A 144179-nucleotide genomic window follows, 5' to 3' on the forward strand; every position below is an offset into this window, starting at 1 on the left:
TAATGTTGAGTCTTCTACATATCGAAAAACAAACGACTCAAGTTTTGAATTCTCACAAAGGACTGCCCATCAGAAATAGCTACTGGAGCAGAACTATATTTATGTTTTCTGAGCCAGCCATTAGAGGGGGAAACTAAAGTAGGTAATATTTTGTTTTTGCTTTTTCATGAAACAATCCTAAAGCAAGGGAGCTTGAAGGCTTGTCAATTTGTCATCCTGTCAGGCAAGAAAGCCCTTTGAAGTTTGGTAGCAAACAATAATGGATAGAATTTGGTTATACGGGGATCATGTTTAACACAGGTGGCATCTCCAGACCCCACATGCTCCCTTGTCAAGTTGAATTCCTTGCAACTACAAAGTGTGTCAGGTGGGAAAGTGCCGCTTCTACAGCAGCAAACAGTGCTAAGTTTACAGTGCTCTGTCCTTTCGGTAAAAAAAAAAAATGTTTTCTGTGTTTCTGTGTGTGGTACACCCCAACAATTTCTCACTGTGCTGGGTGAGAATAAATTTGCCTTCAAAACAATATTTCCTGCCCTAAGAATTATGAAAAACCTGTTTCTTCCTGATGTGTGAGAGAGATGCTGCAAAATCAAATAATTTCAATTTCTTGATACTCCGTTTGGTACAAATGCTGATAATCTTAATGTTAGCTACAAAGCCAACATTCTATTCAGGTGTATTCTATTCAGTATTTTGGTTTAATATCCCCAAGGGACATATTAAGCAGAATAGACCATTTAAGGCCATTAATCTTCAAATCTCAAATCCAAAAATGGACAAAAGCTTGAAAAACCATGGGATGATTGCCAAAGGATTAGAACAGGCATAGGCAAACTTGGCCCTCCAGATGTTCTGGGACTACAACTTCCATCATCCCTAGCTAACAGGACCAGTGGTCAGGGATGATGGGAATTGTAGTCTCAAAACATCTGGAGGGCCGAGTTTGCCTATGCCTGGATTAGAACGTTGTGTGAATGCTCCATAAATAACCCAAAGTGGGTGGGGTGTCCTCACCAAGCTAGATAGTTTATAGCTGGCTCCCCCAGAGGAGGCTGGCAGCAGCAAGAAGAGGGAAGTGTTGATATGGCAAAAATGGCATGTCCTCTTCCTCACCCCTCTCCCCCAGCTGCTAGTGCTGAAGATGTGTGGGATGGATGGGTGCCATTATAGTTTTTCTCCACATATTTGTTTTGAGACCAATTTTACCGTGTTCTTTTGACAGATATTACCTATACGGAACATAAACTGCAGATTTATTTATTTTTAAAGTGGAGGAGGTGGGATCTACATTTGTGTTAATTAGACTCAATTCCACATTTAATCTCTCTTCTAATATATATATATATATATATATATATATATATATATCTCCCAGAATTCAGGTTTTTGAGTGCCTAGATATTAGTGAAGTGCAAAATATTAAAAAAACCTGATGGGAATACATGGCACAACTTGACTCCAGAGGCAAGTGCTGCATTGTTCAATCTTAAGAACTACAAAGACATCATATCCAAGCCAGCTGACAACGTAGTTATTTTGAATGAAAATGATTACTTCACAGAAGCGTATCGACCGCTTAATAATACTGTGCACTATACTAGAAGCCATAATGATCCAGTCACACAGACAAAAAAGGAAAGAGCAAGGATAGTAGGTTTGGGATTACCGGAAGGATATAATGATAGGTCCTTTTCAGACATCCATGCTCAATGAGTAGGAATTGTCTGTGGATGCAATGCCAAAGACATAGCTCCAGAAAAATAATTCTACAATGGTACCTCGGGTTACATACGCTTCAGGTTACATACGCTTCAGGTTACAGACTCCGCCAACCCATAAATAGCACCTAGGGTTAAGAACTTTGCTTCAGGATAAGAACAGAAATCGTGCTCTGGCGGCACGGCGGCAGCAGGAGGCCCCATTAGCTAAAGTGGTGCTTCAGGTTAAGAACAGTTTCAGGTTAAGAACAGACCTCCGGAACGAATTAAGTACATAACCAGAGGAACCACTGTAGTTCAGTTTTCATGAGCAATGTATGAACAGGGCTTTATTTGGACATCAGTCCCATTGCAATCCATGCCAGAGAAGGCTAAGTTGTAACAAAAATAGAAAAGCGCCTTAAAATAAATGCTTAGAAAATGAAAGTTTGTGCCAATGAAAGATCCCGTCTCAATACATGTGCATGTTTTTTCAAAGTGCCACCGCAAAACTGTCTGTCACTGAAATAAAACAGGGCTTAGTTCTGAGTAAATGTTAGGATTCATTCACATATCCAAAAGAAGCAAAATATACTATGTAATCAGAATACAGTTTTGAGAGGTCCTTTGATTAGTTAGAGGGTTTGCAGTAAAGGCCTGAATCTGCTCTTAGCAATACCCTTGGTAGAGGCTCCGGTAACTACAGTGGGATGCATTTCCTGAAGAATAAACAGTTCAGATAGGTTCACTGAAAGGCTTTACACAATATTTAAAATGCGTTTCCCTAGGAAATTCATAGCGTTCATTCTCTTTCAACATGCAGGGGTTCCATTTAACAAATTTATCCTGACTGAAATGGGAAAACATCAATAAAGTTCCATTTGCAGCTTCTCATTGGCTCTGGTAGTTGTATTCCGTACAGTGTATAATCAAAGGGGGGGGGGGAATGTTCCACAGAGGGCCACTGAAATATTTCCTTCAGATCCATTAAAATGAGATTATTTTTAGAAAGAAACTACAGAATCAGATATGCAGCCATTTGCCAGCAAGGCCAAAGCTCTGGAAACCACCAGGCTATTTTGTGAGGATCGTATAGGACGGTAAAAGAACATTCTGCCATTGCTGAATAATTCCAGCATGCACACCCCCAGCTAATTCATTGGCTTTGAAGTGGGAGACTTTGAAATAACACTGTTTCTCTCTACTGTACTTCCAGCACTGCTAGATTATGAATAACATCACTATTTTCATGTGTGCGCCAGATGCTACTGGTCTGCTGTGTCGTTTATGCTGAAGCAACACCTCTGGACGACAGAACTGCTGTTCATAATGATGGTAAATGGTGTTCATTTTCCCAACGCCAGTTATTTCTTTAAAACTGGGATGGAGAACCTGTGGCCCTCCAGATGTGTTTGGACTTCAGCTCCCATCTGCTGCAGCCATTATGGTCAACAGACAGAGACTGTGGGAGTCATAGCCCAGCAATATTTCTACACTCCTGCCTTAAAGCATCTACATGTCACTTTCAACCAAATGCATTCCCATAGGTGTGGTTCCAGTCCACTGAAACCAGAGACCTTTCCCCCACCAAACTAGATCCAAGCTAGATAGCAAGGATACTTCCACCTGGGACTTTTGCATGGAGTGCTTTTGACTCCTATAGTTCACATTCTCTCAGTTCTTCAGCTAACTCTCTGTTCTCTCATCTACCTGTGTAAAAGAGCAGAGAAACCTTTGTTAAGCACATACAACCGTGTCTTGACCAATATTATATCTTCTTCCTGTTTGGTGCTGACATGTCAGTACCAACCTGTCTCAAGCAAGGAATGTATTCTGCCTCCCCACTACACTTGGCTAGTGTTGATTTATCAACTTGTCAAAAGCACTGTGGTGTGTTCTTTTCATCCAAACTCGGTGCTTGTGTCCATACCAGCTTCCCACTTGGCCCTCACTCAGGGTCGTCTTTAGCATATGCGGCGCCGGGGTGCAAAAATCCTCCTAGCGCCCAAAATTTTTTGGGGGGTGGGGAGGTCAAAGTTGCTGAGCTTTTAAGGAGGAGAACAGCGAAAACCACTAACATGAAAAAATAAAGAGCGGCAGCGATAACTCCATCTTTCCGTTTTTGTGATCATGCGAAAATGAAAGACACCACTAGGGGCGCCTCCAGATATGTTGATTCTGCAGCTCTTCCACAAAAGCGAATGGAAATGACCCATTGACCGCAATCATCTGGGGATCGTGGTTAAGAGCTTAAGCGGCTTCAGCGGCAGGCGCCCCCCAGAATTCGGCGCCTGGGTGAACCGCATCCCTTGCACCCCTGGGTAAAGATGGCCTTGCCCTCACTGACTCTGGCTAGCTAGATGAGATTCCAAGTGCTTGGCCCTTATATTTGTGCATACGGCACTGATATATGTAACAGGCACAGCATAAAAGGATAATATGTGAAATGTCCCCCAATCACAGACTTTACTTAGCTGCATCCTAAGCCCAGGAATCTTTGAATAGATTCCCCTGTTTATCTTGGCCTGTTTCAACTTGCGGATCTCCCAGTCTACCAGAAATGCATATACTTTTAATGCAGGGAAGGATGTGGGGTTTTATTTATAGCACAATGAACACATAATCATGACCATGATCCCCGCAGCAGTCATAGCTGCAAAGGTGTTTGTGTGTCAGCTGCATTGGGTATGATTAGGACGCATCAGTCATAAAAGGTGTCTGATCTATTGTTTAACACAAGGTGGTCAACGGCAACCAGTGAGTCCTATCACAATCGCCTAGAGAGGCACATGGCTCTGTAAGGGTGATCTAGATGCAGCTGAAAGCACATTCTATAAAGCCCATTGTAAGCAGCTTGGCAGTGATTTGTAGTTCCTGGCAGGTGAACAAAAATGTTTCCGCTGGAAACTTTCTATCAGGACTTTGAAAGCAAACCCCAGGGCTTGAGGCCAGCAAAAGAAGAGAAAAGGACTCTGAATAAAGATAAATACCACATGCTAAGGATGGAAAAGAACAACATGGTATGCAAAATAGCCAGCGTGGCTTGGTAGCTACGGTGTTCAACTAGAACCATGGAGATAAGAGTTCAAATCCCCACAAAGCTCCTGGAATGATCATGGGTGACTGCTGTCTCTGATCCTAACCTACCCCACAAGATTGTTGTAAAGATAAACTGAGCAGGTGAAGAACTATATTTGCTGCCCTGAGATTTTTGGAGAAAGAAATAATAAAGCAAGTATACAAATTAAGAAATCAATTAACAAAAACCTCATGGGGGTGTCTACATAATGGAGGGGAACTGAGTTGGGCTGGTTGATTTCTCAAGGCGAGGCATCAGCGTACCATCCTCAGATATTTCTCTCTGGGTGTACACATGACCGTCAGGGCTATGAGGAAAGTGCTTGCATGGCTTTGTGTATAGTGACCTCCAGCCCTCAGTGGTCTGTGAACGTTTATCAGTTGACTGACTTTCCTTTATGGTCCATACAAAAGCACATGCCACTTTCCATAGAGAAAGCCATGTTTTTTTTTAACATTGCATCTGTAGACTATTAAGCGGCGGAGAGCTATTTTTATTCCAGTGCAGCTTTGAATTGCAGAAAATGTAAGGCAATATGTAAGGAGATAGGTCTTTTTAAAATCTGAGGGTACTTCAAGCTGTATTATTAGACACTGTTGTTTCCCCTCCTTTATCCTCCCAAGCCTCATGGTTAAGAGGCTGATGTTCTTAACAGGGTTGGGAACCATGGCTATAAAGTAGGACCAGGGAACCCCCTTTTCTGTTGAGGGCTGTATTACCTCAGATGCAATCTATTTGGGGCTACATGCTGACACTGCCCAGGTTTGAAGCCAGTTGTGGTGGGGCTAGATCCAAATGTGGGCAGGGCGACACAAACCCATGCCCTTCTTTCTCTCTCTGTCTCTCTCCATTCTGCTTTTGTGATGCATTTCTGGCATGGGAGCAATGCACCCCTTTTCCACCCAAAGATTGCCTCTGTTAAAAAAAATTAAACAAAAAATCACCTATGAATTGACTCCTAGGAGGCCAATTACTGTGAATTCCTTTGGGAACTGAATGTGCTAACTGGGAGTGGACAGAGACCAATTAACTTTGTTTTCTCTCATTATAGGAGGCAAAACTGGGTTCACGGGATGGCATTGTAAACATATGTGTGGAAAGCATAGGTTTTAACATAAAATGTCCAGCCATCTTTGGAAAAAAGTCTAGGACAGCCTCCTGGCACAAAGCTTTGGCGCGCAGTATTGCTGCTCATCTTCCTTGCCCCTGGAGCAGAGAAGAGGAGTGGCAATGCCTTGCAGAACACCCCAGATCTCATCAATTTCGGTGAGGGGGTGAGCGTTCCAGCGGTGGTAGAAGTGGGGGTGAGGCATGGCAGTGTGGGGACAGGGAACAGCATTTCGTCTTAGGTGGCTAAACAGGAAGAACCGTCCCTGCGTAGTAACCCAGGAACCTCTTTGCAACCGAATTAGTTTGGTTTGTGCCAAGCACAAAAGGCCACAGTTGCACCCAGAAGGATTACATTGTCAAAGGAATAAAATAACATGCCCTCCATCTGCTAGATAATAGTTGATTTTTATTGACTCTGTATCTAGTGCATCATCTTAAATCAATATCCAGATCTGATACTTTAAAGACTACCATGTGGGTTTTTTTAAATCCCTGCTTTCTGCCTTACACAGGAGCATAATGTTCCAATAAGAAGCAGATCAAAATCAAGGATGGTTCAATATATATTTTTTCCAGAAGGAGAATGGCCATTGTTTATTTGTCCCAATGTAGTTTGCTGTAAAATAAGACTTCTTGTACTTGACACAATGATAATAATATTATAATAATTTATTATTTATACCCCGCCCATCTGGCTGGGTTTCCCCAGCCACTCTGGGTGGCTTCCAACAAAAGTTTAAAAATAAATGAGCGAACCTTATTAGTTTGTGAAGAAGTTCCTGAAATGCCATCTTAAATGGACCCTCTAGGCATCCTTTTTACTGAGCATTCATGATCATTTCTGCTCAATATGTTATTGGGGCAGTGACAAACCATCCTGCTTTCAATACAGGTTGCACCTGCAAAGGTTTTGGGGGAGTCACACTGCTTCATTGCTAATTGGCACATGACATCACCTATAACTTCCTGCTGAAATCCTGTTACTTTTTATGTCACAAAAGTTCTGATTTTCTTTTCGTTCCACTTTTGTTGTGCTATAGCCCCTCCATGCATCATTAATGCACTGTTATTGTGTCATGAACATGTCACAAAATACAGTTGCAATAAAACAGCAGTCTGGAGGGGGCCCAAAGTTGCTGTATTTTGCAGATGGGCTTTCATTATGTCCTGTATCAGCAACATTCCCCTGCCTTCTTTTCACTCCCATGTTTTTGTGTAACATACAGCCTGAGGGAAAGTTCCTTGAAACTCAATAGCTAGCTCATTACTTTACAGCTTCCTTGTAAGGTATTATGCCACTGCTTGGATTTTAATTAAAGGATCAACAGAGCTTCCAGCATGTTTTGTCTACTTTGTTGATTTGTGTAAATATTGAGCTATGACTGGGCAACGTATTGAATTATTACTAGGATAAACTTGAGTACTTCCTTCTCTTGCATTACAAAAGGCCAGTACACAAAGCATCTCAAGAAGATGTTTCGTGGCTGTTTCTTCTTAGTGGTTTACTGCCCGACAAAAAACTCTGAAGAAGTTATAATATAGTGACAAAGTGACAAAGTTCACAAAGAAAGCCTTTTGTAATTTACTGACTCAGATTTGTGTGTATGATGTTAGCTGCTCTGAGCCTGGCTTTGTCTGGGGATGACAGGATATTATTATTATTATTATTATTATTATTATTATTATTATTATTGTTGTTGTTGTTGTTGTTGTTGTTGTTGTTAAACTGAGCTCAGGTTGCAGGTGGAAGTGTCTTAGCAGGTACTCAACAGCCTTTTCTTCTCCTCAGACTTTTTTAGGCCATGGCTCAGGGGTAGCGCACCTGCCTTGCATGCAGAAGGTCCCATCATCTTCAATCCCCATCATCTTCAGGTAGGGCTGGGAGAGAACCCTGCCTGAAACCCATGTTGCCAGTCATTGTAGACAATTCTGAGCTAGACAGAGCAGTGGTCTCAGTATAAGGAGCCTTCCTATGTTCTTCTTGAGAGCCAGTGTGGTGTAGTGGTTAAGAGTGGTAGTCTCGTAACCTGGGGAACCGGGTTCACGTCTCCGCTCCTCCACATGCAGCTGCTGGGTAACCTTGGGCTCGTCACACTTCTTTGAAGTCTCTCAGCCCCACTCACCTCACAGTGTGTTTGTTGTGGGGGAGGAAGGGAAAGGAGAATGTTAGCCACTTTGAGACTCCTTAAAGGGAGTGAAAGGTGGGATATCAAATCCAAACTACTCTTCTTCTTCTTCTTCTTCTTCTTCTTCTTCTTCTTCTTCTTCTTCTTCTTCTTCTTCTTCTTCTTCTTCTTCTTCTTCTCAAATGCTGCTACCTGGAATCAGATTTACAATACCATACAAAGGGTATGGCTATGGCTGGGTAGGTAAGTGAAAGAAAGCAGGAATTATGACTGCTAAAGTCACTTTTACGAACATGTATTTAGCATCAGTAGCTGCATGCTGTGAGCAAAATATACAAGTTGTTCTCCTGTCTTGTGAATTTTCAGTACAAGCTTAGGATCCCAGGCTGTGACTCAGCTGAAGGCTCTTGCCACAGAAGTAGCACCATAGTTTATATAGCAAGGGCTGTATATACTCTGGTAATCGATCAACCAATCAGGATTCTGCTCCAAGGTGACCTAGATTCTATGCCAAGATAAATTACCTGCTGTGTATTATATGTATTATGCAAATGATGCATATTTGCATGGTTTATTTTGGTTCTGCTAAGTCTGATGATGAGCAATGCAGGGCATTGAAACCCCATGCCTGATCACAGGAACCTCTGGCTTTTGAGATTTCATCAGGCTTTAGGATATGAAGATCTCTTTTTTTAATATACCAAGGGCCAGACATGTAGGTTACAAGCAGGGCTTTGGACAAACTCAGACTACTTATGTGTATAGCAGACCTTCCAAGTGTCCCTATTTTCCAGGGATGTCCCTGATTTAGAGAAGCCACCCCGGTTTCTGTTTTGATCCTGGAATGTCCCGCTTTTCTTTAGGGTGCCCCTATTTTCATTGGAGAAATGCTGGAGGGTATGGAGTTATCTGAGCCCCAAGCCATCTGAAGTCAATTCTGTATAGGGAAGGTTGTTGTTTTTAAATGTCTAACGTTTGATTATGTTATTATGTTATTATATATGTTGGAAGCTGCCCAGAGTGGCTGGGGCAACTCAGTAAGATGTGTGGGGTATAAATAGTCAAATTTTCATTATGGAATGAGACGTCCCTATTTTCATCGGAGAAATGTTGGCAGGAGAAATGTTGGCAGGTGTGGTATAGGCCCTGGTTTGAATTGCAGGTTGTATACAAGGTGGGAAAGGATGCTGTGTCTCTCACTATGTGGATATTACGTGCAACCCAGGTGTTGACATGAACTGGCTCTGAGTCAGCTCATTACTCTAGCTAATCCTCTGCATTGTTTACATGGACTGTCAGTGGCCTTGAGGGAGATATTTTCCTATTTGAAATCCTCTGCTCTTCAACAGGTTGACCTTCTGTGCACAAATCACATGCTCTTCATCTGAGCTATTGGCCCTCCCCTTCACATTGCCCACATGCTTTCCAGACCCAACACCACAGTCCTCAGACCTTGAATCTTGCCTTTGAATACAAAGGCCAAGATCTGGAGGCTCCTGCATGGTATGATCAGAGAGGGGAGGTAGTTGTTGGAGAGGGGTATGACTTTTGACACCTTTTGACACCCTGGCAACAAAAATGCATATACAGTGGTACCTCGGGTTAAGTACTTAATTCGTTCCGGAGGTCCATCCTTAACCTGAAACTGTTCTTAACCTGAAGCACCACTTTAGCTAATGGGGCCTCCTGCTGCCGCCGCACTGCCGGAACACGATTTCTGTTCTCATCCTGAAGCAAAGTTCTTAACCTGAGGTACTATTTCTGGGTTAGCGGTGTCTGTAACCTGAAGTGTATGTAACCTGAAGTATATGTAACCCGAGGTACCACTGTATTTGGTATTGATATAAATCAGGGGGTTAGGAACCTCAGGCCCTGGGACCAAATGTAGCCCTCCAGATATCTCACTGGGACTCCCCAGGTCACACCTTTCACCAGCCTTGCTCTGCACCCTCCTGGAGTGTTTGTGCGTGGCTGGAATGTGCCCTTGAGCTCTGATAGTGACTCCTGCTTGCCTGAATGCGGGGTAGAATGTGGATGTGTGTAAAAACCAGCCTACTGTATAGTACACATGCAAAATTCACCCTAATTGCACTGTTCATCTTTTGCTTTTGGCCCCAACCCCAGGACTGCCATGTGGCCCCTGGACATTGTCTGGAAGGGAATGTGGCCCTTGAACTAAAAAAAGGGTTATTTACTCCTGTTATACGTTCAATAACAGAGTTGAAAAGTCTGCCTTGTTCAAACAGTATGTCTCCTGTGAGGCCATCTGACTAAAAGAGAAGAAACTGACATTTCTATCTGTAGGGAGAGTCATGAGGTTAGGGTTCTGAAAGCACGAATGGAGGCTTGTCTTACGATTTATTATCAGTGTGTTCGTTTGTATAAGTGAGTGCATGGCTGTCTCCAGCCGATAGGCCCTAATAGAGCAAGTAGTGCATCATCATCTCTGTCCTCATTAAACATTGTTCCAGTCAGAACAGATTTTCATTTGCTGTGTTCATCTGGGGGCAGCTGTAGGTTGCATTCACAAGAGAAGCTTAAATCTATATATTTTTAATTTTCCCTTGCATGGATGATGGTGACACATCACATTTCACTTGAACATTTGTTTTCTTAATGGAGGGAGTGCATCCCCAGAGAATGCCACTTTATCATCTGTGGTAAAGATAAATTGAATTAAATGCCTTTTTTCTGTTTCTATATATGTGTTAAGACATTCTAATAGCGACAGAAAGAAGAAGGGTGCATTTTGGAAGCAATATAAACAAGCATTAACTAAATGGTGCTTATCAAGGTGTCTGTGTAACAAGGTATGGATGTGTGGTAAAATTCCCTTCCACACTTACAGAAGAACAGAATCCTGCTAGTTGCATGTTGCTTGCTGTTTCTTCATTCAGAATCTCTTGTGCAAATGCCTTTGTACTGTGCGGCACAGGCCCCAAGTGCTTCAGACAGGTGGTTATTATCTTTTATTCTGCACTTCCCCCCTTAAAAATTAGAAAACGAGGCACATTTTTTAAGAACACGAATCCTGTGCAGGACACTTCATAAAGAATCATGGAGAGTGTGACCAGGGGTGTGTGTGTGTGGGGGGGTGTTTAAGGGACGGGCTTTGAATGATTCAGGATGGAAAAGGAAAAACAATTTTCTGTGGAATAATACACGGGTTTTTTTAACAGCTTCCTAATTCACAGACTACTTGGTGTGGAAGTTTTATGTTTGCCACCAGAGGGCGTTCCTTTCTTTCCTCTTAACAGCTGATTGTCCATGTAGTCACATGCACATTATATGTGTAAAGCACATTCAATGCACAATTAGAACATGGCATCTCCCAAAGAATCCTGGGAACTCTAGTTTACACCCACAGAGCTACAATTCCCAACACTCACAACAAACCAAAGCTCCTGGAATTCCTTGTGAGGAAGCCGTGTGCTTTAAATCTGTGTCAAATGTGATTTAAATGTATGATGTGGGAGTGGGAAACTGCTTCAGCTCAGTAAAAATAGGCACCCCGTGGTTCAAAAGTAGTAATTCCTTCAAGAGAGCTTTGTTTTACGCTGCACTTCCCAACATTTCACAAGATGGCGGCATGGATTGAAAATGTAGCTCAGGAGGTGCAATGTGTGAAATGGTGTTCTGTGCACTGCATGGTGCCTTAATGTTCATGTGCAATGTTCTAGTGTGACTTTCAGGCACACTAGATCAGGAATGGGGAACCTGTGACGCTCCAGATAGTGTTGAACTCCAACTTGAATCAGCTCCAGCAAGCATGGTACAGTAAATGGTCAGGGATGATGGGAGTGGTAGTCCATCAACATTTGGAGGGCCACTGGTTTAGCTACCCACTTGCACTAGAAGCAAGATGGAGCCACCCACTCAGCACATGTTGCCTCAGCCAGGGTGTCGGTGCTCTTCTCTCTGACTAGGCCAGGCTGTTCCTCCATCCTGTCTGCTGTGGTAGACTTCTCCCGTAAACTCCTGTCAGACAGCTGCCATTACAAGAGAGACTTGAGAAATTGGATCACCTCAGAGGCATAACACCTATTTATATCCCCCTGAGCTTTCCCCTGGCTCCTCTGTCTCACATACTATCTCCGTCTTCTGACTACTACAAAGTTTTCTCCTCATGACCTCACCTTTCCTTTCTGAAAGTTACCTCATTTTCCAGAGCATTGCAGCTTCATGGGCACCCATTTCCCCCCTCACAAAATCCCATGAGTTCTGAAATCTCAGGGTAGCAACGTCCCATATCCTAGATGAGGCAGCCCAATCACTGTATTAAACTCCACTGAACTGAAAAGAAATTAAATTTGTTGCAGTAGGGTTTCCCATTGTCTCAGAGATAATAATTCTGCCTGGTTATATAAAGCATGGCTCAGTCTATTTTGCTGTGATCATTCTTGCCTAAAGACAAACTCTCATAGTAAGATGGCATTTCCACCACACAAAAACAAGCTCAAAAAACAGCGGATCTGGTGCCATTTCTCTGCTTTGCTCACTCTGTTATCAGGCATTTGAGCACCTATATGGAAGCTTTAGTCAGGGAAACCTAAACAGATATTGAGGTGAAAGAACCATGAATACCGGAGCGTGGAATGTAGTATTAGAACTTGAGGTCATCCAATGAAGTTGAATGTTGGAAAATTCACAACAGACAAAAGGAAATACAGTGGTACCTCAGGTTACAGATGCTTCAGGTTACAGACTCCACTAACCCAGAAATAGTACCTCGGGTCAAGAACTTTGCTTCAGGATGAGAACAGAAATTGCACAGCGGCGGCACGGCGCCAGCGGCAGGCCCCCATTAGCTACAGTGGTGCTTCAGGTTAAGGTAACCAGAGGTACCACTGTGTATGTCTTCACACTGCACCTATGTGAACTAAGGTCTTCACACTGCACATATGTGAACTAAGGGATTCGCTCCCATAAGCGGTAGTGATGCCCACCAACTTGGATTAGACAAATTCATGGAGGATAAGGCTATCGATGACTGTGAATGTGAATATCAGTTGCTGAGGTGCATGTTTGGGGAGAATGCTGTTTCCCTTAGGTTCTGCTTGCAGACTTCCTTAGGCATCCAGTTGGCTGCCATAAGAACAGGATGCTGAACCAGATGGTCTGATCCAGCGGGAACTCCTTTTATGTACAGTGGTACCTCGGGTTACATATGCTTCAGGTTACATATGCTTCAGGTTACAGACTCCGCTAACCCAGAAATAGTGCTTCAGGTTAAGAACTTTACTTCAGGATGAGAACAGTAATTGTGCTCCGGTGGCGCAGCGGCAGCAGGAGGCCCCATTAGCTAAAGTGGTGCTTCAGGTTAAGAACAGTTTCAGGTTAAGAACGGACCTCTGGAATGAATTAAGTACTTAACCCGAGGTACCACTGTACTTAGGACTGAACTTCTTTGTGTTCCATCTGGAGCTTTCCTGAAGCAGCTCAACAATTTGTTCATCTAGCCCAGTATGGCTGCAACTTTATAGGGTCTCAGACAGAGATCTTTCACATTACCAGTTATTTAACCCTTTTTAGCAAATTGCAGAGATTGAACCCTTCTGTGTGTAAACTGCGCTCCACCAGTAGCCTTTTGAAAAGAATTGTTTTTTAGTTTTGGGGGTTGTATTTTGTCATTCTTTGTTTCAAATTCTATTTCTGTGTTGCGCATGGATTTTATTCAGTTTTGTACTTCTTTGTGATTTATTTATTTTTTGCAGAGGGGTGGTTAAGAAATATTGTAAGTAAATAAATATTTGTGGTCATGCAAGTTGCTTGGAGGAAACAACATCATCTGAATCTAGTATGTGTGAGAGGAGGTGGGAGAGAGTGTGAGTTCAGCAGCTACTTGTGATTTGTTTCATCATTTTCTGCTGATTCCCCTTCTCCCTGCGCTGTACCTGTGAACGCTTCTCCTTCTAACCCTGCTCCCCATTACTCTATCTGTGAATAAAGAGATGGTAAACAGTTTTGTTTCTGTAAATAGGTTCGATTGCTCTTCTTGTAGATTACATCACCGAAGTTGGTCCTCCGTGATCTCGTAACTGCCCTGTGCACTTAAAAACCCATTCACAGCTTCTTGATTCAGAAAACTCCTTCGGTAAATTAATTCTCAGGTTGCCTGAGCTGTGTAAAGTGTTTTCCCCATATCCATTTTAGAAGTCTCTGCTCATTAATTTTATAGAGTGAACCTCTATATTAGCAAGTATAAAGGGAACAATCTCTTTTATTATACTCTGTTAAAATCCTAATAAACTGCCACTTAAAATACCTCCCAACTCCTTTACCTTTGCAATTTTAGCTTTGGAAATCTCATGGTGTGCCTGCAGCAGAGGTGTCAAATTCAATTTATGGAGATGCATGAATTTCATGCTTGAGTATCATTCAGGCAGTTATACTTGAATGTATACATTACAGTGATCATCTGCTGACTGTTTCATGTAGTTTTGCTGGAAAACGGGTGACAACACTATCTGTGGTTTTAGCATCTCATCTGTTTGTTTTGATGTGTTTTAGTCAATCTCCAGCCAGTGCTTTTTTTGGATTTCTTACCCATCCTTGTTACCCGTCCTAGGGAAGATAACAATATAAAAATGGAAAATTGAAGTAAGTTTAAACGATTTTTAATCAGAACAGGGTAGGTCCTAAAAATACATCTCTTATATGTCAAAGGTCAGGGTTTGCACAGCAATGTTTGCTGCCTCTTTTAGTAATTTTATGCCCATGGATATATTTAGCCATTCTGAGCCTAAACTGCACACTTAAGATATAGTCCCTCAGATAAGCCATACAGAGGTTAATTAACAATTTGAATATTGTTTAAGAATGGAAGACAAAGTCCTAAGGCTTGGAAAAGAAATAATTTTTATTGTGGTGGTGGTGGGGTGGAATTTATTTTTACAGAATTAAAATATTCCTAATAAGAAATGGCAAAGATTTCACAAAAAGCATAACCTGTTGTTGTTGTTTTTTGGGGGGTTGCATTTATTAATGTATGGCATTATTAGTAGATTCTGAGCACTGCCCACAGAATCTTCTCCACAGAAAGTCAATTGAAACCAATTGAACATGTTAATGTCAGTGGACTTTGTGCTGGATATGGTCCTGGCAGTGCCCTCTGGTGGCATAAATAAACTTAGCAAAAAATAATCTTGCAGCAGATTTGACCATTTCTGTATCTCAATACAGTAAACTGTTAATCAAAGCCTCTCTTGGGCTTCACTGATGCTTACAATTATCTACTACATAGCTTGGAAAGTTTTTAGTTTCTTCATTCTGTGTGTATTTGGACACATCTTAAGTTAAGATATCATAACCAAATTTTCCATGATGGTTCCACAAGAAGGAATCTTATTTTGGTCTAATTGGATACAGATGGAAACCATTTTGAATCAAGAATCTTTCAAAACAGCACTGATCTTTTGTGCCCTGGGATTCCCAAGCAATGCTGGGCCCTTTCTGTGGGTTGTTATTTGCTAGTTTAGGAGAGGTTGAGAGTCAGTTTCCAGTTAGTTCATAACTCACCCGATCTCATATGAGAGAGAGATCCTCTATTTGGCAAAGTCGTGCGTTTCTCGAGCAGCAAGAAGGCAGAGATGTAAAGGCTGATGAATCATTCCAACCCCATTGTATGGACTGATCTTGTGCATTAGCCCAAAGCTGTCTTATATTGCCATCTTTTTAAAGGTTTGGGAGGAAACAAAATTGCCTCATCAAAGATCCAAGTTCTTTGTCACTAGAGGCTCTAGTAAAAGGACTACCTTTTACCAGGTTCAGCCGGTACTTCGGCTGCAACCATTCCAGTCCATGCATCAGTATCCTCAAGTAGCGCTGCCCTTGTATCTGGCCTGGAAGATGCAACTAGCGTAGTGGCCAGACTGCTCACAGAAGCAAGTTACTGGCAACATGTGACTTCTTTGCTGAGAGAACTGCACTGGTTGAAACTGGCCCAGTAAAATAGGCAGTGTTCTTGCTTTAATTCACAGATCCCTAAACAACTTGGACCCAAAGCACCTTACTCCTTGGGCTCTGCTTGTGATCTTCTGATGGAGCCCCTGTGGTTCCATCAGCCTTCACCAGACGGGGCTTTTACTGTAGCAAGCCCTGCCCTGTGGAATCCTCGCCAAGGGAAGTCTGGAAGAGTCACTCCTTTAATTCAGAAAGGCCTTTAGAATTATTAGCAACCAGTTTATTGACATACTGTTGATGTTTTTACGAATGTGATTGTAGAATTGTTTCTGTGTTGTATACCCCCTTGTTATATTTCTTATCAAAGTGTGATTTATAAACATTTAAATAAATAAAATATGCGCTGGAAGTTGGAACGCTGCTTTATTTTATTTTTTTTTAAATGCAGAGCTGCTCCACAGTAATAACCTACGTATAGCTACAAAGAAACACAACAACAGTCACGCCTTTGTTTAATTATATGAAGTGGGCAACATAGCATGACTGAATACCAGTTGCTGAGAATCCCAAATGGAGACAGTGCAGTTGCAATCAGGTTTTGCAGGGATTTTTGCAATCAGGTTTTGCAGGGATTTCACAGGCATCTGCTTGGTCATTGTGAGAACAGGATGCTGGGCTAGGGATGCCTTTGGTGTCCAGGGAAACCACTATGATTTTTATTTTATTTTATATTTTTTTCCAATGGCCATTTAGCCACACGCTCTTTTCCCCAACTACAAACTGAACACTTCCATCCAAGAAATGGTGGAGCAGTTTCCACCATCTTATTTAGTTCAAGTGCTGATTGGCTTGACTCCTTAGTTTACAAGGCTGGCAAACCTTTAAGTTTAGCTTCAGTTGTGCCATTTCTCTATTATTCTTATCAAGTGTCTGAATTATTGCCAAGGGGTGATATCTAACGTTCCATGTCTCACCCTCCCAATCTTCATAAATCTGAACAAACTGACAGAGAACACTGCAGAGAATGCACCTCCCAATTCCTTATTTTAGAGTGATACACAGGCTCTGGGATGGTATACTTTTTTTGAGTAATAAATCCATAAATCATAATTCTTAGCTCAACAGGAATTAATTCTTGGCCTTCACTTAGGTAGTTCATTGACTTTATTATCATCTTCCTACATATTTTAGCATGTAAACGTTACTACAAAATGGATAAAAGTCACATGTGGCAAACCAGAAAGTATACAAACAACATTTTCATTGGGATTGTGGCCACTGACATTAGACACAGTTACACATCACGTATTATTATTATTATTATTTTTCTGGCATATAAACAAGTTATCTACTCTTTGTCCCTACAACTCAAGAACAATTAATAAGAGGTATAAACATATAACAGATCAGTTTCTTCAATACAAAGCACTACACAAATGTCAAATACATATAAAGTTTGCTTGTAAATATTTATCCATTTAATATTTTAGAGCTAAAAATATATTTCAAAGGCATCTTTATATATTAATTAAATCCATCTTGGGCTGTTAGGATTGACTGAGCTACCTTTCTCGTTTCTACAGCCACACTCTTCTAGCCAATCTTGCAGATTTACATTCCTGGAAGAGGCTGATGTGGCGCAGCTGAGACTTGAAATCATATTACAGTCTATAAAAATATATATATTTTTTATTTCCCTTTCTGAAGGCCTGCACTGCCAGCCCTCATATTCTACTTCTACCCCGCTGTAGCTAGAACTTCAATACATACAGATACAGAGTACACATGCCACATTCTCCTAGACACAATTATTATTCTAAGTAGCAATGCAATGAAAAGGCAGTATGTAAATAATGCATGTCATTTCCACTTATTATTATATGGCACAGTCTGTTTAAGGTTAGAAATGCTTTCAGTGTGCTTCCTTTATTATATTTTTCTGCAACCAAACTATTGTTTTTAACAGAAGTCTCCAGTTCAAGAATGCATCCTTGCTCAGAAACGTATATGCCCGAGACCAGCAAGCTTGGAATACTATATTTCAGTTGCATGGATAGCAGCTGTTTTGTATGGCTCTGGAAGTGGAATTTTGGAAAACTGCATGGAAGGAGTGGGATGACTAAAAAGCCAACATTTGCTACCCTCCTGGGCAGATTCTTTTTAATTCAAAGGAAACAAGTGAACAATTTGTTTCTTCTGTTCTGCATTTTACCAGTTCCTCAATAGGCATGATTTTTGAAGACCCTGTTCTTACGTTTTCACAAGATCACTTAATTTTGCCTCCTAAATGTCTGAGAAGTTACCAAGGCACAAATGCACTTGCATAAGTAGAATCCTTAAGAGAGGAACTTCATCAGTGCTCCAATTAGGCTGGAATTCTGCTGCTCATGCCATACAACTGCTCTATCAGCTGCACAATCTGTTTATTGGGGCAGTGCAGAACCTAGTTCAGCAATGTGCTTCTTCAACATTCAAAGTCAGGCTGCCTTATGGAGAACTGTATGGTTCAAAGAGAGATTGGGTCAGGGGATAAAGTATGTAAAGAGGGGGAAATATATCCATGTACACAGAAAGCAGAATATGCATGCCCTACCATATTTAAAGTCCAAGACCCAAAGGGCAGGGAGACTACTGAGAAAATGGGGCAGCTGTCAGGATTCTCTGAATTGGTGGTTGTTGCTGGCTCTAATACTCTCTATGCACTGGAGGGTCCTAGCCCTCCCAAGCAGAGATATTTCTACAAGCAGCCTGCAGATGGAATAAATAATCCATTTACACAACCCAATCCTTTAAGTCCAGCACCATCAATACACTTCCGCACCAACTATTCTGGCACAGAATACAAAACAAAGGCATTTGATGTAGTATCAAGCTCAGATTAGTCACCTATCCAGGCATGAAAAGCTATGAGTCTTGGGCTCCTGTTGGGATGAAGGGACCTGACATCTTTTTTTCAGTCAACAAATTAGTAACTCTAACTCTCACAAGCAGAGGAAGAGTCAAATCCTGTTACCTAAGGGGTATGGCAAACAATGAAGTCCCATCTTACATTTGACAGTAAGAGTTAACATCTGGTTTTTCAGTAAGACCTCTCAGCGTTTCTTTCTGGCATGCATACAGGTGATCATTTCACTGCGTAGTCTACCAGACATTTTACCTGTAGATGTGCATTAAGATCCTCATCACCCGACTGCACGATACAGATGACCACACTGCGTTGAAGCAAAAGTGCTCATTAAAGGGTAGTTTGGCCATCTGGATGGACCCTCCTCTCATTCTGTGCTTCCAGTGGCTTTACCTTGCTTCCGCCTTGGATATACTGTCTGTGGGCCCTGCCCCTGAACCAACAATGGTTCACATTTTAAAATATGGGATGGAAACTTAATAAAAGGCCACCTGATTCAGCAACACTATCAAACTATTCATGTTCTGATTAATTGTGAAGTGGCTAAACATATCCAAAACAGAATCTAACAATAGTTATGCACAGTGTTATTAAACATATATAGCTTTATTACAATCTTTCTTGCCACATATTGTAAATTGAGACTAGTACAATCACTGCAACAGTACCAGACAGACAATGAATTAACACCATCCAATCAAGATACGTATAAGGTTACTCTTAACAAGGCAGTATCTTTAGCTAGAAATCTTGGTCCTCTTAATTCTTTTTTAAAATATTGCGCTGATCACAGATCTCTTGCATATTGAATGCAATTTGGCAAATAAACATCTAAAACATAGCAAATTTTAATACATATGCTTCTTAAAAGCACATTTAAAAGTAAGATTTCACAAATGACAGTTTCTATTTACTTTTCTAAATGTCGTTAGGTGCAAGGAAGTCAAAGTATTATGGGTACATAAAAGCTAGATTTAAGCTTGTGAGATACTTCATTTTACATGAGTTTTGGTCCTGCTGAGGGACTAATTAAAGGTAATGTGCAAATGCATGTAACAGATTCCTGATGCCGTACATTTTAAAGAACAGATTTGGAAGAGGGAGGCTTTAAGTGAAGTAGTGGAGGGAGTGCTTAACCCCTTCCCCTGCCCATCATTTTAATGCTCAAAACCATTGCCTCACAAAGCCATTTGTCTTTTTTGGGAAAAAAGAAAGCTTCAGAGCTCGATCACACGTACTTGCACATAAGATCTTGTTAGCCCCTATGCTTCACAAAGAACTGAAACCACAATAAGAAAAATAGCTGCACGAGTACATTGAGAAATCTTTACAAAAAGTGGAATTAAACACAAATTAGCAACCGTAGATGATAACACCAGCTTTCCAGTTGAAGACAATCATAAAAACAGCTGCAGTATTTACTTAACTCGTGCCTCTGGGACTATTAGAGACACATGCTGATTTGCTTTAAGCGCATCTTCTTTACTTTCAGTCTGATTCTCTGGGCGAGCTAGTCCTGGTCTACCCTATATATGGGGGTTGGCAGAAGGAAGAATTCCAGATCCTTTAAAAAAAAAGCAGCTTAAGCGGTTATGGCGGAGAGAATTAGCTTCATTCGAGTTTCACTAGGCAGGGGTGGTGAACTTGGAGCTCTCCAGATGTTTAGCACTTTTGCTCCCATCCACTCCAGCCAGCATGGCCAATGATCAGGGTAATGGGAATTGGGGTTCAACATCTGAAGGGTACCATGTTGGCCACCTCTGACCTATGGCTATAGAAAGACTTCGCCTCTCTCCAGATCTATCTCATTGCTCTAGAGAAAGACAATGGCCAAAGGGATCTGATCTGACTTTATCAGCTTTTCCTCTTTCTCTCTCCATAACTTATCCGCTACAGAAGCTGATACACTGGTGCAGAGGACGGGGTCTCACATCTGCAGGGATTGTATTGGCTGGCACCCTATTGAGGGAAAGGCTCAGGTGGCATCAGTAAGGGCGCCAGCTGATAGGTTCACGCATTGCAGTTCTTTCTGGAGGGTAAGGCTCCCTATGGGCGGATCTGTAAATAGGACATGACCCTTACGAGATGCTCACTCCTTTAAATAAATGTTCCAAAGTATAAAAGGGTGAAGTAGAATATTTAATAGCTGTTCCATCTGCATCTAATTCCATAAAAACATTGGAAACCTTGGGTGTCTGTTACAGCTAAACAAAAAGAAAAATAAAACAAAACTGATCTGACATGGTTTTTGCTAGGTTTATGCGGAGTATTGCTTACATTTTTTCAAGGGCTGTGAAATGATGACATGACAAGAAATAAATGCTGCCCAAACCATATTAAAGAGAAATGTCTCCAAAAACTGCAGCAATTAAAAATAGCCTGCAATAGCCTACTGGGATTTTTAAAAATGCTTTTTTTCAGTGATTCTCCTGATAAGCCTTAGAATACTGGAATCAGGTTCTAATATGCTAGCAGCATAAGACTTACTTAAAATAAGGGAGTGTTGTAAATTAATCTGGGTAGAATCAAGACCTAATATGAATAATATTTGCTCTAAAAATCTCACTAAAAAATAGTATTTTACTTGTGCTTTTTTGATGTGCAATTTGTCCTGCTTATGCTAGAAATTAAGTTGAAAATTGGGAGGGATAAAGAGTTTCCCTTTCTCTGGATTTCTGGCTAAAATCACAGTTCATATTGGCTTGTCCAGTGTTCTATGGGGAAAGTTTCATATATGAAAATCCCACATTAAATCAAAATTCACCTCAACAATAGTAGTAGTATTTTTAAAAAGCATACCTAATGAAACTACTTATCCTCATTTATCTATGGAAATCAAGTGCTGCAATTTTAATGAATGTCTAATAGCCCCAATACATTGAAGAGGGACAAAGATAGTATTATGTGGATTTTGTAGGATCTTAATTAACTCAAATACCAGGAAGGCTCAACTTACAGCAGATCTTTATAGCAATGGGTAGTTTTCAAGATTCTTTATGTCTTGTATGAAAAAAGTGTATGAAAATTTTATTGCTATAAATTTATTGATGTTTTACCAGTAACAAACCCACCAAGCACAGAGAAGGCCAGGACTGATCATGACTGTTAATTTGCAAGCTTCCTTAAGCTGCTGGAGATGTTAACATGGAATGTTGTACTCAAAAAGAAACTTTAATCCTTTGAGTGTTCTATGATCAGATGGGGTTAATGGTTAAAATGCATTTGTGCTTTAGAAGTTGTCTCTCTACACAGCTACGTTTTGCTCATCAACTATATCCCTCCAACCTGAAAATTGTGTTGAATGTCGTTATCTCATGCAATTAAAACTACCCTTTTTTAATTTATAAAAGGCAATTTCACAACAGTGGTGACTAAAAGGAGTAACAGTAAAATCCAGTAATTAGTTACATGGAATTTCCCTTCAGATTTGCTAAAAGTAAGGGAAAGTGTTGGGGACTGAGCCCTGAAACTAACTGTAAACACTGTGAAAAAGCAAAACCTCAGCTTGATGTAAGGCTTAGACATACATAAGCCACATTGCCCTTGTTGGTTCTGCTAAAGAAACCCAGGTATTATTTCCCATAGCAGCCAGTCCATTCAGGTCATATTTGGATGTTGCGCAGAAGTAATGGGAAGACAGTATAGGAAACTCTTATGTTTTGCCTTTTCATGCTTTCTGAAATGAGTACTCTTCCAAGGTGAGATGAGCTGCCACTCATGCTCTTTCTCATCTCACTTCTGTATAATATATGAAGCACCCTCAGTTATTGGATGAATGAATGAGTGAGTGAGTGAGTGAGTGAGTGAGTGAGTGAGTGAGTGAATGAATGAATGGTGCCATTCCAAAGCTTCCTATGTAACCGTTTTGTGGTAAGAGAAGCAAACACAGCTTCAAAAACTAGTAGAGACCAGGAAAAAAATATATTAGGAAAGCACTCCAAGGATGTGATGCAGTAGTTCCAAAAGATCTCTTAGGGATACTTAGGGTGCTATTTATCTATGATGGAAGGCTGTGGCTAGAATTTGTAGGGAATGCTGGGTCAATATATGTTCTGAAAAATAGCAATTCCTAATTTAATTCATACTTTGAAGTCTGCAGGCAATGTGTATACAATGTAAAGCTTTTGTAAACTTCAGCTCATGTGTGCGTAAGGTTTGGCCTCTGAGATGTTGCTGAACTACAACTCCCATTATTCCTGACCTTTGGTCATGCCTGCTAGGGTTGATGGGAGATGCAGTTCAGTAACGTCTGGAGAGCCAAAGGTTCCCCACTCATACTTTAGCTGGTCTGATGAGCTTCACAACCTTCCTGTGACTATGCCCCCATGTTGCTGTCGTGCTCATCTGAGGCTGGCGGGAAAAGCTTTCATTGAGAAAAACTTGGGCAGGCCATACATTGTCCTATCCCTGATACCGGGAAGGGTGGGGAACTTGTGTGACACTGGGGACCACAGTGGAAATGTTATCAACAAGCTTACATCTACAACCACAATGACTAGACAAATGGGTATTTTAAATGAATGAAAAAGCTGAAATGTTTCAACTGCAGCCCCTCATTTTTAGAATGTTGTCCCCTTCAAGGCCTACCTTGAACCAACATAAACACTATTTTGGCACCAGGCATATGACTGTTAATGTCACATTCTTATGTACAGCTAGACGTTTAAATTGGTTTGCTTAGTGACAATTATGAACATGTTTCTTTGGGGGCGCTATGGTAGTGGGGGCAAGGCTGGTGTTGCTTTTTGAATTGTATTGAATAATTTGTTGGTTGCTGTTACCCCTGTTTTTAGTTCTTGTATATTTCTATATTGTTTGTATGTTATATTGTAGATCACCTCAAGACCATTTTTAGTAGAAGGCATCTAAGAAATTTAAAACAATGCAATAAAGTAATTAAAAGCTGGTTTTTAACAACAGCAAACAACAGTTTGCACAATGGAGCTTTAAGACTCAAGCAGCACTCCTGTTAATGGAAGCACTTTTGCAGAAATCCTGTTTTCCAGAGAGATCCAGAGAAAAGGATGTTCTAATAAAAATTAGGAGAAAAGTACCCTGGTCATTTGCAAGGAAAGAGGAAGGAACACCGCAACAAGTGTTTTACAAAGTGCCATGGATTGCTTCAATACCCTGTTTTATCTCAAGAAAATAACAAGAAATAAAACAAAGAGTACAAATGTCAATTTATCCATAATTCTTCTGGGGGTGGGGAACAGAGAGACAGAGAGAAGAGAAACAGGAAAATTCTAAGTTGAATTAATATGCTTAGTCCTGGCACTATTAAATTATCAACAACTAAGAGGAACTGAAATTGTTTTAATAACTGCATGTAACAGAATCTAGCACTCTGTGTTGATTCCCAAGGTATTCAGACATGCATCCAGACCGTCATTTATTTTTTCAAGTTAAAATTTAACAATAACTCCTGTAAAATTCCTGAAAGTTTGGGCGTTGCATTGATAAATAATATGGGTAAAATGCCTCCCAAATGTCTACGGTGCAACCTATATTCATTTCTATCAGGCTTGCATGAGATTCCTGCCTAAGTGTCATTGAAAGGCATGGAGGTTGTACAACAGCAGTGGTTGGTGTGTAGTGTCTTTGGTGGACGTGTATGTCTGGAGAAACCTATTGATTATACAGTCTTTTTTTCTATCATCCATCCCAGAAGCAGGAGCACGCTAACCAGTGGTCAAAAACAGTGAATTGGTCTCAACAAACAACAAAGACTTTCACTCCCCTCCTAGCCACTACAAGATGAAATGGGATATTCAGGTTTCATAAGAAGTGCTTATTAAGGAAACTTGCATCTTGTGAGTCTTTTGATAAAACTGTGTCAAGTGTATTCTATCAGAGGTAGAACCACCATTGTCTTTTACTCATCTGTATATTTTTGTGGAGAGAAAGAAGGGGGAAAGAAAACAAAACAAAACAAAAAAACCTGACGACTTTTGGTTGCTTAATATTAAAGGGTTAGCACCTCTGGATAGTGGAGTCTTGCAATTTTTCACAGACCAGACATGGGAGCTGTTCTCAACAACACATTCTTATACTTCCAAGGGCTGTATAGACAGAGAACCTAAAAGCTAACCATCTGCAGACCCCTCTCCAAACTTGGCCTGAATCTCGCTCTACTTTTTGAGGTACTGAACATTGAAGCAGGCTGCCAAACCACTGCATTTAAGGGGAGAGGTAACCTGCTCAATTGGCACAAGATGCTTTCCCGCAGTTTATACACTCCAGACAATCATTCCACTAACAAATGCATTCTGAAAGTCTTTGGCAAGGCAAGAAACCTTGTGCTCCCAAACCCAGGGTTCCCAACAAGACTGAATTGATCTGACAGCCATCTTCATACCTGGGAAGGAGTTGCAATATACAGCTAGCTTTTTTCATTCTTCTTAATTCGAGCAAGGCCAGCACATGTGCTTGGTAGTGGATCTCATCTATGCTGGGCACTATTTCATGGAAGTCAGGTTTCTGTCACAGATCTAAGGCAAACATTACAATTTACAGGAAAGAAAATGAGGACATCAATACATTGTGCGTTGTTAGGAGATATACAACCTTTATAACACAGTAGCTTTTATTATTATCTCTGGGTTTTCTATGTCCTTTTTGCTTTGGACCATCCGCAGTTCCAGCTGGGCTGAATTGGGTTTGTTTCCTTCTCCAGCTTGGGCTTAAAAACAAAAGCAACAAAGAGACTGAAATGCCACAGGTGTTTAATTTTAACAAAAGCAGCCCAGAAGAAAAACTCGTCCCTCCCCGCCCTTCACTCCTTCCCGCCCACCCCCAAATCAATATGCTTGAATCTCAGCTCTACTGCAATTCAGGATGCAACAAGAGCACTGTAATATCAGACCAAAGGTCTATCTCATGCAGCCCTTTGTTCTCCTCATTGACCAGCCAGATGCCTTTGGGAAGCCCACAAGCAATACAACAATATGCCCTCAATCTTTCTTTCCCAGCAGCATACGGCCTCTGAACACAGAAGTACAAGTTAGCTGGTATTAAAAGCTGTCCAATCCACCTTGGGCAGCACATTCCTTAATTTTTTATTATCTTGAGGGTGGAGAACCTGTGGCCTTTCAAATGCTGATAGCTTCCAATTCCCAACAGCCCCAGTCACAATGGATAAGGGTCAAGGATTCTAGGAGTCATTGAGCAGGAGCACCAGGAGAGCGGCTGGATCAGGCCACTGGTACATCTAGTCTAGAATCCCGTGCTCACAGTGGCTCGCCAGAAGCTCACAAGCAGGACCTGACAAACAGTATGCTCTGCTGGGCTTCCCAGCAAGTGGCATTTAGACGCATGCTGCCTTCAACAACGGAGGGAGAACACAACCATAATGGGTAGTAGCCACTGATAGCTTTATCCCCCATGAATTTGTCTAACCCTCTCTTAAAGTCATCTGAGTTGGTGGCCATCACTATTTCAATGGATGACTCCCTGAGGGAAAAATACAGGGTTTCTATTTGCCGTCTCTATGCCAATGTGGTGCCTTCCAGATGTACAACCCCCATGATCTTTGACTCTTGGTGATGCTGGCTTGGGGTGATTGGAGTTGTAATCAAACTATCTAGATGGTATTATGTTGGCCACAGCTGCTCTACACCATGCATAATTTTATTAGCATCTTTAATGCCCGCCCGCCCTCAGAATAGTTTTCCCAACCCCGAAGGGTAAATAAGGCCCTTCTTCTTGGTCATACACAATTACATTCAACACAAATTGCCACTTCTTTGACTGCATTAAAGCTGATTATAATAGAGCACAATTCAAAATATTAATTGATGTGCATGACCTGTGTAGCATTGTTTTACAGAGTGGAATTTGTTTTTTATTGAAACTTTTCAATGTACAATGCAATAAACACCACCAAACTAATCTAAATAAAAATAAAGAAGAAAGGGAAAAGGAAAAGAAAAACAAAAAGGAGAAAGAAAAACAAAAAACAAAAAGAGAAAATAGAAGGGGAGAGAGAGAGAGAGAGAGAGAGAGAGAGAGAGAGAGAATAAAATACAGAGCTCTCTGTCATGGGTAGATTTTAACCCTTATCTCACATAAAAGGGGGTGGACCCTCCCAGCTCTCACCTGGGAGATTTACAGAGTGGAATTTGTAAGTATTGCTCCTTAACTGCCCCTTAATTTGTAAGCATTGAGCCACTGCATGAAATTAAAGGAGTAATAGATGGTCAGTTTAAAATCATGTTCATACCAAACTCAACTGAATTGTATATGGGCTGTACTACTTCACTATGCCCCCTCCCTAATATGTATTTTCCAGTAATGGTAAACAAATGAATTCAGAAACATGGTGTAAATAGGTTACCTTTTGCACACGTTATGGTTCTCTGTAAAACATGCTGCATTGCTGACACTGTCTTTTCACATGCCACCTGTAATTGGAAGGAAAATATTTCAGTTTCATTGGCACTTTATTGACTCAGGCCAGTAGCACTACTGCTTTACTGACACTGAAGACAATTTGTAGGAGCTGTTCTCTTCGAAACATGTGCCCATGGGGAGAAACATTACATTTAAATGCAATTTCACTAAGAATATGCAGGAGAAACCGAGTTGTAGGTAGCAGGCTTTATTTCTAAACAAAGCCTTTGGCACGTTATATTCTATTATTCCCCAAAATGAAAGCTTGAAGACAGAGTGGCATATAACACAATACAGATATTCTGGGCATCAGCATTTAATGCATAAAGTATTTTGACATGGTATTCTCTTGCTTTTTCAGAAATTTTGAGACAATACTTCAGAAAGCTATAGTTGCTCATGGTATGTGCAAACATATGATGCTGTTGCCTTATACCAGATCAACCTATCAGTTCATCTACAACCACTCCTACCTCAGTATTCTATTCTGTAATAGAATATTCAGTAATGCCTATTCTGACTTGTAGCAACCTTCCAAAGTGTCAAGCACCAGTATTTCCCAACCCTACTGCCCAAAAACCTTCTATGTGGAGAGTATTTTAAGTTGTATGCCCCTTTTTGTTTTATTTTGACACTTCATTGCCTCTGTTCAAGCTGATCTTGCAGGTTTCCATAGCCCTTACTCCACCTAGGAACTAGCACCCAGCAGCATAATCAGCACTGATGCGGTAGATAGGTGTATAATTTGACACTGGAAGTGCCTGAACCCAACACTATCACATGCTCATTCTCATACCACTAACCTATGGTTTACTGTTACATCTGAACAAGGGCATTCATCCTTTATCGTTTTATATGGCCTTGCTTCCTTATCCTGTCGTCTTCATTTACAAATTTACATACTAAGAATTTAAAGTAAAGAAATGAGAATATTTTTTCTGTCATTGAGGCAGGAAGGAAAACTGGGGAAAGTGTCTGTCCATACTTTTAGATTGTCTGGATGCTTGTGGGTCCAGGCCAAGAGCATGGCAGCAAACAGGTCTCCCGTACCAACGAAGACAGCATCTACTTTAGGAGACTCCATTCGGATCCTCTGTGTCACTGTGGTCCCATCTTGTGAAGCTGTTAAGGAAGGCTCATATTTATATTCTTCCCAGTTTAATGTAATCAAACAGGAATCTGAGGTTAACTCATAGGTGGGCAACATAGCAACCATGTACCAAATACAAGTGTTCTACAAGTGACTTCCCCTACATGTGAAGGCAGGCTCTGGCAAATTGAGCAGACAAGGCCAATTGTGGTCCTTTCCTTTGGACCACAACAGCTAGGCCGAGAGCGGGGTCTTGTCGTCTGAGCAGCCCATGTACTCCATACACACTGCCCAGGCTTGCACCCCGGGAAGCTCACTTCAGTGCTGTTAATGCAGTGAGCTGACTTCACCCCCGGAGGCACACACCATTGTCTCTCAAGATGCCAACAACAACAACCACAACAATAAAACAAGTGTCTGCAAAATATATTAGTAATATCTCGAAAGAAAGGTAACTTTGATTTATTTTTACATGTATCTGTATTTATATATGAAATTTAATTTTCAATAAATGTTCTCCTTTATTGTGGTGTGTATTTTTAATGTGTATGCATATGACAAAGCAGGGCTTTCTCACTTAAACAAATAAATCAACTTACTTTTCCTGTGGCTTCCTAATGCTATCAGGTAATCATCTCCTGAAGGTGCCTGGAGGTCTGAGCTGGTGATTACAACTGTCTCGGGTCCCATATTGTGGAGCATATCCATTACCTTTCCATGGACCAAAATATTGAACAGTTAATTCTCATTGAAGAAAAATGACAAATAGTTAAAGGTCCCAGCATTTCTTTAAAAGGCAGGCACTAATGTAAAATACAAACTTACAAGTATGTTACATTTAACAATAAAAAAGTTTGTATTAGTGAGAGCCACTATTTTTAATATCCTCCACCTCACGAAAAGCCAAGCTGCTCCAGTAATGCTGCTTTTTACAATTTGGGTTCTTACAGTGCAATTCTATACATGTCTGCTTAGAACAGGGGCTGTCAACCTGGTCCCTAACGCCCACTAGTGGGCGTTTCAGGATTCTAGGTGGCCGGTGGGGGGTTCTACAGCACAAGCTGAATCCTCCTTCCATTTCTTTCTTGAGTAAAGAAATTGTACCATCAAGAAAGATGCATTAGTGGGCGGTAAGTATAAAAAGGTTGACTACCCCTGGCTTAGAAGCAAGTCCCCTTGCTTTCAATAAGTCTTATTCCCAATTAAGTTGGTATAAGATTGCTGCTTTGGAAATAACTCTTCTTCACACAGTCCATTTTTGTTTCTAACAAAAAGAAAAGGAAAGCAGTTTTCTTTCTCTAGGATAACAAAGTAGGATATCTGCATGGAAAACAAGAAGGCCTGGGCTTAGTATCCTGTTTGTGCCAAGAGACGCAGGGCTGTTGCACAGTGACTACATGTGGGTATACTGCATGTATCAGGTGTGCTCTCCTGCCTCCCAGAGCCATATTTACTGTGCTAAGATGGGACTAAACAAAATATTTATCAGAACCTTCACAAAACTAGAATTCCCAGGGTTATTGTGGGGAAGCCACTGTAATTAAACTAGTCTAAACTTGGCTTTGATTTACTGCATAGGTGGTTCTCAGCTCATAACTTTGAGGTCATGGAAACAAAGGCCAAGGTTGTACATGATGTACTGCTTGCCAATGTGCCCCCGAGAGTAGCTGGGGCTCACTTTATGAAAATATTTTTAATGCCTGATTCAGCCAGCTCTTCATTCCAAAACAAGTGTTCAGATAATTAAAAAAAAAACCTGTGTTAACTTGAGTGTTGCAGTATAATTGAGATGGGATTGTGTTTTAATGGGATGGCATTGTAACCACATTGTGGCATGCCTGGCTGAAACTTTATTATGTTTAAAGAGATATTTTTCCCCTTTCAGAATGGGATTGAGCAAGTAGACAGACTGATAGAAAATTCTTCTGTAAAGATTTTGGAATGTGACTAGAAAATCTATAGACCTAAAGTTAGCATCTTATTAACTTGTCAGGCAGTCCAGAGACTACTTAACTTGGGCTTGCTTCCATTAATGAGACTGAAAATGGCAAACAAAGCATTATAATTAGCAATGAAAGACAGGAGGGGTATTCCCTGGTGACTCCAGAAGCATAAAAAAAGGAGAATAAGGATAAAAATAGCCGTAATAGTCGAGAGATGCTTTCTGATGCAGGGAAAAGTGTAATCTGTGGGCTGACATTCAATTGGCTTTGCTGGGAGAAAAACTGCAAAGATCATGGGCCTGTTTATTCTTGGCATCAGGATATTTGTCTAGACAGAACCTAATTAGCGAAACTTAACATCAGAGGACTTTACTTACAGGAATCAATAGCATTCAGTAGATTGCTGGAATATCTACGCTTCAGTACCCAATTATCCCATTTAAAGACAGGGTGTGTTTACCAGAAATTTAAGACTACAATCCAGTGGTAAATTATATCTATAGGACTTCCATAGCTATATTAGTACAGAACTGAGTCATGAAAACACATTCGTGACCATAACTATTAGCACAGTTGTTCCCAAACATTTCCCCCCTCCAGACCACTGGAAAATTGCCAAGGGTTTTGGAGGATCACTTATGGGTTGTTGTTTTTTCTGCTTCTTGTAGCAGTTGCAATGTGCTGTGCTACAGATGCTGTATGATTTTTGATTACATCTCTATTGCTTCTTTTATTTCTTATATACTGCATGTTATGTGAATTCCATAGACTTCAAATTGCAATACAATACAAGAAATAAAAGCATCAATAAAAATACAATTAAAAATCAATATGAATATTTACTGTGTGGGATGTACCACCTGCCTTCTTCAACCACAAATCCACACATATGCTGCAGACTAAACACTGTGGCTTTAAGTATGGTTGAGTCCCAGTTTGCAAAACAACAACAAACCTATGGTTATGTGCAACATATTCAATAAACACACAAGACGTAACTGGCTGTACTTTTGAATAAATGAGGTATACTATTCATTGTATCAAATGTAGATTTCAACAGAAGTAGCTCATAAAGTTCAACGGAAAAAGCAGAAGACCCAGTGGATCAGTTCATTCTGTAATCAGTTCATGCATAAGGTCCATATGTGTATACTGTAAGTGTCTATTCCACCTGTCTGTTCTTGAAGTTCAACAATCCACATGAAAGGTTGTTACAGTTCCACAGAATCCTTTCACAGAGTCTAAGACAAGGATTTCTGGAATATTTGCCTTGTTTCACAGTCCTGAAGCCCAGGATGGCGAAACAAGGCTAATATTCTGCTTCTTCCGTTGAACTTTATGAGCTACTTCTGTTGAAATCTACATTTGATACAATGAATAGTATACCTTATTTATTCAAAAGTACAGCTGGTTACGTCTTGTGTGTTTATTGCAGACCACTGTTTAGAAACCCTTGATCTAACACATAATTATCACAGTAGTAACAGTTACTACACTCTAACAATAGCTCTATCTCAAAACACAATGATTCCGATTTATCTTTTTATACAGCACACTTTTTAAATGTGCAGAGATACTCCACAATTGCCACTTTAGTTTAGCATCACAGTTTTCTGTGCCCCTTAACTGGATCTGCCCAGCCTGGATGCCAGCCTGGCTCTTTCTTCTGTCATCATGAATCAAAGCCTAAAGGAACAGCTCACCATGCATCCCACTGACAAAACTATCTTCTCTTCTCTTATTAACAATAGGGGGGGGGGGGAAATACCAAGAGCAAGAACTCAGAGCTCCTTCCATACCACTTATTGAATGCCGAATGAGACACTGGTTTGCAGGCAATAGAAGCTGTTCAGCTTATTATTTTTCTTGTGGCTGATGGTTAAATTAAAGGGGGCTTCTTTGTGTGTTGCCATGAATTTGTTTTGGAAATAATGTAGTGCCAGGAGCTAAGATGTGGAATCAAGAGACTTGAACAAAGGCATAATTGCACTAAAAGATCTTCTTAGGGAAGTGTCTTAATCAACCTTATGGTAAAGTCAGGATTGCCATATTTCAAAAAGTGGAAACCCAGACAATTTACAGGAATTCAGTCCGGACGCCATTTTCAACGGGCAAATCCCAGATATGCCCAGGAAATTATGGACGTATGGCAGCCCTAGGTAAAGTGGAATATGCTTATTCTCATTTCCTACTATTGTTTTCACAGCACCAACATATAAGCACCAGGGGGCAGTACTGCAAAGTAAAGCAATGCTGAAAGTCAATTTTGAATTGCAAGTGTTGTTTTCTCCAGTGTTGAGTTCATTTCTCTGTGATTTTTTCAAAACCAAAAAAAAGTTGCTCTGTGTGCAGAATAAAGCACTGAATCATTAACATTTTTACAACGATATAGTTAATCCTAAATACTGTGGCTTTAGGTATGGTTGAGTCCTAGTTGATGTGTGCCATAGTTTGCTTCTTTCTTGGTCATTTTGCAACTGCCTTTTGCTGAGCTAAACCATAGTCTGGCTTAATGTGTCATCTGAACTTGAACTTGTGGCTTATTTCTCCTGGACAAACCACAAGTTGCAAGCCATAGGCCAAAATTTGGTTACCCACTTGTGGTTTGTTTGGAGAGAGCTAAACTACAAGCCTGGATTCAGGCAACATGCTAAGCCAAACCACAGCTTAGCTCAGCAAAGTGCATCATCATCATGACTAGGAAGGAGCAAAGCAGCTCCAATCTGCTCTCCAGGAGTGCACAAATTTGCTTTCTTGCACTAAGCCATGGCTTTGCTTAACATGGTTTGTGAAAAGAGAAAAGAGGTGGTCTTGCCCACTTTTGGCTCCGGTCCCACCTACACTTGTCATGCAGCCACCCCACTAATTACCCCCGAATACAAAAAAGTTGCCCACTTCTGTTTTTAAAGTTCTTACGTGCTACTAACCTGTGGTAAATGCATGGAAGCAGACCAACTGCATTAAGTGTACAAACGCTTACAAGCAGTCACAACAACCCTTTCTCTAGCAGTTACAATCACACAACAATGGTAAGGGCTGCAACAACTGCCACATAGAAGCACTCCATACACTTGACATCTCTTTGTGATTTGTACAAGTCTACCAACAGCACCATATTCGACCCACAAGCGATTACACGGAGGCGTTAAAATGTTTTCACTGGGGCACTTAGATATCTAAGAGTTCAAGAACACCTACCTCTATAGCCTCTTTTTCGGTGTGTATCTTCCTCCCGGTAAGTAACCTACAAAGCAGGAAATAACAGTCCAGTGTCCTTTTAAAATAAACATCTTTTGCTAATTAAGATTTTAGCAATAAAATCTATTGTGCACTTTACTGGGGAATATCATCCTCCAACTTTAAATGAGATAAAACTAATAAACACCACATTGCACAAAGATTCAAACAGCTTCCCATCAAACTGGTCCTCAAAAACAAGAGACATGGTATAACAAGCCCCTATGTTGTATCCTTTGTCTCTGACATAGTATTACGGAAGCTCAAGAGTCTAGCAAGTAGGGAACTTTTAAGGAAGGTTCTAACAACCTTCTGAGCTACTATAAAACCCTAGGTATAATTCTGGCCTCTTTCTTCACAGCTGGTGTTTGAGGCTCATTCTTTAACCTATTTCTCATTCTTTAATCTAGTTCTGTGTCATGTTTTATACAGTTCTGTGAATTTATGGGCTGCCTTGGTTCAACAGATAGAGAAAAGTTGTTTGCATAGAGTTCCCTTTTGCACTGCTATCATATTTCATTTAATTTATTTCAGGTATTTTAGCTGCTTTTTCTGACACAGTGGTACTCGAAGGAGAGTTCAAGACAAGAAGGTATCATAAATTAATAATTCAAATTTATAACACATTTCTAAAAGTCTTCTTACTATCTTTGGCCAAGGCCTTCTAATCAAAAGGCTCTGAATGTTGTCTTACTAAGCTGTTATTCAGTGTGATAAATGTATAAGTTTGCCTTCACACTAACAAATACAAGAACTTAATCTATGTTGCTCATCAACCCTTGGCATCTTCTAATCCTCTCAGCTAACAGACCCTGTAAAATGATAGACTCAAACAGCATAAGTACTCCATGTTGTTTAAACAATCCCAGCCAAACTAATTTAAAAAACTTATCAAAATTTAGATTTGTAAGCATGTGATTTTATATATGGCAAGAAATATCAAGAATGCATTTAATATTAATTTTAATTAATTACAAAATGCAACTTATCATTTTAATCAGGATAATAATAATAATGAAAACTATTTATCTCTACATCTTTAAAAATATATGAGAAAAACAATACTTACTCAGCCTCAAACTGATTAGGTGTTATTATATCTGCTACAGGCACAACCTTGTCCTTATAAACTGGAAGAAGATCCTTTGGAACATACTGTAAAGAATAAGAAAAATGATATTGGCTTTGGAAAGCTTAAGCAGATTCTTCATTATTCACAGTTTATTCTAACAAAGTTCAAATCCTCCAAAAACAAATCCATGAATGAGCAGTTCTTCTTCCCAGCTCAATCCAGAAATTGATAAGCACACTGGTAGAAAGAGATTCACAACTATTACTGCACTTGGAAATTTAATATGAGGGACTGATCAAAATTTGCTACATGCTGGCATCTACATATAAATACCGACAATCCCCAGAGGAATACTGTGAACGCCCCAATGTGTGTGTATATGTGTGTGTGATTGTCAACATTTGCACCTGAGTGTCAATAGCAGGCATAGGCAAACTCGGCCCTCCATATGTTTAGGGACTACAACTCCCATCACCCCTAGCTAACAGGACCAATGGTCAGGGATGATGGGAGTTGTAGTCCCAAAATATCTGGAGGGCTGAGTTTGCCTATGCCTGGTCAATAGTAACAAAATTCTACACACAGTTCCAGCAAATTCTGCTATTCTGTCGCAGCAGAAAGAAAGGCTGCTGTGGTATGGGGCAGGGGGGAATCACCTATTTTTTTAAGACAAGCAACTTTCCGTAAATGGCTTTCCATACAGAGTAGCCACCATGCAGTTGCACTTGAAGCAGCCAGCACACCAGACATTCCATACATGCAGACAGAGTTTCGTTCCCTGTTATACTGGTCCAGTCTGTATCTATGACCTGAAGAAATAGGGTTTGCTTTGGTATAACATTATTCATTAAGATGGGCCAAGAGTGAGATGATTACCAACCATATAGCCTTCCCCACTCCACTTGTCACCCATCACAGGATCGCATACTGAAAGAGAAAATTAAAATTGTTAATGCAGATGCAATAATGCCACCGTCTAAGAACACTTTTAAGTATGAAGAGCCAAGAGATCGTAACCATGCCAGGCTTATTGAAAACCTATATGGTAGTTACAATAAATTGTTATTATCCTATGCTAGGAAATTGATCTTTGCTTAAAAACACACACACACACACACACACACAAAACTTTGTACAGGATCCATAAAAGGATAGAAGGATTATAGGCTGTGAATCTGTCCAGTAATTAGAAGGGAACACTTCTCATACCTAGAGTGACCAAATGGTCAGGCAGCAGCAACTTGAACAGGCCCTCTTAGAACTGTTTGAAAGCGATGTTAACCTATATTGATTCCAGCAAACAAGATCTTGTCTCATAGCTCCAGGATATCAGGCAAGACTTAAACAGCTAATGTAACGAAAGTTATTCAGTGACCTTTGAATCTGAATTCTCTCTAGCGAATGCTTCAGCACTCAGTTGCCTCTTTGAAATCAGAGAAACTAAGTCAAGGCAGCAAGTTCCACTGTAACATCAGAGGAGATCAGTCTCTTGTTGCCAGACAAAACACCCATGAGCTGTGAATTTGCTAATGCCCTTTTATTGTCACTACAGTGCTGCTAAGAGATTTCCCTGGTGTCCCAGGTGGTGACATCAAAACTAATTTACTCACAATAAATATCATGATCTATTTCTTATATACTATCAATGCCATAACCACTTTTGCCTTCTCTGAGCCTTTAGAGTTATGTTCAGGAAAGCCACCAATATCTTCCGTCTGGGAGATCTCCCTAACTACATAATGTAAAGTGAATAATTTGTATATTAGAAACTTACCATATACCAAATTGGAGTTCTGTTGTTTTAGCTCTTGAACAATATCAACCACCATTGCAAGGAATGATTTGTCTCTTGTGTAGCCTTTGAAGGAATAAGAAGGGAAATTAAGATTATGTTGGAAAAGTATTTTCCACACCCAATTTCTGTTCAGTGCCAGCAGCTCTATGAATTGGCCTGTAGTTGTCACTTCTATAAATTGGGGTGAGTTTGCTATATTAGAGCTTATCTGCCTGGACATGTGGAAGGACTCTTAAGGCAATCTTTTTTCATAGGTCTAAGAGATCAAAGCAAAACACAAACACAGAAACCACTATAAGCTTCCAAGCAGCTTTTCTGCTAACAAAATCATTCTCTTCCCTTGAGGAAAGACAACCAAATTTTCTGTCCAGGATGCAGATTGGCTGTAGTGGTTTTTACTTTCTTCCATGTGTGACTCAGTCATCACAAATTGAAGTGCCACAGGTCACATTTTGATCTTCATTTAGTTTTTCAGCTTTGCCAGTTTAAGTGCAGAGGATGGTAAATGTTATAAATGTATTCTTTATCAAGGGTAGAGCCCCTACTCTTGCAAACACACACACACACACACCAAATGGATCCCTCCCAACTTCTCCCCCCACAACCCCTACATAAACCAGAGTGAGCTGAAGGAAGTAATCACATAATGTAGAATTGGAATGGACCCCAAGGATCATCTAGTCCAATCCCCTGCAATGCAGGAATCACAGCTAAAAAAATCCCTGACAGATGACCGTTCAAGCTCTGCTCAAAACCTCCAAGGAAAGAGAGTGCACCACCTTTCATGATAGTCTGTTCCACAGTTGAACAGCTTTTAGTGCCAGAAAGTTCCTCCTAATGCTTAGTTGGAATCTCCTTTCTTGTAATATGAATCCATTGGTTTGAGTTCTACCCTCTGGAGAAGCAGAAAACAAGCTTCCTCCATCTTCCATGTGACAGCCCTTCAGATATTTGAAGATGGCTATCATATCTCCTCTCAGTCTTCTCTGCTCCAGGCTAAACATGTCCAACTCCCTCAACTGTCCCTCATATGGATTAGCTTCCAGATCTTTTATTATCTCGGTCATCCTCTTCTGCACAAATTCCAGTCAGAACCTTACATTTTTCCTATTGAAATATATTTTGTTAGTTTTGACCAAGTTCTCCAATCTGCAAGCTGCAGCCACTCAGATCAAGCAAAGTGAATGGCACTTCAGAAACCCTGAATGAATACATAAATTTACTGTGTAAGATGGCTGTGAACAGAATAGATGGTTTGCTATTCTGCAAAACCAAATGAAGCAAGAACTCCCCAGCCCCCACCTCTGCTCTTCAACACTGTTGAGTTCTAGCGGGTAATTCAGATGAAATTCAGAGCAAACTTTGCCCTGCCTCCATAGGAGTGACCCTTATACATTTTACTCAAGAGTTATTCATTAGTTTAGAGAGATTACTTTAGTGAATAATTTACATGTCTGGTCATCATTCCTCGGAGAGTTGAGAAATATGGCCTAAGTTATATCCATGCTATACATTTAAAGAACTATTACACCACTTCATGGAGAATCCTGAAAACTGTAGTTTGTTGAGGGTGCTGGGAATGGTAGCTCTGTGAGGTCATCACCCTTAATATACCAGAGCTCCCAGAATTTTTTGCGGGGAGCTATGCCTGTTAAAGTGGTGTAAATGTATGGTGTGGCAGTGACCTTAGTCTTAGGTCTAAACAAGACATAACAAGAGACACTAGGAAGACCTGAGACAAAATGTATTGTGAGGGACAAGGAGCAGCTGCTGCTCTGTATGTTTTCAAACAACATATAGTATAAAAAAAAAGCAATATGATGTCACTACACTCTGAAACTCCCCATTCTCATCCCCTACCAGCCAATTATGTGAGATGGTGGCAAGAAGGCCCGTGTGATAACATCACATGCCGCTGTTTTAATAGGCGTTATAAAGCAAAGAGCACAAAAACAGCAGCAATGCCATATCCCTTATAACAGTGAGTTTAGTTCTTTAGTCACAATGTGTGATACTGAAAGTAGAGACCAAAGCCGCCACATGCAGTAGAAGCTGCTAAAAAAAGTTATTTAGCAAGCTTGCCTGAACATGTAAACAGAGTTGCAGATAACTGCATTTAAATTTTGATTATTTTATTTGTATATTTTTTACAGCTGCTTTATGCATGCTGCTTAGAGATTCTATGATTAAATAGTTTATATATTTGTCAATCTAAATAGATAAATAAATAAATAAATTGTATCACTCTTAGATATTAGACTAGCAATCCAAATTGGGTTCATTGGGATGTTTCTGTGTAGGGTACCGCATCCTGGGCCAATATTTTCAGGAAATTTTTATTGTTCTCTCTTCCCAAACAATAAACAGGGCCAAGACAATGAGCAAAAATAAAGATTAAAATTAGAGTTTTAACCTCTATACCCAGCAAGCACAATGTATTAGTCAATGAATGTCTGAAATGTTATTTTTTTCACTGGTGCCATACTCTCTTCCATCAAAGCTTCTCTTTCCCACTTACACACAACTCCCTGAAAATATAGCTCCTCACAACTTATGCTTTCCTGAAAAGCTCTGAATATGGACACAGAGTATGTAATACCTTAAAAATCAACTTTAAATGAAATAGACTTTCCAGTCTCAAAATTACCTCAATTATTTCAAACTATACTTTGAAAAAAGCAACCCTGAACCCACATAGAAGCAGGATAAGAAATGAAATAAAAATAAGCAATAGTGCAGGTAGAAAAATATTTTAGCTGGCCAGCTGTGGTTGGTAAAAGAAAGCAATTCTGTGAAGCTATTCTGTCATTTTGCACATTAAGATTTTCCTCAGGGGGAAAATTAAAAAGGTCTTCAAAACAAATGGAATCTGTTTATGCTGAAAATTCATTGCCACATCAGTGCAATCTCATTCACTTTGTTATTAAATATCTCCTTTACCTCCAAGAACTCCATGGAAACCAGAGCAGGGGGAAATAAACTGTCAGCTGTGCAATACCCTTCATGGCAGAGTAGCCTTTATGGGCGATAATTCTGGACCTGTATCATTAAATTTCCCCGTTATCCCCGGCTTTGAAACCACCTCCCTTCTTGAGGAAGTTATATAAATCAATATGGCAATCAATTTCATCTAGCAAGTTTATAACAAGCCTATTCACTGCAGTAAGGAATACAGAAAATGAAATTTAAAACATATGCACTGTATGCATTGAGGTGAAACTATGTTATTAATAATAATCTGCAGAAATGGGAGCGAGGGTATTTTGCTGGATGCAAAGCTTTATATTACAAGCTTCCTGCTGAGGTTGCCTTTTAAAAATGCTTCTTCTAGAGAGGTAATGCAGACATAACACTGAGTTATCTCTTAAACATGTTTAAGAGATTGAGGGAAGGCCACCTAGGACCCCATTTGCCTTAACAACAGCTATGGAATCATTTTACCCTCAGTGTACGTATTTCACGTTCTTTAGTGGCCACGATAACACTCTCGCAAAAATTAAGAAGCTTACCTGTAAGTACATAATCGTAATGATTTACATTGTTCAGTTTCAGTCCTTCATATAGTTCATGAAGTTCATCTGAATTTAACACCTGCCCTTTCCAGTGATCATAACCTGAGCAAAGAAACAGACCAAATAAAGTTACAGGTTGGATTGGTTAAGTAAGACTACACCTGGTGGTATATCCCTCTGGAACTGGTCTGTACCTTTTTCTCATTTAGATTGCGCTAACCCTTGCTATAATGTCTCTGTGGGGAATTATCTCCGGTTTGGGGAATTGTGCAGCAGATGGTGGCAGGTAACTTGACAGCTTGAGGAACAGATACCCATGAACACCCAGCTGGTACTTCACATATTGAGGTCTGCAGAGCTACCTTTAGGCTGTCACTACAAAGGTTATTTGCTCAAGATCTCTCCCCTGAGGGATCCTTCATGGCCAGAGGATGTTCACACTAAGTATAGAATGTAATATAGACTGTGGGTGATTGGCAACCCAATCATTCCTGGTGATGAGTGGAGGAAGAGTGCTGCCTTCACTTTCTGATGGTGTCATCACTACTAGGAACTGTCTCTCTACTCACCCAAAGACCCATAGCAGGCTGCAGTGTTCAGAAAGCCCTGTGGGGTAGATGGAATCAGGTCATAGGTCATATATGACCTACAAGACAAAGGTTCCCCATCTAATGACACATATCCAGGCCTTCCAAGTCAGTTATATTTATATTGTCTATTGATGATTGGTTTATTGTTTATTTTGAATTCATGTTTGGTGTGTATTATAGTGTTTTGTTAAATTAAATGTTACTGTTTTAATTCCATATATTGTAAACTGCCCTGGGATCTTAACTGATGAAGGGCAGTTTAAAAATGGAATATGCAAATAATAAATAAAGCAATGGCAGTTACAGCCTGAACACTGGAAACAGAGGGAATGATTGACTCCACAGCATCTCCAGCACAATAATCTCATTAAAACTGAAATTGTTGTGGCAGGTTTTGTAGAGGAATGAGTGAGAGCACTAAAACAAGATTAATCTTGTAATTTCTGATCCAATAAATGCATTTTCGAAAGGAAATAAATCAACATTAATAGTCCTGTTATTATTTTGTGAAAGCAACTGGGGTTTTCCAAATATAGAATCAGAGGAAAACCAATCACATTCCACAAGTGAAAGAACAAAAGGGTGTTCCTCAAGCCACCTGAGGCATGAAATCTACCATCTGGCTATAATAATTCCCCACATTACCTTTGGTTAGGGAGTTCACCCACCTGCTTTCTCTGACCCCTTTTATAAACGTACCGTAATTGCATTTTGGCATCTGATGGTACAAAAGTTCAAAGATGAACAGAAGCGGTGCCAAGAACACTTTTGAATAAACTCTGAGAGGGAGGGAAATAGCCAAAGAGCATTCAAGGACACAGTGTCCCATTGTGACCGGCAGGAGGTACTGGGCAAGCAGTAAATGGGTCAGCATACTATAATATGTTATCCTTGGAAACGAAGGTTCAAATTTCCACTCTTGTTCCTCCCCCAAAAAAGGGGGGAGCATTTTCCTTAATTCTTCAACACAGTTCTGCAAATTTATTAGCCTTCTTCAAATCAGAACTGGTTCCGCAATAACAGACATCGAAGATAGCTTTGCACATGCCTTTAAATCTCTCTACTCTATGGTCTTCTTGGTGCCTGGGTGCTGAGCTCCTGATCTGTTGTTAACCAATAAATACAACCATCCTGCCTCCTGGTATTAGGGTAGAGCTGTTGCAAGGTTCCTCACACAGGATGCTACGGAGCCAAAACCCACAGGGGGCTACAGAGAATGTCTGAGTTAGCATCAGCATTCTGCATCATATCTCAGTGGGAAATGTTTGGCTGGAAGCATGTGCTTAAGCCGTATTCAGGAGTGAGAATTCCTGTTGTGAGAAATCCTGTTTGGATCCCAGTCCAACTGCATCCCCGAACGTGAAATTAAACAATGCATCTGAGTTTACAACACACACCTGTTTTGTTTTTCAAGCCTAGGAAGCAAACCAAATGAGTCCTTTATATGCATGCTAATAACAAGTCTGCCAAACTGTTAAGAGCAGGCCAGAAGCCTATCAGGGTCTATTTCCTCCCCCTTCCCCCAAAACATTTATATTCGTACACATGAGAGAGAGCGTGACAAACTGAAACTGTCTCCCCCTCCCCCCCCGTTTCTTCTTCTTTTAAAAAAAGAGCATCTACGTAGGCTGTGTGACAAGCTCCTTTTATTCGAGCGTGAAGCACAATGTCGTTTGGAGGTGAGTCACTCACTCTAATCATACAGTAAATACTCCTCGCCAGGCAACTTAGCCAACAGAGCTCCCTCAGGGCTCCAGCTTAAAATGCTCTCTCTATATCAGGAGGATTAAAAGAAGGATATTCTTGAGCATCACAAATAGCATATCAACATCTTCCTTTTCGTTAATGTAAGGAACAGAAAAAAACAAGCGTCCATCGGAAGATGTTTTAATATATGCTCCTTATCTCTCTCCTCCCTCCCTCGCTCGCCAATATCAGAAAGTCAAATTCTTTGAAGGAACCATGAAGTCTATGTATGGGCAGGTGCTTATAGTGACAGATGACAGTGTCAATTTGCCACTGGGTAGCCTCAGACAAATTAATACCAATCTTAGTACCTCTTAGCATTCTTGTGGGGATAAAAAAAAGCTACCTCTACAGATGCTAGCCCAGGCTCCTTGGAGGAGAACCAAGGAGGAAATGTAATACACACACAAACACTCTTAAGCATTTGATTGTCAAATCCTTCATCACTGGAGAGATAAGGTGCTGCTGTTTCCAAAACTTTTCGAAGCAAGGTAGTTTCCCTTTAAAACTTGTTTTTTTTTAATGGCTGCTGGGAAAAGAGGAAGAAAGATTTGACACACTGTGTGAAACAGCGGCAGTACGTGCTTTAATGGCACCTGGGGCACACGCACACACTCTGGGAGGGCGGGGATTGGAGGGTGAAAGGAGCCAACCGCACGCCAGCTCAGCCTTCGCTGCCAATACTGCCAGAGCAATACCAGGTCCAAGCTGCTTTGCAAGGCTGGAATGATCAGACTCAGATGAAAGTCTGATGCAAGAGTCTGTACTTTATGCTCCTTTGATATCACATAAAGCTTGCTCCTCTCACTAAAGGTAAAGGGACCCCTGACCATTAGGTCCAGTCGTGACCGACTCTGGGGTTGCGGGGCTCATCTCGCTTTATTGGCCGAGGGAGCCGGCGTACAGCTTCCGGGTCATGTGGCCAGCATGACTAAGCGGCTTCTGGCGAACCAGAGCAGCGCATGGAAGCGCCGTTGACCTTCCCGCTTGCACTTTGACGTGCTTTCGAACTGTTAGGTTGGCAGGAGCAGGGACTGAGCAACGGGAGCTCACCCCATCGCGGGGATTCGAACCGCCGACCTTCTGATCAGCAAGTCCTAGGCTCTGTGGTTTAACCCACAGCGCCTCCCACAAATAAAGAGAGGTAACACAATCCTAACCTTGCCTAGTGGACCATCAGAGCAGAAGAGCCACCACCACATCTGAAGCCTTGTTGGCTCTTGCTGGTCTGGGTAGAAACTGAGATGCGGTTTCCTTGTTGTTGATGATGATGTCGTTGTTTTGCAGCACCAATTCCAGGCTGGCACAACAGAGAAGATCCATCTGACAATGGACCAGCACAGAAGTCAGTGGATTCCTGTTCGAGTCCAGCTCTATCCCTGAAATGCCCTGTTTGGGGTTCTTGACACTGACTACTGTTAAAACACCAGCTGTAACCACCCTTCCACAGCAGCAAGAGAGAGACCAGCACAGAAACCAAATCTAATCCCTCCTCAAGTCATCAACATTGGGGAGTTGGGAATGGTCCCTGAGTGTTCTGTATTCTTAACATTTATTTAGGATTATACATAAGAATGCCAGAGGAGCCTGCTTGACCGGGTCAGAGGCCCATCTAATCCAACAACATGCTCTCACAGTAGATTTCATATGTGCCTACGGTAGGTTTGGGGAACCTTTGGTCCTCCAGATGTTGCAGAATTACATCCCAGCGAGAATGGCCAATAGCCAGGGATGACGGGAGTTGCAGTTTTCAAAATTTGGCAGGTCAAAAGTTTCCCTATCTGGCCTCTAAGAAGCAGGCCCTGAGACCAGCAGCACTTTCTCCACCTACAATTTCCAACAATGGTATGCAGACATGCTGCCTCCGGCAGAGCGCAACCTTTTTCTCCATGACTTGCCGATCAGAAGGTCAGCGGTTCGAATCCCTGTGACAGGGTGAGCTCCCGTTGCTCGGTCCCTGCTCCTGCCAACCTAGCAGTTCAAAAGCACCTCAAAGTGCAAGTAGATAAATAGGTACCGCTCCGGTGGGAAAGTAAACGGCGTTTCCATGCACTGCTCTGGTTCGCCAGAAGCCGCTTAGTCATGCTGCCCACATGACCTCCCGGAAGCTGTACGCCGGCTCCCTCGGCCAATAAAGCGAGATGAACGCTGCAACCCCAGAGTCGGTCACGACTGGACCTAATGGTCAGGGGTCCCTTTACCTTTACCTTTACCTTTACAAGTCATTCAAGTTAGTGGCCATCACTACTTCTTGTGAGAGAGAATTCCATAACACTTACTTTCGTCTGCCCTGAATCTTCCAACATTTCTAGTTCTATCATTATTAGATATAGAGAAAACCTTTTTGCTATCCACTTTCTCCACACCATGTCTAATCCTATACAACTCTCTCATGTCCCACCCCCCCCTTATTCATATTTTTTCTAAACTAAAAAGTCCCAAATTCTGTAATCTTCAGTCCAACCCCTTAATCATTTTAGTTGCCTTTTAATGCACCATTCCGGGCTCCACAATAGGTGTTTTGAGGTGAGGCAACCAGCACGGTACACAGTATTCCAAGTGCAATCACACCATAGATTTGTGTGATGTTGGCTTATTTTCATTCCCTGACCTAATGATCCCTAGTATGGACTCCTAGCAGCTGCCACACTGGGTCAACATCTTCACTGAGCTATTCACTTTGACCCAAAGTTCTTATTCCTGGTAAGTCACCACAAGTTCAGATTCCATGCGTGTATTTGTTGAAATTAAGATTCCCCCCACTCAACACTGTGTATCTCTTTACACTTGCTTACCACTGAATTGCATTTGCCATTTTACCACCCACTGACTCAGTTCAGAGAGATCCTTTTGGAGCTCTTTGTAATCACTTTTAGTTTTAACCACCCTGAACAATTTGGTACCATCAGCAAACTTGGCTACCTCTCTGCTCATACCCAACTCTAAATCATTTATGATCAAGTTAAAAAGCACAGGTCCCAGTACTGATCCTTGGGAGACTCCACTTTCTACATCCCTTCATTGGGAAAATCCATCCCCTTTTCCGTAAACTAAAAGCATCTCAAGAGAATAGATATATGTATATACTTACCTGTATGATTTGAAAACTGGACAGAGTTCACAGTATCTATTTCAAAGCCCAAAACCTGCAAAAAAACCAAATAATACTTATAAACAAAATTCCTCCTTATTCTAGGGTAGCAACATATTTCTGGGGCCCACTATGCATTTAAGTACAGTATGCTGATAACTAAAAGCTGGGTAATTAAGCAAACCCATAAACAATAAAACGCTTCTGCTGGAAGTCTCCCTTCTTCTGCCAACACACACAGCTGAAAGATATTGATGAATAAACTAAAATAGAAGTTAAACAGGGCAAACCTGTAAAGACAATATTACAGCAATAATAAGGTCAGGAAGAGAAAATGGTAGAAAATATGAATGTGAAGTTCTCAGGATCCCAAGGGCCTAAAAGGGGAAACCCTTGGAGGATGAGGGAAGGTTGTTTACAGCAAACATTAATATTTTGTAAGAGTGCAAAATCTAATAAACAGCATTCCTTTGCAGTGACTATATTTAATATTGCACAGAATTATGACGCAACATGCAAAAAACCCCTCCCCGAAAACAGCCAAGCCTGGGAGGGAGGAGCGGGTGAGATGGATATGTGTATGGTGTTGTAGCAAAGTGGTAAACTACTCTTTGCAGTAGCAATAGAGATAACAGTAAATATATATTTATCTGATATTTCAAGGCATGCTACATTTCCATCCACTGCTTAAGTCTTAGGCTGCAAATATGATGGAAACATCTGACATTTAATATATTTGCTCTCAAACCTCTCTTGGTAGGAATAAAATAGTCTTCAAAGTAAAAGCTACTATATTCAGCAGAGTTGAGTCACAGGGAGACAATAGTAATAGTGCAGAAATCGTGTATGATCCATTTTCAAGCAATTTGCTGGCAGTTTAATTGAAGCTTTGCTAGTCACGCCGTACACTGGGGGACATTGTGTCTTCCTTGACATGACAGGGTAGCCCCTTCACATAATTTAAGCCACATAACTAGGCGATGCTATACTAAAGTAAGACATACTCAGATTCACTCACAAAATATCAGCAGATTGCAAGATCTTTTTTTCTGTGGCCTAGGGAAGTGTACAGATTGGATGAATCTGCAGCAACTACTGATAAAGCTGGCCTCTTGGTTCTTTGCAACAACAGCTGCATTAGCTTTAAAATATAGGGACGGCAGTTTATTAAGAGCCCTCATACCACTCCAATAATTTGCTCTCACAAAGGCAGCTGTGTGAATGTGGCTGCCCAAGCATAGCTGTCAACCTTCCCTTTTTTTGTGGGAAATTCCCTTCTTCCAGCGCCGTTTTCCCTGCTTCCCGCTGCTATCCCGGATTGTTAGATATCCCATAGACTGTCCCCGGGATAGGTGAGGCTGCTGATCCCTTATTTCCGAGGCTGCTCATCCCTTATTTTCAAATCTGAAAGTTGACAGCTATGTGCCCAAGATATCCATGCACACATATCCTGACATCATCTATGGTAGCGTATACAGCCCCCTGGATACTTTCCAGCAAAGGAAAACTAATGTGAACTGTTATTACTGCAGTAAAACACAGAACCATAGAGCTGGAAGAGATGTGTTTGTGTACTGGCCACAACAGTCTTCAAAATGAGACTATTGCAATGCATTTGACATCTGAAGACTACACTGGTATAGAACAAGGCAGCTAATTGGTACTAGCCACAGGGAACACCTCACCAGTGTTAAAATAACTCCATTGGCTTCCTATTTGTTTGCGACCAATACGAAAGTGCTGATTTGATAACCTCTAAGAGACCGTTATAGCTTGGGACCTGGATATCTGAAGGACCACCTATTCCCATACAAACTTTAAATAGGTAGGTAGATAATATTTATTAATGTCCAACACTTAATAAAAATACTGGTAGGTTGAAACAAAATGGCACTTGGAGAAAGGCTGTTTTTGAGCTCTGTGGTTAATTGTATCTTATTTTATTTGGCTAGTTTTAAAGTTTCTTTGTTTTAATAAACAAATAAACACGAGGGGAGCTACAGCCCAAAAGTATCTGGAGTGCAGCATGCTGGCACCTGTGAACAAGGATAAAATCAATCACACTTAACATTAATTGTGACATATGTGGGTTTTTCCTGGATCAGGGCCCAAGTTAGTACAGCTTTCCTAACTGATTGTTTTTAAAAATGCAATATTAAAAGTTACCGATGTTAACATTTTTTAAGCTCCTTGTGTGACCAACGTTAGTATAGCTCCTTTACTAGTGAAATCGCATTGTGAGCAATTAGAATAATGTAAGTCAGCGGAAAGCAAGCACTTATGAAACTGGATCCATATGGTCATTTCACACAGTTTAATTGAAGAAGAAAGAATTCAAGCTGGTAATCATTTGTCACGGTTCACTAAAGCAAGCAGTAGCTATAGTTATTGCCTGATAAATGCAGTGAAGGCCACCTCAAAATCACCACTGATTGCCTCATAGACCATTGCGATGTGATGAATGCCCTTTAGCCAGGCACTGAATATTTTACCCGTCACATACACATGCACTCAAAACTTTATGCACTTTTGAGGTCTATGTGCTCCATACACTATAGGAAGATGTGTGTTTTATATAATTCCATGCAAGCTTTCTTTATTCAAGGACCATTTGAAATTCAACCAATAAGTGTCTGTCTGTCTGTCTGTCTCTCTATCTCTTCTACTTAAGAACAGCGGAGACAAAGATACTGAAAGTGCTGAGGAAATAATTGCAGAGCCAAAATAATAAAGAACTCTAAAAGATAAAACATTTCCATAGTAGCTCCTTAAAATTCTAACTCCATCTTAAAGACAAGCTGGCCACCACCAAAGGGGGGAAAAACACCACTCTACTTTGCAGTGAATTATTGCTTTGATTAAATAGTCATTAGAAACAAGAAGAATGCATTACTGCGATTTCTAATAGATACAGATAGCCAAACAAGTAAGCCACAGCGTTTACTGGTTGTACAGCAGCAGGTTTAAATTGCCTCGTATATCAGTGTCTGAATGCAATCCAAAAGGTTTGTAACTATAGAGAAAGCCTGTACACAAGCCCAAGTCTATACAAGCCAGGATCCATCTCCACTACCCATCTCATGAATACAGGGGTAATGCATCTCATTTTGCCGCCTGAGGCAAAACCGGAAGTGCCACACTGCCGCCGCCACTACCACCATACCTGCTGCTGCTGCCACTGCCTACACTCCCTGCCCTGCTGCACTGGTCACTGGCAGAGAAGAGTTGCCGCCATCAGTGCCCTGCAATCCTTGGATGAAGGGTGGTATAGAAATTTAATAAATAAATAAAACATTTCGGCCTAGTCCCCCTTCATATTCCCAATTCCAATAACTGAACATATGAACTCAGTGATCTACCTTATACAGAGTCAAAACATTAGTCCATCTAGCTCAGTATTGTTTACAATGACCGTGAGTAGCATTCCAAGGTTTCAAACAGGAGTTTCTCCCAGCCATGTCAGGGACTGAATCTGGGATCTTTTGCTTGCAAAACATGTAACATTTTACTAAGCAACAGCTTTTCCGTAGTACAACTTGTATGGAGGGGAGAAGAGAATGGCTGATTTGAAGACTGGGAAGGTAATCAGATCTGCGTTTGATGGGGAGCCCTGAGGAAAAGGAATTATTTTCTTCATTTCAAAATTATTGTTACAAGCCACCTATTCTAACATCCGCCCTGTGTAATAACTGGATAACACTATCAAACAACCAAGCATAGATTCATTGCGGTCTGTTTCAGATAGCTAGAGGTTTTAGTTTTCCCAACAGGACTCACGTGACTAGATCACATATCTTTTGACAGAATTGTTCAGAAAATTATGTACACACTTTTAAACGTTCATTCATCTCAGGAAAGAGTAAAGGTAAAGGGACCCCTGACCATTAGGTCCAGTCATGACTGACTCTGGGGTTGCGGCGCTCATCTTGTTTTACTGGCCGAGGGAGCCGGCATACAGCTTCCAGGTCATGTGGCCAGCATGACTAAGCCGCTTCTGGCGAACCAGAGCAGAGCATGGAAACGCTGTTTACCTTCCCGTTGGAGCAGTACCTATTTATCTACTTGCACTTTGAGGTGCTTTTGAACTGCTAGGTTGGCAGGAGCAGGGACCGAGCAACGGGAGCTCACCCCATTGCGGGGATTCGAACCGCCAACCTTCTGAACAGCAAGTCCTAGGCTCTGTGGTTTAACCCACAGCGCCACCTGCGTCGCCCAGCAATGAATAAACATGTGCTAATCTGAGTACCTAGTCTGATGACTGCAGACCACACAGGGCCAAGATGAGCAATGTCTGCAACGCATTCAAATACTGCAAGCAACAATGCACACTACAAGGCAGGCACCATCAGCCTTTAATAGCATCATTAGATGCAACTAATCACTTCTATGCTCAAAGCAAGCTCCCAATTTTCCATCTCTTCATCAAAAAAGTTAAAGAGGAATATCTTAAACTTTGGAAGGATGGAACAAAATAAAAAAAATCCTTCCAGTAGCATCTTAGAGACCAACTAAGTTTGTTCTGGATGGGTACGTTATCCATGCATTGATCTTTTGGGGCTGCACTAGCAACATCTGAAATCTTATTATTATTATTATTATTATTAACTTTTGAAGATACTGCTTCTGAAATCCCAGGTTGATAGACTGCACTTACTGCTTACTATTCTGTAGAATCAGCTGAAAAGTTATGGCGCAAAAAAACAAAAACAAAATAGAGCCACATCAAAAACTGTTTGCCAAATCAAAGTAATGCCACAGTTTGTTTTAATCCACAGCATGCTCTAATCTCAGTTCCTCGGTCCCCTGATGGAAGTGGCAAGCTGCAAGGCAGAGTGGCACTTAATTGCATGTCAACTGCATTGCAGGATCGTGACACAGCATAGCTCCTCTACTGGAACATTCCAAAGTTCTCAAAGTGTTCCAATACATGTCACCAAATTAGGAACAGTATTTAAGAGAGTGCATCTGAACAAATATGCCTGTCTTCAGTTTATCAGGATAGCAGCTTAGTTGTTAATTTCCAGACAGAAACTACAAAATACAATTAGACAGCTTTGTGCAAGGCAGTTTTACATAAATCATTGGAGTTCCAAGTGTTGTCCTGCAGGCAAGGTTTTTCTTTAGAAGCCTAAAATTTTATAGTAAATCACTCAAACCATTTGAAAGTTATTATGCAGGAGTTAGATACAGGAGATTTCTTTCTTTCTTATTAAGTTGCGCATCTCAATATGTGAACTTTTTTCTTCTTCGATTAAGCAGCTGTCAAGTAGGATTAACAATGCATTCTGAGATTACCGAGTCTCATATCTTCAGCCAGAACTTTTTATTCTGTATACTCCCCCCCCCCCCCCAGCTTTGGTTGCCACCTTGAGGGGGATGGAAATTGTAATTGCTCATCGGCACACTATTTTTAGAAATATGAAAATCAGAACTCCTTATTCCTCAGCATTGAAGCAGAGCTAGCAACTTTTTAAAAATGTGAACAGCAACATTAAATCCCAGTCAGGACACTCTGAACAGGTGCCACCCTTAAGACAGCAAAACACACATATGAACAGCTTTTCCCTTCTGTCTGCCAAAGGCAGCAAGAGGGATTTGCCATCCATAAATACCTTCTTTAACTAAAGGCCCACGGCTGGCAAGAAATAATGTTGTTGTTCTTGTTTAGACGTTTAGTCGTGTCCGACTCTTCGTGACCCCATGGACCAGAGCACGCCAGGCACTCCTGTCTTCCACTGCCTCCCGCAGTTTGGTCAGACTCATGTTTTTAGCTTCGAGAACACTGTCCAACCATCTCGTCCTCTGTCGTCTCCTTCTCGTTGTGCCCTCAATCTTTCCCAACATCAGGGTCTTTTCCAGGGAGTCTTCTCTTCTCATGAGGTGGCCAAAGTACTGGAGCCTCAGCTTCACAATCTGTCCTTCCAGTGAGCATTCAGGGCTAATTTCCTTAAGAATGGATGCGTTTGATCTTCTTGCAGTCCATGGGACTCTCAAGAGTCTCCTCCAGCACCATAATTCAAAAGCATCAATTCTTCGGTGAAATAATGGAAGAATTTTAAATTAGAAAGTGGGGAAGAACCTAGAACAGGCATAGACAAACTCAGCCCTCCAAATGTTTTGAGACTACAATTCCCATCATCCCTGACCACTGGTCCTGTTAGCTAGGGATGATGCGAGTTGTAGTCCCAAAACATCTGGAGGGCCGAGTTTGCCTATGCGTGACCTAGAAAATGCCTGGCTAGATCAAACTTGCATGGTGCTTTCTAAAGGATAAAACATATCACTTTGAATTCAAATCCAAAACAAAAAGAAAACACCATTAATTCATTCTCTATGCTGTCTTTATTTTAACCAAAAGAAGACACTGAAATAATTGTTATTTTTGTCATTGTTGTAACTAGTCTAATCACTGCCGCATTCAAAATAAACACATGCCATTTTTTTCTTCCTTTAAATCTACAACAATCTTAAGTACAAGTTGATTGTGGTACAGGTCAGGTAGTGTTACGTCCAACAGAAATTGAGGAAAAGTGAAAAAGAAAGTATTGTGATTTTCACAGCAGTTTTACGAAGATCCTCCACTCTAAACAAGAAAAAAAAGTATAAACTGAATACAAGAAGAAAGACACCTGGATCAAATTCAAGGAGGTTGTGCAAGATCAATGGAGGGCAGAATCTGGCTAGCAAATACTTGTGCTGTGACATCAAAGAGAAACTCATTCAGAGAAGATGCACAAGCTGTATTTAAATGCTGCAGTGTAAATGTAAAACACTTTGTATATCTGCTTATCTACTATTAAGACAGATTGAGGTGGCCACTTTAGGCCACTGAATTTAGGTATCAAGGGCTCTATGAACATTGGGCTGGCCCTGCAGTAGATTAAAACATATGCCAAGTTCTGGGAAAAGTTGGGATTGAGTTTGTGAGGGGTCTCTAATTAGCATATATATTTTTTGGGGGGCATGACTCATTCTGAGAAATTCTACCCTAAAGGTGGGGGGGGGGGAGAGAATTACTATTAAAAATATTGCTTAAAAGAAATACATTTACAATACTCAAAAGCTATGTTAGAAAACTACCTTTATTTATCTTAGGTCATTCAAAATATCACAAAATAGTGTGCAAGCTTTCAGAATCTCTACCATTCTCCTCTTTTGAATTCTCAAAAAAAGAAAAAAAAAAAAGCAAGCTTGCTACTACCCCAATATTATGAATTTTTCCTATAGGTCAACATGACTGCTGTTACGTTTTGTAAAACTGAGTTCCCCTCAGATAAAGCTGCTTTAAAAATGCAGCGTAATCTTAGAGTAGAACATAATGGCCAGCATAGGTCAACCAATCATAAATTGGTCCTACTCAATTTGGATCTCTTGTTCTCTTATTATTTAGCACAGCACATCAAGCTTATATAATGGGACTACATAGCTTAGCTGTATTTGAAAGAAATGAATACAGTGAGGTACCAAAATCTCATTAAGATTTTGGAGATATATTCCCGGGGCAATAATGCAATACAGTGGGTAGGCAATTGACTTAAAGATAAGGAACAAAGCAACAATAATGCATCACGCTGGCAAGAGGCATTGAGTTAGCTATTTCAGGGTGTAAGACTGGAAACAATGCTGATTCATGTATTCTATTATGACCCTGAAGAGGTCATGATTGTCCAGAGTAGGAGTCCACATTTAACTCTCAACAGTTTTACTTTATGCAGTTTTGAGAATTTATAAAACCAGCAGCAAATGATGGCTATTGTGTATAAATCTATGGCTTGTCATGAAAACAGAAAATAAAGTCTTGTAGTTGTATTAATGTGGACCAATAAAGTCAATGACCAGTATCCAACAAACTGTACAGTTAGTTCCATGAGCCCAAGGAAGGGCTCGGACTTGTTCTTCTTTAACAGTGTGTTCCCCCACCCCCACCCCCACCCCCAGAAGATACATGGCAAATAGCTTTTAAAATGAAGAGACCTTTACAAACTGTGCTTAGCCTGTGTGTCTGCTGTTCAAAGAACAAAGGACCCAAATTCTCAGTCTTATGCTCCCTAGCATTGGAGCTCAAGACGTCAATCATTTAGCTGCACTGTCAACTGCAATATTCTAGCAAACATTAGTGAAACTCTTGGGGAAAGTATGCATAATTCCCACACATCCTTTTCAAAGTGCGTCTAAGAGACCTGCCTTTGTACCTTCAGGAACAAATATCTGAACCTAGACCAAACTGTGCAGCTTCAAAATTCATGCAATGAGAAAGGGATTAGGAAGCCCTCTGATGAGAGCCAACTGACTCATCTTGCTGCTAAGGCACAGAGGTGTGAAGGCGGACCTGCTGGCACTCTGCTTCAGGGCATGGAAATGGAGCCTGGTGCAGCACTTTCGATCCCTCCCTTCTCAGTGACTCTTCGGGGGGGGGGGGGGAGAAAAAAGGTTGATAATCCAAATTCTGTTGATTTCCCCCCGGAAAAAATACATATACATGTTATAAGAATTGTAAGGTCTCAAAGATAAAATAAATATTCATAAATGCACACATATCTAAATATAGGAACCATGTGTCTGAAATAGTATGGGAGAGCAATCCTGAAGCCATTTTGACTCTCCCAATGACCTCAAATATTCCTCTGCAGTAAGGGAGGCAAATGGGGAAAGCCTTCCCATTGTCTTTTTGCTTGCAAATCCTGTCTTAAGGGCATATTTGTCTATGAATAGGGTGAGCCTGTGACTGGATTCAGGAACTAAAGTATTTAAGCATCACAAAAGAATGACCAGACTGCCCAGGTAATGCAATCAGGGACTATTATCGGGTATCCTGGCAGACAGGATTTCTCTGTAGACCGCCTCTTTCTGTGATGTATGTATGATGTTTTATGGGGGCTACAGGGTGTGGAATTTCAGGAGTCTTTATAAGGGCTCAGGGTTCTCCTTCCCTCCCTCCTCCGAGTGGTGAGTGGAGATCCTGTTGCAACAGTTTATTTTCCTTTTCCTTTAATAAAGATCAGGCTTACTAGCCACTTTGCTTCTCAATATACTGTACTTTTCCGTGTGTAAGACTAGGGTTTTTTAAACAAAAAATTAGGTTTAAAATTGGGGCTCATCTTATACACGGGTAGTGCTGAGGGGTGTTTTCTTAATTTGGAGTCCCCCAAAATATACATGGAAAAATATGGTACTCTGGTAGGCCTCTGTTATTTTTCTCCTACCGATAGGGAACCCACTTAACAACTCTGTACGGGCTCTGGAATAACCCATAAGGGATGGGAGCAGTTTTTTCTTCTAACAACATATACATTAAAGATAATCTCATTCACATAGTGAGGAATCATCCTGAAATGTGTATCTGGAAGTTGGGCACATGGAAAAGGGCCACAACCCTAGAAAGACAATATTCTGTACTGCAGACCACAGCATGGTTGTGCTGTGCTGACAGGTGCTAAAGTTTAAGGAGCAAAGCCAGTATGCACTTCTGAATTCTGAGGGCATGTTCCTAGCCCTTCATTTGGATCAAGGATGCTGTTATGAAAACAGCAGATGTTCTTCCAACTGAAATTCGAAATGTGTTACTCCAGGCTTCTAACTGAGAGAAAACAAATGTGTCATGCTCCAAGTAAAGTTTTCACTTGGATTTTTAAGAATTTGATTACTACTTTGTTGAGTGCAACTATTTATTTGCTCTTAAGTGAGAAAGCAACCAGGTGCAATTAACTCTGGTGCCCTAACAATAAAGGGCACCTCATTTGTGGCCCCTGGATCGCTCCACTTTGGCCTGCGCTGCCACAGCAGTCACCCAACTCATATTCATCCCTGAGGCAATTTGGCAGTGCACCCCCCCAACCTTCTCCTGTGAAGAGGCAGCCACCTGGTAGGTCCCTCCTTTTTGTGGTTTCCTCTTTTTCTTGCTCATGTTTGCTCATGTCTGCTTGCTGCTGGACATTCCTGCTGGACAAAAGTCCCAGGTGGCTCTAGGCCACTCAACCTAACCTGCAGCAATCAAGGGCTGTTACAACGCAACTCAAACGAGGCCTCTGAACAGGTCCAATTGACTCAGGGTTTAGGCCTCAACCAAATCCAGTGCACAGACCTAGTTTCTACAAAGGGCCCCTCCAAACTGGAGTGTGTGTTTTGTTGGTGTATTCTGCAACCTGTCAGTGACTCAATAATAATCCATTAGTAGTGGATTTATACTATCCACACATCATTCCAGGTTATTAGTTGTTGTATGATGCTTCTGCATTATTGCTATCTGGAGGGGCACCACTGATCTATAGTGCAACAACCCTCAACAACGAGAGCCAGTGTGGTGTAGTGGTTAAGAGCGGTAGTCTCCTAATCTGGGGAACCGGGTTTGCGTCTCCGCTCCTCCACCTGCAGCTGCTGGGTGACCTTGGGCCAGTCACACTTCTTTGAAGTCTCTCAGCCCCACTCACCTCACAGAGTGTTTGTTGTGGGGGAGGAAGGGAAAGGAGAATGTTAGCTGCTATGAGACTCCTTAAAAGGGAGTGAAAGGCGGGATATCAAATCCAAACTCCTCTTCTTCTTCTTCTTCTTCAAGAACATTGTGGCATGAAGTTAGAGGATTTCAGCAAGAAATCCCTTCTAACTCTACCATTCTATGATTCTATGACATGCACCAACTTGAAACAAAGCAATACAGTATGTCTGTTTCAAAGGTTTTATAGGCACAAACGTTATTTAAAGTGGGTCATGAATAACCAGCCCAATACCATCATGAGCACAAATCATCCTGAATGCAAGTAAAGAGGATGGCTGGAAGAGTCCCAAGTGCTTTTCATTTTCTAACCTTTATTTATCCTTTTATCAACTCTGTGAAACAGAATTGGCTGAGGCAACAGTTCAACCAAAGAGTTTCATGGCTGAATGGTGATTTCAACAAGGATTGCACATCCATTTAATCCCAACTATGGACACTGTCCACTGCATAAATGAAATCTGTAGTTCCCAGGAGAGTCATAGACTCAGAGCTAGAGGTGGTCTTGCAGGCAATTTAGTCCAACACTATTCTACTCAATGCGGAAATAGAGTTAGAGCATCTCTGATGCCTCTGCTCCCAGGAAGTGAGAGCCCTAAAAGTCCAACTGTTATTACCATTAAGAAGCTTCTCCTAATGTTCAGTCGAAATCCACCACCATTACATTCATTAGATCTACTCTTGCCTACAGAGCAGCAGAGAACAAGCCTTTGCTCTCTGAGACAGCCCTTCAGCACTTTGAGAATGCTAACATGACTCTATCTCTGTCTTCTCTCCAGGATAAAATATACCCAGTTCCCAGTGTGGTGTGGTGGTTAAGAGCGGTAGACTCGTAATCTGGTGAACTGGGTTCGCATCTCTACTCCTCCACATGCGGCTGCTGGGTGACCTTGGACCACCCAGTTCTTCTTTGAAGTCTCTCAGCCCCACTCACCTCACAGGGTGTTTGTTGTGGGGGAGGAAGGGAAAGGAGAATGTTAGCCGCTTTGAGACTCCTTTGGGTAGTGATAAAGCGGGATATCAAATCCAAACAACTCCTCCTCCTCCTCCTCCTCTTCTTCTTCTTCTTCTTCTTCTTCTTCTTCTTCAAGCTATCTTCATAAGAATTGTTTTGCTTACCCTTGACCACTTTCATTGTCTTTCTTTGAAGACATTCTTCATTGTTCTAATTTGTCTGTAGCTTTCTTAAGTGCTGTACCCACCACTGGGCCTAATACAGTGGTGCCCCGCAAGACGAATGCCTCACAAGACGAAAAACCCGCTAGACGAAAGGGTTTTCCGTTTTTCGATGCGCTTTGCAAGACGAATTTCCCTATGGGCTTGCTTCGCAAGACGAAAACGTCTTGCGAGTCTTGCGGTTTTTTTTGCTCCCCCCCTTTTTTCTAAGTCGCTAATAGCCTTTTAGCCGCTAATAGCCTTTAATAGCCGCTAAGCCGCTAATAGCGCTAAGCCGCTAATAGGGTTGCTTCGCAAGACAAGACGAAAAAACCGCTAGACGAAGAGACTCGCGGAACGGATTATTTTCGTCTTGTGAGGCACCACTGTAATCCAAAAGATCCAGCTAATGTGGAATAAAGTGGAACTACTGCATCTCATGACTTGGAAAATTTGGTTCTGTTAATACAGCCTAAATAAACTCTCACTACCCTTCTTTGCAGCCACACAACACTTGCTGATTGTGAATCCCTGCGGTCCAAAGATTCCCATATACAACTTCCAGTGCTTTATTTTTTTTAGAAAAAGAGACGCCATAACACACCATGAGCGCCTCCCTCGTTCTCTTAGAATGGCAATGGTGCCCACCTGAGAGGTGCCGGAACTGAGTTCCAGCGAGTGCCACCTGGAAAAGAACCCCTGACAACTGCCGAGCCAGGTATCCTCATGTAAAAAGCAAGTAAAACTATATTTTAGCTTAAAATAAAAGTTGGTCTTGCTACAAATGGACACATTGGTTTGTTTGCCACAGTGCAATAAAGAAGATAAACATGCTGGTAATTTGATAAATAACCTCATAGTTTGCACACACCAGTGGTTTTATATGTTTTGCTTGCAAACATGGGCAAAGAGTCTTGTGGCATCAGCAGTGGCAGCTGTCCCTCATCACCACTGCTGGTTTCACTCATATGTATTTTTTACCTCTTTACTACTGTTCATTTTGATTTTTAAAACAGCTTTCATGCCTTCTATAAATAGGAGTGAAACGTCAGCATGACTCAGAATGCTGAAACATCTTTCATTTGTGATTCAGGGCAATTTAGCCTACAGAGGTTCCACTATTCAGAAAGACCACTAACCTCTGCCATCAGAAACAGCTGCCACTAGAGAGGACAGATTAGCTTCACAGCTTCTACATTGCATCAGAGCATATACTGGCATGCTCTGACGTCTGCTCCAGCACTGACTTGCATGATGATTATCCTCTGGTGGAAAGGGGGAAAAAATCTCTCTCTCTCCTAATATGGAGACACTTACCCAGAGCAGATTTTAAAGCCATGTGGTCTCTGATCAATAAAGAGAATGGTCCTCAAAACTCTGTTAAGTGGCAAATGAAACGTGTTCTTAATGAAATATGCAGACTATTTAGGTATCACTGGTTCTGCCTCCATTCCATTCATAATTGGTCCAGATGGCAGGGGCTGGCAAGATGTCTGAGCATCACAGATATTCAAGGCTGAAAGCAAAATATTATAGAACTTCCTCTATAAGAAAACATATTTATCTTTCTCTCTATCAGCAAAGCCTTTATCAACACGCAAACTTGCTAGTTAGTCAAAATAACCTATGTCTGTTTCATATCCCTATCTGCAAGATATGGATAACAATGCTTTATTGTACATATCTGTTGTAAGGATTAACTAGACACTGCATGTGAAACACTCTGTAATGTGCCCTATAAAAATGCCCATCCATTAATTCTAGTAACTCTTTCCCCAAGGTACATTCAGAGTCACTTTATAAGTTTTTTAACAAACTTAAAGTAAAACAAAAATGAGGTAGCATGATGCTACTATACAATACATCATCTTATGCCCAGTTAAAAGCTGTCTTATACAAGATCAGACCTTAGTTCATCTATCTCAGTACTGTCCATTCTGACTCTCCTTTTTAAAACTGGATTATGTCAGAGATTTGACCTAGGACCTTCTGCATGCAATGTGTATGCTCTTTCACTGGGTTACAGCCTCTCCCCTAAGAAGGGAATCAAAGGGGAATAAAGGGGTCTGCACTATATCCTGATGTGAAAATACTGTTCCATATACATGTGTTGCTCCAGTATAGTGGGGAACTGCAGAGCCTAGGGCTTGCCGATCAGAAGGTCGGCGGTTTGAATCCCTGCGATGGGGTAATCCCCCCCCATTGCTTGGTCCCTGCTCCTGCCAATCTAGCAGTTCGAAAGCACATCAAAGTGCAAGTAGATAAATAGGTACCGCTCCGGTGGAAAGGTAAACGGTGTTTCTGTGCACTGCTATGGTTCGCCAGAAGTGGCTTAGTCATGCTGGCCACATGACATGGAAGCTGTCTGCGGACAAACGCTGGCTCCCTCAGCCAGTAAAGTGAGATGAGCGCCACAACCCCAGAGTCGTCCGCGACTGGACTTAACGATCAGGGGTCCCTTTACCTTTTATGCCGAGGTCAAATTTTCTGGGACTGGTTGAGAGTTCAGTCACAGGATGCATGCCATGGTATAACCAGAAGTTCTGCTACCAAATGACTTAGCAACAGGCTGCTTTAACGACCACCTGAACCTATCCAGCCAAACAAATATATCCAGCCATTTAGATGTTCCTTGGATGCCTTTCTTTGACCATGCTCACTTTCAGAACACAGATGGGAGGGAGACCCAAGAGATGATCTTTTCAGTTCTGGTGACCCAAACCATGGCACTCTCTTCCAAGGGGAGTGGTTCATCTTGCCCCCAGTATGATGTCTTTTTGGTGGTAGACAAATTTCGTCACACCTTTTAGTTGATGTGTTTATTCATAAAGTGTTTTAATTTCATTCATATTTCTGCTCCATTTTTATGTATTATTGTTACTTTTCAGCGGCTCTGAAAAGCTTTGGCCTTTTTCACATCAACAAACTTCACCCTTTATGTATTTATTAAAACATTTCTGCTCCAGTTTTCAGCTGAAAGACTCTCAAGAAGGCTAACTACACCAACAAAAAATACAATCAGAAAGTAAAAGCAGCCATCACCCCCACTCCCCAAAAACCTCCTCCAACCCCACAAAACAGAACTCAGACAACAACTTGCTGGAAGCAAAATATATATATATAGAGAGAGAGAGAGAGAAACAATTCAGAATTAGTTTAACTCAGCCCAAATGCCTATTGAAAAAGTTAAGTCATCACTGCTTGTGAAGTTGTAAAGGAGCTATGCAGACTCCTCTGCAAAAGGCACTCTATGGGTTGCTGCTACAACTGAAAAAGCCCTGCCTTGTGCTCCCTCCTGCCAAGGGACACACTGCAGGGCTTCTGCTGTTACTCTGACTGCATGTGCAGGATCACGCGGGTTTCTTCCAAATACTCTGGTACATTCCATCTATTCACAGTGTCTCAGCTTGTTTTAAGTACCCTTGTTTTAAGAAAACCTGCTCCTTTTCCCTTATGGGGTATCCAAGAGCACGTATAGAGACCTTGAGTGGGTTCCCGATTGGTAGGAGAAATAACAGAGGCCAACCAGAGTAAACTGAAAAGCAAAGTGGCTAGTAAGCCTGATCTTTATTAAAGGAACGGTTGCAACAGGGTCCCCACTCACCACACGCAGGAGGGAGGAGAAACCTGAACAATGGTGCACAAGGCCTTATATAGACTTTTGAAATTGCCCACCCTGTAGCCCAATACCATCCCCCTAAAACATCATACATAAAACATCACAGAAGGAGGCAGTCTACAGCAGAACTCCTGTCTGCCTGGAGACCTGATAATGGTCGCGGATTGCATTACCTGGGCAGTCTGGCCATTCTTTTGTGATGGTTAATACTTTAGTTCCTGAATCCAGGTCACAGGCTCACCCTATTCATACACAAAAGGTAAAGGTAAAGGTACCCCTGCCCGTACGGGCCAGTCTTGCCAGACTCTGGGGTTGTGCGCCCATCTCACTTAAGAGGCCAGGGGCCAGCGCTGTCCGGAGACACTTCCGGGTCACGTGGCCAGCGTGACATCGCTGCTCTGGCGAGCCAGAGCCGCACACGGAAACGCCGTTTACCTTCCCGCTGGTAAGCGGTCCCTATTTATCTACTTGCACCCGGAAGTGCTTTCGAACTGCTAGGTTGGCAGGCGCTGGGACCGAGCAGCGGGAGCGCACCCCGCTGCAGGGATTCGAACCGCCGACCTTTCGATCGGCAAGTCCTAGGCGCTGAGGCTTTAACCCACAGCGCCACCTGCGTCCCTTATTCATACACAAATGCACCCTTAAAGACAGGATTTGCAAGCAAAAAGACAATGGGAAGGCTTTCCCCATTTGCCTCCCTTACTGCAGAGGAATATTTGAGGTCATTGGGAGAGTCAAAATGGCTTCAGGGTTGCCCTCCCATACTATTTCAGACCCATCGTTCATATATTTAGATATGTGTGCATTTATGAATATTTATTCTATCTTTGAGACCTTAAAATTCTTATAACATCCTCTAAATAACTTCTTAAGCATGGCTGTCGTTCTCTGTAGTGACAATGCAAGAAATTTATCACATAGAAAGTAGACTTTGCTGCCTTAGCTCCCTGGCCTCTTAAGAGTCCCAGCACTTCCGTTGCAGACTCTCTGATCCTGATTTACTTTAGTTCACAAATAATAGCACAATTATTATTAACAAAATGCTGATATTAATTTGGTGATATATCAATGGCAATACTCAGAAATCACAGGCAGAGAAAGCATATAAGAAAATATCAAAACCCATCTCCCTGACATGCTAGCTGTCTACAGAATGGGGTTTTAGCCTGAGGGAAGCATTTCATCATGCAATCCTCCACCTGCATTTGAAGTCATACAATCCCAGGAGAATGTACAATGAGATGCTTCTCAATGTGTGGATCAACCCTAAATAGCTCTTAGCTTTGGCAATGAAACACAAGCAATAGCATTGCTAGCTTCCACACACATAATCGGGGGGGGGGGGTGTTTCTGGGTCATTCCGACAGGATTCAATAGCAGTTCCTTCCTTGTAAGTGCGCAGCATATTTGAAATTTGCCTCAGTTGGCCTGTATTTCTACACCTCCCCCAAACTAATTTCCTTACAGTAAATGTGGGAAGAGATAATATCATAGGTCTTTCAAATGCTCAAGCACTACAGTGATTGGCAGAGAAAAGCAAAAGGGGGTGTTGGATATATTGCGACCAGTAGGTCGGTGCTGCTTTTGACTGCTAATCAGAGTTGACAATGCTGAGTACCAGGCAAAAAGTGAAGCTTGTGCATAAACCAGAAGTCACAAACCACAACTTGCTGTTTCTGGAAAAATGTGAATCCCTCTCCCCAACCCTGCACTTCCATCACAAGTGCAAGCACATTATGCTCTATGCTTGCAAGAAGGGCCAGAGAATTATTTACTAATGACCAGTAACAAAGGAATATAGAAATCTGCCTTATAGTAGGTCAGATGATTTGTCCACCTAGCCCACTGTTGTCTCTACTCTGACAATGACTCTTCCTTACATTAGTGATCTTCAACCTTTCCAAACCTGTGACTCACTTTTAACCCATATATTTGGAAATTACTAGTGCTGCTGCTACAACCCACCTTGGATTAGGCTGTGATTCAATACTGTGTCCCAACCTACCAATTGAAAACCCCATATTTTAAATAATCGCCTTTCAAGTGGAAATCCCAGAGACCTTCTGCATATGGTGCCTGTTTTATACCATCAAGCTATGGTTCCCTCCCCAGCATAATATTTCCCTTCCACACCTGGGCCATTTAAAAACTTTGTTAAAAGTGAAGAGGCAGATGCACATTTAGATCTCTTTTTTTGTTCGGCTAATACAGACACAACATGGGAGGACAGACACCAGCACACTGAATTCACAACATTTCTAGGGTACTTAAAATTTTAAAATAATCCCTTCATAGGCTTACAGTGGCTAATAAAATGCTTAATCTTCACCATGGCAACTTCCTGCTGGTGATGTTTCATCAGGTTCCTAGCCTAGGATGAATTCCAGAAGAACAGTTCTATGGGTTTGCAGCCATAAAATGAGAGAAGGTGCTTAAAGCACCACAAAGACAATCTAGTGCTTTTGTGCTATCATAGTCAGAAGCTTAATTCAACAGGTGGACTGAGACAATGGCAAGTATATATGCTGAAGGCAAGATAAAAGATAATGATTGGGGATAACTCTTAGGATATATATTTTTTCACACTGAAATTTGCAGTGGTAGCTTGTTTCTTTTTGTACGTCTGCTACAGTTGAAGCAGTGGCTGTAAACAAATGACGGCAAGTGATTGTACTTATAAATGGCATCAACTGGCTATATCAAATCTTACAGAGAAGCATTTTATATCAAGCAATGCTCAAGGTCCTTTGGTGAAAAATCTAAAAGTTCTTTGGTTTTTTTAAGGCTACAATCCTATCCATATTTATCTGAGAGAATACCCCATTGAACACACTATGGCTTATTTCTGAATAAACATGTACAGACGTGCACTGCAAATGTATTTAAATGGCTATTTCATATATTGGGAAATGGAGATACTACAAAAAAAGAAGTTTATCCTTTGTTAGCACAAGTAATCTGGGTCAATGGCAGGCTATATAATCCAAAAATCCAACCCTAGTACAGTATCTGCTTTAGCTTTGAGTTCTCTATGTGTGATAAACCTACTGACCTGTGCTCAGCTGGACAAATTCTTTTGGGAACAGGTTACTCATCTTACAGTAGTGCATGGTGAGGTTACTCATTATTTACTTTTGTTGCTGCCTGTGCAATATGCTTGATGCAGTGCAAAAATCAATTAGCTGTGTGCAACATTTCTTATGAAGTGATCATTCTTTTCTGATTCTTTGGGAATCACATGACAGCCAGAAATACTGCATTTTATCACAGCTATTTTAGGAAACGTAATTATGCAGCATTTGAAAAATGGTTTGAAGCTACATTCCAAAACATGCTGGACAGCACTGTAAGTCCCAAAAAATCCAGAGCTCTGCCTGGAAACAAGATGTCCCTCAACGAAATCTAACTGTCATTAAAACATTGCCTAAACAACCACTGTTAACAGTACAGTTGTTGTTTCTACATACTTTGCATTCCTGTTGGTGCTATGTAGTAACACTGGCCAGCACCTTATGAATATACCATGAAAATCAGCAACACCAAAAAAGGGCCTGTTAACATAGACAAGCCAACAACAACAGAAGGAAAAGAGTCAGATTCGGAATTTTAACATACTTGATTCTGTGTTTTTAAAGCAGTGGCTCTTTGGAGGATCACTCATTGCGTTCAGGGGAGCTGCAGGACCGACCCTGGAAAGCCTTTTAAGATACCCAAATGAAAACATTTTTTTTTAATGGGAAGGACGTGTCATGGCCAAGCAACCTCGCCACCGCTGACACTTCCCATCGTTCCCCAGAGCTTAGAAACTGACAAGGGGTGCGCCTTCGTTTTGTTTTTCTCTCGGCATATTTCTTTGACCCTCGCCCTACTTGGCAGGCGCCGCTGCGGTTAGGAACTTGCCTGAAGGCAGCCGCTCTTTAAAAATATATATACACTGTACAGTCTCTCCCTTCCTCTCCAAAAACACCCCATCGTCGAAGAAGGGGCGCTTTCTCCGCCCTCTCCCTCCTCCTCTGCACAGGCTGAGGCTTGTGTCAGGAGGGGCTTCCTTGGCAGAGCCTCGCCTAGAGAGACCGAGGTGGAGCGGGAAAGAATCTCTACACGCCTAAGCCCCACAGCTCCCTCTGGACTGGGAACGGCAAGTCTCTGCCTCCAGCCAGGCCGCCCGACGAGTGTCCTAAGCGCCCTCCGCGGACGCTGGAGCCACAACCTCGCCGGTATTTGCTTTCCCGGGCTGCGCGCCTCAGGCAGCCTTGGAGACGGCAGGAGGAGCCACCTGCCGCCGCCTGCTCGGTTGTGTCCCTCCGGCTTGCCCTCTGTCTCTTCTCTGACACGCACGCACACATGCACACCCGCGCACCTACCTGCAGGGGGAAAGTGGCCGCCTTGTTGCCCACGTAGCCGCGCACGACATGGCTCTGGATGGAGAGCACCCTGCACTCCGGCTGCTCCTCCATGCCTGCGCACCCGCGGCGGCTGAGCGAGGAGCCGGGCAGTCGCGCGCCCTCTGCGCCCAGGACAGCGCAGCTCCGGGCGGGCTGGACCCAGCGGCGGCGGCGGCGGCTTTGCAAATCCGCCTCAGCAGCAGGGCGGCCAAGGACAGCGGCGCAAAGAGCGAGCGGGAGAACCGGCGGCAGGAGGGAAGGGGAGAAAGAAGAAAAGAAAGTCAGGCGATCGGCGCAGACACCTAAAAGTCTCTTCTTACATCACAGATGAGACTGAGCAGGCGGCAGCTCCCGCGAAAGCAATTTAAAGGCACCCGCACACGCCGCCCAGCGAGCAGAGGGAGGGAGCGAGCGGGAAATGCGCGCGCAAGGAGCCACCTGCCCCCCGTAGGCCGAGCCTGGTGCGGGGTGGGCGAGGGGGGAGAAGGAAGGAGGAACCACGAGCGAACCGCCCACGTGCGACGCTTTCTGCGCCCGCGCGCAATTGCCCGCCTCCCTGAGAGGCAGGAGGAGGGAAGCTGCGTGCGAGAGGCGCCCCCGGTGAGGGGCTTCCCAACGCCAGCCTCCCTGCCCGCCCGCCCGCCTTCCTACGCGCTGAAGCAAACATGTAAAAAAATAAAATGGGGGGGGGAGCGAGCTTTGTGGCACGCGCGCCCCACCTTGAAAAGACTTTGACAGATCGCTGGCGCCTTCAGAAGCTCTGGTGGGCTGGAGCCCCCGCCTCATAAGAAAGGCCGTGGCTCGACGAAAGCTGCTGTCAGTTATTCAAGGCGCTTTTGTGGTTTCAGATTTGTTCAGCAGCGGTTTCCTCTTCCCAGTAGAGAGGCCCCAAGCCCTACTGGACCCTTTCCGTGGGCACGACAGCAAAGAGGGGCAAGTCTCCAGCTTCTGCATAATCGCTATAAAGATGCCTAAAATGGCCACACCGGGACACAAGCAGCCACGACCAGCTGGAGGAATAATTCTCGCAGTGCGCTTCGCTTCCCACTTACAGTAAATGCACATCTCAGTTAGGAGAGGCACGTGTGAAAACGATGAGATGCTTGCCCATGACAGTTGGACATCAAAAGAGGTACATAGCAAAGTTACTGTGGCCGCAAAAGGACGTGCACACGGAAGAAATTTATAGAGACCAAAACACACAGAAAGCTAATTCATTCTTAAGGTTCTGGATTGTTATCTGGCCAAAACAGAACTACCCATGCAAAAGTGGAAGGTATCAGTAGGCTCAGTGGGGGCAATGTTTGCAGGAATACAGAAACAAACTAGAATAAAAAAATTAGAGAGAATAAAAACTGCAACATTTTGTTGCAATTCCTACTTGTCAATGTCTGTTAGCCCTGGTATGTACACTTCCAATTACCAGTCACTGGGGAATAGTTATCTTGTTCTGTTGCAATATTACTCAGTGATGATGGTGGGCTGGTCCAAATGGATCTGTGGTATGATCCAGCAAAGTCATTCTAATGTTATTCCCTACAGATTTCTTAATGCATTTTAGAATTTATACCCCACTTTTTTCTTAAACCAGGTACCATAAAGACACCTACAAAAGTCCACAACAGAATAAAAAAATCCTCTGTATAGCAATGATGGTCAAGGGAGAACATGAGCACATTTTCATCCAATTTATATAAACTTCTTTTCCTGTTCATATAGGGCCAGTTCTTTCTCACCAATGGCAAGCGAGCATTTGCTATGATATAAATGGGATTCTCTGATTTGTATCTTATATTTTTTATTAAATCTGCCCACACAGCCTACTTACCACTGCTCATGCATAGTAGATTTACTAATTGGCAGTACTCCGAAACAAATTATTGTCTGAGCTCCAGTAATTGCACTAACTGCTTCTGTATCCTCCAGCGTATATGTCACAGACATCACAATATATGTGTGTATGACAAATGCCTACACCCACATATGTTTATACATGCACCACAGTACCCTTTCCATTTATCAATCCCAACTCAACGCATTCTATACTCTGTGCCCTTTCGCAACTGCAGAGTTCTATGTGCTTCCAGTTTTTTTGTTTATAACATTTCTATGAGGCACTGCCACACACAGTACAGTGGTACCTCGGGTTAAGTACTTAATTCATTCTGGAGGTCCATTCTTAACCTGAAACTGTTCTTAACCTGAAGCACCACTTTAGCTAATGGGGCCTCCCGCTGCCGCCGCGCGATTTCTGTTCTCATCCTGAGGTAAAGTTCTTAACCTGAGGTTCTATTTCTGGGTTAGTGGAGTCTGTAACCTGAAGCGTCTGTAACCCGAGGTACCACTGTACAGTAATGTGTTTTCTATTGAAAACCAGTACAATTATAATTTACTAGCTGTTGAAAAAGTGTTAACTTCCGGTTTAAAATCAATAATTTATATGGAAAACTTTTAAGATGTTGATACAAGGTAGGGGCGGAAACTAAAATACATTTTTGTGAGGTTAGCATTTTGTTTCTTATGTTTGACTGTAAAATATAATCTGTGCAACTCCCCCCCCCCCCCCTTGCTGTTTGTTTCTTCTTCTCTGTGACTCATTTGTTATGTTTAAGCTCAGTGCCTTTGGCTTTGATTCAGTTTTGGAAAAAACGTGCACCACTTGCCTCTGGATCCAGCTATGTTGTTTTTTTTTTTGGCTTTGCAACTTTACAGTTTGGTTTGCTGGAGTCAACAAAGAGGTGCAACTTTGCATGAAATCATTTGATTAATTATACTAGCAGCAGTGCTATTATTATGATAAGAGAAATCAAAATATATGAAGAGAGGGGAAACAGAGAAAGAGTGCTTGAAGTAGGATGGGATGCCATTCTGCTTCTTTAAAAGCATTCCACTACTTTTCAAGTGGACATAACCAAGCCTGGTACAATTTTCCCACTTCCCATTTTTCTCTCACTGCTATAATGTCATTGGACATCTTGTTATTGATGTGCATCCCACTACTACCACGCCGTGGCTGTCACACTGGAGTCTCCCAACAAGCTGAAGCTAAGCACCTTACCTTGCTTCACAACCATGACCAATTACAGATAGGTAGCCGTGTTGGTCTGCGATAGTCAAAACAAAAAAAATTCCTTCCAGTAGCACCTTAAAGACCAACTAAGTCAGTTCTTGGTATGAGCTTTCGTGTGCATGCACGCTTCTTCAGATACAGATACCATGACCAAGTTATGCAAACTGTACCAGGGAAGGCTGCATATTAGCACATTAGTTGGGAATCCATAAGTTATCCTCAATAAGAAATGGAATTCTCTGCTCAGCCAGAATTGAATTAGGTAATATTGCCATGAACTGCCAGTGGAAAAGGTGCGGGGGATTCCTTTGTCTTGGGTGAGAAACTAATTGAAAAATCGACAGTCTTGTCAAGACTGCCCTGTGATGAAAATTATTATGGTCAATTTGAATAATCTGACACAATATTTTAATCTGCTGGGGTTTTTTTTTTTTGCTAAAGAGGACTAAAATCAATGCCATTTCTCAGAAGTTTTAAATAGAAGCTGGATGGTTGACTAGCAACTCTTACCTACCAGTATTTTTAACTTTTTAAAATTTTAAAAGCTATGTAGTGAGTTATTATTGAACAACAGTGGATTGTGGCAGTGATTGCTGTGCAGTGAAAAGGATTTATGGATTGACTGAGGTTCCCCGAGACCAGTGTAGGAGGGAAGGAATCACATAAAGTAGATACATCAAGAAAATTGTATGTAATTATAGCTTTCACGGCCGCATACTGCAAAGTCCTGAGTCATTGATCTCTCAACAGATTCAGTGCAAACTCGCCGCTTATTTGAGGCCCAAAATAGAGACACATTAGAATCGTATTTTAAATACAAATTAATAGCTTTGAAGGCCTATTTCAAAAACAGAATGACAAGTTCTGAATAATTAAAATTTAGATTCCAGAGGAGCTGGATGAAACAGGAGATTAAAGAGACTTTACTTTTGCTACTATTTTGGCACAAGGAACTTTAAAGCACTTTCATTGCAGGGCAATTAATGGCCAAAAACTCTTCTATCTCAACATTTTGAACTCGCTAAAGTTATCTTCAGGAGTAAAAGCTAAAACCAGGAGTTGGGTAACGTATAGCCCTCCAGAAGTCATTGAACTCTGTGCCTCCTCAGCCAACATTGCCAATGGCATTCTGAGGGGTGGGGGCTCCAGTGATGAGGGGGGAATCATGGTCAATGGTCAAGCATGGTGGGAGCTGTAGCTTCAGCAATACCTGGAAGGCAACAGGTATGTCACCTCTCATCTTCCTCTTATGGGAAAAGAATGGGGGTCCAGTTGAGAAAAGGGGAGACTGTTGCTATATGAAGTTCAAACGGTGGGCATCAACATGATTCAGCTCAGACTCTGAATTGGTGTTTTTGGAAATTCTGCTTTGGCTCAGATAAGACTTGTATCTGTCCCAAATGGCCTGCTTTGGTTCTTGTTCTGAGATTTGTCTGAATCCAATACACACTCCAAGTAGGAAGTGGCAAAAAGAAAAAGAAATGCCCCAGTAAATATATTTATTTGATGAAGATGGTGATCCAAGGAGCACAAAGCTTTTGCAAGCATCAAAAGAAACCCTCCTAGCACAAACAGTCTATTTCAGCAGCTTGCTTTCTATGTGTGCTTTCTTGCGTCACATGCTGTCGTCTGGCAGTCACAAGCCACTTCCCACTGCTGAGGGATATCTGCTTGGCAAGAGTCACAGTTCTCTGAAAATCACGCACACAGCGGAAAACTCAAGACTGCTGCTGTGATCCAGACAGAACAGATCTGTGTTTGAGATAGAGCTGCAACGGTTGTGTGGTAAATGGATTAACTATGTCTGTATTCATCTTCAGTAGTGTTACCTGGGTGACAATAATTATGTGTTTTTGTTCTTTTGCTACAGTGAGAGAAAATGCCCTTTTATTGAATGGACTAAATATAACCCACCTGACAAAGCTGATATGCAATTCACCATTTTGCTAAGCACCGAAATATGACTTCCTGTACTGTATTTGCTTTTCTTTTGGCTCATTTAATGCATGGAAAGAGGGGAGCAAAGAACAGCATTAAAAATCAGGGACAGTCTATGCTCACAGAGCATTCTTAAATCAAGGATGTCCTTCACCTGTGAGGATATCTCCCAGGTTCTCAGATAATTTCCCTCCAAAACTTGCATTGAATATATCTTGGCCTTTTGTTCACCTGTATACATAAGCAGATCGTTCTTAACTTTCACATATTCTAAGATGGCATCTATATACTTTTATTCCCCCCCACACACCTTGTATGTTTGAGTTGGTATGTTTACCTATGCATTTTTTCCTATTTAAATCCTAAAATGTAAACATTCGGTTTTGATCTCAAAGAGTCTCAAAAGACATGGCTAACTCAAGTCTGATGAGCTTGTAGTTTGCATGCCATAAACATAATTTAGACGCAATCCCAAATAATACTGCATGTGCCAAACTATTGGGGTGGATTTATTGGGCTTATTTTATAATATTCTTACTGAAAATTACTTCTAAATAGAAAACTTCAGATGGGGAGGGGGGGACTTGGTTTCACAGACTTGGGTGCTTAATTACATTTAAATGGAAAAACACAGCATTTTTCTCACCTTATTAATTCTGAAACTTTGATATATTTACTACCATGTTTTCAAACTTTGTTCTGTCAACAAACTAGCTAGAAACGTCCCCCCAAAAGGAACGTTGGGACTTGTATGTTACTGTTTCTGACCTTAAAGCACCACTCATTTATGAAAACAAGGCAAATAAACCATAGATCCGCCTTCCCAAACAGATCCTCAAGATGTGCTGGACTATAGCTCTCATCAACCTTAACAATGCTGGCTGGGCTGATGGTAATTGTAGTGCAAAACATCTGGAAGGCATCAGAATGGTGAAGGCTGCCACAGACAATCTCTATAAACTATCAAAAACTGTTTTCTTGATTTGGGGTGTTCCAGCTTGTATTTAATCAGTCCACTGTCCATATACATTTAAAAAAATACCAAAACAACAACAACAACAACAACAACAACAACAACAGCAGCTTTCTGGCTCTTAAAATGTGCCTTTATGCCTTTAGGTAGGGAAGACTTCAGTTAGGAAACAACCTGCGTCAGGCATTCTCAGCTTTAGAAACTGTTTATTATTTTTGTTGTTGCTTTGGCTGCCTTTACAGTAGTACCTTGGGTTAAGAACTTAAATTCGTTCTGGAGGTCCGTTCTTAACCTGAAACTGTTCTTAACCTGAGACACCACTTTAGCTAATGGGGCCTCCTGCTGCCGCCGTGCTGCCGCTGCACGATTTCTATTCTCATCCTGAAGCAAAGTTCTTAACCCGAGGTACTATTTCTGGGTTAGTGGAGTCTGTAACCTGAAGCATCTGTAACCTGAGGTACCACTGTATATGGGCACATTTTATACTGGGATGGGAATCACTTTCTCCAGCTGTTAGTGCAGCGAAGCTGATGGCCTTGAATAGCCAAGGGAGATACAATTTTGTCTGGCAGAGCAGATTTATGGCACTTCAGTAATGGATACAAGGGGCTATTTTGAAGGTTACAGACTGAAGGTCACTATGGTTTGGTGAGGATATATATTCAACACACCCTGCATTCCCACGTAACTAAATTTAATCTGCCTCCCACCCCACCCCTGTAACATCATTCATTACCACTTAGCAGTCATGTAAAGGATTGTCTTTTACTGTATAGTATCCTAGCCCCATAGAATATAATGAAGGCCACCTATTTCAGGAAACACGACTCTAGATTTTTAAAAACACAATGTTTTGGCAATAGGATCTAGACTCAATCACTGTTGGCTACACCACACGCATAAAGAACTTTTAAAAGAATAGATTTACAAGAGAGACCAAGGCTGGAACAGTCCTAGATGCTCAGAATTATAAAAGCTTGCCGCAGGGAGAGATTGTTTGTATTACTCAAATATGCTGTGGAGCTTTAATGGAGGTTGGGGGGTGGGGAGAAGTCTGTTAATGGAATTGTCAATTCAGTTCATGAACTGCATAGTAAAGCCAAGTTATGCATGACAATGGAAATCTTCAAAGGGTCTTATTGCTGGGCTTATCCCATCCCATATAAATCAAGAGCTTTATAGTAAATAACAGTGGATCGGCCATTGAAAATTTCTACCTTGCTATTGCTGTTTTGCATTGTTTGGATAATACTGTAGTTTGCTACTACAAAGTGGAGGCAGGGAACCTTACTCCTGTGAAGAGCCAATGAACCCAGAAGCCAGTGGGTGGGGGCATTTCTGATGGTGCGCGGAAACCGAATGTCTGGCAGAGTTTGCAGGTCTGCATAGCTCTCTCCATCCCCTCCGTGCCACCCTATGTGAGACTGCCCTTGAAAACCACCGGGGAAATTCCATTGGTGCAAAAGTTTGCCCCTGAAATTTTGCCGGGGGGGGGGGGCAAGTATGGAACCATGTGGCCCCCTTTTTGTATCACTTCCACTAGCTGTCAGTTTGTTTTCAAGTGCGATTCAAGATGCTGGTAATTTCCCCTAAGCTGCTTGGGACCAAGGTACTTGGAAGTGATCTGGCGCCCCTGGCAGAACCGTCCAGATTGTGCCCCCTAGGTAAAGGTAAAGGTACCCCTGCCCGTACGGGCCAGTCTTGCCAGACTCTGGGGTTGTGCACCCATCTCACTTAAGAGGCCAGGGGCCAGCGCTGTCCGAAGACACTTCCGGGTCATGTGGCCAGTGTGACATCGCTGCTCTGGCGAGCCAGAGCTGCACACGGAAACGCCGTTTACCTTCCCGCTAGAAAGCGGTCCCTATTTATCTACTTGCACCCGAGGGTGCTTTCGAACTGCTTGGTTGGCAGGCGCTGGGACCGAGCAACGGGAGCGGACCCCGCCGCGGGGATTCGAACCGCCGACCTTTCGATTGGCAAGCCCTAGGCGCTGAGGCTTTAACCCACAGCGCCACCCGCGTCCCCCCTAGTCATGGACAAATTAGCTCTTCTTTCCGCCTCTTCTCCATCCCCCCTCCACCCATTGTGCCCCCTAGTCATGGACAAATTAGCTCTTCTTTCCGCCTCCTCTCCATCCCCCCTCCACCCATTGAATTCATCCTTTATTTAAAACCTTGTCTTATGAGGAAATAATTGATATATTTATTTATGTACATATTTTTAAGCCGATTTTGCGCCCCACCTCACCTGTGCCCCTGGCGGGGGCCCACCTCACCACCCCCTAATTATGGGCCTGCTTGGAAGGGCTACCTCCTCCCATGTGAACCTACCCATCCTTTAAAGATCTGCTACTATACAGTGGTGGAGGAACCCTCTACGGCACCTGGGGCGGGGCAGCCCATACGGACTGTGCGCGAGAGCGGCACCCGTAGGGACTGCACGCGCCCTTGGCTGCTCTACAGCTGAGGGGAGGCAGGGGCCATCTTGTCACCGCCCCTTCCGCCCCCCACTTCATACGCCCCTGCTACTATAGCATTTGTATGTGTGAGCGCAACTGCTTCTGAGGAAAAGTGGGTGGCAGCACATGACAGGGCTTTTTCTGGGGTAGGGACCAATTTGTGGCACTCCCTGCTTCAGGAGGTTACCTTCTGTTCTCCACTTGTGTTTTACTGGTTCTTGAAGGCATTTCTTTTTAAGCATCCCTTTGATTTCTGCTGTTGCTTAACTTGATTTATCATTAGCTCTGGCTCTCTTGCTTTTCTGGTGCTGCTTTTAGTTTTGTGCACGTGTCTATCTTTGTTTATTCCTTGTATAAACTCATTTTTGTGGGGACAACATGAGAAAAAAGTTTTTCTATAAATAAACACAGAAGTACAAGCAGGGGAAATGTGGTGTGGTTTTTCTGGCACACTTATACATGTAAAGATCGTGGGCTTTTTTTACAGAGTGCCAAGACTTCCCAAGATTTTCCGTGCCACTGAGCAGGTGCCTGTATTAGTCATCTGCACTCCATGACTTGGTTTGTATATATCAGTAAGCCAAAAGCCTGTAGTTCTTGGGGAAGGGGCACTACCACACTATCCAGGCCTAAACCATAGTTGAGCTTACTGGGTTGAACCCAGGTTCATGTTTTGTCTTGCTTCACAAGCTATAACCAAGCTTTGTTCTTGTTTTACAGCTTGTTTGCCTGGAGCAAAAGAAACAAGGCCTATTTCCGACGACATGCCAAGCCAAACCATGTCTTAGTCTAGGGTAGCACAGCAGCAGCAGGACCAGGAACGTTGCTGTGATTTGCAGTGAGTGATACTGGCTTAGTGGTATACATGTGAGCTGGAGGTGGTGGCAGGGGGGCTTCCTTAAACTGTTCCACTGAGGGGTGGGCAGGCGCATGGCTGCCTGCGCACCAGTGGAGTAGTTTGAGGAAGTCCCCCACAAGCCAGAGGGGGACCTCTTGATCAGCTATGGGGCGAGCGAGAGGCTGATTAAGCCCCCGTACCGTTCCTGCTTGCACAAGCCAGAGTGGTACAGGATAGGACTGGGCAATATCAGTACATCACAATATTTAGCTGTTGATATACCACAATGTTAAAAACCAGGTATCGCCCAGCCCTAGTGATCACATGGAGATTGGGCTGCTGACACCATCCCTGTTGCTGTCATACCTCACTTCCTGACCTCTGCCTGTGGAACTAGTAGTCTAATGGAACTTTATTAGTATTGGCAGTTTTGCTGCCCTAGACTCCTTTGGAAGAAGGCAGGGCATATAAATTTAATGACTGAATAATTACGGCTCCCTGCAACAAAATAATGTAAATAAAATGCAACAGTGCTCTTTCAAAGCCAAGTTTAAGTGGCCCATTTTCATGGATCTGGAGTTATTGAGATGTATATGCTGCAGAATGGAAAAATAAAAATTGCTCCTACAACTGGAGGAAACAAAAAAGTCAAAGGGCGATGCTGTTCAACTCACAAAAGCTTGATAAAAAATGTTTTTATTCCTAAAATATTTTAAATACAAAGCTTTAAACACAAACCATTTTAAACAGTGTTCTGCTTCATTTAAGCCAGTTTAATTACAAAACCGAGTGAATACTCTTTTAAAAATAAGATATTTGCAAATTCTGCTTTTTAACAGGACTAGTTATAACTCATAGTAATCCTAGATATTTTTAGAATGCACCCATGAACAGACAAACTGGTTTGAAAGCTGAGATTCCTGCTTTTTGTAGTCTTATCAACAACAAGACATCATTCTTATTTTCACCTTGTGTTTAGATATGTAGTTGTAAATTAAAACATCACATATTGTATCATTCATTGAAATTAACATCTTGGGATGAAATTCTCAGGAAACATGGAAGAACAGGAAAATGTATACTACACATGCATGTTTACAAGCCACCCCCCCATCAGAAATCAACCATTAAATTTGAATATCCATCATTCCGAAAGACCCAACAACACTCACATTACCTTAACATTCATCAAGACGTGTTGCTGGTCTTGTCAGGGCCAGCCTCATAACCGAGGGGGCCCTTGGTAAACTCTAGTGAGCCTACGTCTCTACCAGTGGTCCCTGATAGGCTTGACTAGCAGCAGCATGGTCTAGTCACCATTTTAAATCTCCCACAATGCCTTGAGCTAATGCTATATCAGGGGCATTGTGGGGAATTTAAAGGGTGGCTAGACCCTGTTGTCTAGTGCTGCTTGCAATACCAGTCTGAGGGGGTGGGGGGAAGCATAAAGAGAGCCCTTGGGCAAGTATCAATGGTGAAGCCTTGCTTGGGCCCCACCACTACCTCTGAATGATACGGACCCTGACTTTTGTCCTGCAACAGCCTCAGTAACTGTCAGGGTACTGCCATCGGAACAGGGTAGGGAAGCAGAGTGGCAGTTGGGTTACAGGGAACCTCTGAAAATCTTACGAAACAGTTCCTCTTCCTGTGGTGAGGAAAGCCACACCTCCAGTGGGGAAGAGAGGAAAGGTCCAGAAGATGCTGCTGGGAGCCTCAGCACCGCTCCTGACCAAGCCGGCCAGGAGGGAAGCATGCCCCTTCCGTCGCCCACCCTGCGCAGGTGTAAAACGCAAAGGAGGAAGGAAAAGGCTGGGGGTGACGAAGCTCTTATATTGGGGGAGGTCCCGGAAACAACCACTCCCAGATTCTGCTAGCGATTGAGGCAGACATGAACTTGTGGCTCTGCACTGTAAATAGTTTTGCACCAAAATAAAACCTGTAAAAGACAGGTCTGATTACTCACAAGCAACCACCACTGCCATCTGACAGTGACAGAACCATCTTTTGACTGTTAGGGCAACCACAAAGCCCTGAGGTTCAGAGCATTAAAGAAACTCTTCTCCAATCTCTTTACAGTTCCATCTTTCTAGCTGGAGAATTATAACAACATCTCCAACATAAGAATGAACATACAACTACTGCTGTCCATATTCTTGTATGAAAGTAAATCACTGGCTTATTTTGGTTCCACTTCCCCACTATCTTATCACAACAAGTAGTTTTCCAACACAGTGTCCCACATTTGTTGCTTTTTTATATTAAACTCCATTTAAAGAACCAATGTTAATACTTCTATTTAAGATGTATGCCTTCCGTTATAGTCTGCTAAGTGACCATATACAACACAAGATACCAGACATCTCCAAAACTCAAGCATGTCTGTCTTAACCAAGTCACATCACAGTATTTAAAACGGCAAGGAGATAAAACAACCACCAAGCACACTCAGAACAACACCACAAGCCACAGACAGGGACAGTAACACAGCACAACACATGAGACATGTGAAACAGTAAGAGTACTATTAGCTTGAAACTTTATTACCACTGTGGAGAGATAGTAATTGAAGTGACTGCCCATTTATTCTGAAGCTGGAGTACAAAGAATATATATATATATATATATATATTTTTACCCCACAAAGATCTCTTCATCAAAATAAAAAATGACCCACATGACCCAGTGTCAATGTCCACAATGTTTCCTGGGCTATGTCTTCATGCTATGCTGCATTTGAGAAAAAGGGATTGAGAGTCTAAAACTTGCAGTAAATAAATTATCTGGTACAATTTTTTTTATCGTTTTACACAGAAATCAACAGGAGAATAGAGATAGGCACCATCATGTAACCATTTGTAAGATGAACATCATTAAAACTTACACTGTAGATTAAAAATATGCCTTGCTTTCAAAGCCACCTTACTATCCAAACCATCTTTACCCTGTGTCAAAAGGCATTAAGGCTTTCAGATATAAATAAAGGCCATACTAATCTAGCTCCTTTTAATGAAGGGAGGATCATAATTAAGACCTAGTCTTTATCCAAGGGCTCAGGGATAAGAACATTATAAAAATGCAAAAATTTACAAAACACACACAAACACACACCATACCTTCTTACACAAAAAGGAGACACAAATCTGAAGTAGCCCACAATGCTATTTCAAGTGCTTAGGAAATATGTGTCAACTGGAATACTTGGGCTATAGTCAATAATGAGAGATGTGTGTTGGCAGCGGGCTACCCAACTGAGGTGCAAGTGGTTGTTCCACAGTAGTTCACCTCAACACAGATATTTCATTTCTAATCCATACCCTTTGGTAGGAAGATAAGAGAAAATAGCTTGAAAGGGAAAGAAGGAAAATCAGAACAGGAAGCATGTGAGAGGGGTTGTGTACTTCTTAGCTCGCATGGAATTAAGCCAATAAATGCCAAAAACCTCTTCACTAGGAAACACAACAACCAATGATTAAAAGAGTGCAAGCAACAACAGTTCAGAACAAATCTGTACACATTCATTCACAATGTGATAGGGTTATTTCAAAAATAAAATAAAAGATGGGCCTCCATAACTGGAACCCTAAGGTCATGTGCCATTACCTTTCTTTTGTTAACAGCATACACAAAACAGTCTCAATGTACAGCCAAATAGGTGCTTATTACAGTTGACAGCACCAAGGGTCACACAATCAGAACCTTATGTATACTATCCCATTAACTTGAAAAGGAAGATTCCCCAAATACCTCCAGAAGCAACTGGTTATACTGGACTGTTCTGTACAAAAACTACTCCTCTCCTTATCGGCTTAGAAGAAGTCAATAGCAGTTGGTCTTTTCTTAGTTGGCATTAAAAGGGATTTCTTCATTTGAGGTGTTGCTTCTGCAGAAGAGCTGGCAGGGGACTTCAGCACCCCGTGAGATGGTTTTTGCTCAGGATTGAAAGCCACCCGGGAGGCTCCCTCTGGGGTGACCAGGATACTTTTGTCTGTCGTCTTAAATTCTGCCAAAGGAAAGATTAAAAAGCAAAAACTTGAGTATTGCATCCTATTGTTATCAAGCATGTGCAAACATTTCGATGGTTGCTAGAGCTGTTTGTGCACAGAAGGAATCCAGAGAGATTCTGGGGGAACAAATGGAACACTGCAGGCCAAAAGTATTCTATACTTATTACCAAAGAGCCTGTCTGCTTCGGTATGCCAGACCACATGTGTCAACTGGGCCTGACCTAAAGGTCTGTCTGGTCCAACATCCTGTTTCCCACAATGGCAAAACAAGAGGCCTATGGGATGCTCACAACAGGACACAAGACCAAGAATACCATTCTCTTAATCATGTTCCCCAGCAACTACTGTTCAGAGGCATGGTGTTTCTCATACGCAGGGAATATATAGTCATTAATGACTATTAGCTGTTGATGTGCTCAGGGACAGAGTTCATATGGGGCGCAGAATCTCATTTTCAGCCCAGATGGTGGTGTATCTAATGAGAGGCAGCTTCTTCCCTCTTCTTCCATAAACCTGTTTGACAACTGTACAGTCGTACCTTGGAAGTCAAACGGAATCCGTTCCGGAAGCCTGTTCGACTTCCAAAATGTTTGAAAACCAAAGTGCGGCTTCTGAAGGACTGCAGGAAGCTCCTTCAGCCAATCGGAAGCTGCAGAAGCCCCAAGAACGTTCACAAACCAGAACACTCACTTCTGGGTTTGCGCTGTTCGGGAGCCAAGGCATGACTGTACTACCTACTTGTGCCCTAAGGGCTGGTGGAGAGGCCCTTCTCGTTGCTGAACCTATAGTGGATACAAGATAAGTTACAATGAAAGAGAAGAGCCTTCTTGCTGGCTGCAGGTAGGCTATGGTATACCTCAACTTGCGGTGTTCATTTGAACCCTTCCCACACACTGATTGGTGAAAACTTTTGCTTTTTGCTTCCCAGGCTGATGTTTTACACATGGCGAAATCGGTTAGGGGCTTTTAACTGTGATACCTCCTCATTTTTATATTGGTTTGTTTTGTATTGTTAAAGGAATGTTGTGTTTTTATGGTTGCACACTGCTCTGTGTGGTACAAAAGGCAGTGCTAAAGAGTTGAGTATAAATCACAATGAGGCAAATTTTTGGTAGTTGATTAAGACATTAGATATGGATTTTGTCTTTGTTTCAATATTAAATGCATTTAACCTTTGAATAGAATGCACCAGTCAACGATTCCTGTGTGCCTGCATTTTGCAACCCTCATGCTTGTTAAGCTATAAACATGTAATCTTATCTAACCCTAAAAGTAACGAGCCAGCCAGTATGTTTTGCTATGTCTGTTTTGAGTCAACAGTAGGATGTAAATCCAGCATCTCCTTGAAGCTCCTCCAGATGTTTTGGGGAAAGGGAAGTAAGATATGGGATTGGATTGTCTCTAGCCACTACTGAAGGCCTGGTGGCTAAGGCAACTGGGTTAAAATGTGATAGTTGAGGCCAAATGGCTTGGGGCACCCAAGGTAAATGTTGGGAAGTTGATCTCAGAATGGAGCCATGCATGCCATTTTCCTCTTGGTTCTGTGTTTTATTTAAAAGATGTTCCCTCACCTGGGCAATAAACAGCTGGTGTAGAAGTAAATTCTTACCACAATTACATGCACAGACAGCATTTAGCAACTGCTATTTAAAATTGCATCAAACCTTCCACTGTTTTACCTGCCTGTTTTTAGAGAAGCAACAAGGTTTGAAGTCATTTTGAACTCACCAGCAGTCATGTTTTTACTCAGTCCAAAGGTGACCTTTTTGGAGTTGGAAGATTGCAGCTTGCTTAACTACAAAGAGAGATTAAAGTGGCAGATAAAGTTGTTTTTCTGGACCAGTTAAACCCTTCCCTTTATTAAAACACTTTTTGTGTCCCTCTATCTGAGGTGCTTCCCCAAAACACAGTTCATCATCTTCGGTAGTTTATAGTTTCTGAAAAACTGAAATATTTGCAGTTTTGTGCAGTATTAAATATTCACTTAAGTTCTGGTGTGTTTTGCACAGGAAAACATTTTAATATATAAATACAATTCCTACTGAACATACTTTGCAGACACCTAGGTGTGACCAATAGGCTTTGGGGAAAAGCTCCCATTAGTGCCAGTGGGATATTTTTCCCTAACTGCAATTGCAGTATGGGATCCCAATAATTATTACCCCTCACTGCAAGCTGTCTTTGTGCCTAAAAAAAATATTAAAAATCTGCTCCTCAAATACAAATACACAATTAATGTGGTCATATGCAGTTTGGCTTAGAGACGAGTAATTCTGAAAATTCTATGCCTAAAGTTTGTTAGGAGATAGCAAGCATGGCATGCAAGCCTCCAACATTTTCACACAAGGAAGAACAAAGGGAGCATGTAAGGTCTTTCCTCACACAACCGCTCTCCACACCTTTGGCATGTGGTCCCTGAAAGGTTGCCCTGGAGGGAATGTGGCACTTGGGCTGAAATGGGTTACCAGCCCCTGCTTTAGCTGCAAATTATAGCACCTTTGTCACTATACCTGCATGGGGGAAATGCTGCCTTTAGCTTTTCTAAAGAACACTGGCTTTGGTAGAGTTGTCTTTTCAAATTTCACAAAATCATTTCCCGTCTTTGCCTTTTTGTTCCTTAGCAGTACAGCAGCACCACCTGTTTCCTGCAGGGAGAGAAAAGAGCAGCAGATACTAATTAGCAGAGGGGCCTTGGTGGAAATGGTCCGGCAGGAGCCCTGGACTAGTTCCTGCTGATGCACCTGCACCCAGCTGAGCCCACTGCTTCTCCTCTCCTTCCTGGTAAACAGCAGTGGCTCAGTCCCTGCTCCATGTCACCTCCCACTATTGTATTAAAAGGGGATGTGTTGAATGTAAAAAAGGGCTGAGCCAGAGCAAACAGTTTCTCATGCACTGTGGATTCTTGAGGAGATATTTATAAGGGGCATTTTGCAGGCAACACAGGAGGCACTAGGTCTACTGGTGCTCACAGAAACCTTGTTAGCAAACCACGGGCATACAACATAGTCTATATACACTACAAAATGTCCATGACTTCCACTCTTTTTTGTACAGCTAGATCACATATCGCCCCCAACCTTTAAGACCACAAACATTAGACAAGCCATGCACTGAAACTGCACGACTTCATCTGGAAAGACAAGAGGATGTCTGCATTAGTGTGAGAAAATCAATTAAACTGGCCAACAACAATCAGACCAGGAATATAGAATTTAAATAATCTCATGGAAATACAGGTAGTGAGGCCTTTGCTTGTCTAATCTTAAACTGTCAAAGCTTTCACTTCTTAGTTTCAGAAAATAGATTTAAAAAAACAACAACACATGGGATTTGGGGATTGATTTTCTTCTTTAGCTTCTATCTGGTCACCTGTTTTACTAGTAAAACCAGCCATTATATACATTCTCTCCAAATAGAAGCAGAAGGATCTGTGTTGGAAATAGAGCTGTTTGAGGCAAAAGTACACATATCTGGTATGGGACGCGGGTGGCGCTGTGGGTAAAACCTCAGCGCCTAGGGCTTGCCGATCGCATGGTTGGCGGTTCGAATCCCCGTGGCGGGGTAAGCTCCCGTCTTTCGGTCCCAGCTCCTGCCCACCTAGCAGTTCGAAAGCACCCCTAAGTGCAAGTAGATAAATAGGTACCGCTTTATAGCGGGAAGGTAAACGGCGTTTCCGTGTGCTGCGCTGGTGCTGGCTTGCCAGAGCAGCTTCGTCACGCTGGCCATGTGACCCGGAAGTGTCTCCGGACAGCGCTGGCCCCCGGCCTCTTAAGTGAGATGGGCGCACAACCCTAGAGTCGGACACGACTGGCCTGTACGGGCAGGGGTACCTTTACCTACACATATCTGGTGGTACATGTAAAGCAGAGCATCAAAAAATGCAGCCCAATAGAATGTTTATTGTGGTCAGAGAGTCCTCCGCAACCTGCTCCCCAAGCTGAGGTGGAACCAGACATTGTAAGTTGCAGGACAGACCTACTTACACTGCTTCTGCTCTTTTTGTTTTCAACTTCAGTTACAGCTTCTTCCATGGAACTTAGGACTTCCTTGATTTTCTTTTTCTTTTTCATGCTGATTATTTTCTGCTTGGAACCCCTAATCTTGACCAAATTTTGTTTTTTCCTCAATTTAACTTTTCGGAGCACTGTGCATCCAGATTCTGCCAAGTTTTCCTTTTTGGGCTGCTCAACAGCCTCTTCAGAAAAACTGCTCCCAAATATCACGCCAGTCTCTGCTTTCCGTTTCTTCTTAATTGCTTTGCTACCACAGGCTACTGGAGCACAGTGGCTGGGATCTTCCTCGGTACTTATATGAGCCTGTCCATTTTGATGGGTGAATTCTATAGGGACTTTCCGCAGGCGGCCATTTTTCTTCTTGGGTTGTTTCTTTATGCTGTTTACCAAACAAGTCAAGTTCTCCAGCACAGAATCACCACTGATACCTACAGTGGGTGCGGCTGAAGAATCCATTTCAATGACCTCCATGCTTAAAGACTTCTTTGGTCTTTTCTTACTATTTAATGATTCACTGTCCTGGTTTGGCTCTTTGGATCCTTCCTCAGGGACCAGTCCCTTCTCATTACATTCAGCAGCTATACCAAAGTCAACCATCTGGCTGGACTTCCTCTTTCGCTTCTTCTTCTTTTTCTTCTGTGGCCCTGGGCTCTCCTCCTCTTCCTCAATACCATTTATTATGTTTCTAGCACGAACTGTAAAGACAAAATAAATAAGCTTTTAAATTCAAAGAAGAGGCTGTCGAGCAGCAGCCTCCTATCTCTCTTCCTGGGAAGGGGGCTCTACACCTGAAGAAAGAGTGGGTGGCCCCAACTGGGGCGAGTGATTAGTAATCGAGGAATGGATACTACTATTAGACCCAGCTTCTTCGTGTCCCAGAGGTACTGCTCTAGTCACTGTTGGAAAACAGAATGCGAAACAAGATGAGCCATCGATCTGTCCACAACAGGGCAGTATTGTACAGTATTGTACAGTATTTGTTGTTAACAGAGCTGATGAGAACAACTACAGCACCACCTCGGTTTTCGAATGCCTCCGTAGTCAAATGTTTTGGAACTCGAACGCCGAAAACCTGGATGTAAATGCCTTGGTCTTCGAATGCACCTTGGAAACAGGAAACACGGCTTCCTTATTGAGGCTTCCGCTTTCAGTTTTCGAATGTTTCGGAACTCAAACAGACTTCCAGAATGGATTACATTCGAAAACCGAGGTACCACTGTACTGTCAATGATTTTCATGTTAGATATTTTAATAAGCCCTGTTCAGATAACCACCTGCCCCCTGGGATTTGGATCACATTGAGGGGAAGATCACAGCCACACTCACCAGCTCTTGTTCCTATGCCCTCATTACCATGTGTGTGTATGGGGGGGGGAGGTGTGTGTGAATTAAGGAGTCAGTTCTATGTATGTAGGCTTCCTGCATGATTTAGAATGCTGATTGCTTCAAATCTTCTGCGCCTCAATGTGTGGAAGGTTGGCAGGAACAGGACCTGAAAACGCAGAACACTGGGTATATGGACCCACTCTCCTCAACATACGGCTGCTGTAAATTGTGTTACGGGAGAGTGTCTAAACAAGGTTACGTTCATGCAGAAAGGCCTAAATGTTCAGGCTTTCCCTGGCAATTAACATTAGTTCCAGCCACCCTCTGTTAATTTACTTTCAGTTTAATTGAACAGAGATACTACAGCAATCAAAACGATACATACACAAAAATATACACACATAAATCTAAGAAAAAGACAAAAGTTACAAATAAAGAGATGAAAAGAAACACAAAATAGCACTGTCTGCGGTTTCACAGGAGCGTCAGGAGAATTTGGCTTAGTCCCATTTCAAAATGTCCAGAGTCTGGAAAGAAAAGGCTGACCAGCCTATTGATTCAACACTGCGAGCACAGCATGCAGAAATCCTATTGAGAGTGCTTGATTTTGTAACACAATCAAGACTTGCCAAGTCTTCTGTCGTCATCTTGTACTTTTGATTATTATCTGTGGCATTTGCTTTTTCTAAGATATGATTTCAATATATTTCTGAACTCTGTAAACTGCTTTAGGATTTTTACTCACCAGGGGTATATAAATGCTTTTAAATACACAAACAAAATTTGAGGCCACTGCAAAGCTTCCACTCCCTTCCGGCTAATACTCCAACAGCAACAGCTATTTCTAATTTCCAGCGGAGGCAATTTATTATCATAGTGAAGTTCAGTTAGGGTTGATCAGTTACTTAAAGAAAGTAAAAGAAAAGACGCTTAAAAGGGCAATCCTACAACAAGGCCCTGGATTCATCTTCAGGTGTTTTCCTCCTAGTGGCACAACAATAAAACTCCTAGCACATGTGCAAAGCTAAGCAGGGTCCAGAATCGTTTCAAATTGGATGGGGAACCACGAATTGGGATTCCAGCATTGCAGGGCGTTGGACTAGATAACCTTCGGAGTCCCTTCCAACTCTACCATTCTATGATTCTACATGGAAGTCCTTCTGAGTTCCATAGGGTTTACCCTCCCAGAAAAGTGTGTATGGGATTGCAGACTAAGTTAGGATATTGCATACTGGTAGCAACCTCACCTTCTTTTTCTGGTTGTGTTTTATCCAAGGATTTGCCAGATTTCCTTTTCCACTTCCTCCTGCTGAAGGTATCGTCATCTTCATCTGTAGAAACGTCTTCAGGGAAGTCATCCTGTGGAAAGGTCCCTGAAGGGAGAGAACACTGGAGTGAGAGTTGCCCCCAAGCAATTAGTGGCTCAGAGGTCCTTCACCCATACAACACGCTCTTTTCTCTACCTATACTTTAGTCCAGCCATCACCAACTTGGTGGCCTCCAGATGTGGTCAGACTGCACCTCCCATCAGCCCCAACCAGCATCTGGAGTGAGCCAGACTGGTGACAGCTGTTCTGGTGTGTATCTTTCTCCATTACCTTAAATGCCAAGCAGAACAAACTGTTCATTCAAAGAGAAGGGCAAGACCTTATCACACCTCCCCAAAGGCAGGAACGGGCAACCTTTGGGGCTTATCTATCAGTGGCTACATGATGGTAATTGGCTGGGCTGAAGCAAAGATTGGGTGGGCATCCCTTCCCTCTTTCTGCCACCCTCTTCCTTTCAGTCAGCCCCTTCCACACCCCCACCAATTCCTCCCTTATTTACCACCCACTTGCAACTGGGCAGAGAGCCGCATGTGGTTATGAGTCTGCAGGCTGTCTATGCTTCTTTAAGAGCAGGGATGGGTCTCCAGTCCCCATCATCCCAAGGAGGATGAGAGTTGGTGTCCAACACTTGGAGTGCCACAGGTCCCCCTGCCCCTGCTTTAGAGCATCATGCGATACTGGACACAGTTGTAACTAATGTTAGGATACAACCGATTTTCCAGTAAGTTATAATGGAGGTTGGACTAGATGACCCTCATGATCCTTTCCAACTCTATAATTCTATAAGAGGTGATATAAATGTCCCCAAAAGAAGCCCTTTCAGGTGCACATAAGATATCTGTTGCAAATTTAACATGACTGCATTTTCTTTCCTCTGCTACTGTACAATTCTTCATGGAAATGAAAGAGTAGCAGATGTTCTTGAAGCCTCACCTTCTGCAAGATTTTGGAACCTGAAAAATAAGTGGAAAGGAATTATGTTGTCTCAGTTACACCCAAAAATGAAGGCACTATGGGGAAGCAAAAGATAGAAGGGCAGGGTGTTGGGACTCCAGAAAGTGAAAGGAAAGAGAGGATAATCAGGTAAGTCAGCACAATCAGAAAGAACATTTATTACAATAGGAACTTACTTTTTCACCACTTTGTACAGGCACTTTCTGTTATAAGCAGGTGTGTTTTTTCTGCTGGCCAATTCAAACAGTGTGTCGCCAATAGTTTTATAATCAAACTGTAAACATAAAAGAGGAAGGCATTACAGAAACATAGGTCAGCTGCATTCAATAATTTAGCGCAAAACCACTTAAGACACTAATTTACTGATTTTGTACTTATTCCAAATTGGAAAACCCCAATGGCAGGCATAGGCAAACTCGGCCCTCCAGATTTTTTTGAGACTACAATTCCCATCATCCCTGACCACTGGTCCTGTTAGCTAGGGATTATGGGAGTTGTAGTGCCAAAACATCTGGAGGGCCGAGTTTGCCTATGCCTGCCCAGTGGAGTATCTCTGTCCAGCTCAACTCCCTGTGCTTCTTCCCCACCAGTCCAAGCACACTCATTCTCTCAGCCATGCTCCTTCACATCCTCAGGCCTTTGGTTACTGATCCTACAGCAGTCAGGCCTCACTTTCATAAATCCCAATAGGAACCACACTTCAGGAAATCTTGTGAGTCCAACACTCACAAAACTGCACAACATTCACTTGTGCTCCAGGTCTTGCACTTCGAGAACCAGCAATTTGATCTACGTTTAAATCAAGCAAGACAATAAAAATGGTCTTCTACCAGTTTTCAAAGGAAAAAAAAGTTCATTAGGCTAGTTGAATGTTGTTTGTGAGAGCTTTTCATTTATAAGAGAGCAGCCATCAAACTTAATCAGATTTAACAAGGCAATTCCCTAGTGCTCAAACCCTACAGAAGTTAGTATGTTGTCAAAGACAATACTCACCTGGAGAACAGGCCCAATGTTATCATCTGCATCTTCTAAAAGGTTGTCTGATGCCTCTGAATCTAGGGAATGTTTGCCTGCAGGATAAAAGCAACACATTTAACAGAGCACCAAATGTGAAATCCGCAACAGACTTCACTAAGGTCCATGAAGCTGCCATCAACATAAAGGAGGGATGCTTTATGCAAGCTGATAGATGTTTAATGTTGCACACCAGTACCTTAAGGACAGTGCGTGAGTGTGTGCGCGCACACACGCACACACATACAATCTTCCTTTACCCTCAGGGGAAGGACACAACATGTGTCATGTTAAAACAGTGGCAAGAAAGGTGGGGAAATTTGAAAAGGAGACAGAGTACTAAGCTTTGCACACATAGGGGTCTAGGTTCAATCCCTGGTATCTCTAGGTGGGGCTCCCACAGGTGTCCTATGCTCCCATGAGCTCACTTTCACTAGTAAGCAGATGGTTGCATTCTGAGTTGAAGTTTTCAAAGCAGAAGACATGACAGGACTCCATTCTAGATGTTACAGTTATTACTGTGGCCAGGCCCATACCTTTGAGGACTGGCTCGTTCTCTCCTTCATTACTTTCATCTTCTTCCGATAAGTCATCATCGCTCCCCGCTTTCAGTTCTTTCATTAAATCTTCTATAGCAAACGGGGACTGATCAACAATGGTTTCAAAGATGCCACGGATTATGGCTTGCAGCAAAAGATGACTGAACCATTAAGGGGGGAGGAAAAAAGGAGCATCACAAAAGCATTCCAATTTATGGACTCTCTTTCCAATCTATCAAAAACTAACCCATGAAAATTGAAAAAATTGTATGCCATTTGCAAAGAGTAAATAAAAGAACCACCAATAAGTCAATCACATAGATTGTGAATCAGAAGCTGCTGTCTTTGGATTCGCCCAGGGTTTTCTTCAATATCACCATAGTAGCGCCTGAGGATCAGAAACTAGCTTTTTTATCATCAGTATAAAAGGAACTCATGCAGTTCCCATAGCTACACACTTTCATTTCAAGGCACACAAAAGAAAGCTTTGCTTCACAAACTGAACATTTCACTATCTCGCTTCTTCTGTTTTAATTATTCTTTGCGAGTCTATCCAGACATTATCTACTATTTAAGAAGAACGCCCCCGCCCCGACAACCCTTTAAGTTCAGAGTCAAGCAGCAAAACATAGCTATATAACATACTCCTTGGTCTTGGCAACGATTTTGCAGAATGGTTCTATAAATTTGAGATTCTGGTCTGCGGTGAGCTGCAAAAAAATAAAATACATGGTTAGTTCAACATCAACCTATTCCAATTCTACTCAAAGAGATGGGAAATTTCCCCATCTGAATATTCCCAAGGTTACTTGAAAAGAGCTAGGACTCGGGGGAAAGAAGCATTTTACAGTTGGGGTAAATATATTATAGAAGATAAGCTCTCTCTTGCCAAAAGATGCTAACACAGACTGGCTAAAACCAATATGGTAGCCTACAACAATAGAAATACAAGGAGGAAATATATTTTATTTCTAAATATATATTTATGAATTACTGTGTAACCAACTGAAATGCTGTCAGGATTTGACATGATGTATTATCCTATCATCTGTTAAGGTTGTCATTATTATCGATTATTTTCTTTCCTTTTGATATAGCCTGACCAATTTCAAAAAGATGGAAACACATATCATGATGACACCCCTTTGTAATGTCAGAAGGGAAGCATTACACAAAGTCTAGTGATTTCCACTATATTTAAGCAAGACATTTTACATTTTAGGTAACAGAAAAAGTTGAGCAAATCTGCAATTCACAAGTTGCTCCATGGTGAGGATTTGCTTTTATTAGCATTAACCAAGATTTTCAAATTTTATCTGATTTTATATGTTTATACAGTGCTACAACAATCAATTAGATAGCATGCCCAACCTAAGCAAATAGTAAACACACACAGAGTAAACTTGACTTTAATAGCCTTCCTAGGCGAAGACATTAACAGCACTTGTTTTAAGCAAATATTTTAGGGAGACTTGCTAGAATGCACAGCAATACACAGATAAGTTTTGTTTCCTACCTCTTTAGCACCAACTTTAGCCAATTCTTCCAGATAGATGTCAATAAAATGCAATTTTATCCCAACAGGAGCCTTGCTGTCTGGGTGAATAACCTCCTTCATTAGCAGGTTCAGAAATGGCTCAGTAAAACTGGATGAAAAGCGGGGCGGGGAGAAAATAAAGCATGGTCCATTCATCTGTGTAACGTCATATGACATTGCATCAGTTCCAAAAGAGTGGCCACTGCTTTTGAAACAGAAAACAATCTGATCCACTGAAATAGAGCAACAGCGTGTATCAGATGTTTTCTTCTCTAAGTGATTTACCAGGGTGAGAGTTCCAACAATTTTACCCTCTCCCAACAAATCCTTTGATGAAAGCTTGTTTTAATACCTTAACATATAAAAAAACTGTGTGATGTCAGTAATACGCAATTTAAAATTGTAGAGGTATTCTAGAATTCTGCACTAAGCCCCTAAACCAGTGTTTCCCAAATGTGGGTCTCCAGCTTTTGGGACTACAACTCCCATCATCCCTAGCTAGCAGGACCAGAGGTTAGGGTTGATGGGAACTGTAGTCCCAAAACAGCTGAAAGCCCAAGTTTGGGAAACACAGCTCTAAACTTTTGTTGTATCCAATGCAGTATAAAGGTTTCCAGCTTGTGCAACAGGATTGCCCCACACCATCCACAATCTGCTCTGAAGGGTTAGGGGGAACCCCACAATAGATTTAGGGGGTATGGTGGGAGCAGATGTCCCACTGAACCCTTATGCCAATGGGACACTTATGTTATGAATGCCGGCGTGGTTGCTCGAGAGCGAACAGGCAAGACTCCCACTGGTCTTTTCAAGGCTTTATTATCTGTCCAAAACATTCACAATGCAGAACGTCTCAATTCCATGTCTTGCTCAGTCACTAGCAGAATCTGGGAGTGGGCGGTCCTTAAACTTTCCCCAGCAGAGCAGTCTTTTGACCCCCATCCTACGCCTCCCCTCACTGCGCATAAGCCTCCTGCACAGAGAGGGTGTGGGCAAAGGGGGACCTGCCTCCCCCCCGCTTTGCTCCGGCTCGGTGATCTTCGGCGGCTCCCTGTAACCCAACTGCCCTTCCACCTCCCGCCTCAGAGCTGATGGCAGTTCCCTGACAACTTACTTATAGCAATTCACTGGATATAAGATGGTAGGACCTCAAAATCCAAAATTTTCAGTGGCCATTAATTATTTTGGTCAAGCAAATATGTACATTGGTATACCGTATTTTTCACACCATAGGACACACTTTTCCCCCTCCAAAAATGAAGGGGAAATGTGTGTGCGTCCTATGGTGCGAATGCAGGCTTTCGCTGAAGCCTGGAGAGTGAGAGGGGTCGGTGCGCTCCCACTGCTTGCGGAGAGTTGCCTGCATGCTGAAGCCTGCGCGCGCTGAGCTCAGCGCGTCCAGGCTTCGCGGACCTCTCCGCAAACAGCGGGAGCGCTCCCGCTGCTTGCGGAGACTTGCCTGCATGCTGAAGCCTGCGCGCGCTGAGCTCAGCGCGTCCAGGCTTCGCGGACCTCTCAGCAAGCTGTGGGAGCGCTCCCACGGCTTGCGGAGACTTGCCTGTTTGGGGGCTGGGGTTGGGGGAAGCTCGAGCTTCCCCAGCCCCGCGCCTGGGGGGAAAATAATTTTTCCCCCTTTATCCCCCCCCCAAAATTGGGTGCGCCCTATGGTCCGGTGTGCCCTATGGTGCGAAAAATACGGTAATTTGTACAGGTGACACAACTTGCACAGGATTCATGGGAATCTCAGCTAAGCAATGCAGATTTCATATAGATCGGAAATAGATACAACACAGATTTTAACTATTAAACAATTCCTAACTTTTCTCACAGTGCAATTAATCTATTGCACCTCTGCTTAAACCTTTATTTTCTTCTAGGAGCACAATCTGGTATTTCTAGTGGATTGCCCTGAGGCCTTTTTAACAAATATGCCATGTGCCTCTTTTTTCTTCAGCAACAAAATTTATTTTGTGCATAAAAGGCAGGATGCAAGTGTGTGGGAGAAAATAATAGCAGAACCACTGAATTTGAATTATAAGAACATTTTTATTATTATTGTATTGCTACATTATATAACACTTTATATATGTCCAACTCTATGGATGTTTACTTAGGAATAATCCCCAGTGAAGTATTCTTACTATTGCCATTCAATTTATGGCTGTAGTACAAGTTTTAACACTGCCGGTAATGTATGTCTATCCGGAAATATGTCACATATGTGTTCAATTTATCTTAGAATTGCTGCTTGGAATACAAAACCAAATTTGCAGAAAAATATGTATAAAGGAAGTGAGCACAAGATGAGCTTTTGGGATGAGGCCCATTATGTCAGCCTGGATAGCTCAGCTGGTTACAGCTTGGTGCCAAAAATGCCCAGGTTATAGGTCTGATCCCCATATGGGACAGCTACAAATTAATGCATTGCAGGGGGCTGGACTAGATGTTCCTCATGGTGATTTCCAATTCCACAATTCTATGGTTCTATAATGCTTATCAGGGATTGTGAAAGAAAATTTATTGGTAACTCATCAATAGATTTAGAGTGAGCAAGAGCAGTTTCTGTTTCTCTCTCTCTCTCTCTCTCTCTCTCACACACACACACACACCCAGAGGCGCCACCTACCTTTCATTCCATCCATTTCTTTTCAGTACTTCAAAGGACTGTCTCAATACCATGCGGATCAACTAGGTTAGAAAAAGATGCATCCCATCATGTTTCAATTGATAGGAAATCATCACTTTGTTGACAAACATCTTAACCATCCATGCAACCTTATACATGTCTGTAAGACGTACTGTTTCGATTTGGCTGTACCCTCAAATCAGCACTTATAGGATTATAGCCAATTTTCCTGTTTTTGTAAGAACGTAACTTCACATACAGAAATTTAAAGTCTTTTCTTGATGCTAAATGGATTACAGAAGTATGGTGGGACTGCAAAACTCATGCAAGGTTTCTCCATAACACCAAAATCCCCCAGCACACAACAGTAAAGATTAAACATGACATGTTCACATCTCCCCACTCTGGTTTAAAAATGTGAATTCTAACTTTAGATTTGAAGAGTTCTCTATCTATTCCCATTGCTGAATCTTACTTGTGTTGTGTTCGTTCATTATGCTACTACCTAATTTTATGAAACAGTGCAATCCAAAAAGTGGAAGATTTTTCACCCCACACCACTGATTATGCCCCTTTAAAAGACGGTAGAAGAAACAGCTTTTACCATGTAAAATTTATCTAAGCGCAGGTTGTCTATTCCATTCCACTCACGGTTCATGGTCTGCCAGAAAGTCTGAATGAACAAATGCCCTGCAGTGAAATAAATAGAAGCAGCTTTAAAGTTCCATACAAGCTGTGTTAGTTCAAAACATTTTCACTACACTTTTCATAAATGTAGGGGAAATTCAAAGCTGAAGCTTGCAGTTTAAAAGAAAGATGAGTACTGTAAGGTGGGGAATGCATATGAGGTGTAAAAAATTATGTGCAATGTGATAGTTTCTCTCTCTTATAATACAAAAAGTGAGACCATACAATGAAGCGGAATGTTAGAATATTCAGCAGAGACAAAAGATGGTACTTCGTCACACAATGTGTACTTGACAGATGGCTGTATCCTCTAGCTACCCAAGTTGGTCATTGCAGACTGCAGAAGAGATTTTCCTACAAGTTCCAAAGCTTTCAGAAGCTTGCTCAACAGTAATGCAGGCTTTTAGTGTGTTTTGTGGAACAGCATTCCTGTAGCAATATGACAGGTGCCCACTATTTGCACTTTCCAGAAACAATTGAAGACATCTTTGTCATGACACTTTCCCAGCAGGGTGAATATCTATCTGTCACTGGTGTCTATTTTGCATTCATTTTTATCCACTATTTTCTGTATTGTTTCAAATGTTTTTATTGCATTCTTTACATCACCTTAAAATGTATACAGAAAATGATAAATAAACAAATAAATAAATAGTAGCTACTGTAGAACTGTTTTCACAAGATGTAATGACAACCACCAACTCAGATGGCTTGAAAAGAGGATTTAATCAATTCATGAAAGATAAGGCTACAAATGGCCCCTAGCCATGATGGCTGGTTATGCTGCCTCCAGTGTTAGAGACTGGATGATGCTGAATACGAGTTCCTGGGATACATAAGTGGGGAGAGCACTTCTGCAGTCAGGCCCTAGTTATAGGCTTCTCAGAGGCATCTGGCTGGTCACTGTGAGAGCAGGATGCTGGACTAGATGTGGCCAGCAGGATTCTAGCTATTTTCACATGTGAAGGACAATTAAGACAACTGCAAGTGTGAACAATGGTAGTTAATTATCTCTCTGTTCTCAATAAGTGAAGGAAGCACAAAGCCATCAGTGTCTTGCCGAAGCAAAAAACCTGAAGGGGTTGGCAAGGATCTGAAAGTCATCAAATCCAACCCACTCCCCAAGGCCTAATCTTCCAAGATTTATCCAGAGGGAGCTGACATTTTATTCTCCCAACAGAAACATACACAGGACCTATTCACATGTTATTCCAGTTACTTCTCAGAACTGCTCAGTACAGATGGAGAGAATGTCTGACCTAGCATTCCACATGTTTCAGCTGAATTCTATGGTTAAGTATAGCTGCCCACATTGATGAGTTCTACAGGAGTCTTGATGATGAGTAAGAATTTCACCTTGTGACCAATAGAGCCTCTTATATGTAGTAAGGTATGCAATTCTGCAGCAAACAGTGGCTGCCCAAACACTGCCCTCAAAAAAAAACAAAAAAACAAAAAAACAAAAAAACCATGGGCTATTCATGTGGTTTTCATAGAAAATGAAGACACAATGTTTCAGGACATCAATTCTTTTTTTACATACTAATAAGCAGAACAAACAAACTTGGCTGGAAACCCCTGAACATATAATAAAAGTAAAAAATAAAAAAATTAAAATAACTTACAAGCATCTATATTCTCTATTACATGGGTAAGTTGTGCTATATTGTTCGATAACTCCTCCTAAAAATGAAAGGAATTTTTTTAGTATACAACATTGCAAGAGTAGATTCCATTTTTCCTTTTCAGAAACTACCTCACTCCCAAACACTGAAACTGCTCTCTAAACTCCCCCAAACAAAGAAAAGACTATTTGAGAATTTGACCAATAAGGTTAAAATATATTATCACAGTTGGTCTGAAACAGTAGACAAACGAAGAACCTTCTTACCCAAAACAGGGTGGACATTTCAATGCAGAATTTGGTCAGAGACAGAAGTATAACATAGTCTTCTGTGCTACCTGCACAGTAGCAAACATGTCTCCAAATTTCAACCACTTACTATTTACTTACCACACTCCTCACCCTGTACAATTGTCTTTCATGTTGTTTGGGGGACAAAAAAAAAAAGCACCTCCAAATTCCAACTGAACATTGGGTATTTTGTTACCCCCCACATACTGTAACATGCCAGAGGGAAAATACACGAATAAAAGCATAAGCAACGTCAGTGCACGAAGAAGGGGCACAGTGTCCAGAGGGTGGAGCAGGCAAGGTCCACAGACAACTGCTCCATTCATAGGCAATATCACGGCAACACATCCTTACACAGATTGTACATACCTGAAGCAGGGGTTTATCCTGCATCCACATGCAGTAGAACAGTCCTTTCCATATTTTCAGCCATTCTTCCTGGCTAAAGGTACCTGGAGCAACAGAAGTAAACTGCGTATATTAGAGAAAAGGAGGCAAGTTTTCCCAGCTTGTCCTACAAAAGCCCCTACCCCTAGAGATAACGGGAGCCCATGAAGAGCGGCGCCTCCCCTTCAACCATACCATGACTCCACCCTCGCTTATCACACCGACTCTCAGTAGTTCACACGGTACCTGAGAAGCAGAGCCCGGTTGCAAGCACCTCATGTCCCGGCGCCCATGTGCCCGCTCAACCCCACGCCCGCCTTTCCCTCCTCAGTCCTGTCGCTGCTTCGAGCGGCTGCTCTTCTGCCCCACGCGCTGCCCTCTCCGCCGCTCCAGCAACCCGGGGCGCCCGGCTGCTCTGCCCGACCAGCGCCACGTGCTTCCCCCGCATCCCTTCCCCGCTCTTACTCGCCGGGCTCCGAGTCCGGAGAGCGAGGTAGCCGCGCAGCTTCTTCAGCGCCCGGTCCCGAACTCGCTTCTCGTTGGCGGCCAGCCTCTGTGCGAACTGAACCTCCGGAGGCTGCGCGGCGGGAGCCATGACACCCCCACCAGCCCAGCTCGCCGGAGGGAGAGAGAGAGAAAGGTAACGCGCCGCCCTACGTGGGCCGAGCCCGGGCAGCCTCCCCGACGCCTGCGGATGACGTCAACAGCCGCTGCTCCGTCGCAAACCCACAGGCGCAGAAAGCCGCGAGCCCGCCAATTCGGCCGCTGGAGAGAAAGGGGCGGGGCATAGCGGAGGGGGCAAGGCGGCGCGTGGCGCTCGAGGCAGCGAGTGGCGCAGCGTGCTACCCTACCCAGTCAAATAGGGGGTTTAATATGCCCTCCTCTTTATACCCAAGTTGTGAACGAGAATACGAGCAAATTAAAAATACACGGTCAACAAACAAGGAAAAAATAATCCAATATCAAAAAAGCATGCCATGGGACCTACTCCCAGGCACATCGATACACAGAAATCTCCTCCATTGAGTTCGATGAGGCTTTGCCCCAGCGGGTGTAGGATTGCAGCCTTATTCCCACCGAAGTCATGGTTTTACCTTTGCGAAAAGGTTGAGGGCCTTTTAGTTCAAGGCGAGCAAGTAGGGGTGACGTGACAGGTGCACTGCAATGCTGGCATCCGTCTGTTTCGAGGGACAATCTGGACTGGAGTATGCTTCCGGGCGTGAAGTCACTCCGCTACTTTAGCAGCACCGAAGTGACCTCCCCGGGGAGCAAGCCCGGGCAGTGTGCATGGAGGCCCTGGGCTGCCCAGGCGATAAGACCCCCCTCTCGGCCTCACTGATGGTCCAAAGGAAAGCAGAGCAATACTTTATATGAGAGCTGGGGCTGGTCGTAAAGGCAGCTAGCTGTTCGATTTTTGTTGGCAAAGGGTAATGTCACAGGTGCGGATCTTCACTCAAATACTACAAAAGAAACAAACATTATTTTATTGTATTGCTAACCTATACAGAACCGATGTCATGTAAACTGCATAATTCTACATTGTAGGGGGTTGGGCTAGATGACCCTTGGGTACCTTTCAACTCTACACTTGTTTGATTCCTCTAACAGGCTGTGCGCGCATCGCGAGGAATCTCAATTTTATCCCCTACTTCACATTCCCGTGCCATTCCCCCACGCCTTCTCTCAGGCTTGAGTTCACCTTTCCACTAAACGGAGCTCGCCGCTGATAAAGGAGGAGCGAAGGGTTTCTTCGAAATCAATCTCTATGGTTTCTTGCGCGAGCTCCCAACGTTAAGTATGGGGTCTCCGCCGCAGAGATGCGAAAGGTGTAGAGCGGACACCATCGAGAACTTGCGAGTCGTTGCGGCTTCCGAATTCGGAACGGAAGTTCCGAGGTGCGTGACCCCCCGACTCCCTCCCACCCTCCTATCACGTGTTGGGAGGGTTATCTGGGCGGGACCAGAGGGACTCGTCTCTCTCGCGCTTCGCGGCCGGCTGGCGTTGCTATGAAGCGCGCGAGCCGAGGCAGCGCGTGCTGCCCGGGGGAGGGAGAGCAGGTAGCGCGAGGGCTCGGCCCAGGAGGACGAAGGAAGCGCCTCGGCCCGCTCTCGTCCCGTTAGGATCCGGCGCTGAGCGCGGGCATGAGGGACGAGCCCCTCCTCGCCTTCCTCACAGCAGCCTCTGAGGCACCTTCGTCCCCTGTCCTGTTCGCGCCTCTACCCCACAAAACACACCGGGGGACGTTGGGATAACCGGGCGCTCTCAAGCTTAAATCATAGGATGGTTGTGGGGATTAAAAAAAAAAAGGGAGAGGGGCAGTTGTGGGTGCAGTCTCCAGCTCCTTGTAAAGGGCGACCTTGGCCCAAGCATGGAGCCAGGAACCGCTCTTCTGCCCTTTCCCCTCTCTTCACAGACAACAGAGGCCAGCAGGCCTAGCAGTTAACAGAACTGGGGCTGGTGGGAGTTGTGGTCCAACAACTTTTGGAGGGTCAAAAGTTATCCAAAACTTTATGACTAGAACATTTTCCTTGGTGCGTGGTGGCTTTGGAGCCATGGACTGAAATTTGAGGCATCCGGGTTCTTTTGCTAGTGCTTAAGATGGTGCCTTCAATTTGTCATTCAGAACTGAGAAATAGTTGTTTACAACACTCCTGTAATGTAGACTTCTGGACTTGGAAACTTAGGTTGAACTGTGGGTATTGTAGTTGGGGGGGAGGGTGAAGAAATTTCAGGGGTCTTAAACGCTGAAAACAGTTCTAGAATGTGGCCAACATGTCATATAAATGCTAAGTGCAGAGAAAAAGATAATGAGTTTTTGTTTCTGTTACAGAAAGTGGAGACGCAAGGGGAATTTGTTAAAGTCAGAAAGAGAGCTTTAGAGAGGCTGACTACTGAAGTGATGCAGCTACATGACATTTTGCCCAAAATACTGAATTATGATATATTGGAGAACTTGCAGAAATTGGATGCTGTTGAAACAAGTGAGTTCTTAGGTTCCGTCATTAATGCTATAAAATCATTAATGCCATAAAAGCAGCTTAGAGCGAACAACTTAAGTTTGTGGTGGTGGTGAACATTCTTGAAGTAACTAAAAGTTGAATAATCGAGGTCCAAGTTAGATAGTACATAGAAACGTTTAACTCATTCTTGACCTCAAGAAAATACTTGTGGTTGGGTGAGAAGAGGATTTCAAAATGTCAGAGAGGTAAGGGAATGCCCAATCCTTTCCTTGTCTGATTCTCCTCTGTTGCAAATCTTCCCTGGGGAAAAACAGCTTTGGGAGGGAATAGTGATTTGGAGTGGAGAAATGGTTGGCAGGGAAAGGTTTAAGCACCTGCCTTCTCACTGCTTCTCTCCAGCACCTACCTCCTTTACATATTTCTCATGGCAGAATCCAAGCTTTTTCACTTAGCCACATTTTATATTGCTACTGATTAGTGGCTACATGTGCATTATAGTAAAGTGGTACCTCGGGTTACAGATGCTTCAGGTTACAGACTCTGCTAACCCAGAAATAGTACCTCGGGTTAAGAACTTTGCTTCAGGATGAGAACAGAAATCGCACGGTGGCAGCGCAGCGGCAGCGGGAGGCCCCATTAGCTAAAGTGGTACCTCAGGTTAAGAACAGTTTCAGGTTAAGAACGGACCTCCAGAATGAATTAAGTTCTTAACCAGAGGTACCATTGTATTTGAGAATGCTTGTTCTTCTTTTTATTGTTTTACTTGAGCCCTCCATTTTTTACAGTTGTGGAAAGGAAAGATATTGAAGTGGAGCAATTAAGAATGGATTGCGAACACTATAAAGCCTGTTTAGAAGCAGCCCAAGCAGATTGTATGAAAGAAAGAAAGGTAGGTAGATTATTAGCTGAAACCCACTTTTTTACATACATAATTGTGCTATACCTCTAACAATAAGGGCAGTTGTAAACATGCCTACTCAGAGGTAAGTTCAGTGGGACTTAACTCCAGCTAAGTGTAGGAAGGAGTGCAACGTCCATACGTGTTGAGACAGTCGGGGGGGGCATGCTTTTCTGTACTGGCCACCCCCTCTTTTTGTAGAAAGGTTCCTGCAGAAAGAGGTATGAAAGAAGGTTCAATCTGTCTTATGGTAGCCTGTTACATCCTACAAGTTGCTTGGGGAGTTTCTGAGCCCTACTTCAAAGTCCTAGCCAAGGTATAAGAAAAAACAAAAGAGAAGCTTTGGATTGATCTTTCCAGAGTTCTGTGAATATGGAATTTCCCAAAATCTTGTGTAATATTCTCTGGAAACAAGGGATAACATTAGCATCTATGCCATCCATCACATGGAAAAGATTCCAGGGAGAAATTATGGAGAATTGCTTTTTAATGCCAATGAAGCTAAAGAATTGTATTAGGAAAAAAAGGAAGGCAACAGTCTAGCATACAGATTTACAAATAAAACCGGTAGAGACTATCTAACTTAGCCAGTTACCTGCTTGAGTATTTTCTTGGATTTCAGAGCATGTTCAGAGTTCCTGGTAAAACAGAGGTTCTGAGAGAGAGAGCATCTTTGACTCTTGCTTAGGTGTTTCCCAGAATATAAAAAACTGAAATGAAAGTTTCACATATTTATGGGAATCAGAGACTAAGCAAAGTTGGTCTCCTTCCCACGATGGGTTTTTGCTTGGTTCTGTCATGAAACCTCTTCCATCTCTGATGTAATTGTTCTCTGGCCAGCTAGAAAATTACTTAGATGTTAGTTCCACCTTTTAAACAATTTTACAGCTGTACAGTATATTGAAAAATTTAAAGCTACATTTGGATGCAACATTGTGAAAAATCTTCAATCCTGAGTGTTTGTTCAGAAACAGTTAAGGATATATGGTTCATACTAAGGGTTCTAGATGCTCTAAGTAGCACTGTGGAGGTCCATCAGAACATAGCTGTTTGTAACATATGTCAACTCACATTGAGCTCAGTGAGAGTTCCAAGTTACTATTGATCGCAACTTTTGTTGACATTTTAGACAACAGTCCTCCAGTCACTTTCATGGTAGTAAACGCCATTGACTTTAGTGGGATTTGCCTCTGTACTTTTCATGTATTAACCTACAATACAGGACTTTCCTGCTGGTTTGCTGTCTTATGTTCATGCTAGCATATCACAGGAATGATTCGATTACTGTATTTTTCGCTCCATAGGGTGCACCGGACCATAGGGTGCACCTAGTTTTTAGGGGGAGAAATAAAGATTATTATTATTTATTCCACCCCCCCCCCCAGCCCCAAAGAGCCAAGACAGCCAGCGGGATCCATCCCACTGGCTGTCTTGGCTTCCTCTTTAGCCACGCGCAACCTCTCCAGGTGGCAGAAGCTGCGCGCGGCTTTGTTTTTAGCCGCGGGGCTGGGATGGGGGAAGCCCAAGCTTCCCCCGCCCCCAGAACAGGCTGCTATCTGCAAGCCTTCGGAGCCCAGCAGGAACTCCCACCGCACTCAGAAGGCTTGCGGAGAACAGGCAGCTATCCACAAGCCTTCGGAGCCTGGTGGGAACTCCCGCAGCACCGACCCCTCTCACTCTCCAGGCTTCAGCAAAAGCCTGCATTCGCACCATAGGACGCACACACATTTCCTCTTCATTTTGGGAGGGGGGAAGTGTGTCCTATAGAGGGGAAAATGTGGTAATTTAGTGTTACTGGATATTTTCTAGCTAGGATTAATTCTGTAGTGTAATTTCTTGAATTGTTTTCATTTTTCCTTTCTGGACAAGGTTTGTGGAATGTCTGCTATTTCTGCTTCACCCACCTCCCCATTCCTTTATGTGCAGCCCCATGCACACTTACCTTTAAATTCTATATAGCTTATTTGCAGGTGTTGTAACTCCATCTTCACATGGAGAATGCATTTTTACCACGCTGATAGAGGAACAATTGTACCAAAAGTGTACTAGTTTACATGAGATGTATCAGGCAAGAGTTTTCAGGAGAGATCTAACAAATCTTTTGAGTTCTGTTTCCCTCCAAACCTCCTTGTGGTATCAAAGACAAAAGCTTGCCCCTTTGCCAAAGAGGGAGGTGCACTAATTTTGTGTGTGTGTTTTTTTTAATATTTTTTATTAAGGATTTTCTTGTTTTACAGAAGTGTAGTGCCTCGTATTTTTCTTCTTCTTCTTACATGTAACGTTTTTACAAATCCGTTTCATTTGTTGAGGCATTAGGGGGAGAAGAAAAAAGAAAGGGGGGTGGAGAGAGGGAAGATGGATGGGGTGGGGTCGGGTGGCGGTGTTTCTATTATGTTTAATGTATGTAGAGTTTGGTGTCAGCGTTGTTTATGTTGTTCACTTGTGTTCCTTTGGTGGTGAGAAAGGTTGGGGTTGGCCTAGGGTGTGATTGTTTGTTTGTGATTGGCTGTGGTGATCTTTGTTTTCGTGTGTGAGTGAGGTGGGTGGGTGTTTTGGATCAGGTTAGCCATATTGATTTGTATGCTGTTGGTGGATTATTGTCATTGTCTTGTTGGGCTGTGTATGTGATAAAGGGGAGCCATACCGGGGTGAAGGTGTCTTCTTCTGTTTGTCCCCGTGTCAGCTTCAGTTTATTAGTTAATTTTTCTAGTAGGGCTGTTTCCCATACTATTTGGTACCATTGGTCCATGCTTACTCCTGACAGGTCTCTCCAGTGTCTGGTTATGATATTTCTGGCTGCTGAAAGTAGGTGGGTTATGAATTCTTTGTGGTGTAAATGGGCATTGTTGTCTTGGAAAGGGAGGTGCACTAATGAAAAGCATATCTTTTGCCTGGCTCAGGTTGTAATCCTAACACAATTTACATTAGGAATAGAATTGTAGAGTTGGAAGGGACCGTGAGGATGGTCTAGTCCAACATTCTGCAATGCAGGAACATGCATTACAGGGGATAAAACCTGCAACCTTGGCATTACTAGCACCATGCTCCAACCAACTATTACAATATAATTCCCATTGAATGCAGTAGGATTTACTTCTGAGTAGACATTGTTAGAATTGTGGCTTATATTACCAAGAATACTTGTTTGAGAACATTGCTACTATCTATTTTTATAAAATTATCCAGACTGTTCTTTTCTTCTGCTTATGACTGTGTAATGTTGCCATAGAAGCTGCGAGATGAAATTCTGATGAATATGCTTAAGTTTGCCATGTGTTCTATATCAAGCTCCTTGAAGGAAAATTGAATGTAAATGTAAATATAAATAAGCAAAAAGTCTTCTATGTATGCAGATATGAGAGAATTCCACAGTTTAGGAAGAATTTACCATATTTTTGCACCATAACACTCACTTTTTTCCTCCTAGAAAGTAAGGGGAAATGCCTGTGCGTGTTATGGATGGAATGCCTACGGGTGGCATGCCTACGGATTTTCCTCCTCTAAAAACAACATGCGTGTTATGGTCGGGTGCGTGTTATAGAGCGAAAAATACGGGTAAATCTTAGCAGATCTACTTCACCAGAGCCAAGTTTTTTTGTTTTTTGTTTAATTCTCAGAGGACTTTGGAACTTATTGTGAAATCTAAAGAACGGTCTGATATAATCCAATATGAATCACATATTAGCTTTATTACTTTCAGGAAAAATTAACTGTTCGGCAGCAGCTGAATGAGGCAAAGCAACAATTATTGCAGCAAGCTGAATACTGTACAGAAATGGGTGCTGCAGTTTGCACGTTGTTGTGGAGTATCTCTAGCAATGAAGAAGCAGTTAAAAGTATTCTAGGAAGTGTAAGTTCAGTGACTGCAGAGATCTTTATTTGTTACATATACACATATGACAGCTTTGACTCAAACATTTTTTTTTAAAAAAAGTACTTTTGTGTCAGTCTGGTTAGAATGTCCACATAGCAGCTGACAATCTGCATTTGTTTACTGTGATTGAGACAATAAAATTGCTACATTATTATTATTATTATTATTATTATTATTATTATTATTAATTATTATTATTATTTCTACACCGCCCATCAGGCTTACAGCATATATATATATATATAACATAGTAAAACATATAACATTAAAAACTTCCCAATACATCAGAAAAAGTGGTTAAAAGTTCCTATTCCAAAGGCCTTTGTGAACAGTACAGTTTCCAAAGATGTATTTTAAAAGGCAGTGATAACTCCTGCCAGACTTCTGTTGCCAAGGATTTCCAAAGAGCAGGACCTGGCACACTAAAGACTCAGTCTCTGGTAAAGACCAACCAGATGTAAAGGACACCACCAAAAATGCCATATCACATGATCTCTGTGATCAAGGTGCATAAGGAATTAGGTGGTCTTTAAGGGACTTTGGGCTCATGCTTTTAGGGCTTTGTGAATTTACACAGTAAACTTGAACCTGGCCCGGTACCAAATCAGCAACCAGGTAAGTAGATGTGTATAGGATTCCACTGTAAGTCACTTTAATTTGTGAATAAATATCCAGACTTCAAAATAAAATTCCTTATGGAAAATACAAAATGTATGAAGCCACAGTAGTTGTAATCTGTGAATGAACTGTATATGACAAATTTAGTCTATGTGCTAGCTTTTCCCTGATCAAAACATAATTTCCCAACTGCTAAGTGTAAGACAACAATTTCCCAACTGCTAAGTGTAAGACAATAACTGCTGCACCATATTAATATGGTGTAGTGGTTAGCATAATAAAATCAGGACTAGGGAGACCTAGGTTCAAATTTCCACCCTGCCATTAAGCTTACTGAGTGTCACTTGGTGACATTATCTGTTGGCCTGGCTTATTGTGAAGCTTAAATTAGGAGGACAGGTGGATAGATGACCCTATATGGCACCTTGAATTCCTTTGAAGTTAAGTGGTATAAGAAATTTCCCTTGTTGCTTTTTCTGTCACAACCTGTTGGCACATGCACTTTGGGGTTTTTTTCTTTCTTTCTCTGAGGTGCTGTCCCCTGCACAGAAACAAGGAGATTAGTGGCATATATTATGGCACACATTTATTTATGCCATAATATTATTTATTAGTTTTTCATAAGTCTAACTTTTGGAAGTAGCTTCTTGTCCTCTGGGCCTTTGGATAGGCCATCTGAATACATTAGCACAGCCTTTCTCAGCCTTGGGTTCCTAGATGTTATTGGGTTACAACTCCCATCATTCCTAGACAAGATGGTCAGTTATGATCGGAGTTGTAGTTCAAGAACATCTGGGAACCCAAGGTTGAGAAAGGCTGCATTGCAGATTGATTTATGTTTCTGTTTTTTAAGATTATATTTTATAGAGTTGTGACCTACCAAGGACCTCTTGTTTGGGTTATTAATCTCAAGAATGAATAAACTAATGAAAAGAAATAAAGTGCCACATGATCCTTTGTTGTTTTTGCTACTAACACAGCTACACATCTGGAAATGGTTGTGCTCTGTACATAGGTGAAACCACCTGTTCTGCTGCTCCTCTTGAACATGGGTTACACTCTTGATGTATGCATTGAAAGGCATCTCAATAATATGTTGGAATCCTCTGATGCCTGGTTTCATAATGTTTATAGACATTATTTCCCTAGTTAAACTCTTCTTGCTACAGTTGCTTAGGAGAGCTAAAGTCACTGAAAAACATTTGTCTTAATAGAGGAGCATTGGTAATGTTCTGTGCAGGTCAGTATCATAGTGCCATTGAGTTTTACCTACTGAAAAAAACTAACCATTATTTAAAAACTTGTAAGTTTATAACCATAAAGTAGTAATTTTTCCTTATGAATTTTCAGAGTAAAGCTATAAAGTTTTTTAGCATTGCTGGACAGACTATGGAGAGTTTTGTGCGATCATTAAGTGAAGATATCAAACAGCAAGACATGGATTCTGATGAAAGTCAGTTTGTGTTAGGTTTGGCAGGGATTGTTACAAGTAAGTTTGTCCTGGAATGTCATAGGAATAATGAAACACATCATATATAAGTTAGCATATATATTTTTAAGTTTCTACCTTTCAAAAGACTTTTTCTGAGCTGATATACTTCAGAGTAACTTTTAGTAGTTTAGCTATAGTATTTGACAAAACTGACCTCCCCATATTATGACTTCCTGCTTGAGAACAAATATTGAGTAAATTGCTTCTCATGTGTAGGGTAATAAAACTGATTCATGATTTTAAATAGAACTAGGGAAACGTTGCCCCCGTGACAGATTCACTCTACTTCATGCTCACTTGCACTGTCCAGTGCATTCAAACACCACATACATACAGGCTAGAAACATGTGTCTCAGTCACTCACACTACATACAAACAGCTACACATACATACTTCCCCTTCCCCCACACCCCAGTGTACATACTTTTTTTCTCCATTAGCATCTTTTGCTTCCCATCTTGCTGATCCTTCTTTTCCTTTCTCTCTCAATACAGGAACATCTCCCTGCCCCACCTCGCAGATCCTTCAATCTCTATCCAAAAGTGTATCTTTCACCCCCACCCCATAGATCCTTCTCTCTCTACCCAGGAAGTAGGCAGAGTGCTTGAAGGCTTTCCACAAGCATCTGGTCAGTCACTGTGGGAACGGGATGATGAATTGGATGGGTCATTGACCTGACCCAGCAGGATCGTCTTATGTTCTTAAGAGTGTATCCTGTAACCATGAAGTGATGGGGAAGCTATCCTGTTGCTTCTCCCCCAGCACTCAAGCAAATCCCTCAGGGCTTGCAAAAGGCCTGTGAAGCAGCTGGGACACCCACACCGCTCAAATTAAAGCTGTCCATGGCATGCAAATCCTACACAAGCTTTTTATAACCTCAGAAACAGCCTTAATCATGGAAGCTAAGTTAACAAACTTCATAAGAGTAAAGGAAGGCAGACAAAAAGATAATAAATATATTGAAAAGTGGAATCTGTTTATCCTCTATTAGTCTACTGGAATAATAAAGCACAAGACCTAGCCCAATACTACTCTTTAGTGGGGGACATATAGGAATTTTTTTATATAAATTAGCAATGTAAACATTATTGTAATGTTTTTGTTATTTATTTTTATACCTCAAGTAGGCTTTTGCATTTGTGAGGATTGTAATAACTTTCACAAAGAGTGAAATAATACTTAAATACACTTTAATCAGGTGTGATTGATACATTTATATATGTATCTGAATTATGTATGTATAGTTCATAATATTTGCAAAAACAATGTTATTTTACATAATAACATTTGTAAAAACTCATTACAACTAGGCTTGATAAGGAAGTGGGCTGTGCTTATATTTCAGGTTTCTGCAGAATTTGTCTCTCTCAGCCCATGGTTTTCCTCCATAGCTACAACATTTCTGGATTTTTTTAATCTCTAGGAGATGCTGTAATGAAACATAGCACCAAAAACCAGCACATCGTTATTGTTGTCTTGTGGGGGATTATTTTCTAGAAATAACCTTCCCGTAGCCTTCCCAACAATTACTGTACAGAATTTTCAGTAGTGCTGTTAGCTTACAAAATTGTGCTGAATAAGAATTCTTCTCTCTTTAAATTTGTGTTTGTGTGTGTGTGTGTTCTCTTTTGTAGATGTTGCTGCTTTAGCATGTGGTCGTGAATTCCTAGTTAATTCAAATCAAGTATTGTTGGACACAATGATGCAACTTCTGGGAGACATGAAGCTTGGATGCTGCACAAAACTTAAAGTGTATGATGATTGGAGGTTTTTAGAATGAAACTTGTTGTCTTAACAATCTAATATAGTCAAGAATGATATATATTGTGGTGGAATGTTTAAAGTGCTGTGAACTAAAATGAGTTGTTAAGTGGGGAGTCTATAGTTTAGGTAAGCTGCTGTTAGTCAGACTTAACTCCTAACCCCTCCCTCTCTCCGTATCTTAATATGGAGTATAATAATACTTGCCTACTGTACAAATGCCTCTGCTATGAATAACATGAGAGAGGCTTCCAGGGAAGGTTTATGAAGATATTACAAGAGTGGGCAAGTCATCTTTATTGACAGAAGACAATGGGTTTCCAGAGTGCGGTCATTAGTAGATGGTGTGGTGTGGCAGCAGCACTTACCTGACCTTCTAACAGCTGTGTTGCTGCTGCTTATGGGGAAGGAGAGTGGGATGGGTGAAGTGGCAGGGAAGTTGGTGCTGTGTGAATGTACTGGCAGGAGCACCGGATTGGTGTTGCTGTTGTGTGTGCACTGTCCTATCCACTTCTTCCCCTTGACCCTTCCCACTGGGGGGAAGGGTTGTAGCGGTAGTGCATCTGTCTTACTTGCAGAAGCTTGTAGGTTCAATCCCCAGTATGCGCAGGTAGGGCTTGCAAAGGCTCACTGTCTGAAACCCTGGAAGAGCCACTGAGTTAGTGATCTGACTCAGTGTAAGGCAACTCCCTGCCAGTATGCAGCAGCAACTCAATGTCAGTCAGTCAGGTAATTGCCACCATGCCATTCACTGCAGGATAAAGTGAAACAGGGCTTGCATCCAACCACAGTCTTTGGTCTGGGAAGGAACTGGGCAGTTCAGTAAATCTGAGCAGCAGATCCAAGAATTGTAGATGTCATAGCATATTGAACATGGGGATAAAATTGTAGCAAGTACTTTGGTCATCCTTGCATTTGAGCCTTGCAGTAAGCCCAAAAGATCAAATCCAAATCTCTGGAAAGTTTCAGAACTGACGACCTTAGAGATGTGCCTCTGTCAGTTTGCTGGGTGAAGGAGCAGCAAACCAAACACATTTATGCAAGAGTTTATGAATGGGTAAAGAGGCTTTCTGTATCACTGCCTTAATAAGCTATTTAGATATGTAACTCCTAGGCAGGGAAGATTGAGGATTTGTACCTTAATCTGTAGCTCCATTAAAATCTAGCTTTGTTTTGTTTGCTACTGAAAATATGCTATATAAATTTCAGTTGTCTCTATATGTTGTCACAAAGGATGGCCACCAGATGGTGCTGTAGGCTTTGTAAAACACTTACTGTAAGTTAGCATTTCTAGACAGAACTAGTGCTGGTCATAAATCTGTATTTTTTAGCCCCAGAAAAACTTATATTTGAAGAGATAAGTAAAATGAGATACCTTATTAAAACGTTTGAACATTTTTTAAAGTACGGATATAGTTTTGTAGTATAGCAAATATAAGAGCAGTTGATGATAGGAGGTGGTGCTGAAGAAATAGGGATCAACTCCCAGGCTGTTTGCTTTGGCAGACAGCTTTGCCCTTTGAACAGCTTAGCAGAAGATGTTTAAACTCTGCTTCCCTCTGTTAGTATTTTTTACTGCTTTACTTTTTCAGTTCACCATAACCAATCCCTCAGTTCCCTACAAAACAAACAGCTGAAAGGAAAACACAAAGCACAGCCATGTTTCTCTACGTCACTTTTAATCCATTTTGTTATCTACTGATACTACTGATAAACAGACTGAAAGACCATATCAAGAAGTATTAATCCCTTGCACTGTAAGAAATGTTACATAATTTTACATGGGTTAATGATACTGAACAGCAGACACTGCAAGAGATCCTATTGTATCACGATATGGCCCTCCTGTGGAATATGATAAGCAGGAATGAATGTAAAGATCTGGAGAAGGATGTGATTTCCTCTCTTTTCCCAGTTTCTCTCCTAACTTGGAGAAAGATTTGAGTGGATCGCCATCAAAGCTATTTTCATTTTCACATTTCTGCTCTGGATAATAGATTTAGAAAACAGAGAGAGATGCAAAAGCTGAGGTCTCTTTGCCTAATCCCCATCTTACATAGGGGGCCCAGCACCTGCTGAATAGACAATCTTCGAGGCCCTGATAGAGCCCACTCCAGCCATAGCCCCGCAACCAGAGGTTGTGGAATGATGCAACATGATGTGGGAAAGAAAATTTGTATCTGTAGTGACTGAAGCATCTTGAAGCCTATCAAGGTGGAATGCAAGGTATTTTTTTTGCTGCCTTTTCCCTTTGCTTCAGATAGCATCTCCAACCTGAACATGGCAGATCCTTGTCCTTCTTCCCTCTCCTCTCCCCCCCCCCCTTCGGAATAGTAGCAGGGACCACAGGTCATATTACAGGTGTGCCAGTGGCAGAATCCACACTACCAGAGAAGTATTTCATATGAATTCAAATACCAGAGAAGTATTTCATATGAATTCAAATACTATCCACCTTTATGTCAAGCTTGTTCAGAAATGTTAGCAAAAAGAGAAAATGTGGATGCCATACCAGTTTGTACGGGGCAGGTGAATTATCCAAGGCTCAGCCTCTCCACCTCACCCTAGGATTGCATTCAATCCAAAGGCTTAAGACCAGATGCCACCATGACTCAGAAGTATCAGAGACCAAAGAAGAACATAGACCAAAGGCGCAGATACTAGCAACAGAATCTGAATTTTTTTTTAAATAATAATATTTATTAAGTTTTTGTTTACACAATAAAAAACATACATAATAACATAGTATTTTCCAATATCCACATTTCATTCTCATCTTTGGACTTCCTCACATCTCTTGTTCCTGCATCCTAAATTCATAAATTTTACTAGCAAATTATTAACTTGTTTGACTTCATATAATATATTTTTCCAATATTTAAATCTCAGATTTTAGAATTTAAATCACTCTTTTGGAGACTTAGTTATAAGAGTTTATCCAAAAATTTGTCTTTTCTTTCAATTACAATTAGATTTGTATTCCTTGTAACTAATTTGTTGGAGCCATTCTATTGCTAATCTTACATCTTTCTTAACATTCATACAATTTACAATATTTTTGTAGATAGTCCTTAAATTTCTTCCATTCCTCCTCCATCAGTTCTTCTCCCAGATCTCGGATTCTGCTAGTCATCTCCGCCAGTTCCATATAGTCCATCAGTTGCATCTGCCATTCTTCCAGTGTGGGCAAATCTTGAGTTTTCCAGCTTTTAGCGATGAGTATCCTTGCTTTTAGCGATGAGTATCCTTGCTGCTGTTGTAGCATGCATAAAAAAGGTTCGATCCTTCTTTTGCACACTCTGGCCGACAATGCCTAAAAGAAAGGCCTCTGGTTTCTTAGGGAAGGTATACTTAAATACCTTTTTCAACTCATTATATATCATTTCCCAGAAAGCCTTCACTCTAGAATCTGAAAATATTTTTGGACCCACCACTCTTATGGTGAAGGTGGCTTAGCAGAGCATTTTGAGAGCAAAATCTACGATAGCCAACGAGACTTAGTAATATAAAGCAGATCAGTTTAATGTAATGACAGCTGTGTTTTGTTTTTCATGTTGACTCTCAACCGTTTATTTTTTAAGGGAAAATTTTAAGTTGGAAGGAATAAATTCCTGTCGTAACAGAAGAAGCATAATTTAAAATTTTATTATCTCATTGTTTGAGGGTTTAGGAAGCGTACAATTTAGCAAAGCGGTGTTATGAAACATTTCTGGAGGCTTTTGAAAATAGCTGACTGAGCATAGCACTTATCCACTGTGTATATTTTCAGAGTGCTGTGTAAACAGTAACAAGTGGTTTGACAAGAGTAGTGTCACTTCAGAAATAATGGCATAGTTGGTGACTTTATGTAATTCAACAAAATATGCTTTGGCCTTTCTGAAATGTAAATAAAAGGCTAACTTGTTCATCTGAGGTAATGGTGGGAAAGTCCTCTTAAGAGTATTTTCTTCTCAACCTCACAACAGATAAGCCCTGGTTTGCTATCCTGATTGAAAGCTGGTAACTGGGGGAGAAAAAGCTTTTCTTTTCACAAAAAATTAGCACAGATTTTGAATAGTAGAAGTTGTTTTATTGTCTTTGTGTAATCTTGGAATTTCACTCTCTATTGATATTGCTCAAACATTCAGATCATATATTCTTCTTATGTGAACTTCAAAGGGGTGGACATAAGTTTTTAGAAGAATGCATGTCATGTGAGTCTGTTCTCCTTCAGAAGCAGAATAACAGACTAGAATACTTGGCAGTTGCTCCATGTGGGATGACAACAGGCAGGATTAAGATTGATGACTTCCTCCCAAAGGAGGAGCTTCCTTGCAGGACCAGTCTGTTTCCTGTCTCTTAGGAGACAGCAGGGTTTTAGCTAGAGCTCTTTATCAAACAAAAAAGGTATATTGAATGAATCTGCCTTTCACCTTTCTTGACCCCTCTGTACTGAAATTAGGTAGGACAGGTGATGGAGTAAGCTGGGCAGCAAATCCAAGAGAAACAAGCTGCTTAGGCAGAAAAAATCTTTAATGATGGCTCTGACCCCTTGCTACTTAGCCCAGGAATGTAGAGCTGGATAACTGTAGTGCTGTTAGTCTTTCCAGTAGGCCTTTTGCAGAGCTGGGGTGTACCAGGCCTCCAGAACCTCCTCTGTCTTTACTAGGCTGGTGTACCTGTGAGCCTGTCAGATATGACAGGGCAAGGGTCAGCAACCTTTTTCAGTCGTGGGCCGGTCCACCGACCCTCAGACCATGTGGTGGGCCGGACTATATTTTGAAAAAAATAATGAATGAATTCCTATGCCCCATAAATAACCCAGAGGTGCATTTTAAATAAAAGCATACATTCTACTCAGGTAAAAACACTAGGCAGGCCCCAGAAAGAACCCAGAGATGCATTTTAAATAAAAGGACATGTTCTAATGTAAAAACACGTTGATTCCCAGACCATCCACAGGCCGGATTGAGAAGGTGATTGGGCCGCATCCGGCCCATGGGCCTTAGGTTGCCTACCCCTGGTTCAGTGCCATAGCTTATAGAAAGAGCTTAAGGGATCCGTCTCTACTCACTGCAGACTTTTCAGCAAGAGTATCTAATGTAGCACCTAGAAGAAGTTTTTGAGTTAGGCCTGAGCCATAGCTGAAAAATCCAAAAGTGATATCAGGGATACTCAGTTCAGCATAAATTTTATTTATGTAGGGCTCCAGAGGTTGTCTTTGTAGTATCTAAGGATAAAAAAAGTTTTATTCACACATGTGAAGAAGGAAGACAACAACAGATTTTCCAAAATACCCTATTCTCTTTGCAAGACATGTCAGTTTAAAAAAAATGCCAGATACAAAAAAAAATCAAGCTTTTTAAAAAAACAAAACAAAACAAAAAGAACCCCGAAAGAGGTGGTGGGGTCAAGCCATCTTGGATCTCAAGTATTACAATTAGTAATATGAAGTCATGTTCACCTCTACATAATTCCATCCTTATTTGGGGCATCATGATATATCAATATATCATAATGTTTAGCTGGTGATATATCGTGATGTTGAAAACCAGATATCGCCCAGCCCTAAACGTAAGTAGTTTAGTTTACTTAGGTTCTGATGTAACAGGGGTCTTCAGGAACACGGTTGGCAGTGAATTTTGGGAATAGGGCACATCTTTTATTGTGAAGTTTAATTTAATATTGGTTGTCTGGCTGTTACTGTGAGAGAGGCACAGCTCTGTTCGTGAAGAAGGGTCAGCTGGAGTTAGGCATTGATGTGTTTGCCATATACGTTTGTTACAGACATGACAAGCTGATAATAAAGTTAAAGTTGAAGCGAAAAAGAAGAGAATGAATGAAGGATAAAATTGTATTGGAATTTGTTACATTTGTGACAGGATTTTCAATTAAGCCTTGTCAGGCTAATTTTTTTAAGTGCCCTTTTCTGTTTGTCAGGAGGACAAGCACTTAATCAGGATGATAGGCTATCCGCTGAGGAGTCTCAATTAAGAGGATTTCACTGAATGTGTTGTGTGATCATATAAGGCTGTGTTCATATGAACACCTCCAGCTAGTTCAATAGGATTTGACTGCTGCCAGATTTCTTTACACTACGTTATTACAAAATGAATAAAAAGAACATACAGGATTATATTAATATTGATATATCCATTGATCCAGCTTTTTAAATGTGAGGAATGTGCAAAGCTTCCTGAGACTTGTGTTAGTAACATGGTTTGCAGCTTTTGTAGTGGGATGCAAATCCATATACTCATTCCCCTTTTAAACTTTTCTTACAGACTGATGCTGATGTCCTTATACAATGTCAGTATCAATGTGAAAGGCTTGAAATACATCAGTGAAAGCCCAGGGTTCTTTCCATTACTCTGGTGGCTCCTGAATGGTAAGACCTTTATGAATGCAATACGGTACTAGATTGTGCTACACATGTTTTCACTACGTAACAAATGTCAGTATATTAGCTAAATGGAAATAAACCAGCTCCTTCTTGTTTATCAAAACACCTTGTATAGCATGTAAGAAAAGACATATTTTGGAACTTAAGATATGATAGGCAAGAGAATAGAGAATGGAAGGATGAGTTGTATAAGATTACTCTTACTAAAAAGGTTTATATGGTGATTATCCTATGCATATAGAAAACTATCTCACATTCTTCATTTATGCATTGCTGAAATCCTGTCCACTCTTACTGGGGAGGGCCTCTCATTGAACTTGATGAGACTTTATGGTGAGAAAAGTACATAGGATTGAGCTATTAGTTAATTTCAGGCTTGGGGTTTTTTTAAAGTCAGTTATTATTAAAATTAAGGATCTAGACCATGCCCTTGAAATGCAGTGTTAGAACAAAGAAGCTGTTCTTGCTTGAAACTATTTGATGTAATCTATTGTTTAATTAAATGGCTTGACATCTTCTTAAAAACAAAAACACTGCAACTGTTGATGGAAAGATAAGTCTGAACATTTGTCCTGAAGGGCAAAAGGAAAAGTTATGATTCTGCGCTTGTTAACTTCCTGCTTCAGCTGTATTTTATTTATTAGATTCTCACTTTCATTTAATTTATAACTTTCTCCGTTATTCAGTCTTAGGATAGGTATCAATTCTAAAATCAACACTTGGTAAAATCTATAAATATTTATAAAAGTGTTATATATTATTATAAAAGTATTAAATACATTATTTCCATAAATTACACAGTATCTGCTTGCCACCCAGCTTTTAAAAGCAAGCCCAAGTTAAAATGTATCACGGCTTATTGCAGAATGATAGGGCTTGGACTTTTCAGGTCTCCATGGGAGGGGACTAACAGAATTGAACTGAAATGTGACAAGGGGCACTGGTGCAAAATATATCTTAGACATACCTCATCTTGACTGTTTGTTATGATTTGAGACTTTCCTTTCAAAGAACAGAAAATCTCTCAATTTTGATTCTTGACTACTGAGAGAGGCCTGTTTACCTCCAAAACAGCTGTGTTGTTCCCCCAGCCAACGCCAAAGCAGGACTTAAATCACATAGGTAATACAATAGACCAGGCATTTCCAAATATTTTTATCAAGACTTGCCCTCTGAGGTTTGACACACAACAAATCATTTTTTGCTAGTGCTCCTCAGCACCGGATTCTGTCTAATTTCCACTACATATAGTCATAAAACGTGTCTAACATAGCTACCATATAGACTCAAGTATAAGCCGACTTTTTCAGCACATTTTTTATGCTGAAAAAGCCCCCCTCGGCTTATACTCGAGCGAGGCGGGCGGCAGAGGGACGAGCGGCCCAAAAGGAGCCCTTCCTCTGCTGCTGCCCGCCTCTCGCAAGGGCAGGCACAGGAGCCATGATTGGGAGAGGGGCTGCGCTGCGCTGTGCCTCTCCCAACCGCGGCTCCTATGCCTGCTCTTGCGAGCGGCAGAGGAACAAGCAGCCTGAAAGGAGCCCTTTCAGGCTGCTTGTTCTTCCTCTGCCGCTGCCACCACCACCAGGTTTGTGGCTTGGTGAACCGGCTTATGTTGTTGTTGTTGTTTAGTCGTTTAGTCGTGTCCGACTCTTCGTGACCCCATGTACCAGAGAACGCCAGGCACCTCTGTCCTCCACTGCCTCCCGCAGTTTGGTCAAACTCATGCTGGTAACCTCGAAAACACTATCCAACCATCTCGTCCTCTGCCGTCCCCTTCTCCTTGTGCCCTCCATCTTTCCCAACATCAGGGTCTTCTCCAGGGAGTCTTCTCTTCTCATGAGGTGGCCAAAGTACTGGAGCCTCAGCTTCACAATCTGTCCTTCCAGTGAGCACTCAGGGTTGATTTCCTTCAGTATGGAGAGGTTTGATCTTCTTGCAGTCCATGGGACTCTCAAGAGTCTCCTCCAGCACCATAATTCAAAAGCATCAATTCTTCGGCGATCAGCCTTCTTTATGGTCCAGCTCTCACTTCCATACATCACTACTGGGAAAACGAGAGCTTTAACTATACGAACCTTTGTTGGCAAGGTGATGTCTCTACTTCTCAAGATGCTGTCTAGGCCTGTCATTGCCCTTCTCCCAAGAAGCAGGCGTCTTTTAATTTCGTGGCTGCTGTCACCATCTGCAGTGATCATTGAGCCCAAGAAAGTAAAATCTCTCACTACCTCCATTTCTTTCCCTTCTATTTGCCAGGAGGTGATGGGACCAGTGGCCATGATCTTCATTTTTTTGATGTTGAGCTTCAGACCATATTTTGCGCTCTCCTCTTTCACCCTCATTAAAAGGTTCTTTAATTCCTCCTCACTTTCTGCCATCAAGGTTGTGTCATCTGCATATCTGAGGTTGTTGATATTTCTTCCGGCAATCTTAATTCCGGCTAGGGATTCATCCAGCCCAGCCTTTCGCATGATGAATTCTGCATATAAGTTAAATAAGCAGGGAGACAAAATACAGCCTTGTCGTACTCCTTTCACAATTTTGAACCAATCAGTTGTTCCATATCCAGTTCTAACTGTAGCTTCTTGTCCCACATAGAGATTTCTCAGGAGACAGATGAGGTGATCTGGCACTCCCATTTCTTTAAGAACTTGCCATAGTTTGCCGTGGTCGACACGGTCAAAGGCTTTTGCATAGTCAATGAAGCAGAAGTAGATGTCTTTCTGGAACTCTCTAGCTTTCTCCATAATCCAGCGCATGTTTGCAATTTGGTCTCTGGTTCCTCTGCCTCTTCTAAATCCAGCTTGCACTTCTGGGAGTTCTCGGTCCACATACTGCTTGAGCCTTCCTTGTAGAATTTTAAGCATAACCTTACTGGCGTGTGAAATGAGTGCAATTGTGCGGTAGTTGGAGCATTCTTTGGCACTGCCCTTCTTTGGGATTGGGATGTAGACTGATCTTCTCCAATCTTCGAGTCAATAAGTTTTCCCAGTTTTTTGTACTAAAATTATATTCGGGTCAGCTTATACTCGAGTATATACAGTACCTACCCTTATAAGATTTGGGACATTGCTTGAGGAAATGCTTGAAACTTCCAAATTGTGTAGTTTGGTGGGGTCTTCTACACATCAGCTCTTACATTTCCCAGTGATGAAATAATCTGTCATTAGCAAATAGAAGGGAAGCACCCCACCAGCTTGGGCTGGCTTGGTGTGTGGTATTTCTCAGTAGCATAGCAACAACTTACCCATTGTGCAGCAATGAGACCTGACTCACTACAAATATATTTCAGGAAGCTTCTTTTCTGTGCTAAGTATTGGTGTCAACCCTTAATTTATTGTAAAAGGAGGTTTAGTTTACTGCTAGTTAGATTTGTGTGTGTGGAATTCTCTCCAGGGCTCAAGTTTCATAAGTGTTTTTGACATAGGTGTCCCTCCCTGAAAACTCACATTCTAAAGGCACAATAATGCAGGGAAGCACAAGACAGAGCTCAGAAAAATAATGAAAATACCTCAGAGCAGGACTTCCCAGTCTATTTTTAAGGGAGATTTACTGCCAATATTCCCTCTTTCCACCCATTTCCCTGATTGTTCTCTGCCAAATCTTCACCACAGCCACAATTGTTCCTAACCTGTGCAATTCTTGTTAATTACTTAGCCTCTTGCTAGTGCAGCCTCCCACCCCAATTAAATTAAGCAATAAAGAGATATCTGTTGTAACTTTATACTCCCTACGACAGCAATCTGCATTTCAGCTTCATGATATGCTTGTTTACATTGAAAAAAAGGGCCACTGAATTTCATGAGACTTCGATCCAGGTTTGTACATAAATATTGTAGGTTTAAGCATGCAGTCAGTGGCCAGCTCACATATTGCTTGTATGAAATTATACTAAAACGTTATAATGACTATGGGTAGAATGATGAAAAAGCTTGTAAATTAGTAATACTTGAACTTGGTAACCGTTACTTGTCAGCTTGATAAATTATGTCTTTGATGACTAAAGAATGTTGCAAGCACCTGTCAGTTGAATCCACACCACACTTCCATAGCCGATTGCAGATTAACAGTTTAGCATTGAGGTAATTCAATTACTTAAACCCCATTACAGAGAATACTTCATCTGTGAGTATACTCCTAATGACACATGTGACTACAATAACTCTCTGCCTTATCAGTTGCTTCTGTTAGTGACTGAATGCAAATGACATCAAATACTACGGTACAGTTCATGTCAGTGATATTAAGGTAGATTTTCAGTACGTTGTTAAAATTGTGTCAGCTTTTATAGGCGGCTCCTACTCATGAGCTCATGTAAGCATTCAGACTATTGTCTTTAAATTATTAATATATATATTTTTAATCACCCAAAATGTTTCATCACCAGTTCTTTGCGAGGAGGATATTGTACAGTATTGTTTCATGTAGACCTTAGCTAACACAGTTCAGAAACACTTTTTTCCTGAAAGGTGCATTGAAGAGGTATTTGATGTTGTAGTGCAAACTGCACTACCATAATGTACTCTGTGTTGCCTTTCAAGTTGACCTGGACATTTCAGCTAGTAGAGAATGCAGCAGCTTGGGTGCTTTTTTTTTTTTTGCTAGCCATCCATAGTATACTGCATAAATTTTGTGTTAGTTGCATTGGTTACTGGTACATTTCTGGGCTGAAAGCCAAGTGTGGGTTTTAACCACCAAAAGTCTGAAATGGTTTGGGGCCAGGTTATGCCCATTTCAACCTGCATAAGCTTTTGTCATTGATTTGTTGGACCACCTTTAAGATTGGTCAGATTGGCAGGTTTTAGGAACAAGGGTTCTCAGAAGCAGCTGCTGCTATGTGGAACCAGAGGGTGTAAAGTTGTACGCCTCAGTTGTATTATTAAAAAACAACAACAACTTTGAAACCTACTTGTTTCAAGTGTCTTTCTGCAGATGTGTTTTTGTTTAATATTATTCTGATTTGTTGCTGCCACTTTTACACTTGTTTTGTACTGCCTAAATTTATATTTTAATGTATCTTTCTAGTCTCTTAATTTTCTAGTTTTTAATGTAATTGTAGTTTCATGTTTACATTGTTCACTGCCTTGGGTGGACTTTGTACAGAAATGCAGCTTCAGTTGTACCTTGGATCTCAAACGCCTTGGCTCCTGAACAGACGGGCTCCCGAACGATCGAAACTCGGAAGTGAGTGTTCCGGTTTTCGAACGATTTTCGGAAGCTGAATGTCCGGTGCAGCTTTGTTTTTGAATGGTTCCAGGAGTCGAACGGAACGCATTCTGTTTGAGAACCAAGGTACGACTGTATTAACATATTAAATGAACAAATGTTTGTTACAAAGTGGCATTGCTTTAGAAACCCAGTAGCTTGCGATCCAGTTTTGTGTTGTAACATACCAGTTGAAAAACAGTGCCCTGGTAAACAATAAACAAAAGGTACAAGTTGGTAGTTCTGCAAGTATTTATGCTACATTGGAAATAATACAGCAACATCGTAGTCCCTTTCACAGCTGCCCCTCCAGGCAACTTAGAGCATGGGGAGGAAAAAGCAGAGCTGTACCTGCTGGCTTCCTCCATGTCATGGTATCCACAAGTTTCATCTTCCTGATCTCTGTACATTTGTTGAAAAGTCTGAATGGGGAGCCAGTCCAGCTCCTCCATGTGATCCTGAACGCTGCATGAACAGGATTCCCAATTGTGTGGATTAGCTTACATGCTGACAACTGTGCATTGGGTCCTTGTTCACACGTTCCAAAAATGCACAGAATCAACAGGAACATTAGCAAGGAGCCAGGGACAATGGATGTGACTCCATTTAATAGTGAGAAAATGAAAGTTGGATGTAGAAAAACTTCATTTGTTGTGCTCAGTAAGAAGTCTGTTCTTTTATAAATTATGATAATTGGTTTAGTTAGTTTCTCTTTCACGTTTAGATCCAGATCCAGAAATATGTCTTCATGTTCTACGGCTTCTCCAGTCTGTGATTTTAGAGCCAGATGTTTTAACCAAGTCAGCTCCTGAAATACGTGACTCTTTGCCACTTCCACGTATCCATATGCTGTCAAAGAGCCGCAATGCAGATCTACAAATCCTGGCCCGAGAACTGCTTGAGGACCTTAAAATACTAGAGAGTGAAATATAAGGTTGTGTTCTATAACATTGTCATCTTCTCCAGCATTTTTTTCCAGTGTTGTAGTAATTTGTAAAATTATGCATGCATTCAAAAAAAAAGGTTCTTCTTGTAAGTAGATGTGTGTGTTTGTATGTGACCAGTGTTGCTTCACAAAAGAAAGTAATTTCAGCCATAAATAGGATACATCAGAATTCCCAGGCTAGCCACATTACATCAAACCATCTCACCTAAGCTCACTAGACATTATTATTTGTGCTTTAAGCTGTTTGAAGACGAAGATTAAATGGTTTGAATAAACTGCAGCTGGTTACATTCAAGTTACATTTGTCACTTTCAAATGATTGAAACGTGATGTTGAATAAATCTTTTGCTGCTGGAAATGTTGTCATTGACTATGGTCTTTGCACATAATGGGATGCCAGACTATGTCTTACTGTGAACAAGCATGTGTACTGGTGCCTGGAGAGAAAAATCACAACCACTTCAGTTCTCCCCTGATCCTGCTGCTGTCACACTTCCTGAGAGCTACACCATGGCTTGTCTTGGTGTTACGTGTAAACCTGACTTTATGGTTTGCCTTGCTCCAAACAAACTGAGCTGTAACCAAAGTTTGTACTTGATTTTTTTTTTGCAAGACCCTCTATTCTTGTTATTTATTCTTCCTGTGGTATGATGAGTAGGGAATCAGACATGTGTTGATGTCAAAAAGTGCCCTAGAGGAATCTGTAGTAATGATGCAGTGTGCTGAATTCCTGTTTTAAATCTAACAATGCTGACAGTATGTAATGCTAGCCCGGAGCTTTTAAGAGACTGCAAGTTTGAAACAGCTAGAGTCTCAGTTTCCTAGGCCACTCATTAACATCAGTCTGATCTCAGTTAAGAGAAGCAGGAAAGGAGGTGTTCTCTTAGTAGTCTCTTGATGGCAGATAAAAAAAAAAGGCATTTAAAAGGCAACAACCATCCCATTTATATCTGTTTAGGCAATCTCCTTTTTAAAGTTCTATTTGTGTTCTTTCACTTTATTTGTGTGTTTGTGGGAAGATGTATATCTAGTTAGAGCATTATCAAAGTAATTGACAGATCATTCAGATGTGGATGGCTAAAGGGAGTGTTATCTATGTTTACTGTAGAAAGAGTTTGGATGAGTGCCGATTCCCTTTTTATTCTGACATGAGGTTTACTAGTTTATGCAAGATTGATGTTTACGAGTGGCAATATTGGGGTGGGGCTGGTTGGCATGGTCCTCCTGGCTCTCTTCCACACATTCACTGAAAATGGCAGTGGCAGCTTAAATCTACAAATGACCAGTTCACAACCACTACATTATAGTGGTACATTTGAGAGATTAAGGTGGAATGAAAACTCAACCGTTAGGCTTTACTAATGTCTGTCTCAACTGAATTTTCCTCCAGGGTTACAATACATGGACATCAACTATTCCACTTTATAGAAAAAGTCATATCCCTGCACCTTTGTCACAGTACACTATGGCAAGCTCAGTTCTGGTCTCTTGCCTTCAGAAAATCCCAAAGCGAAACCAAAGCCCTTAAATGCCTGAGACCTGAGTATCTAAAGTCAGTCTTGGGGAGTCATTGCTGTCTTGGTTAGCTGAAGGGGCCGTTTTAGTCTTTGTGGCCAAAGTAAACACTGCCTGGTCATGTTCACTTGACACCATCATGGTTTTCTGTCAGACACCTGAAGCCCATCTTAATTCTCCCATGCTTTAAATGGCATTTAAGATTTTTTTAAACTGCTGCTTTTATCAGCTGTAGCATTTTAAGTGTGCTTTTATGCTGTTACCATTATTGGTTCTGTTTTGTGAAAAGCCTTGTAGGCTTTTGAAACTGAAATGTAGGGTATAAATGCCTTAATTAGAAATAATAAAAGTTAGGTGCAACCCCATAGAAAGATATTACCAGATATGACTGCCAGCTCTACACTCTGCAGTTTTTCTATGGGTGGTATTCAAGGAAGTTTCACTCAGAGTAAACCCGTTGGCATTAATGGTCCTAACTGAGTCACGGTCATTTCAGTGGGTCTGCTCTGAGTAAAACTTGACTGAATACTGCTCTATTTTGGCTTCTGGAGACTGGAAATAATGCAGCAGAGGTGGTCCTCAGTTCATTTAGGTATAGCTATTTGGTCCACAGACCCCAACATGGCACATCAACTATGCAGTAACTATTGCACAGGCTGCACGTTGCTTAAATTCTAATGTGCGGACAAGTTTGTGTCCTCGAAATTTTATGCTCCAGCAAGTTATTATATTTGCCTTATATAGCTTGACTTGAGTGACTTTTGGTACAAAAAAATCCTTGCTTGTGCAGGAGATCCATTTAGTGTCAGTCAGATGCAAATAAAAGGCTGGTGAGTTTGAAGTAGACATCCCATTATAGGAGGGATTTCGGTAGCCATGGTGATTCATCCCTTGTATGCTTTGAAGTGCTTGGGAGCTGTCTGCTTCATTGGGCAAAATCTATGTGTCAGCAAATACTAAGAAACAGAGCAAACCAATCAGATCTGGGGATTACTGCTGTGACTCGGCAGGTAATCCAAGAATGAGTGGCCTGACACCCCAACTGTCCTGAAGTTGTTCAGACAGGTCTTTGGTAGAGAGTCACAACATTTGTACTTGACAGCTTTGTGAAGTTAATTCTGCATCAGCCAGAAAGCAGTGCCTTCTTTGTTCTTGTCAGTGACAAAAGAGACCCAGCATTGGTCCATGTCAGGGGTTGGCAAGGTTTACCTTGCCTGGACCGGTTCACTCCAGTGGAGATCTGTCCGTGGGCTGGATTGTGGGTGTGTGTGAGCACCCACGCCCATGATTTCCGGCGTCTGCATTTGTGCAGATGCGATTTCCCTCGCTGCAGAAGTGAGTCCCTGCGCTGCGCTGCACCAGTTTAGTGCTGCGCGTGGGGACTCATTGAGTAGGTGGCTCAGTTCGGGGGCTGGTTAAACGACCCCTGTGGGCCACGTGTGGCCCATGGGCCGCAGGTTGTCTACCCTTGGTCTGTGTAGAGTTAGCCTACCTGCCTGATAAAGAGATCTAGTGCAGATTGCCAGCAAAAGTTGAAGAAAAAACCTCTCCTCACACCAGAATAACCTGTGCATCAGTTCAATACAGATTAATCAATCAATCCATTCAACATGTTACTAGAGTGATATGGTGCACTAGACACTAGCAGAAAAACCCACACCCACTCCTGCTTCTAGATACATACCTTTAATTGAGTTCAGCAGGTAGAAAACAACTGTCAGTTCCTTGAAGCTTGAAAAGCTGAATGTAGCTCAGTTCTGACATGTTTTAAGGCTGAGCTGGGGATCCTGTGGCCCTCTTAACATGTCAGTCCTATAATCCTTGACTATTGGGTGTGCATGTTGGGTTTGGTGGGAGATCATCTGGAGGGTTGCAGTTTCCCCATCTCTGTTTTAAGGTCACTTCTGTATTTCAGCTCTACAGAAGCTTCACTCTCGGTGCCAGGCTCAGCCAAATTAATTTGAGTATAATGCTCACTTTTTGCTCTGCCATGTGCATTCTCTTAAGCCACCATGGTTTTTTTTTTTTTGTATTTTAAAAACACCATATCTCCTTGTCACAATAAGGCTTTTTTTTTTTTTTTTTTAAAAAGGTTTGTATTAATGTACTTTGTTCACAATGGAATGCAGGAGATATCTATCCCATTAGCGCTGCCCCTCCCAGTTATACTTCTTTCTAATTCCCATCCTATGCGCACCATAAAATTTAACATCAGTGGAGCTGAAGGTGACAGAAAGCAATGCAAAACATGGGCTACTAATAATGAAAGACTAGACAAGGCATCGGGCTAAAACGGGTGGGGAACCTCAGACCTGGGGGCTGAATGTTAACCCTACAGGGTTCTCCCTGGATCCCTCCTCTCACTTGAGTGTTTCTGACAGCAGGATGTGTCATTGAACCCTGATCACGCTTCTTGCTGACATGGATGGATGATAGGCTACTGTACAAAGACAAAATCTGCATTCCTTGCTCTACCCATTGTTGTCTCTGACCCTGCCCACTACTATCCTGTGGCCCTCAGAAGGTTTCCCAGGTGGGTGAGTGGCCTTTGGGTTGAAAATGGTCCACGCCTGAGTGAAAAGGACCTTTTCCAGAGATGGTAACACTTTTATTTCAGTGTTTAAATTGACACAGAATGGTGTTTTTAAACTACAAAAAAAACCCCCACCAAACACAACCCTATAATTTTGCTTTCTAAGAGTGTGCATGAAAACATAAAATTCCAGTCTGTGGGAAATGAAAGGAGTAAAATGTTACCATTTCCATTCACTGCTTTCATGTGTTTCTGCCAGGCTATGCATTCACTGGATCGATATATTCCCAAATTGTCTATACTGTACTTAGCAGTGCATGCAGACACCACAGATGGCAAACTGAATAGCATCAAGTTCTCCTGCAAATGAGTCCTATTAGCAAGGGTTGTCCCCCTTCACTGCAAACAAGAAATCAATGCTAAGTCCTTAGGGAGAAGCTAAGAGATGTGTGAGTTTATTTAACATCCTGACCAAAATGCAATTCACTAGTGTAACCAGAAGTCTAAAGCTAGGTATACATTATGGGCTTAAGACACAGCAAGGCCGTTTTTTGTTTTTGTTATTTGCTGTATTTTAAATCACATTTGCACACTTCTGAATGTCTGTCCACAACAGTGGGCATGGAAGGGTATGTGGTTATTTTCAGACGGCTTACATTTTCAAAAACTCCCATTCTGTCAGTTTCTGTCATACTCTTTCCAAATCCACACTTGCTCCAAACTATCTGCCCTACTCACCAGTTGGAAACGGTTGCTTTTTAAGTCTGGAGAGAGATTTTTGGGTATTAAGGCAAACATCCACCCTCCACCAACCCCAGCTATTAAGGAATATTGATATGAAGTCCCTGACCTCCCCTTGGTTGCTCACAGTAATTGAGGCTGCCAACTCATAAGAGCTCCAGTCCCTTAGTGAAAATTGATCAGTGGAGGAAAAGAAACCTTATCAACTTCAAGTAGACTTGTCAAGTTTGCAGAACTACAATCGATGAGTCAATTTCAGACTCATTATAACGGCAATAGGCCAATGAGAAGGTAATTTCCTGGCATTAATGACTGGCTGACTTATAGGTATAAAGGTAAAGGCTGCAATTGCTCCAGACAGTTGCTAGGAAATACCCTTCCCAACGGCTATTATTGGTTAGCTTAATAGTCAAGGGGGAGGATGGAAAAGGGGAACTCTTGAGTAATATGAGATATGCACATGGTGGAGCTCAGCCTGCTTCTTTTACAGGGCCAGGCTGCCTCAAGATGTCTGTCTGGTGTCAATTGGTGGATTGGAGTGTAAGGACATGGAGAATTGTAGCTGCTCCTGTAAAAAAAAAGATGCAGACAGAAAAGACCCTGTTACACAATTTAGAACATATCAGCACAATATTGGTAACATGGGGTTTGCTTCGGATACGCTGTTTGTCTCTGTCAAATGATGCAAAGGCCTTGGTGCTTTTCAGATCAGGGCTTAACCTAAAAAACAATACAAAACCCTGCCCAAGTCAGCAGAAATCATTCCCTTAGGGAAAACTGCTGAATTTGATTTATGTGTAGTCCTCCTTGTTAGTTCTGAGATGCGATGGCTAGAATTCTAGTGAGGATTTTAGCTGATGGTGGCAAGCACAGGAACGTCTCTCTTCCTCTAATAGAAGGCAAATATCTTTCAAACACTAAAGCGTTTGTTGTGGCTCTTCTCCCAACAGTATCCCAAGGTTTCAGGGCTTGTTATGTTGATAATTCAAAACCAGCATTAAGGGCTAGCATTACAGTAACTGTGATGATGTGGAGGGGAAAAGGGCAAACTAAGGTGGAGAAATAAAAAGGGAAAGGTGTGTGTGTGTGTAATTAAAAACTCCCTCTCTCTTATACCTGTGCAATCTCCAGGTTCGCATGTAGGCAACATCCCTTTCCTTGTTTACAAAGGAGCAACATTGCGGAATTTTTTCAGTGGCATGATTCATCCGTATCCTTGAGTCCCATATGAGAGAAGGACCTCCATGGCTCAGGGGTCAGCAAACTTTTTCAGCAGGGGGCTGGTCCACTCAGCAGGGGGCTGTCCTTCAGACCTTGTGGGGGGCCGGATTATATTTTTTTTGGGGGGGGGGGGATGAACGAATTCCTATGCCCCACAAATAACCCAGAGATGCATTTTAAATAAAAGGACACATTCTACTCATGTAAAAACATGCTGATTCCCGGACTGTCCATGGGTGGATTTAGAAGGCGATTGGGCCAGATCCGGTCCCTGGACCTTAGTTTGCCTACTCATGGCTCAGACTCTTCTTTTCTAACCCATCTCCTTGAGACAGTAAAAAATGAAGCAGAGAAATTAGGGAGATCATGGGAGGGTGCTGAACCTGCTGGCCAAGATCATCCCTGAGAGCCAATCCAAAGTACCTAAGGGTATGGGGCTAAGCCTGATGTCTGGAAGGGTGTTCTTCAACCCCACTCTGAAAGTCTGAAAAGCATTTCTGGGCCAATTATTACCTAGCCTAGCACTGTCAATTGAGGGTCCAGTCACTCGGAACGGGAGAGCCTAGTCAAGAGGGAAAGGTCACTGGGTTTGAACTTGTTCTGGGATAGCATCTTTCTGAGATGGACAAGGTAAGTAGGAGCCTTGGAAAGGCAAGAAAGGCAGGCTGGTGCCACAGATGAAGACTCTCAATGAATGGGAGTGGGGAGGCCTTGCCAAGAGCCTTGCTATTTTCAGGCAAACTCCCAGGTCAAATGTGTGATCACATGGCTCCTCAAGTACTTTCCCCCTGTGTTCCCTTTATACTGTGACACAGTATTTTAATACAGATGTCTCATTCCTAAGGTTTTCTGACCCCCTATATGGCCTAGGCTGAGGCATAATAGCCAACACAGGCAGATCCAATCCTATGCGTGCTGTGTTTTGGATTTGTACCACTTCTGATTTCATTGCAATGTTGCTATGTTAGTTTTGATCCAACCTGGAATTCAGCTTTTTCATACCACCAGATTTGTGAGTTGCTGCTGTTTCCAGAGCCGTATTCTGATGAAATTGTAGAGTCTGTGATCCAAAATAGACAAATAAACAAATGGGAGCATTTAGAGCACACTGTCTGCTGTTTAAATAACCGATTCTGTGCATCATCAGCAGGGCTGAGAAGATGTTTGTGAAGCACTCCGAGGTCCTTCTTTTAAAAAGTCAATATGTTACTTTCATTAAATGGGAGGCTGCCTGATGTTGGGAAAGTGTATTTACGTATTTTAACCACTTGACCTTTTGAGTTAATTTATCTTCATCATGCCTCTGCTCGTCTCCTTGCTGTTTTCGCTAAGTGTACTTGTTGACCTGGCGTCTCGTTTTCTGCACCGCTGTATACCGTGGAATGTTTAACTGGAATTCTGAGGTAAACTGCACATTCTTTGCATTGTGTACCCTTTCATTCATTCCTTTACCACTGTCCTGAATGGGGAAGAATCATAACGACAGCAAACATCCTTTGTGTGTAATTTGAGCAAGAGTGAGCAGGTGTTCCACTCTTACTTTGAGTCAAAGCCTTAAAGCCCTAAGGTAGATGAGTCACTCCACAACTTCTTAATAGCAGACTTTTCAGTTTCCTGAAAATCAGGCACAGGTGTTGTAAGTCGTGTCCTACCTAGGGCCACTGTAATGTCACGGCATATCTACAGGTTATTTCCCTAAGGGGGCTCCCATACCCTTAACATGTAGACCATCCTAACGCTCTGCATTTCTAGGCCACAAAAACTACACCTGTTGAATTTCTGCCCACCATGCAGCTGTTACAGGAACATTGCCAAGAAGAAGGCGGTGACCTTTGCATACCCAGAGTGAAGGAATCCTTAGCAGATGGAGTGTCTGCAGCTGTTCAGCCAGAAAACACCCATTTCTATTCTTACCTTGACAGTAATGCAGTATCAGCTAACTATTCAACATGACCAGAATAAAAATATCGGCGTCAAGAAATATATGCATTCACTCAACAGCTGCAGAGACTGAATCGTCGTTTCTTAATCTAGAAGAGGACGATTCAGAGCGGCCTGGTAATTTGTAGCAGTCACAACTGCACTAAGGGTTTGGGAATTTGATTTTCTTTTAAATGTAGTAGGAATACACCCCCTGCAGAGCGAGTAAGAATTCCCCAAGTGTTTGGTTTAGTTGCAGACTATATTTATATAGCTCCCTGTGGGGCTAGGCGTTATTGACTTCAGCACAGCCATTCCGGGGATTGCCCTAGCACCAGGCATACCTGAGCAAATGCCAAGGACGGTGTCCTTTTCAAGGGGCAGAACTGTCAAGGTTGGGGTGAGTCAGAAGCTGAAGTGGCGTGGAACTCTCTGAATCACAGAATCGTAGGATTGGAAGGGATCTCAAGAGTCATCTAGTCTAACCCCCTGCAGTGCAGGAATCTCAACTGCCATCCAACCTTTGCTTAAAAACCTCCAATGAAGGCGAGTCCATAACCTTAGGAAGAGCCATGGACCCTAGCAGGCAAATAGCTGAGGAAGTGAAGAAAGCCTTCTTAGGGTTCAACACCAAACCGTGGGGGCCAGGTGTGCATGCATGCGTGCGTGAAGAGGGGTCCCTCAATACTGCCGTTGTTCCCAGCCTGAAGTGTTTTACAACTTCATCAAGGGCAGCCAGTTGCTACCCCCAAACTTAATTTTGGCAGAGACAAAATAAACAAGTGTGCGTTTATAAGTGGATGCCCAGAACACAGACCAAAGTGTCACAGTTTCTGTAAATTCAAAAAAGTCAGACCCATGTACAGTATGAGACATGTAAACGCATGAGAGTTTTGCAAAACACAAGTTTTATTCTGCATTTATTTATGCATTTCTGATGACTTATGGATGTTCTAATTTTAAAAACCCATGAGGGAGATCAGAAGTAGACCCGGGACCCTATAGAACACATGAAATAGTTGTACCCTCTCACTTGCAGATGCCCCAAGCATGACATTAGCTGTGTTTGATTCGCTGGATGTCGCTAAAGCTCTAATAGACTCTTGGGCATCCCTCTGTTCAAAGGAAAACACAAACATAAATTGAAACAACCATGTTTAATTTCTCTCCAGAACTATTCCAATATGTGGAAGCAGGACTGTTTATTTCTAATTTAATGGTGCTTGCCCTTTTCTAACATTTTACTGGGTAAGTAAAGGATATATTACTGGTGTGTCAGCAGCATCTTTCTCTCACCTACCAACCCGGTGGTGGTTGTTGTTTAGTCACCTTAGTCGTGTTCAACTCTCCATGACCCCATGAACCAGAGCATGCCTTGGAAACTTTCACTTTCTTCTCAAAGCTTCTCCTTTTTTTTACGTCCATGGAGTTTTCTTGGCAAAATACTGGAGTGGTTTGCCAGTTCCTTCTCCAGGTGGATCACATTTAGTCTAAACTCTTGGCTATAACCTGTCTGTCTTGGGTGGCCCTGCACGGCATAGCTCATAGCGTCTTGGAGATATATATATATATATATGCAGGTTTTGGTGTCCTCGGGTGTCTTCCCGTGTAAAAGTTGGGGTGTCTAGGCGACGTTTCGACGAGGTCTCACTCGTCATCTTCAGGCTGGTGCTTTCGGCTTCTTGTTACTGGAACAGAGCGGGATCTCAATGTTTGAGTTCCTATAAATACTGTAGAGGGGGTGTGGTGTCTAGCCTCCAATGTTCTGGGCAGAGAGGAAGTTCCCAGGCTAGTGTGCCTTTTCTTCTTTTGTTCCTTAATTACTTGAGAGATACCTTGAGTGATTTCTTGAGTGATATCCTGAGTACCACTTAGGTGGGTCATTAGGTGTGGATTAGTTGCTAAAGTCTTTGTGTCTTGACCTCTTGAACTTTGTGAAGAGTTTTCCTGAGAAGATGGCTGTATTGCACTTAGTTGTGCTTTGGCTTGGCTTCGTGTATAGGGGCGAGCTGTGGTTTTGTGGCTTGTGTCAGCCAGATCTGTGTAGGGATTGCAGGGGGGTGCAGCATCCGGAGGTGCCACCATGGATTGGCTACTGGATGGTGTCAGTAATTCATCTGTGGAGAGGGTCTGGGTTTGGGTCTGGTGTGGTTGATTGGTGTTGGCGTTCTGTGTGCCTCTGGATCTGGTGTCAGTTTTTGTGGGGAGGGCTAATATATATATATATATATATATATATATATATATATACACACTATGTCATTGGTATATATCATTACTCTTTATGAATTTCTCATACATTTGACAAGTTCATATAAATATTCGGTGAATGATATTTAATAAACCATCTGTTGTGATTCGAGGACCCAACCCCTGCTTGGGGAATAAAGACACATGGACACAGTATATAAGGTTAATGGGCAAGGAAAAGGCCACAACTTTATTGATTACAGCATGTGAGAAGGTATTGGCTTAGGCATTGGACCACGGAACATTAGACTCCACCCACTCGGAGAGGGGTGAGTCTGAGGAGGGGTTAACCACCAGTAGGGGGAGCCTGTTGATGCTAATACAACTATAGGCTCTCTTCCTGATGTCACCGAGGGTCGTGCCATGGCCCCCCGCCACATGGGCATCGGACAGGATCCACGACCGCCGGATTCCTTTAGCGGAATACCCAAAATTGTCGGGGAAGGCGATGGCCACACCTTGCCACCTGAAACACCAACAACACATTCCAATGCCTAATTGCCAAATACCACGAAGGTTGTGACGGTTGCTACGAGGTAGGCAAAAAAACCAAGAGGCCGGGCCAATTTAGCCAATTGGAAAAAACTCCTACCAGGCCCCCTGGTTAAACAGGGCGACCAACCAGAGGTCCATAGCAAAGTCTCAGGAACAGCTAATCTAAAGGGAGTGGAGGGTGGGTGACTCGAAGAAAATGTGTGTGCAATGGTGGGGATCACTGGCGCGGCTGCGTTTGAGCAGCAAGCCACACCCCCGTCGAGCTTCCCTATTGGGTGCCCAACTGGGGAGGGGCATGGCGCCAGCCCTGGAGTTGAAGCAGGGGGCGGAGCGCCCCCTGCATGAGCGGGAATCATCTCCCGATCACAACCCCTCCCCTCCTGGGAGGAGGAAAGGCTTTTTGGTACCAAGGACTCAATTAGATGTTTGTTTAGATTGTTTAAAAAGAGGGGGGCATTAAAATACGGAGCACCTGAAATTCCCTTTATAATTCTGGCCTCGGTTGTGACATGATTAATGAGCTTTTCCTCCAGAGAAGGCGTTGCACTTTCTCTGGGTGTAGCTGTCCAGCTTGACCCAGATGAGAACATCCTCCATTGTTCGTTCTGTGAAAAGCTTTTGGTTTCGTTTATCTCAGCTTCAGCATTGTAGTTCCCTTGAGTGGCAGTCCTCTCCTAGTGGAACTGTGTCCATGATTCTAAAGTAGAGCAATTTGTATGAATCAAAGAAAGGTTCCATTTGCTCTGCAAATCTTACCTCTTACACAAATGGGCTGCGTCAAAGAAGGATTAATTCTTGCACACAATAAATGGCGGGGGTGACCCGATGGGGGAAAAAGAGGCTGAGTTTCCTTAACCTTTAATAGCTTACACACGACCACAGATTGGGTGGGTGATCTTGCCTGTGGCTCTTAGGAGCTGTCAGCATGATGAGGCAGCAGCCACACCCCAGGAACAGCTTTGACTGGCAGGCTAAACCAGCTGAGGGTAGCCAATGGGTCTCAATCCTTCAGTGAGTTAGGGACTTCCCCTACATCTGCTCTGGCAGATTACGAAGACAAGAACAATTGTGGGTCCCACAGTCAATAAGGTGGTTTGTGCAACATGCTGTAGAGGGAAGTGAGGGGCAGGTGGGGCTCATCAACCTGGGAAGGTAGACAATCTAGGAGAAGGAAAACTCTGATCCTAAACCTCTGCTGCCTTGTGGGATATCTTTGGGATAAGAAAAGGCTAAGAAGTAAACCCTACACAAATCTGGAGCAGAGTAAGGAAGTAGTTTGACACATCCACAGTTGAAAATGAGAAAGCGTGCTTGGCAAAAGTTTACCAGGCTCCCCTGACATCTCTCCCGCCCACTGATATAAATAAAATATAGACTGTTGCTTTGGCCACGACCCACTTTCCAAGCAGTGTGGTTCTCTCTGAAAAATATAGGTATTCGCATGTCCCATTCTGCCACCTGTCAAAGCAATTGAAGATTTACAAGTGACAACTGAGTGTTAATGTCTGCCATACTTGGTCTCCAAATAGCTGGTGCATTCCAAGTCCCTCGGCCTTTACGTCAGTTTTCATCCCCTTATTTCCAGCCCAGCTAGTAACCCGGTGGCCATTTGGAATGAATCATTCTGCTAAATACATGTCTTCCACGCCAATTACAACTTGGGGCAGGGCAGTGGGGGTGGGGGAGTGAGGATGAGTCATTGCACAATGTGGAAAGCCAGATTTTGCCCCTTGGTATTTCTGTGCATGCAAGAATGATGAGCACTTATTTTTAGATGTTTTTCTCTTTTCTGCAAATGTTGCTTTCCATTTGGAAAGTTCACCTTGAAAGTCACATATACTAACGCTCCAGCCTTTCATGAATTATTACAGGAAAGACTGACCTTGCTAATATTCCTTTATTCTCTTTCCGACAATCTAGTAGATATTGTTGAAAAACCTGGCTTTTGTCAGCTTTTTCTAAGTTCTGATTGAGGTTTTTGCTAAGTTCTTATTGAGCACACACAGTGAGATGATCTCATTTTCTAGCATAATAATAATAATAATAATAATAATAATAATAATAATTATTATTATTATTATTTATTTATACCTCGCCCACCTTGCTGGGCTTCCCCAGCCACTCTGGGTGGCTTCCAACAAAATATTAAAAAACAGTAATGCATCAAACATTAAAAGCTTCCCTAAACAGGGCTGTCTTCAGATGTCTTCTAAAAGTGTGGTAGTTGTTGTTCTCTTTGACATCAGGTGGGAGAGCGTTCCACAGGGCAGGTGCCACTACCGAGAAGGCCCTGTGCCTGGTTTTCTGTAACTTGGCTTTTTGCAGTGAAAACCCCCAGACAGCCCTCTGTGCTGGACCTCAGTGTCTGGGTAGAATGATGGGGGCAAGACGCTCCTTCAGATACACTGGACCGAGGCCATTCACATTAGGATTCCTTTGGGTTGGTCCAATATATATGACCCCGTGTACTGGGCATGAGTAGTGCTGGAGGGGTGTCTGTGAAGTGCCCTCTCATACAAGGAGCTTGCCCCCGCTCTTGCCCTCACCTTTGCTATACTTGTGCCATTGACATATACTACCATTTTTCTGTCAGTTAGCTTACCATGTGTGATACAACTCGGCCACCTCAAAATATCCTATGTCTTTTCCGTTCCCCCCACCAATTTTTTCCTTATTCCACCATTGGTATTTCGGCAGACTAACAGAGCTGTCAACCCAAAACCTGTATTGCTACAGCTTACCTGTAAATGGCTGTGACAGGTCAGGGCAGCAGCGAGGTTAGGCAATGTGGACTGGAGTCTGTGCAGCCTTGTCCTTGTCACTATATAGCCCCCATCCAGGGAAACTGTACTGACATCCATCTCAGCAGGACAAATTCACAACCCTGCCCTATCCCACCAGTTGCTGCTGGGTTGGGCTCTTTCAATCACCAGCGAAAGCAACGAGGAGGCAGAAATAAATGTCAGCTCTTCCAGAGTTCAGAATTACAAGGGCTACTACACAAAACAGACTGCTTGTCTAGTTTATGGTATAGAGCAAGGTTATTTTAGTCACTGGTGTACAGATCAAATGCCAACAAGCACAGCAGAAGTCTGAGCCCTAACAGAGCCCAAGAGCACATTTTAAATGCAAATAGTTAATTGTTTCCTTAAGTTGGGTTGAGTTTTCATTTCATTCATGTTTTCTGTGTGCACACAGTGGAGATGCTCTGTGTTGTCTCAGACCATGCCTATAATTAGGTTTCTTTGGTCTAGCCAATGTAATAAACATGCTATCCTTCTATTGTCTCCAGGCAGATATGCCCATAGTAGCTTCTGCTTTCATGTTACAACTTTAAGAAGCTGTGTTCGGGTTTATGCACTCACAGATATGGGTGGGAGAATCTGTCATTTTCAGGTCTCTTGGTTTCTCATTTTCCAGTTTTAAATTTAGCTGTCCAAATTCTGCAGCAATTTTCATATATATAAAAAAATGCCTTCATGCATTTTTTGGTTGGTGAACTGCATTGCAAACTTTGGATAAGTGTGAATACTGAAGGATAGCTGTGTTTCAATTTACATATTGTTTTGGAAAGTGTAATTGAATTTCTCCTCCAACCCTATAGATACAGTATACCATGGGTAGGCAAACTAAGGCCAGGGGCTGGTTGCGGCCCAATTTCCTTCTAAATCCGGCCCGCAGACAGTCCAGGAATCAGCGTGTTTTTACATGAGTAGAATGTGTGCTTTTATTTAAAATGCAACTCTCGGTTATTTGTGGGGCATAGGAATTTGTTCATTTCCCCCCAAAAAATATACAGTGGTACCTCGGGTTACATACGCTTCAGGTTACATACGCTTCAGGTTACACACTCCACTAACCCAGAAATAGTGCTTCAGGTTAAAAACTTTGCTTCAGGATAAGAACAGAAATCGTGCTCTGGCGGTGCGGCAGCAGCAGGAGGCCCCATTAACTAAAGTGGTGCTTCAGGTTAAGAACAGTTTCAGGTTAAGAATAGACCTCCAGAACGAATTAAGTACTTAACCCGAGGTACCACTGTAGTCTGGCCCCCCATAAGGTCTGAGGGACAGTGGACTGGCCCCCTGCTGAAAAAGTTTGCTGACCCTTGCAGTATACCATTGCATCCAGTCAGTGCATGATTCTCGCTAACCTTAATTGCAGATAACCCACCTATCAAAATCCTAGTCCAGTGTTTTAGAAATATGGAAATTTCACATTTGAAGGGGCCCTGCGGGGACAAATGTGGTGGTTCCACCTAAGGATGGGAGTGAAATTCTTTTGATTCCCATTCTAATGTCAGCCTACCAAGTTTGCATTTATGAACCAAGACAGAAACCAAGCAGAAATCCTCCAAAATGTGCCATGCTCTGAATTTTGCAGTATAGCTCTCTTAACCAAAGAATGCACACAAACACGTTTTTGCCAGTGAAAATGCACCTCCCAAAATATGTATATTAGTGAAAACAATGTACAAAAATGGATTCTAGGCATGCAAAACCACATGTCCCATACCAAAATGTATACATCAGGAGAAATGCACACAAATATGCATATGGATTTTCGTGTGGCATTTAAAAAATCATGTGGAAATGGAGTGAATGGAACTTAAAGATTGGAAAATGAGAAATAGTGAAACTAACATGGACAGATGCACCCATCTCTAGCTCCACCCACTTCTCCATTGTCCCTCTTCTGTTCATGGGGGTGAACCCATATGATGTAGAACTTTGATTTCCTATGTTTCTGCGCTGCATAGGGGCTGCCATGAGTCCAGGAGACTCCCCACTCCAGAAGGTTACAATCCAAGTTATTGAGCTAGATGGAGATGCGGGTTGGGGTTGGGGGACAGCTACTGTTCTTGTCCCAATCCTGCATCATATGTGGAATTTCCACATTTCCATGAGCAGGAATCAGGAAACATGTGCACTTAGCCCCTCCTCACAACTGTCACATGTTGCTTACAGAGAAAAAGAGTGTACCCACTGAGTTTTGTGGACTGTGGTGTGCTTTTGATTGTGCTTTATTTTGTTTCAGCCTCTGCTCCCTTGAGGTGGTGGAGGGAAGTTGGGAAATTACTGGGTTTCATACCATATAAATATAGAGACAGAACTTTCTGATCTTTATGATGAAATGATTGCATAAATCATTTTTGGTGTAGCGGTTCATTTATTGGAGTCAAACTCGTATAATTTTATTTTATTGAAAGCAGACAAGGAGTCTTGAGACATCTTGAAGATGAACATATTTATTATGGCAAAGCTGGACTCACGGACTGGACTCCAGTTCAAAGGCATACTGTCTCCAACATTTGAGGGAGCACATAGCCATCAGGGCTAGCAGCCATTGGTAGCCATATTCTCCACCATTTTGCCCAAGACCCTTTCAAATCCATTGCTATATCTTATGGGAGCAAATTCCATGGTTTAACTATGCCCTGTCCTCCACCTTCAGCTTCGTTGGATGGGCCCAGGTTCTAATACTATGAGGGAGGGAGAATAATATATCAATACCCACTTTCTCCACATCATGCTAAAGCATTGCAATTGAATAATTTAATGTGGATCAGTTACATTTTCCTTCAAAGTTATAGGAAGGACTTTGTATGCCAGCTTCACCATTTCCTTCATTTAGTGCAGGTATTTTATTTTCAGCATAAACAGGACCCCTTTTTTGTACCTGCACACACACAGAGCAAAACCTCCTGTTTCCAAAAAGGACAGGAAGGGTGTGTGTGTGAGATCTCTCCAGCACTTTTAATTGTTCTCTGAGATGTGGAGGAGAGGAAAAAGGAGAACCAGGACATACTGGGATCAAATCAGAAACTGAGATGGCTTCTGTAATTCCAGGAAATTGGGCCACTTGCTCACTAAGCCCTGTTATCTCTTCAATTTCTGACACCCCCCCCCCAAAGTCTTTCTCTCTGGCCACTCACTGTCATCCCACCACCAACCCTGAGCTCTGAGCTTTCTTGCCTTGGGAGTTCCCCAGCTAGTTCCTTCCACCATTCCTCAGTCCATAACAGATACCTTCTGAATATATGTCTAAAGAGAACAGAGGCAGATATGAATTCAGACACTTAGAATGAAGGAGCATCTGCCAAAATTTGGCTACATCACGGGCCTGCTTTAGAAAACTGCAACTAATTAGTTCCTTGGTTAATAAAAGTATTTTGTTCTTTAGATTTTTGCCATGATATTGTTCACTTGACTAGACTGGTTCAGGCCTGTGCTGCATGGCCCTGCTGAAGGAACTACTTCATTTGGCTGAACCATACGGCTTCTCTTTACAAAAACTAGTGTTTCACAAAAGTGGCCCCAGTGCTGCAGTATTCCAGATTTGCTCCAGGCATTAGTTCTTTGCAGTCCAAGAGGGAAACATCCAAATGGAATAAAAGTTAAACCCTCTCTTGACTGAGTGAGCACCGGTCAGCAGTCTCAGTCCTAGAGGTATATTAAAAGATTTCATTTTCTTAGTTGTGCATCACTTTAATTTTTCATAGTTGTCAAAGAGGGCAGTGGTAGAATAGGGAAAGAGTGAATTCTTTCCATCCTTTAACCTTTGTAACAGACAGCAACAACCCCAAGCTCTTGGACTACAACTCCATGGCAAGGGGCCAAAGTACTAATGTACAGGAAAGGCCTAATTTATGAACACTCCAGTACAACTCTGAAGTCATAGGAGGTGACCCTTCTGAACCCAGGGAGCTTTCAGAGTGCAATGGAAGTATGCGGTAAAAATGTGGTGTTGGGTTATGCTCAGTGCTTGGCAGGATGAGGGTAATTTGAAAGGCTTTCCTCCCCACTCACACACTTTTCTTTAGTAAAGCAAATCTATCATTTTGGGAAACGGGCAATCTATATTTTTGGGTAGTGATATGACCAAAAGAAACTTTTTTTAAAATGATGCTTACCCCCCCCCCCAAGGAAACATCTCCATAAACTTCACGTTACAACACTGAAGGATTTTTCATGTCTCCAAGCCAAAGGCTTTGAATGTCAAGACAGAAATGAACAGCCCTTGACATCGTTCCACAAAGAAAGGAAATGCAGGAGTCAAAGGAAACGTGGTTCCAGTGCTCTTTTGGTGTGAAGGAGCACAAAAAGCCAGACTTAAAAGGCCTCATTGAACCTAGAGAGCCCATAAGCCCAACACTCATGCCTCAGCTGCCTCTGGCAGACAGTAGCCAGATGTCAGAAATACAGCTCCTAAACTCTGAAAACATATTTATTAAGTAGGTCAGTTTGGTCATAATGATCCAAGCTTTATAAACCATAGCTGATTAAGAGATTATCAAATCCATGTGCTCTCCGTGTCCTTCCCTCCTCATGCAGTGGACTTTGATGTCTTGTTCATGGTCTCCAAAATGGAGAGCTGTGGTTTTCCATTAGTTCTCTAACCAACATCTGAAATCAGTATACAACTGGTTTAAAGAGACCATGACCAAAGATCCAAAGTCAACCTATAAGGGAAGGAGAAAGGGGTGGGGGAGAATGTGGGCCCAACGCTTGCTCATGTTTTAATAAAGTTGAACTACAGTGGTACCTTGGTTCTCGAATGGCTTGACTCCTGAACAAATCGGCTCCTGAATGCCATAAACCCGGAAGTAAGTGTTCCTGTTTGCGAATGTTTTTCAGAAGCCGAATGTCCGGTGCAGCTTCCGCTTGAGTGCAGGAAGCTCCTGCAGCAAATTGGAAGCTGCGCCTTGGTTTTTGAATGGTTTTTGAATGGACTCCCAGAATGGATTAAGTCTGAGAACCAAGGTATCACTGTATGGTTTATCAAGTCAGGATCCTTACATCCGAACCCACCCATAGCTCACTATAATCACTATTACAATTTCCATTCAGATTACTTTCTTGGGATCAGGATCAGTTTGCACAGATTTGTTAACATATTTGGAGCATACTGCTTTTAAAACTTTCAGGAGGAATAAAGATGTCGAGGTATATTTCCTTTCCCTTCGTTTCTGTTTTACAAAATTAAATGGAATTATTCTCAGAAAGATAAACATATATTAATCATTGCCCAAATGTTTAGTCTACCTACAGATCTGAAATAAAAATGTCCTTTAGAGCCAGCTCTGTGCATGTTTCTGGGACGCAGGTGGCGCTGTGGGTTAAAGCCTCAGCGCCTAGGACTTGCCGATCGAAAGGTCGGCGGTTCGAATCCCTGCGGCGGGGTGCGCTCGCGCTGCTCGGTCCCAGCGCCTGCCAACCTAGCAGTTCGAAAGCACCTCCGGGCGCAAGTAGATAAATAGGGACCGCTTACCAGCGGGAAGGTAAACGGCGTTTCCGTGTGTGGCTCTGGCTCGCCAGATGCAGCTTTGTCACGCTGGCCACGTGACCCGGAAGTGTCTCCGGACAGCGCTGGCCCCTGGCCTCTTGAGTGAGATGGGCGCACAACCCCAGAGTCTGTCAAGACTGGCCCGTACGGGCAGGGGTACCTTTACCTTTACCTGTGCATGTTCAGGGGTACTACTTGACTGAGTGCATGTGGGGGACAGGATTTCCTACTCTACTTCAGGCCTCAAAATGTTTCAGGCCCATACAGAAAGTGAGGGCTTTAAGAGATGGCACCAGGCAGGACTGGTCCTCCCATGAGGCAAGGTGAGGACACTGCCTCAAGTGGTGGAAACCTGTTAGGTGGCACCCTCTTGAGTGCCCCACTCCCCCTGCTGCTAGCAGAGGAGTGGTGCCAGCAGTGGCACCAGTTTCCACTGAGATCTCAAAAGATCTTGCTGAAATCTCACGAGACAGGTGTGTCAACTCCGTGGGGCTGAGGTCTCTACAGCCCCCCAATGTCTGCTGGGATGGGGCTCAGCCCCCCATCGTGAGGGGGCAGAGGATGCCTGGCAGGATGTTGCCCTGGGCCGTACAGCATTGGGAGGCGCTGTGTGGACCAATGTGACCTGGCGGGCAAATGTCACATTGGGAGGAGCCCTGGTCAGTCTCTCCTGATGCAGCAGTCTTGTACATGGCACACAATGCAGGTGACGTCATGCGCATGACATTGCACGTGTCATCCCCTCCCCCAATGTCAGGCGCAACTTGGCGCCTGGGTCATGAGATCTCACAGAGCGCACAAGATTTTGCAATATTTTAGGGAGCTCTCAATAGATTTCACTGGAGGCCACCGCCACCACTGCCACTGGTGGTCTGCGGGAGGCACAAATGCAACACACCTAGGGGAGACTTCAGCAGTGGAATGGGGCAGCGGGTGCCAGTGGCAGGATGGTAGCAGGGCTGGGCCGGCACGTTCCCGGGTCACCTCAAGTGGCAAAACAGGACATGCCACCCCTAGCACCAGGGAACTGCAAGTTAGGAGAGATGACACTGCACTTCTGTTCAAGGAAGTTGCATTAATGTTTGAAGTAATTAGCAGTAGCCAACCCTGAGCAACAATATAACTTCCTAGCTATTAATCCTGCACTGAAAATGAAATTAAGTTTCCATGTGCTTGGCAGAAGGGTTCTCACACTTCCTATTTGGGGAATACAAAGAATAAGGCATCTGCTGCTTACAGGAAGTCAAAAGCCCACGTTTCCTGCCAAGCCAAGAGAAGGAAAACCAAGGGAACACATCTTTCGCAATGGCAAGCCTCCTCTGCACGTACTTTCCCTCACAGCCCCCATGATCCAAACAATTAAAAGCAGGGGTGGGTGTGGGTGGGGAGAGAAGCCAGTCCCAAAATCATTTGCTTATGTTCTGCTACAATATGCCATTAGGAAATTGATGCAAGTCAAGGGTAAGTATTTCTCCTCAGCCCAAGAGATCATGCAAAGTACTCCTGTTGCATGGTTTTCTGTCTTGCTCTGGTCAGAACTTGGATCATCAAGAAAATAAATTGAATTCAATCAGAGGCTTTCTCATATCCACACACACCTTGCTCTTGCCAGACACAGGTCCGTGCCTTAAAGCTCGGTGTCCAAGCACTCATTTCTTTTTGCCCCAGAGCTTTCCCTCAAAAGCCCATTCTTTAAAGCTGAAGCACAACAAATGGCAATTCAGGCTTTCCCCAGATTGTTCTTAGCTCCGATTCAGCTTGAAAGAGTGGGTTTTCACAAGGAAAGCTCCAGAAGTGGGAAAAGGGGAGGATTCTTGGTCATGGAGCTTTAAAGTGTAGACCATGTCTGGAAAGAGCGGAGTATTGTTAAGTGTGACATGTAAATGCTCACACACATGGTTACACAACACTGGTACATTGGCATTTCTTTCATCATGTTCCATTCTGTACACCCTTATGCAGATAGCAAAGATTGCTGAATGTTTCTGAGTTGCAGCTATTTTGTGTAATAACAATAACAATAACAATAACAACAACAACAATAATAATAATAATAATTTTATTATTTATATACTACCTATCTGACTGGGTTGCCACATTCACTCTGGGGGGCTCTAAACAAAATATTAAAAACACAATAAAACACCAACAATTAAAAACATCTCTGTACAGGGCTGCCTTCAGATGTATTCTAAAAGTCATACAGTGGTACCTCGGGTTACAAACATCTTGGGTTACAAACAGTTCATATTACAGACTCCGCTAACCTGGAAGTAGTACCTCAGGTTAAGAACTTTGCCCCAGGATGAGAACAGAAATCATGTGGCGGGGGGAGGCCTCATTAGCTAAAGTGGTACCTCAGGTTAAGAACGGACCTCTGGAACAAATTAAGTTCATAACCAGAGGTACCACTGTATAGTTATTCATCTCCTTGACATCTGATGGGAGGGCGGGCTTTAAAGATCAGCACCTCTGTGCCCATCCAGAAGGCCCTCTGCCTGGTTCCCTGTAACTTCACTTCTTGCAGTGAGGGAACCACCAGAAGGTGCTTGGAGCTGGACCTCTGGGCTGAACGATGGGGGTGGAGACGCTCCTTCAGGTATACAGGGCCGAGGCCATTTAGGGCTTTAAAGGTCAGCACCAACACTTTGAATTGTGCGCTAAAAGTAGAGCAGCCTTTTCCAATCTGGTGCCTTCCAGTTACTTGGGCTACATAGCTCCTCTTGGCCCAAGCCAAGATGGCCAAAGTCAGAAAGGATGGGAGCTAGAGTTTAGCAAGCATCTGAGGGATATCAGATTGGGAAAGGATGGTGTATAGATTTGACAAGTACTCAAGGCTGTCCCTATATCCACCTGTGAAGTGTTAGAGGGTACATAATAAATCTTCAATAACCTGGACCAAGATGCATATGAATTTCATCCAGATACACACAACGTATGTCTATCCATGTACGTTTAACATGTGCATATATAGCAAATGTGTTGCTGATCATGTGTTCCATGCAGGTATACTCTGAAGCAGGAAAGTGGAACTGGCCACATCTCCTGTGCAGCTGTGCAGCGTGGAAGCAGTCCCAGGACTGTCTGATCCAATGCTTCATATCTGCTTACAAAGCAGGTTGCAGGACATGTCTCATTGTTAGCTCTGCATCTGACTCACTCAAGAGTATGCACATAACCCTCCTTACTTGGATAAGTCATTCACCTGCAGCTTCTACCAGCCAATCCTTCTTCATTCCGAGAGTTTACTGTTCCCACCTTTCTCCTGGCTTTGTCTGAATTATTGCTCCCTTCATTCTTTTAGTTTTGCCTGAATTGGATTTTTCCTGGTTGTTAATTCCCAGCTTCCCTCTGCTGAGAGGTAATCATTACATGACACTTTATTGATCCCTGTTTAGATCCTGTTAAAATGTTAATGTTGACTGAGCTTCATGTTCATGATAATAAGAGCTAAATAAAAATGCTTTCTGCTGGCAAAACCCAGTGACCTTGGCTATTCTACTATTTCACTATTCATTTCATCTCATTTCATTTCAAGGGCTGGCCCTACTTTGGGGGGAGAGTGAATCAGCCACCTGAGGTGGCAAGTGCTGAGGAGGTGGAGAATAGTCAGAGCTGGGCTGCCCTCCACCCCCTAAGCCAGGGGTCGGCAACCTTTTTCAGCTGTGGGCTGGTTCACCATCCCTCAGACCATGTGGTGGGACCAAACTATATTTTGGAAAAAAATAGATGAACAAATTTCTATGCCCCACAAATAAAACAGATGCATTTTAAATAAAAGCACACATTCTACTCATGTAAAAACACACTGATTCCTGGACTGTCCACAGGCGGATTGAGAAGGCAATTGGGCTGGATCTGGCCCCCGGGCCTTAGTTTGCCTACCCCCTGCCCTAAGCTACTTAGGTGCAGTGGAGGAGGATGACAGTGTTGGAGATATAGGCACCAACTATGTAGGGCCCTGGGTGCCCAGCCACCCACAAATTTTAAATGGAGTGGCTGCCCTCCCCCCAGTTTTACTTGGCAGCACGGTGCATGTATCACATCAACACACACTTTTCATTGGATCTACCTTGGTTTTTAAAAATGCAGTGCTGGAGCTCTGCTGACATGTAGTTATCCCCTCGTGCCAGGGAATATCACACCAATTGTTAACAAAGGCAGTCTAGTTATTCCTACATCTATAGGCTTGCCAGAATTTTTGAAAGCCTATGGTACTCTAACAGTCTGGTCCTAACCATGTCTACTCAGAAGTCAGTTGAATTCAATGAGGCTCAGTCTGAGATAAGTAGGGTTATGGTTGCGGCTAAAATTCATTTGTAGCATTTAAGAACATGTATGTGTTCACCCACATTTTATATATTTTATACATTCATGCTCTTCACAATGAAGGACAGTTGAGAAGTAAAGGTAAAAAGGTAAAGGTTACGTCCAGTCAAAGGTGACTATGGGGTTGTGGTGCTTATCTTGCTTTCAGGCCGAGGGAGATGGTGTTTGTCCACAGACAGCTTTCTGGGTCATGTGGCCAGCATGACTAAACCGCTTCTGGCACAACAAAACTCCATGATGGAACCATAGTGCATGGAAACGCCATTTACCTTCCTACTGCAGCAGTACCTATTTATCTACTTGTACTGGCGTGCTTTTGAACTGCTAGGCTGGCAGGAACTGGGACCGAGCAATGGAAGCTCACCCTGTCACGGAGATTTGAACCACCGACCTTCTGATCGGCAGGCCCAAGAGGTTCAGTGGTTTAGACCACAGCACCACCCACTCTTATCATTGGTAAGAGATCCCTTATTCAAATTTTTGGGTCACAGTGCCTTATTATTATCAGACTTGTCATAAACCACAATAACTAACAACCCTTCTGGATCATGAAAAATGTTTATGACTTCTTCTTCTTTGGCGATCACTCATAGCCGAGTAAGATTGTCTTCCATAAACACGGTTTTAACAATGAGTCCGTAAGTGACTGTGGAGGCCAATTCTGGATCCACACATCCTTCCACAGTGGGGACATTGGTTTCCGGGCGGGAGTTGATCATGATGTGGATTTGCCAAGTGTGCCTTCCTCCTAGCACATTTCTCCCTTGCGTCCTGAGTTTGATCTGACAAAGTCTGTATATTCCATGTTTCAAAGTTCAATTGTTTTTTACGACAGCTAGGAGGTGACCCCACTGGGCGTGGTAATCCAGTCAGAGAAAAAGGGAGGCAGACTATGTTTAGGGCACCTTTTCTAGCCCCCTCCCCTTTTCAGGGTGAGCAGAGTGGATCCTAAAAAGGGCTGCTCAGTCATGGATACAGCTGCTGAGCTGCTCAACTGCCTTGTTCCTTGAGTCAGAACGACTGAATCTGTATCCACCACCTATGTGCCGGTTCATGACTAGGGGCTTCCAGATTACACGGTCCTGCCCCCATTACCATTTGCCGATCGTCATGGGACTTTGGGGGTTTGGGTTGGGTTTTTGGAAGACGCCTGTGTGTAAATTTGTTTTATGTGTGTTGATCACTGCACGCTGACCAACACACAGTCTTTGCAGTAGGGCTCTGTTCTGATGGCATGATGTAGTCATGACAAACCGGTAGATTCCTATCTGCTGCAGCCTTCATCCGCCTTCACAGCTGTTGTAACATACTGCTTGTTATTATCCGACTGTTCTGCTGTTGAGGACTTCTTGGGTCATACTTTGTCTAGCTCCTTCCCTTTGACCTTACCACCTTGGGTGACCCTGCTGGGAGTACAAGATTCCCGACGGCTTCGCTCACAAGGGTCATAGGAACATGCAAGCCCACTCACCACGACAAGGTGATGACCCAACGAGTGGGGTTTATGACTATGCTGCTTTGTGATCCACCAGATTTTATATGTTGGTTCTTTAAACATCCTGGAATTTGCAACATAGGAGCATCAGATAGCACTTCCTTGAGCAAATTCCTGCAGTGAAAGTACATACAGAACTACCTAGTACAGATTCCAAAATTCTGTGTTAAATTGTTCTAGGCAAGTGTGTGCCTTTCTCTTGGATTTATGTGAGCATATCTTCACTTCTTTACGAGTTCAAGCAGTCCTAGAAGAAATGGCTGATTTCACAATTGAAGCTGTGGGAGGACAACACAAACTGGGCACTGCTGGGTAAGTTATGTCCAAAGTTAGAAAATTAATCACACTTCTTTTTTAATAGCATATTTCTATCTGACTGGCTTCACCTTCTACTGCTCCCATAGTTTTATTTATTTTTATTTATTTAGCAACATAATCATAGAATTGTAGGATTGTAGAGCTGGAAGGGACCCTGAGGATCATCTGGTTCATCTGCCTGCAATGCAGGAATATGCAGCTGTCCAATAGGGGGACTGAAAGTGCAACCTTGGCATTAACAGTGCCATGCTCTAGCCAACTAGGCTATTCCAAATTTGCCTTGCATTTATATCTCACCCTTTCTCTCGTTGGAATCCAGGATGGCGAACAGACCCACAATTTAAAAACAAAGTGATACCAAGGTTCTAGTTAGGACAAGGAGTACCTCTGATAATCTTCAGAAGTGGG

The 144179-nt window shown here is 42.3% G+C and overlaps 3 protein-coding genes and 2 long non-coding RNA genes across 8 annotated transcripts; 3 read left to right on the forward strand and 2 right to left on the reverse strand.

The window, feature by feature from the left end:
• Positions 1-17060: 17060 nt before the first annotated feature.
• PDXK (pyridoxal kinase) lies at positions 17061-65494 on the reverse strand. Its single transcript, XM_083734723.1, has 11 exons — positions 64914-65494; positions 45287-45341; positions 39857-39961; positions 36327-36410; positions 35433-35479; positions 34550-34635; positions 33442-33487; positions 28900-29011; positions 28196-28332; positions 27155-27221; positions 17061-25501 (listed from the first exon to the last, which is right to left on the reverse strand). Exons 1-11 carry the CDS (start codon positions 65004-65006, stop codon positions 25389-25391), a joined length of 945 nt encoding a protein of 314 aa, XP_083590849.1. The 5' UTR covers positions 65007-65494; the 3' UTR covers positions 17061-25388.
• Positions 65495-65956: 462 nt separating this feature from the next.
• On the forward strand, positions 65957-77000 carry LOC310842643. Its single transcript, XR_014563287.1, has 2 exons — positions 65957-66066; positions 74094-77000. It is a non-coding gene; the product is annotated as an uncharacterized lncRNA (long non-coding RNA).
• RRP1B (ribosomal RNA processing 1B) lies at positions 74892-95263 on the reverse strand. Its single transcript, XM_083734731.1, has 16 exons — positions 95004-95263; positions 94521-94603; positions 93862-93919; positions 92154-92239; positions 91550-91611; positions 88906-89035; positions 88035-88099; positions 87387-87550; positions 86830-86906; positions 86013-86110; positions 85816-85835; positions 84802-84927; positions 82199-82923; positions 80726-80860; positions 79944-80010; positions 74892-78211 (listed from the first exon to the last, which is right to left on the reverse strand). Exons 1-16 carry the CDS (start codon positions 95131-95133, stop codon positions 78018-78020), a joined length of 2220 nt encoding a protein of 739 aa, XP_083590857.1. The 5' UTR covers positions 95134-95263; the 3' UTR covers positions 74892-78017.
• Positions 95264-96323: 1060 nt separating this feature from the next.
• Positions 96324-119029, forward strand: HSF2BP (heat shock transcription factor 2 binding protein). Of its 4 annotated transcripts, none has more exons than XM_083734722.1 (8): positions 96324-96433; positions 97369-97519; positions 98284-98387; positions 102097-102246; positions 104239-104377; positions 106015-106132; positions 112405-112508; positions 118450-119029. In XM_083734722.1, the coding sequence occupies exons 2-8, from the start codon at positions 97438-97440 to the stop codon at positions 118656-118658; spliced, it is 906 nt and encodes a 301-aa protein (XP_083590848.1). In that variant the 5' UTR covers positions 96324-96433; positions 97369-97437; the 3' UTR covers positions 118659-119029. The 4 variants fall into 4 exon arrangements, with proteins under 4 accessions (XP_083590848.1, XP_083590846.1, XP_083590847.1 ...); XM_083734720.1 differs by lacking the exon at positions 96324-96433 and adding an exon at positions 96468-96595; XM_083734721.1 differs by lacking the exon at positions 96324-96433 and adding an exon at positions 96594-96724.
• Positions 106368-107539, forward strand: LOC310842634. Its single transcript, XR_014563278.1, has 2 exons — positions 106368-106706; positions 106978-107539. It is a non-coding gene; the product is annotated as an uncharacterized lncRNA (long non-coding RNA).
• Positions 119030-144179: the final 25150 nt, after the last annotated feature.

This window comes from Podarcis gaigeae, assembly GCF_964106915.1.
Source record: "Podarcis gaigeae genome assembly, chromosome: 4".
In the NCBI taxonomy this organism is placed as follows: domain Eukaryota; kingdom Metazoa; phylum Chordata; class Lepidosauria; order Squamata; family Lacertidae; genus Podarcis; species Podarcis gaigeae.

Bases quoted from the DNA above. Each gene is read 5' to 3' on its own strand.
- HSF2BP (XM_083734719.1), top strand. From the start codon at position 97,300: ATGTGGCCAACATGTCATATAAATGCTAAGTGCAGAGAAAAAGATAAT. The intron at 97,520-98,283 runs GTGAGTTCTTAG...CATTTTTTACAG, and splicing joins ATTGGATGCTGTTGAAACAA to TTGTGGAAAGGAAAGATATT. The intron at 112,509-118,449 runs GTAAGACCTTTA...TTTCACGTTTAG, and splicing joins ACTCTGGTGGCTCCTGAATG to ATCCAGATCCAGAAATATGT.
- PDXK (XM_083734723.1), bottom strand. From the start codon at position 65,006: ATGGAGGAGCAGCCGGAGTGCAGGGTGCTCTCCATCCAGAGCCATGTC. The intron at 39,962-45,286 runs GTAAGTATATAC...TTCTTTGCTCAG, and splicing joins CCAGTTTTCAAATCATACAG to GTTATGATCACTGGAAAGGG. The intron at 29,012-33,441 runs GTAGGTGTTCTT...GTCCATGGAAAG, and splicing joins CCGAAAAAGAGGCTATAGAG to GTAATGGATATGCTCCACAA.
- RRP1B (XM_083734731.1), bottom strand. From the start codon at position 95,133: ATGGCTCCCGCCGCGCAGCCTCCGGAGGTTCAGTTCGCACAGAGGCTG. The intron at 88,100-88,905 runs GTAGGAAACAAA...ATTTTTTTGCAG, and splicing joins CTAAAGTTGGTGCTAAAGAG to CTCACCGCAGACCAGAATCT. The intron at 86,907-87,386 runs GTATGGGCCTGG...TTTATCCTGCAG, and splicing joins GAACGAGCCAGTCCTCAAAG to GCAAACATTCCCTAGATTCA.